Genomic DNA, 105,662 nt, shown 5'->3' with positions numbered 1-105,662 from the left:
TATGGAAAAATGGGATGGAAATCCAGAAAAAGGAATAGCCATCCGACTTGGCGGATTTTTAAAATAATATCGGTACAAGTTTATCAACCATCCTTATCAAATCTGTTTTTCTGAGCCAAAACCTATAGAAAACAATTATAGAGCCTCAGTTTGACAATTTACCTTTTTTCTATTTTAAACCACATCAGACAGCTATTTTTATTTATCACTCATCATGTTGAATCGTCTCCTTCTGCTGGCATTTTTTCCAGAAACGCTTTCCACACTACAGTCTTCCGTCCCATTTTTCCATTTTTGGACCCTCTGATCCTTCCTGCCCAGAAAACGGAAAAATGGGATGGAAGACCTGTCTGCATTTCCGGATTTCCATCCCATTTTTCCAGAAAGTGGATAGTCTGGATGTGCTATTAGGTGGCACAACAAAATTTTAGGCTAGGTGGAAGAAGGTTTGGTGGTACCTTCTTTTTGGCCAACACGATGCCGCAATGCCCAATACCATGCCACAAAGTTGTAAAATTGTTCAATGGAGCATTATTATTATTATTTAGGGCGGACTAAAATGGGTTGAGACTCAGGCCTCCAAGGCCCATTGCCTCTACAATGGAGCATTAAGAATTGTCATTTTCCATCTTTTGAGGGACCAAGACTGAATATGAGTATGCTTTACAGAGGCGAAAAAATTGAAATTTAGCACTAAGACGTGTCTTTTTTCTACCATGTGGGACTTCGAATCACTGCTGGAGGGGGGGGCTCGAACGACGGGCGGGTTTGAAGATTTTTTTTTCACCTGGTCTGTCCACTGCGTATAGGATCAGCGTATATACTATCATTGTCTGTAGATAATGGGAAATGGACCGGTTATATATCATGAAGAAATTATTGAATTTTTTTTCTAATGTTACCATTAGTACCATACTAAATTTCTTCTCTATTTTGCAGACTAGCACGGAATCATTTGCCATAAAAAAATTAGAGGCTCTATATAGCCCCCCCAAAAAAAAAAAATTACTATGCAAAGTGTTTAATCTGCCAAACCGATGGAAAAGGACAGCTTCACACTGTTAGTGATATAAAACGTGTCCGAGAACTTCTATTGACCAGATGCAAGTGCAATGCTAAGTACCATGCTCTAAGAAAGGACTGTCAGCAACCAAACTTCTAACAAAAAAGGCTTGTTTGGCATAGAACTTGTAGACAGAAATTTTTGTCTTGTGATCTCCATGGAGGTCTTCAGGAAGCAAATATGCCAGCTACATCTGCAAGACTCACTAGAACATTGGCAACAGAAGTGAGTTTCTCATATGCTGACTGTTGCATCATTTGTGGCAAAAAGGGAAGTACCAAGCGTAAAAGTGAGAATCTTCTTGGAATTAAAACGATAGAAAGGCAACAGAAGTTATCACAGCATGCTGAAAGACTTTTACGAGAAATGCCTGCTGTGTTTGCAAGGTCCAAAGACAAAAATTTGATTCAGTTGAGTGCAAAATACCACCAAAAATGCATGCTTAGCTTCTTTAAAAAGAAGACTGAGGAAGAGACTAACTTTTCTGCCAGAGAGGCTGTTGCAAAAAGTGTGGTGGATGAAATTGAAACTCGTCTTAAGGAAGGAAGAATATACTCGCTTAGTGAGCTAAGGCAGAAATTAAGCAGTGGACTAGCTAGTTCAGGTCTGTAAATAAAGGCCCATGATGTTAGGATACTGAAAAAGCAATTGAGTGTGAAGTATGGCAAAGCACTAGAAGTGAGCTCTAGTAAAAAGGCAGACCAGTGCTTTTACTATTTGAAGCATAAAGTATCTGTTGGAGCCCTGAGCCGTCAGGTTTCAAAGTTTGTCAAAGAAGCAGATGATTCAGTTGTGCTCGTAGAGAGTCCTACCTTAGATACAGACTGTGAAACAAACGAGGCTGGCAGAGAGAGTGACAGTGAATCATTTGACTGTGAAGTAGTGTGGGACAGTGAAGATGACATGCAAAATAGTGGCCCTGAATCAGTTGAAAACGGAACACAAAGTCCTACAGGGAGCCAACCATTTGTCAATGTTCCTGACTGGGAAACTCCGCATTGTTCAAACTCAATGAACGATATGTTTGAACAAAAAGCTAAAAGTGAGTTTTTTTACACAGTGAAAAGGTTAAAGGCTGATTTAATTGATACAGTGAAAAAGTACAAACGTAGTGACAAATATATTGATATTACTACAGAGTATGCAGATTCTATGATCCCTCCAATGTTGTTCAACATGCTTGCATTCCTTTTTGCCGATTTTTAGGACCCACCAGATAATGCTAGCGAAAGATACAGTGTCACAGATGCTGTGAAAGAAGATATTATCAGTTTGGCTCAGGACATTCTATTTCAAGTGGGAGAATTAGAGACCCCAAAACATACTGGCCTAGGTGTTTATGTGTACCACAAAACTCGCAACAAAAATCTTATAGCTCTACTGAATAGACTGAAAATGACAGTTAGCTACAGCACAGTTCAACGCATTGTCACCAATGAAGCTATGAAAGCAAAGGAACAACAAGAAAGAACTGACAACGTCCACATACCAGAAGGAATTGGCCCAGGAGACTTTATTCACTTTTCACTGGACAACCTTGATTTTAAGGTAAGCATCAAAATATGAGGTAGAAGAGTCTAAATCTTAGTTCTAAATTCAAAAATTTTTGCCGCTTTGCGGCATAATATTGCCTTTCAAGATAATTTGCTTCCTTGCAAAGATGTTGCAGGGGCTAATTTAAAGGAAACATGAAAACCACATTATTACTATATTGCAGTGGTAGGTCCCGGAATTTTAGAAAATACTGTCTCAGACATTCACTTAGTTCTTGTGTCTGCAAATGAACAAAAATAAAACAGCATTTCCTTAATCTCAATTTTTAAATAACTTAGACCCTTTGCAGCACAATATTAATTTTTAAGGGTGTTTACTTCTCTAAAATCAGTATTAAGAGGCAAATATAAGGAATGATACACTGTTTAGTGATAAATTTCTAAAATTTTCGGGGCTTTGCGGCAGAAAATACTTTCTCTGCCTGAAGATCCTAAGTTTAGAGAATCTTAAGTTTAGATCCAGCAGGTTAAGGTGCTAGTTGCCTTTGTAGCACCCTAAAAAGCTCCTTAAAATGTTACATTGGCCAAGTTACAGTAATAACATTGAGTCAAACAAATGAAAATATTTGATCACGGGCTCCACGGTTTAATCCCAAAATTCCCGTTAGTGTATTCCCTTATTCAGAATACGACACCGGTGGGTGTCTGAATGGCAGATCCAGGAGGAGACCCCCCCCCCTGCGAAAGTAAACAGTCCAAAATGCCTGGAATTTCTCGGTCCCATTCGGCCTTAGTTACTTTAAAAACGGCTAGTCACAATTCTGACCAAAGACACTGATTCTTAGTGCTAAGTTGATTTTTTTTTTCCGCTTTTTCTAGAAAACATTTTTCTATGCCAGCTATTTCGCGGAAGCTGTTTTTATACCATACACTTGTCCAAAAGATTTTTTCAAAAGGGGTATTGACAACCTGCCGAGAGCTAGAAATACTCGAGACAAGAGTGTAATTTTTTTTTGTGACCAAGCCCCTGCCCCCCATTCCCCAAATCCTGGATTCGCCACAAATAACTGATCTATCCTTATTAATTATTTGAACTTCCTTGCAAACAAATTAATTGATTTTCTTCTACTTTAGGAGCAAACTGTAGATGGCACGTCATCCCACGTAACTACCATGATTGCCATCCAACCCTCGAAGGACCTGATTGATGTTGGTACGTCGTCTGCTTCAGTCGTTCCATTGCGCGCCCGGTGCAGAAGCCGTGCATTGTCAAAATCAGATTTCGGAAGTGAATCCTTTGAAAAAGTGACTTTGAAAAGAAAACGCTGCTTATAACCTTCGTCTTTTAAGCTCGAAATAACTCGACGGGATGGCAGAGTTTCCATCGCTCCCATTTTCCTATCTTGGGCAGTCTGTCGTGACTTGCCAACAAAATTTCTGGCAGTGCAATTACCAGACAAGTTGACACTTCCAGACTTCAAATATTTTGCAGATGATGGAAGAAGCTCCATGATGCCTGTTTCTCGCATTGGATATTTGCCAATAATCCCTAGCTCTCCTTCAAACCCTGAAGTTGTTGCAAAAGCAGTTGCGGTATTACAGCAGACAGCTGATTCTCTTCATCAAGAATACACAGTGATCACATGTGACTTAGCAATTTATGAGATTATACTTGCTTTGAGATCGAAAGATCCAAAAAGCTACGAAAAAGTTGTTCCTAGGCTCGGGGGCCTACACATCGCTATGAACTTTTTAGGTGCCCTAGGGTATCTCATGAAAGGTTCTGGCTTGGAGGAGCTTTTTTCAAAAGCAAATATTTTATTGCCTGGGTCTGCCAAAAAAGCTAGGACAGGTAAACCCTTTTACCGCTGTGTGAGAGCCCACCAAATTGTTGCGGAAGCTTTGTGCAGGATGTATTTTGAAGCTTTCGAAGATCATTGTTTAGCGTTTGGTAAGGATACAGCAGTGATGGATCACATAGAGAAGGTGCTCTCAGAGATCGATGTGAATAGCAGTTGGGGTACTGTAACAGATGCGATAAGTGATCTGCAATCAACTTTAGAGGACTTTGACAGCTTCCTCGAGACATCGTTTACTTCAAAACTATGGTTACAGTATATGAGAATTTGCTTCATCCTGATGCACTTTTTAATTGCAGAAAGGTCAGGAGATTGGTGGCGACATCTCAAAGCAGCAAGTTTAATGATCCCATATATGGCTGCATCTGGACATTATAAATATGCAGAATGTTTGACACTATATTTGAGAGAAATGGCCTGTGCTCCTCAGAAACTGATTGAAATATTTAAGGAAGGTTTGTTCAATGTAAAAAGGACTCCAGGCTCAATGAATTGTGTCACACCGGACCATGCGCTAGAATCCTCACTAAATCTAGAAGCAAAGCAAAAAAGTGGATTAAGAGGTGTTACTCTGAACAAAGCAGCAGTTGCCAAGTGGACACTGACATTGCCATTTTGCTCGAGAGTATCCTCTTCCCTTTAGTCGATGGCAGGACTGGATGGGGCGACTGAGTTTGACAACAATATTTTGCAAAGCCATGACAAGACAAGTAGCCTCGTAGACAAGTCAGTTAGTATTCTTGAAGAGCATATACATCCTTTTAAATATGATGAAGTGCCGTTGGTGAATGTGATCACTTTTGAAACTGTTGATACAGCAATAGCGGAACGGATTGTCTCAGCAGAGAAGATAGGATTGGATGCTGTAGAGGATTATTTAAAAGGCAATTCTAGTGCTTTTTAAAAGATCAAGGTTCAAACCATGGAAAGCTGCTTGAAACCTACCCAAAAGACGAAACGTACTTTTGCTAACCCTGTGGAAGAACTAGAAGCAGTTAAAAAAGTTCTGCTGAATGTTGGTAAAAATCCAGGATCACCAACCGACATGATAAAAAAAAAATACTTCAGCATGAACTCCTCCAGTATTCCCCGGCATTGTTCGAAGCGCAATCCGAAGGATTCCGATTAAGAACAGGAAAGAAATCTGATCTGATAAACTTTATAGAAGGGTTGTCTTGCCTAGATTCTAAGGCCTACTCTTTGCTAGTGTTTGATGTCAATTCGAGGCTATCTCTCATTCTGGACTTTATGCCGCTCTTAAGGACTATGACTCCGTCAAGGGATGAGACATTGTCTGATTTTTCAAGAAGGTTGACGTGCAAGGTTTTTAGTCAGCTCCCGGAAAATCTATGCCAACTGCATTTAGTTTCTGACCGGTATGATGGAATTTATGGAATCAAGGACCCAACTGGCTCACCAGTATGCTTAAAAGACAGTAGTGGCTGCCATAGACGAAGGGGTGAGCAGAGTTTGAAGGTCAGTACCACATATAGTGACAGCATCAAACTCGGTGATTCCTGGCAATCAATTCTTAGAAGTTCTTCCTGGAAAGCTAACTTGGTGGCTTTTATTTATGAGTTTTGGAGCAATGTTGGAAGTAAAAGTAAGAACTTTGATATTATACTTGCTGGATGTTTCCCTGATCGTCGACATGTTGGGATATTGCCTAGAAAAGGATCCCTGGAACCTTTGCCTCCTCTTAGTCTTGAGCTTGCAAGTACACATGAAGAAGCAGACATGCGTGTAGCAGTCCATGTTGCTTCCAGCTTTAGGAATGGAAGTTCTTCTGTCATTGTTCGGGCCAATGACACAGATATTCTGGTGATACTTTTGCAACACTCCTCTACGCTGTTAGCTACGAAAGAGAACAAAAAGAAGGAGCTATTCCTCCAATTCCCTGACAGAGTTTTCCCTGTGCACGAGCTAGCTATTTCTCTTCCACGGGACTTTATTGACAGCATTGGACTTCTACACTGCCTTAGTGGCACTGACACGACGAGCTTTGCTTATTCTGTGGGGAAGAAGACATTTGTGAAAGCAGCTTTGAAATTTGATCTTGTTAGTGACATGGCGAAACTGACGAGAAAAGTCAAGATTGACCTTGTCAACATATCAAATTATATTGAGGAAGTGACGGAGGTGGCAAGAAAAGTAACAATCGCAGCCTATGGAAAGAATCCTACTGACTTTAACTCCTTGAATGACTTGCAAGTGCACTTATTCCATAGGAAAAAATCATTAAAAAATCTTCCGCCCACTGAAAACAGCTTTAAATATCACATCCTTAGAGTTGTATATCAGTGGGGAATCGTTTTACAGGCTATGGAGTCTGAACCAATAGTTTTAGACCCCCTAAATTTCGGATGGGTATACAGTGACGCTTTCGGGGTTATTCTTCTGACAAATTCATTGTCGTAGTGGCCGATTTCTATAAACCGTATTGCAGTTCATTGCAAGTGTAGAAATATGTGTATTGGAAAGTGCTCCTGTGCTGGAATCCGCAAGTGCGACTTGCTTTGTGCTTGTGCTGGGTCATGCGATCTTTCTGAAAGTGACGACGAGTTTGACTAAATAATAACTTAAAAAACATTGCTAAACATATTTAAATTATGTATATTCGACCAATCGTATGTTAATAAAATTGTAAAAAGCAAAATTTGTAAAAGCAGTTTGAAGCATATTGAAGCTGTTGTGCTTGAAGCAGGATTTTTTTTTTTTTTTTTTTTACTGTTGTGGTAAATTAACGATCGCCAAATTTTTTGGATAGGTATAAAAAAGACAACTACAATATTCTAGTAGAAAGCTGGACTTATTCTGAGTGAAATAGAAAAATCAACGAACTTAGTTGCAAAAAACCACCAAGCGCACCTTTGGCGCTTATATTCGTGAGATATTCGTAATCAGCATGGTCGATTTAGTCTAAAACCTCTCTCAAATCACTTGTCCCCCTCAGATTGCTATTTTGTCAGATTTTCAACTTTGGCTCCCCGACTATTAAGAAATTTGGATTTGATTAGTGGTAAAACAGATTTGGAAGTTTCTGTAATTATGTATTTAGTAAGATTGTGCAATAAGTTTTTTTTTTCAATTCTTAAAGGAATTTTTCAAACAAGTGGTTTACCGAACAATGCGGTTTACCGATGGTGGCCCCTTTATCTCCATTATTAGCTAATATTTTTTTGGAAAATATTGAAACAATTGCGTTAGATTCCTATATTTTAAAACATATTTTTTGGGGCCAATATATGGATGACACAATTTCAGTATGGGATTATGGGGAGAAGGAATTAAAAGGATTTTTGGAACATCTTAATTGTTTGGGGGGAAATTTAAAGTTTAATGTTGAATTAGAAGAGAATGGGAAACTTCCTTTTCTTGATGCTCTTCTTTTAAAAAATGAAAGTAGTCTGGATTTTAAAATTTACAGAAAACCGACTAATAACGATAGATTTTTGTCATTTAGCTCCGGTCACGCTCGCCAAGTAAAAATTGGTTTGATCATTTCTTTAACTCACCGGATCTTTAGTATTTGCTCTCCGAAATTTTTTTGAGGAGTTGTCTTTTCTAAGAAAAATTCTAATAATTTACATGGATCCAAAGTGGTTAATTAATCAGACTTTTTCAAAAAGAAGAAAAAAGTTTCTAGAGGTTTCTAAGTAAGTCTTGGAGACAACTCGGGAGAAGGATGTTTTTGTTCCTTACCATATGTACCCGAGCTAAGTGAAAAACTTAAAAAGAATTTTACAGAGTAATGGTCAAAAGGTAGCTTTAAAGAGTAATAATGCTATGGGTAGTTTTTTAAATTCTGGGAAGGATCTAACTTCATTGGGCAACAAAGTGGGGTCTATCAGATCCCATTTACTTGCGGAAGCTCAAATATGGGACGTACTAATCAGAATTTGGAAATAAGATTATTACAACATAAAGACTCTATTTCATCGGCTTTAAACCAAAATTCTAAATCTAAAGATCTCTCTTCAGCCCTTTCGGATCATATTTTTAACTTTCTAGACCATTTTATTTTGTTCGATAATGTCCCTTTAATTTCTAGGGACCGGGGTTTAAAGCAAAATTTTCCTGAAACTCTTGAAATTAAGAAAATTTTATTCAGGAATATAGCTTTAAATCGTGACACGGGCGAATTTGGTTTGAACTCTACGATAATTTATTGAAATCTGATTGTTCGTAGTGCTAGCTACCGCTGGCACCACTTATTGGGGTGTATGTGCGGGGTCACCACTTATTAAAGGCAAAAATGGCGCAAAAGGTTGCTATGCCACTTACTCGAAGGGGAGAACTCCTTGTCGGCCCAAATATTAGTGAGATTCCCGCTCTTACCCCAACGGTCCCTTTATACTAAGGTGATCGGGTGGTCCATGGCCACATTTAAAGCCAAAGTTTACTGATAAAATTTTCTAATTAACCCTTTAGTCTCGGCCTAAGCTGAAAAGTAAAATAGGTACATAGAAAAATTCTTACTGTATTAACACTCACGCTGTATAAAAATGAACTAACTCAAAAAGGACAAATTCTCCCAGCCCGCTAACCGCAGCACGCGGTGGGGGTTACTAGGGGTGGTAAATGAATCTTTCCAGCCAATCCCAGGACTCCTAATATACTGGCCAATCTCCCTAACTGCGTACTTTTTCCTTCGTGGTCAATTAAACACGTACTCAGTTAAGAGGACCCAGAATGGCGTAGAAAAATGATAATAAAATTAACATTTATTGCTTAAAAAAGGGAAATAATTAAGGGGCCCAAAGGAATGAATCTGGGAGGGACATTTATCTGACAAAACTGGAACCAAGGGTTCCAACACCTCCCCCCTAAGATAAATGGCCCACATCCCCATTGGATTGGCTTGAAATTCAAACACAATATCATAACACTAAACTCAAAATCATTAGACTTGTATCTTCTCTTCTACCAATGCCTGTGCTTCCTCTGCTTGGCTCTGGATCCGGCGTCTTCGACACGTCTCCATTGTAGGACCACCATGGTCTAGATCGTCTAACATGCGCATTCGGTTTTGAAAATACAAATCCCCAAGATTCGTTTGAGTTCCTTTTGCACAGTACAAATAAAAACGAACAAATTTTTTCGCTCTCACGATTTTACATTTGTTAGAACCAGAGAATCAGTTTCTGGCACTTTCGATGATGCCAGCCATCGTGAAAAATTGGCTGCACTAGCCTCTGAATTTCCATCTGTGGAAACAACCCCACATCTCAATCAAAAAGTGAATTGCCCCTTGGCATAATTTCAAATAGTCTAAGGCCGAAAATACACAGGCCTGTGAAAACGATAAGGGTTTAGGAAAATGAAGTAAAAATCTGAGCGAACCATGAATCGCTTTTTTCTGGTTTCCCTAACCTGGGATAATTAACTGAAGAATATACGTTGATGCTAATTGAAAATGAAATTTGGATACATCTCCCACTGAATACAATTTGCCGGAAATACTTGTCGACTCCCATGAAGAATAACAGCTATGAATAGGGTTACTGGACAACGGTTTGGGTGAAGTTTGAAGTGACTGGAAAAGAGTATCTCCCAAGGACTTTAGATCAAAAAGGCAAAATCTTGGTAAAGGGATAACAACTTGTCCGCCAGTTGCGCATTGAGGAAAATGGCTATCTTTTGCGTCTTCCCGCAGGGGATCTTTCCCAAGGGATTCCTCCCCCTCATAAAGGATCGACATATCTTTGGAATTGATAATACTAATTTTAGATTCATTTTCCAGTCCGACTCGACATTCAATATCTCCCAACTTTCCCCCAACCCGTTGTAGTTCATTCATCTCTCTTTTGTAATTATCTTCTTTTATTCTCCATGGGTCTTTGACCTCTTTTTCCCCCTTATTGTCTATGTTTTCAAGGCAAAGCCCATCCAACATTTTTTTATTTTTCTCCCTATTATTTATGTTTTCAAGGCCAAGCCCACCTAATATTTTTTTATTTTTCGCCACTGCAGGCTGAATCTCCAAATTTTGTCTCTTCTTTACATTCCTCTTTTCGTCTCTACTTTTCTCAATTCTGTCGTTCGTGCAAAATAATAAATCATCGTTATATCTGATTTGGGCTCCGGTGTCCACTATCTTTGACTGCATTGTTTCATTGTAGCTCCGTTTAATATCTCTTTTCTCTCTTATAGTCTTCTTTATTTTTACCGCAGAAAAAAATAGTTCGTTATCAAATGGGAATTGAACTCCGACATTTGGTTTTTCATATTCTACTAAAATTTCTCGAACTTTCCGAGGAAAAGCGCGTACAATAAATTTCGTCTCCTTATTCTCTGGTACAATCAGCGTTTCATTTTGGCCTGTACTTGTTATCGTCTCGTATTCATTAAAAGTGACTCCAATGAACTGATAAAGTTCAGTTCACGTAATTTAGTTAACCTCTGTCCAATTGTCAGTTCATTCAACGCTAATGAACCGAATCCAAGAAGGTCAAAGAGACAAGCTTCCGTTTTTGATTTGGAAAGAATTAGATTATAAAACAATATGTAGTTTTTTTTTTTAATTCGTATACAAATTATTGTTTTTAATTGTTTTAGTTTTACTACTGATGACGGTCATTGCATATGTGACCGAAATATCTAGTATTTTTTTTAAATTTATCACAGTTTCTGAAATTTATCACTGTCTAGGAAAGGATTTTATCCCCATTTGAACTTTTATTTATCGTGAAATGAACTAAAGGCCCACCAGCCTCCCTCTCTTGATATTTTTCTTCCAAAGACAATCAAAAATTAGAGCTATCCATTTAAGATTTACTCAATTATCCTAACAGGCACTAGTACATATTGTCCTTAAGTTTGATACAATCATTTATTTTAATACTTTGTTTTGGACGGGGTCAGCGCTGTCACTCCACAAGCTCTATCAGAGTAGACCCAGCTCCAAATGGGTACCTGGAAAAATCTAGGAGAAAAACACGGGAAGTGTCGTAATAATAAGGAGACATTATTTTTAGGCATACCTCAAATAAGACAAGCAGTATTAGTAAGACTGATTACCTCTTTGCTATATTTTTCTGAGTTATCTTAGTGATGAAGAAACTACAAGGTTTAGGCTCAGAATGGTTATTGGTTCGGCATGAGGACCTCAAATAAGACAAGCAGTATTAGTAAGACTGATTACCTCTGTGTTATATTTTTCTTACTTATCTTAGTGATGAAGAAACTACAAGGTTTAGGCTCAGAATGGTTATTGGTTCGGCATGAGGAGAAACTATGCTCTCTTCTTGTCTTATGACGTCTGGAATAAGACACCTCAGGAAGGGGTTTTATACGTGATTGAGTAACAGCAGTATTCTCTATAAGAACCAAGTTTTTGGCTAACTAGTCGAAATTTTACAATTATATTAATGAACGAACTATAGCCCATAGTAACTGAAGTATTAAAATAAATCATTATATACATGATAATGTAAAAGTGCCAACTTCATTTTTCAACGCAGAAAAGTGCCCAGAACTTGTTGGTAAGTCTAAGATTTTCTTTTCGGACGGTATGACAGACGGGCAAAATGATCAATCAATCAAAGATAGTTTTTCCTGGTCTTCCAATTCCTCGTCGGAAGAGTCTTTGTACAATGTGTCCCATTAGTACAAAGTAGAAACGTTTTCTTCCAGTTTACTCAGGCGTTCTTAAAAAGGTACACCCCTCCCGTAAAGGAAGATCTCCAAGAATTTTGCGGATCTCTTGGTTTTTTCCAGATCTGGCAAAGGTTTTCACTCATATAATATGATTTTTCCAAGTGATGAAAAAATCAAATTTAAAAATTAGCCTGTGATGACCCTGGTTATCCAAGATGTCATACAAAGCAGGCGCATGCGCAAGTACATAGAGATTCTTGTGTTTTGCTCTACTTTTACAGGGCACACTAATGGTGGATAGGAGGGCCTTGGACATGAACCTTCACAATTTTGTAGATTTTTCCATAATTAGATATTTATAAGTTTTCTTTTTGATTATAACCCCCTTCTCCTCCATAAAACAAAAGTATGCCTGTTTATTCTACATTGACATTTCTTTTCTCTACAAATTCCACCTTTAGAAAAAATTCTACTTTCTAACTATTAAAGTTCCCTTTCGAAATTTCAAACAAACTCGAGTGTACATATATATTTCCGTCAAACGCTCTAACTATAAAAATTCAAACAAAGAGACTAGTGGAAACGAATCTAACTATAAACTAACATAATTAAACAAAACCCAAATTATACTACTATCAACGTCAAAAAACAAAACCAAAAAAGGCTTTAATTCAAGATTTCTAAAAGATACAGGAAGAATTTTACTTCCATTTAAACTTGGAGACTTAAACTTTCAGACTAGATCCCCAGTCAACGTTTTTCTGCGGATGTGTCCCGACTTAACATATTGAAGTGGATTTGGATGGTACCATTGTTCAACCGGCAAATTTTGAAATAAAGATGGCTGTTATTACTAGAGCACATTGAGCATAAAATACGCCGAGCTTCTGGTTCAGTTAAAAGTTCGCATTTTCATTTAAATAGAGCTCTCATTGTAATAATTTATAGAAATTTGGCACTGCCCAAAATTTTGTGTTTAGCACCTGTTTGCGATTCATTAACTAATTTCAATTTGTCCAATTACATTATAAATTTGGCAAATATCTTTTGCATTTCGCCCGTGGACCGTACTGTTTATTTAATTGAAAAACACGGGCTACATAACACATCAGAGAAGCAGGGAAACTGGCCATCTATGGCAACGTTTAATTTTTTGGGTTGTTGTTTTAGTTAGGCTCTATTTTTCTTCATTTTCTTTTCGGTATAAGCCTAGAGAACTAACTGGAGAGAAGGAGACATTTTAAGAAAACGATTCTTATAGTGCATTTATACACTGCAGAAATCCGTCCGGATTTAGCAATCCGTGCGGAGATTCCGTCCGTGTTTGAAAAGCTCTCTAACTATCCGCAACGATTTGGTCAAATCAGGACGGATTCTTGGCAAGGTTTTTAAATGAATAAAACCCCGAGTATGGATCATTAAAACTTCATGATTTACATTGGTCCAAGGCTACCCCAGTATTGGGGTAACCAATTGATAACATTGGCCCAAGGCTACCCCAGCTTGTATCATACTACTCACCCAGGCTAAAAGAAAACCAAGAAAATGGGGTCATTTGCTCTCTATTGCTTATACATTTATTTGAAATCTTTGCCTCAACACGTAGCGTTTCCTGGGCCATCTTTCGAAAAAGATCGCTGATACTTTTATTTGAAATATTTGCCTTAACACGTATCATTTCCTGGACCATCGTTCGAAAAAGATCACTGATACATTTATTTGAAATCTTTGCCTTAACACGTAGCGTTTCCTGGGCCGTCGTTCGAAAAAGATCGCTGATACATTTATTTGAAATCTTTGCCTTAACACATAGCGTTTTCTGGGCCATCATTGGAAAAAGATACGACCGGATTTCCGCAATGTGTAAATGAACCATTACTTGATAATATGCAGAATAATCATAGTTAATACATTTTGCATGTAGTTAGCCTTTATTTTCACTTATTTCAGTGTTTTTCCAATTTTTATACTATATTTATCGTTTTTTTATAGCTTTTCTTCAGAGCAGCCTATACAAAATTTGTTTGCAGAGGACGCTAAAGTAAATGCAGTGTCGTTAACACAGAATTCATGAAAAAAGTTTACTGACTAAAGATAACTCTATGAAAGAGAAAGGTATAGGTAGCGCTTTGTAACAGAAAAACGGTCAGAATATTAGGTTGACAGTGCTGCATTTAGCAGATTTTCAAAATTTAACAAACATTATTTGCAGAAAACCATAAATTTCTTAGAAAACTGAAAAAAAACCACTGAGATAAGTGAAGATAAAGGTTTGCTGCATGCTAAATTTGTTAACTATGATTATTCTGCATATGATGAAGTAAAAATTGTTTTATTAGCATGTTTCCTTCTCTGCAGTTAGTTCTCAAGGCTTATACCTTCCTTGGAAAATACCCCCCCCCTTCCGGTGGAAAATAAGGTTTCTAAATTTGAAAATTTTATGTGAGTTTTTTCTATAGCTTTGTTGAAAAGTGCTAAGAAACGGGAAAAAGAGGAATTTACACACCAGAAGTGTCTTAAAAACGTAGAAAAAAAACAAACAAATCCATTTGTGTTGAAAAGACTTCCATATGATTTTCTATAATTTTTGGCAGTAGCGGGTGGGAGTAGCGGGGAATTATAATATAACATTAGAACCGCTACTGCAATTTTTTGCAGTAGCGGGGGGAGGATCTGTCCCCCAAGGAAAGATCCTCCCACGTAACCTCCTCCGAATCCCCCCCCCGGGTAAAGTAGTGTCCAACTACTTTACCCCCTCCCCCGTTTATATGCAAATATATAGCCCAAATTATATATTTCCCATATATTCTGTCACTCTATTGGCAGGTAGCCAACAATGGGGCAACAAACATTTTTTCCATGGTTTTTCCCTATTCTGCTTTTTTTCCTTTGGTTTCCTTATAACTACTATATAGTCCCAAATTTCCAGGTGGGGGTCATGACCCCCCCCCCCCCCTGCCGGTGCCCATGGGCTCGTTAAGCCAAAAATGAGTAGAAATAAATTCAAATAATTTTCCAAGCGTAAAACTATCACAAATCACCATAAATATATGAATTGAACCCAAAACGAACAGAAATTACAATAAATAGCCTATTCAAACTCAAAATTGCAACAATTAGCATGAGTAGGGCTGACAACCCCCACACCTCCTCAAGACCAGGAAGTAATTTGCACTCTACTGAAAAAAATAAATTTTAAATGTTTTCACTTTTTTTACTTCAACAAATAAAGAAGTATTAAGACTATAAGGAATAGATATCAAAATATGTATATCAAACTGACAATACACGTTTTTTTTTTGTTTTTTTTTCAGTAAAGTGCAATATATTTTCTGGTCTGAAGAAGACATGGGTGTTGTGAGCCATACTCCTTTTATTTTTTGTTCGTTTTGAGTTTGACTAGGCTATCTATTGTAATTTCTGTTAGTTTTGGGTTTCATTTATTTGTTAATGGTGATTTGTGGTAGTTTTACACTTGGAATTTAAGAAAAACAAACTCGTAGAATTTGACAACGCTTTTGTCCGTAAAAACTTCAACAATTTAGAATGTGTTGGTTCCCAAAGCCAACTATCCTTTCAAAGGATAACCAAACCTTCTTAAACTTTTTGGTGTAATATGTTTTAGCTTAATTTTGATGATTGTTTGCTTAAAAAGTTTTTTTTCTTCAATTTTTTTTTTTAATTTGACACCCGCTACTGCCAAAAACTGCAGAAGTTCACATGGAAGTCTTTTCAACACAAATGGATTTGTGTTTTTTTTTTAAGCTTTTAGACACTTCTGGTGTGTATATTCCTCTTTTTCCCGCTCCTTAGCACCTCTCAACAAAACTATAAAAAAAACTGAAATAAAAGTTTCAAATTTAGAAATCTTATTTTCCACGAGGGTATTTTCCGTCGGGGTTACTTTCCGAAGGAGGGGAGGGGGTATTTTTCGTGGGGGAGGTCATTTTTGGGGGGTTAAACACACATACCACACCCCCCCCCCCCATTCACTATATTCATTTATGTTATTTTACTGTGTTCATGGCCGTATATTTGGCTTTAAAATACACTTGTTTGTCTATATTTCTAATATGCAGAATAATTATACCAAACACCTTTTGCATGCTTAACCGCTATGCTTACCCCCCCCCCCTAATGTGCAAATCTATAGCGCAAATTTATTTCGAAAGTAACCAAGAAAATAACAAAAAAAACGGTGTGTTCCAAAAGTACCAAAATTCCATCCCCCCTACGGAAATTAAAAAAATAAAACTCAAATAAAATTCTCAAACTTGAAGTCTTATTTTCCACGGGGGTTATTTTTTTTTTTGGGGGGGGGGGGGTATTTTCCGAGGGGGTATTTTCCACGGGGGGTATTTTAGGCGGGGGGGGGGTGTTTTCCGGGGGTATTCACCGGGGGGGTAAACGCCGGCCACCATTCCAGAGGGTTTACCTGGGTATCAAGTATTCTTTGGCATGATAGTGTGTTTAGATCTACCATTTTTAGCGTGTAATTGTAGCTCAGTAGAGTAGATTTAAGTCGGTACCAGGTTAATGTCATCAATTTAGAAATAAATCACCATTGGTTACTTACTTTTGTGATTTTCGTTGGTAATTTTTTTTTCTTCAAAGTTGCCAACGGTAACAATATTTTTCTCACGGAGTCAGCTAAAATTAGCATAAAAAAATTCAGGCAACCAGGCTTGTCCCCAGGATTATGATTCTTGGGGGAGAAATGGATGGGGCATTTAAGAAGGAAGAGATGTAGAGGCTTATTAATTGTTTTTATAGCAACTAAATAGTCCGAAAATTTGTATTTTGATGCATTTTTTTTTTTTTTAGTTTAAGTCGGTACAACGGGTGAAATGGTTTGAGGATTTTTTTACGTTTTTTTTTTCATGGTAAGATAAACAGTGCAAGAGAAAGAAAGAAATAGAGAGAGAAAGAGAGAGAGAGAGAGACAGAGAGAGAGAGAGAGAGAGAGAGAGAGAGAGAGAGAGAGAGAGAGAGAGAGAGAGAGAGAGAGAGAGAGAGAGAGAGAGAGAGAGAGAGATAGAGAGAGAGAGAGAGAGAGAGAGAGAGAGAGACATAAAGAGAGAGAGGAAGAGAGAGAGAGGAAGAGAGACAAAGGAAGAGGAGAAGAAGAAACGTTAAATTTGGCCCACAATAAAATTAAAGCAGTCTTTACACAATGAAAACAAAATACAATAAAACAAAACACTTTGAGTCACTTACATATGTAAATACAATTTATGGAGAAATAAACTTTAAACAAAACATAGAAAAGTACAAATTTAATTTTACTTTTCCATTCCACAAATATTCATTGAGTAAAAAACAACACTTTACCAGAAAGAAAGGGGAGGAAGCAGGTAGAAACAGGGAGAGAGGAAAAAACAGATAACTTTGTTGTGCAAACACTAATATGATTCAAATACATATAAAAGAGAGTAATTAGCAGCCTAAAAACATAAAATTTTACAGTTTCAGTGCTAATGACTTTAGGTTCATTTGACTGATAAATCATTAAGAGATAAAATTATACCTGGGCAAAATAACGCAAGTCCTAAAGGAAAAAAAAATTACGAACAAATTGACCGAATTAAAAAGAAAAAAATATACAAGAAAGATTTTAATGTGTTTACATAAAAAAAGAAAAAAAACATAAAAATCTGAAGTTTTGTGGCATGAACTAGCTCAAGATTTTACCAATTTAATTTGTTTAAATACAGTAATTTGTCGAATGAGGTCACAATAGTTCATTGTATTCATGACAATAAAGTTTCCTTGTACTTCAAATTCTGCAGTGTTGAGGAAAAGCGTCTTAATCACATCACTTAATCAAATTAAAAAAAGGCTCAAAATACGGATTTTAAATTTTAAGATATAATCACATTTGAAAAAAAAGCCCACAAAAGTAGATACCGTCAATCCAATTACAATGCGTCAGGTTCTTTTGGCACCTTTCCAAGACCTTTCTGAGTCATTAAACCCGTACCTGACCCATATATTAATTAACATTAAATTTCAAAATAGTAATTAAGGCTTTTTGATCATAGTACTAGTTGTTTGACCTTGATTTATTCGGGAAAACCGTCCGAATCACATTAAAGTAAACTAAAAAAGGCCAAAAAAATGGAAAAAACGGATATGAAATTTTTCAGACGTAATTAAAATTGAAAAAATGCCAAAAAGCAAAGCCGTAGCAGGTATAAAAACAAAGAACTAATCATTATGGCAGCGTTGTAAAATCATGGTGGCGTAATTACTTTATCAAACCTTTTTGTTATTTTAGATTTAGCTGCTTTATCTTTTAGTTGCTTAGTCTCGTTTTTTTTTTAGCTTCCAGGAGAGAAGTCAAAATATTTGAACATTTTAAAGTTTATTTTCACTTTCTTCATTTAAAGCTTTACCCGTTATTCAAACATCCCTTTACAGTATTTTCTTTTTATTTCTGCTGAAAATCAACCCTTAAAAAAAAATTATTAGAACAATTGACTGATTTGAGTTTTGTTAAGGCTAACCAATCGGAATATTCTTCAAAAAAATTCTGATTTGGCCAGCATCTTTAAAGTCATAATAAAATTACAATACTGGCCAATTAAACACAAAAGGGTGGTCACAGTCATCAGATAATATCAGATTTCGAAGCAAGCTCAATCTGAGATATTAGTAAAGTTTCAAAGTGAATGGACCTTAGACATTTACGTCTCAATAAAATTAAGACGTTTTGTGTACATAATGTTATCTAGACAAAAAATCAAAACAAAGTATTAGAAAAAGCTATTTATAACGTTCACTTAGCAGATCCCTTGCGTCATAATAAAATCAACATCTTTTGATCTCAGCTTGAGCAGTATTTCCTCATCCTTATTGGGGGGGGGGGGGGTTAATGACCCGCAAAGTGTCATTAATACACTGATGTATGTCTTCATTCATAATATGCCATCAATATATTTAATGTACCTATAACCTATGTATTAAATAATTAAAACACTAGCTTCAAAATAAACTGCAGATCCTTGACATCATCCAAAAAGAAAAAAATATCATATTCTAAAGTTTTTGGATCTCAACTTAAGCATTTTCTTCTCAGTCTTTTTGGGGCTTAAAAATACAGCATCTTCACCGTTCGGAAAATGTTCAGAATAGATGGCAGGATGAGCTTCACGAAACTGAAAAAAAAGAAATAATTGAAACGTAGCTATAATAAATTTGGCCATGGAAATTTACAGCTCTAATTTGACATTTTTTATAACTGGTTAAAAGGCACCAACTTAAAACAAGCAAAGTTTTGTCGACTAGTTCAATACCTTTGCTCTTTAGTTGTCAAGTTCTTAGTTCTCATCTTACATAGGTCTCAAGATGTTTATAATAAATACGATACAAAAAAAATAAAATAAATGGGATATTTACGAAGTCTCTGTTTACTTCAAATGCACTTTATCCTCTTTTAGCACTGAAAGATGCATCCAAGTTCTCAAAAGGGCGCATGTACAACATCTGAGGAACGGATAAGGGTATTCAGTTGAAACAGTTTCAAGGCATACTGACGGGGTGTTGAGCTAAATCCCAAAGACACTATGTACATCCAGGATGTCAAAAAAGCTTGTCTGCGATATCTCACGAATCGCTAAGAGTATCAAGTTGAAACTTTCAGGAAATACTGAGGGGCATGTCGAACTAAATAAAAAGACACTGTGTTTATCCACGATGTCAAAAACCGTATCTGCAATATCACAGGAACGACTTAGGATATGTAGCTGAAATTTTCAGGGAATGCTGAGGGGAATGTTAAGCTAAACTAAAAGACACTATGTGTATCCAGGCTTTCGAAAGGGCGTATCTGCAAAATCTCAGGAACACCTAAGAGTATAAGGGAATGTTAAGCTAAGCCCAAAGACACTATTAGCATTCAGATTGCCAAAAGGCGTATCTGCATCATCTCAAGAACGGCTAAGGATATCAAGTTGAAACTTTCAGAAAATACTGAGGGGCATATCAAACTAAATAGAAAGACACTGTGTTTATCCACGATGTCAAAAAAGCGTATATGTAATATCGCAGGAATGGCTTAGGGTATGTAGTTGAAACCTTCAGTAAATGCTGAGGGGATTCTTAAGCTAAACTAAAAGACACTATTCGCATAAAGGCTGTCAAAATGGCGTATCTGCAATATCCCAGGGATACCCAAGAGTATTAAGTTGAAACTTTCAGGGAATGTTGAGGGTGATGTTAAACTAAATCCAAAGAGGCTATGTGGATCCAGGCTGTCAAAATTGCGTATCTGTGAAATCTCAGGAACGCCTAAAGGTACTAAGTTAAAACTTTTAGGGAATAATGAAGGTGATATTAAACTAGGTCAAAAGACAATATTTGCATCTAGGTTATCAAAAAGGCATGTTTACAGTATCTCAGATATGGTTAGGGGTATAAATTAACAGCTTAAGTGACCCAGCTGAAACACTGAGGGAATATTGGCGGGAGACAAATTAGATTTAAACCTTTACTTGGAGGGACCAAGGGAACCTTAGCAAGAAAAATAAATGTTTGAAGAAAAATGTGGCCGTATTGATTCTTGTTTTTTTTCTATTTTGATTTGCTAAAAATTAACCAAACATATTAACGACACATTAATTAAAGTTTTGAACGAAGGGAATTTCATAATGAAAATTAAGTCAAGCTAAAAAAAAGAAGTTACTACAAGCAGGAGTAGGGCGGACACCCCCTAAGCTTTTTTAAGGCCAGATCGTCCTTTGATCTCTGCCGAGAACAAAATATATTTTAGAAGTATTCCCCTTTCATAACATTAATAAATCCAAAATTATCGAGACATTAATGAATATTATTATACATTAAACATTTAATAAACATTCATTGATCTTTCGATTAATCTTAGTTATTGTGATAATTTTCTTTTTGATGTTACGACAAATAGAAATATGCTAATGTTTTCAGGAAAAGTCAAATGACGCTCTAGTCTTTAGAGGGCTTAGGGAGTGTCAGCCCTACTCCTCTTTGTAGTAATTTCGCTTCGTTTTAAGTTTACTCGGTTACCCATTGTAATTTGTGTTTGTTTTGGGTCTCATTTGTTCATTAATAGTGATTTCGGTTCGTTTTAAGTTTGAATTATTATCTTACTTTATTTCTGTTTGTCCTTGCTTTCATGCAGCTCTCTACTTTTCTTTGAAAAACGTCTCTTTTGGAAAAAGTTTTTAAAATTAATTCAGGCAAGAACGGTGAAGTATTTACAAAGTGAGCAGAGACCATGGTGAGTATAGAAGCTACTGAGATATGTTTAGGCTGGGTGGCAGTTAATAATGAAATTCTGGTTGACAATTGTAGGATTGAAAAGTGCAATGGTTCAATAGTAGTGGTATATCAGAGGCAGCAATCCAGCACTGTTTAAGTTAAGAGCCCTATACTTCAATGTATTACTCGCCCCCCCCCCCCAATCGCTTCGTTTGGAAGAGGTGCGAGGAGAAATTTCCGAAAGGGCCGGAGGGAGTGGAGTAGAAATCTCCGAGGGGGTTCATTAGATCAACAACTCAAATTTCTAGAGCTCCTTTTAGGAATCGAAAATGTTTGGAATGTAAACAGCTCCCCTATCGGCCTCTTTTTCTAAAAACAAAATGTTTGCACTATAAGCTCCTAAAAAAATTTGTAATCTACGCCCGTTTAAAGCGAGCTAAATCGAAAGACATTGCAAGTTGCTACGTTGTACAATAACGTTTCTGCAATATCTCCTGAACAGCTTTGGGTATCAAATTAAAACTTTCAGGGAGTGTTGAGGGGGGAGTGAACCTTAGATTTGGATTTGGTGGAGGGGGAAGAGTTAAATCAGAAGATATACTGTCGACAGTATCAACGCAAAAGTTGTCAAGGTGTTTAGAAAAAGGGCCAGTGAACGTTGATTTAAGACTTACAGGAGAGGGTAGAAACAAATTAAAAAGCAGAGTGTGCATCCAGGTTATCAAAATGTCATATCTTCAATATCTCGAAAACGGTTCGAGGGGTGGATTGAAACTATCAAGTAGTGAAGAAAAAGGAAAAGGAGAGATATGTTTCATGTATGTTTCCTAGTAGATGGAAAATTGCCCGGGTAATTCCGTTACATAAAAAAGGTGATAAATCACCTTTTTTTCTCGTCCCATTATGATTTTATCGCCTTTATCTAAAGTCTTTGAGAAAATTTAAAAAGAAAGGATTTCTGATTATTTGGATAAGATATTTTTTTTTACCAAATACCAGTTTCGACACAACATGCAGTTGCAGCTCTTTTATTAGAACTAAATGATTGTTTAGATAATGGTTTCCATGTGGCTACTGTTTTCTATGATGTTAAGAAAGCATTTGAAACATTAAACCATGAAATTCTTTTTAACGAAACTGAAAATGCAGGCATGAGAAGGATTGTACTAGACTTAGTAAAATCATACCTGTGTGAACGTAGAATTGCGGTAGATGTCGTTGGAAAACTCTAATTTAAAAAACCTTAACGATATTTGTGTCCCTCAAGATTCAGTCTTAGGTCCGCTCTTATTTTTTATTTATATTAACGATCTTCTGCAAAGTTTGCAGGGGAACATTAGTCTTGCTATTCTATTTGCAGATGACACAGCTATATCTGTTAAAGCGAGCGATTCAACTACATTAATTGAAAATTTGATTGCAACTGTTACTTCAGTTGATCGATGGTTTGCTTCTAATAATCTAGTACCAAATTTTATTAAGACTGAATTTATGGTTTTTGGTAGTTCAAAACGCACCACCCGATTTCTTGTCTTGATTTGGGAGGAAAGGGCAGAGGAGAAGGGTTTTAAGATATGGTATCTAACTCTTTGAATACATTTTAGCCTATGATCACCTGTTGGACTAGAATCTATTCCCGGGTAAATAGCGATCTATAATAAAAAAAAAAAAAAAAAAAAAAAAAAAAAAAAAAAAAGAAGCACCCAGGCAATTAAGGTAATCCAATACCTTAAAGGATTAACTTATCTCGTCGATTATAAACTTTCTTAGATTGTCCGGCCAAACTAATTAGATTTGTCCGGCCAAACTAATTAGATTTGTCCGGCCAAACTAAAATTTATTGGGTCTGCGTAGACGCAGACCCAATAAATTTTCGGAGTCGTATCGGCCACATAAACAAGATCTAAGAAACAAAACAACATTATCAAAACAATAAAATTGGTTAAAACCGAATTTCACTAAATACGAGCTTCTGGTCTATGCCTAATCTATTCCATATGACGGTAGAGAGTAACAAACCTGTTTTAATTTCTTTTTCTTGTCTTTGGGATTCAGTTTCTGGTCATTCACAATTTGATCCAAAAGTTGAGATAGAGCAGCATTCAGTTTTTGCTCTCTCTGAGATTCATAAGTGCTTGGAGACACCTGGAGGCAGTAGGATATGGGTAGCATCAAATCATCAATGGTCTGAAGAATTGTTTCAAAGCAGAAAAAAAGAGAAAAAAAATGCGATCAAACTACTTATAAAGCCAAGGAATTTACCGAACTAAATATATTACCAATAAGCTTAAAAAATGGAAAGTACTAGAAGTTATGTTAGCAAGAACTTTCAGAACTTTCTAGATATGCAAAAAAAAGAAAAAAAAGAAAAAAGAATAAAAGACCTTAGCGTAAGCCACTAGTTACGAAGCTGTGAGGGACAAAATAAGCAAGTGCCTGAAAAAAAAATGCAAGATGTCAATGAAATAAAAAGGTGGAACTAAAACCAAAATCGAAAATATTAAAGAGTTGACAAAACATTTAGAAAAAAAGCAAATGCATGCAGAATTTATTACTAATGCTCAACCATACTTGATACTAAGAAAGAAATACAGGGTACATGAATAAAAAGGAAGGTATCAGCAATCCATAAGGAAGCAGTGTGGTCCCTGCAGCAGTGGTAATATCCTAAAGTATTTTAAGCATAAATCTCAACGAAACTTCCGTAATGGCTCAACTTTTTTATATTATGTGGGTCTAATCAAATACTGACGAGATGGTGTTTACATCTTGCGTTTATCAATTCTAAGATATACTAAGAAAGAAATACAGGGTACATGAATAGAAAGGAAGGTATCAGCAATCCATAAGGAAGCAGTGTGGTCCCTTCAACAGCGGTGGTATTCTAAAGTGTTTTAAGCATAAATCTCAATAAAATTGGCTGAAACTTCTGTAATCCCTCAACTTTTTTATGTTCTGAGGGTTTAGTCAGATGTTGACGAGATGGTGTTTACTTCATATGTTCATTCAATCCCACAATAAAATTTCATAATAACAAATTTTCAGACATTCTATGTGTTAGGAACTCTTCTCAATCATACTCGATACTGAGAAAAAAAAACCCACATAGACAGATGATCATGAAGAATGTATTACGGTACACACATGGAAGGAAGGCATCGATAATCAATAAAGAAGCATTGCAGTCCCCATAAAAATGGTTGCACACGTCTCAATAGAATGGACATGAACTTCAGAAATTGCACAAATTATTTATATTATGGTAAAATTAAGGGTTTAGTCAGAGAGTAGGAGGGCACTTACTTCTTGAATTCATTTTTTTTTTATCACAAAGAGTATTCTTTTTTGTAACTTTAAAAATTGTGAACAGCCGTGTTTAATATTGTGATCTAAGCAAGCAGACAGAAAGTACATATTAAAATTTGGCAGCACATAAAATAGAAAAGAAAAGCACAAAGATATAAGATAAATTTCTCCAATGCATCTCATTGATCCGAAAGATGGCAGGATTGATACGGGACAACAAGGTATATCGTGGGTATACAGGGTGTGTATGTTTTCACTAATATTAAAAGTAACGATCATCACTTACTAGCTCCTTGGACCATTATGCTGCATCAGAAAAGACCTTACCCCCTTGTTTAGTTTCTTTAACAACTTATAAGTCTACTTATTTTTTTTTGTTCCAGTTTGTAGGATTAAAAGTTCCAGTTTGTAGGATTTCATTAGGATTAAAAAACAGCCTGAATTTTATTTGCGAGTGGAGTCACATTACAAAAATAGAACTGGAATTTCCATCCCTGCTGAGACTTTTCCATGAAATGACGGTCCTACGGGTAAAAATATTGACACCTCTTCCCTTACTTTTGGTAACATGACGGGCCTCTATAAAGCTAATATCTAGGAAGGGTTGCTGCTTGCCCCAGTGGTTCTTGTTTGTACAATTTTTGTTTCCTTTTTTTTATTGCGGAACCCTATTCAGGTACATCAATTTTCTCGGCAAACGCTTCGTAGAAATGATCAATTACGTGCCCTGATCAATTTTTTTTATAGCAATTAGAATCTTATAGGGATGTAACTATGATAGAAAAGTCCACGAAATAGTTCTATAAAAATCGTTTATTGAACACAAAACATGAATGTTCTTGGAGATTTTCTAGTCAGCTCTGTCCACCTTGAGAGAGTCTCTTGCGATTTTTTATTATTATTGTCTCTTGATGCTTTTTTGCAGCGCACCCAATTGCATCGCACTTGATGGACGCTGTACCTGCGGCCCACCGCACTTTGTATATCGCTCTCGAAGTTCATGCATGATGCTGATAAATTAAGTTATATTATTGGTTGAAGAATGATGGGTAAGTCAGTAGGATACGTGTGAACCATTGATGATTATTTCTTATTTTTTGTTTGAATTAGTTGATTATGAATGATTCAAATAAAAATAGCTTTCCTAATTTTGACTTAAGCCGCAATTAAATTATGTTATTCTTTACAAATATTAATAAATTACAAGGTCAACGAATTACGAACCATTAAATGCACTGACAGAAAAAAGAACAAAAGAGTTCATAAAACTATTGGTACTGCATCTCAACCTTTCAATTTTATTCCTGCTTCGGATAGGCAGACGATTTGTAAAAAAGGTGGCAGCAGCGACCAGTACTTCTGACTCGCGAGAAGTGGGTGTACAAACTTAAGGATAAGTTCATATCTGCGCTCCTTGAGAGGGAGCATTTGTAGCGGCTCGAGAGCGGATTAATAAGACACCTAATTTGTACTGGGTATGATTTTTACAGCACGTTTCTGCACGGTTTCAATGTCACAACTGAGATATTCTGTATTGTGCATTGGAGGGCCCCAGAACGGACATGCGTGCTCAAGTAATGGTCACACATAATACAAATATGCCAATTCGAGTTGCATTGTAGAAAAACCCAGGCACCCCAAAGTAGCCAACGCGCTCAAGGCATAATTTTCTATCTTTACTGAGCTAGCAACATGTGGGCTAAAGGAGCAGTCTGAGCTAAAAATGACACCGAGTATAACTGCGGTTGAGATAACTGAATACCATGGTTCAAGGCAGAAGAGATCATGTTTCAGAGCATTGAACACCATCATTTGTGTTTATTCTCGTTGATTTGCAGCCCATATTTGTCAGACTGAACAACAAAAGGATTTGAAGTCATTAATGAGCTATGGAACAGCTTGGTGCTTATCCACTAGGTATTGTAGCTGCATGGACAAGTTATCAACGCATTGAAAACGACCCTCAATCCCTGAAAGCACGTAACCACTAAAAACGGCAGGGCTGCAGGTTGTGGTTGCCTTGAGGTGCACCGCGTGTTTTTTTTTTCCATTCCGAGTTGAGATCCCTTGGGAAAAGTGCATAAAGACGCAGATAGCAGCAGCGAAGAAAATTTATAAAAAGCAGCAGAATATTCTGTTTTGCACCCATTACCTTTAAGTTTTTCGGCATCAGTAATATGGCGGATTAGGTCAAACACTTTTGATAATAAGCTAAAAACAAGTTCACAATGGTATTTCTTTGATCTATCCATTCGGTTATTAGGTGGAATAGTCTTAACAAATTGTGAGTAGAGCTACTTCCTTTCAGATAACCGTTCTGAAATGGGTCAAGGGAAGGGGCAATTTGAGAAAGAAGTTCGCAGTAATTCAGTCACATTAGCTAAGTTAATAAATTATTTTGGGCTAGTTTGGTTATTTTTTGTTAGTTTTTTTTACACAATATAAGAAAAATACTGAAATAATGTATAATATAATAACATAGTAAATGTTTAATATAATAATAACATAATATATACGAATATTCCTCATGGTAGATATAATTTTCTTATGCAAATTCAAATTTGACAAGAAACTGAAAGGTTTTTCTGGCTTAGTTTTAAGTTTTTAATTTAATTAATTTTGATTGATTGTTTCTGGAACCCCAACAATCGGGGAGGCAGTCTCGGCTACTTTAGTCTCGAAATTTAATGAACTTTCTCGAAAAAAGTATGGCTTTTTAGAGAATGTGACGCATTCAGGCCCTGTTTGGCCAGCTAGAATTGATACAAACGTAACAATTAACCCTACCCCAGCTCCTACGTTTGTCATTGTACTAAAGATCTGTCCTAAAAACCTGGCCTCACCTAGTGCTCGTAAGGACTTTGTCAATAAACTTTGCCACGAGGCCTCAGGTGAAATAGCTGAACTTAAAAAAATCGGCTTCGGAATGGAAACTCGTTAAGTCAAAGCGTGCAGCAAACAAAATTGTCGAGAATGCTAAGAACAGTACCTCAGGTATCTCGGTGAGTGTAAAATCCGAACTGTTTATAGGGGTTCTGAAAGGCATACCGACCGAATACGATAAGAATCAAGTCAAATCTCTTGTACCAAACTGCTTGATAGTTTCACAGTGTGGAAAGTCCCGAGTACTCAAGACCTACTTTGAGTCGAAGCAAAACCTGGATCTGTTCTTGAAAGTGTCTGTGAAAGTTGGCTACGAAAAGCTTTCTGCAAAAGCATTTGTATATCTCCCAAAGAGTTACTTCTCGTGTCATAAAACTGGGCATCTGGCCTCGCAGTGCTCCAGTCGGGCCCTCTGCTATTGCTGTGAATCATGCGGTCACACCTCTAACAGTGCCTCTCCGTGTTCAGAAAAAAGGTTCTGTCTAGAATGTAAAGTTGCCGGCGATACTTGCTACAGTGTAAAGTGTCCTAATAACAACAGTCAACTAGCAAAGCCCACGGTATGGTATGGATCTGTCTACTACTGCGCAAGCTGTACTTTCATGGAATATTAATGGTGGACTTTTAGTCAAACTTTCTGTGATAAAAGGTTTGCTTTCGAATTGTGACGTATTGTGCTTGCAAGAGCATTTTTTGACGAGTCATAGTTTAGGCCTTCTGAAAATTGGCAATAATTTTGCTAGCTACTCGGTGCCTGCTAAACAATCCACTTCCAGTGGCCACCCCTCGGGTGGTATTGCGATGCTTGTTAGGACCTCGTGCCGGTCGAGTATTTTTGATTCATGTGATTTTTTTCTTGCTCTCCGCGTAGAAGAGAATGTTATTGTAAACGTCTATCTCTCGACAGATTACCGCATTGACCGATCGGAATTTTTATTTACTTCTGCGTTTACTTCTGCCAGTTAGACAAATGTTGTATTATTAAAGATTTTAACTGTAATTTAACTGACGCCTCTTTATTGCGTACATCTATTTTATCTGGTATTTTTTACTATTGGCTTAGGATCTTGCCGAAAGACCTCAATTACACTTACACATAACATTAAAGTCACGTGTCGAACCTTGACCATGCAGTTTCTTCTGCAAATCTCCAAATGTGACCTCTTCACGTCATTACTGACTTCCAACTATCAAACCACCTTCCAATATCTGCATCTATTTCTTGTCCTTCTGCTCAGTCTACTCCCACCCCACTGCCAACCACATCAGCCTCATGCCCAATTTTACAGGGATAGGAAAAACATCCAAGGTAATCTTTTCGCAACAGTTACTGATTCTGTCCTACACAAAATTCATGTTTCGTTCCAGCCGCTCATGAGAAATCTGCTAGCTGACGCAATGGAAATAAGGGTGTTGCTAGATATCTTTCTTGCACAAATTTACCATGCCCTGCGATGCGCAGAAAAAAACACTATTCCTCTTAAACGTGTACGTCGGGGTGTCACAAAGCATTGGTCCAGTAATCCGAGCCTAGTGAAGCTTGGAGATATCTAAATGTTGGTACCATTTGTGGCTCCAGTGTCACCATCCTCGCTCTGGCTGGGTTTATGACATTTTTCTTTCTACCAAAAGAAAGTTTGCAAGAGAACTATCTATCCATATGAACCAGATAGTTGAAGACATCCCAGCAAGCTTCTCTGTCTCAACCTTTCTTCTGGAGAAATGCATCAAGAGATCCTCCAAGCGCCCGCCTGTCTGCTCAAGATATTCTTGATTCCGAGCAAAATTCGTACTTCCCTGCTGAATTCTCTCCGCCATATGCCGCCCTACAGTCCATATATGAAGACAAGCTTGATAAATTTCTGTCTAGTTTTCTTACTGACAATTTTGTTGTTTCGGTCGATTCTGTACTGCGAGCAATTCAACGCCTTAAACACGAGAAATCTTCTGGCATCGATAAAGTGAGCGCTCTTCACATTCTGCATGGAAGCGAACTGCTGGTAAATCATATTACTCTTTTGATGCACATGATTGTTAACAAAAGAGTTGTACCTTCTTTTTTCTGGACTGGAGATCGCACTCTAGTTCCTAATAAACGCAAACTTGCTACCCAGTGCTGATCTTTCTGCCATGAAACAGAGGCTACTATCTTCTGTAAGCCTCTTGAACCTCCGTTCATTGACCATTTGGACGTAAAATTTTATGTTCCACCTTACCAATTTGGATTCCAGCCACGTCTCGGCTGTGCCCACGCTTTGTCGGTTGTCACGACCTCATTGATCGATGCTGATGCATCAGGTGAAACTCTCGTGTTGGCCGGGCGTGATGTTCGTAAAGCGTTCAAGTCCCTCATTCATGCCGCTATGTTTCTCCATGCAGCAAAACGTGGAGTGAGTCCTTCATATATCAGAACCATTCGAGACATGTATTCTCGTCTTAAAGTTCGCCTAATACTTCAACCATGAGCTAAAGTTGACGGCTCTCAAGTCTACGCACCAACCCCTGATATTTTTGTCAACGTCGAAAAAGGTACCCGTCAAGGTGATATTTCTTCCCTTCACTCTTCAATAATGAAGTTCTTGATGCACAGTCAGCTGTTCCCACATCTTTCATCTTTGCCGGTCTTGATTTATCTCTCATATGTTATGCAGACGACATTCTGAATTTGAGCCACACTATCCAGCGCATTAGCGAGAAGCCAGTAGATCATTTCACCTATCTCGGTCTTCCCATTGGTTCGTCAATAATGCACATGGGACAGTTATTAATTGCTCATAGTGAAAGCAAAGCTGAGTTATCAGACGCTTCCTATGTAACGGATAAGTTAATCTTCAACTGCCGTCTTCTTTTGAAACTTTTCAACTCTGACACTCTACCACTTTATCTGTACATATTACCGTTTTGGAAAATGCTCACAAAACCTGACAAGTCAAAAATTCGTTCAGTTTTCTTCTGGTTTGCAAAATATCTTTTACGTTTTCCCCCTTGGACCCGCAACTCTTATCTAATTAGAAAATTTAGCATTACTGACCCAGTTATAGCTATGGAAAAGCAAATTCGTACTTATTATCCCCGTTTAACGAAGTTGAACCATCCTTGGTCGTCGGTACTGGCCCAGTAGTTAAGATGTAGTATTTGTTGGTGTTCTTTTTAAATGTTTGTTTTCGCACTTAGTGTGTATTTCTTCTTCTTTTTTTCGTTTATTGCCCCATCTTTTCCTTTCTTTGTATGACGGGTTTTCCAATAAATAATAATAATAATAATTCTTATATAGGAGCCCCATTAATATATTGTAGTGTACCTTTAATTACCCCTGAAGTGCCCGTTTAATATATTGTACTTTAATATAACTGTACAAAACAATATATTTTAATAGTTTTTGTAAAGCCGTTTTCTAACCTGTTAAAAAAGAAAAGATAAAAGCTTTGCAATTACGTTAACATCAATAAGTACAGATCACTGCCATTTTCTCATTTAATCTGAAGTTTTGAATCCCCCCCCCCCAGCACAAAAAAACAACTAGGATACATTACTTTTATCTTTTTTTTATTTCTCCATAACGAAAAAATTTCATCAAGTCACTTGTTTTCACAACAATTTATAAAGCAAAATTTAAAACAAGCAACAGAGAAAAATAAAACATTAGAAAAGTTTATGTGTCTTTTTGTTCAGCAGCGAAGAAAAATATTTTGGGTGCCATGATTAGAAATCGAACCACTTTTTTGGAGGGGGGCTCTTATTAAACCATTCAGCTTTCAAGATAATGGTTCTTTAAAACTCACATCTATAACTGAGCAAGGCGAAATAGAAAGACTTACTTGTTGAGACTTTTGATAGTCTAATATTTTTTGTTGAACAGTTGCACAGATCTCTGGAGGTACTGTCATAACAGCTTCTACATGTTCCATCAGAAATGCTACTATTCGTTGTGCATTCAGCTCGTCATAGTCTGGTTCAGAAGCGGTGCAGAGGATGCACCGATAAAAAGTCTCCACCATCTGAAACATATAACATTGAAAGTATTTCCACAAAAAGAACCATCAGAAGAGAAGACAAACAAAAATGAAATCAAAAAGAGAGAAAAAAAAATCAAAAGAGTAACATAATAAGAAAGGTGGTGTAATACAGGTGCAATATAATCTTAAATTAAGATCATCTGCACCGCAACTGCTTCAGATGCGATGCAGCTAAGTGGCTAACCGGAAGTGCGCTGGCTTGAGAATGTCTTTGTCCAAGGGGCATGGGTTCGATCCCTGGCGTGGCCAGTTATTTGGGTTTGGGACGCGGATCAGTGGTGTGACTCTGTAAGCTTAGCCAGAGTCGACCCAGCTCTAAATGGGTACCTGGAGAAATCTGGGGAAGGTAAGTAGGAAGGGCATGCGAAAGCGCAGGATGGCTGGCCCCCATCCCCCCATTGCACTTCCTGGCTGAAGGGCCACGAAACGGAGATCGACACCGGCGGTTTGGACCTTAAGCGTCTAGTGCTGTCATACTTAATTTTTTTTACTTTTTTTTTCAGGGGATGCGCGATGCACCGATAACTGGTCTCCCCCATATGAAAAATAATCACATTGAACATATTTTCAAAAAGAAACATCAAAAGAGAAGAGAAACAAAGGAGAATCACAAAGAAAAACACGTATTGGACTATTGATAATTAGAATGAAGAGAAGAATCTGAAATTAAGATAAGCCAAAAGATTTACCAGCCAGACCAACCCTGACAAAATCACAAAATAAAATAATAAATATTAAATAACAGATAATACTAAAACATAAAAATAATCAAAAAACTAAAAACTAGAACACTACGTTTGCACTTACCAGTCATGAAAAAATTTGCAAAAATAAGAAACAACAGTAAACATAAATAAACAATACTGATGTAAAATAAAAACAACAATGAAATAAAACAAAAAAAACTAAAAAGCGAGAGTATAGGCCAGAGAGGAAATATATATCCCAAACATTTCACCTGTATAAAGAACAAGAAAATCCTCAGCAGAGGCAAAATGGAACACAAAACATGGGAGAAATATTAAAAGAATACAGATTTAGACAAAAAAAGAGAAAATATGGGACTTAAAAGCTTAAAAGAGTTCAAAACAGTTTAAAGACGTTATAGAATAAAAGCAGAGTGTATAAAAAAATCTAAAAATATAAACTAAACACGCAACCTATTTATAGCCAATTGTGGAGTCAATTCAGTTGCATCTTTTTTGTGATAGAAGTGGCTCATTGATTATGTATTCTACTTCTTTGGGGTAGTTATTGTAGATATTAGTTTCTTTTTTTATTCTCTTTTGATTTTTCTCCTTTTCTTAATGGTCCTGGTCTCAAATCTTTCCCTTTTTCAACACTTAGGACGCCTTGTTGTAATAGAGGAGGAATATTCATTTGATTTTTCTTTTTCTTTGGCCATAGACCCGTTGTTCTCAAGATTTTTTTCAAGACCCGTTGTTCAAGTCAACAAGATGACTGTCTCAAAATTTCCGTCGGAGGATTTTGGAGAAAAGGTGCGTGAAAGAGGGGCTAGTTGCCCTTCAATCACTTTTGACTCTTGAAAGGGCAATAGGACTTTCAATTGCCAATCGAATAAGTCTCATCCAAAGTTTCTACGACAGGTCCTTCCATACGAAATGCCCAAGTGAAAAAAAAACACTTTTTGCTCACTTTGCTCTTTACTTAAGCAGCGCTATTGCACTGAATGTGATCATTCAGTCCATTGGGGTGTCAATTCGCAGAAATACTGCCCAATAGAAGCAGGATACAAAAAACACACTTCTTATTGTATATCCTCGTTCCAATGGCAGGGTCTCTGCACCCTACACTCAGGGAATGTTATATCTTTTTTTCTGTCTTGGTTACATTAACTAAGACCTTTTCTAGGCATTTACAATTTAGCCTATAATTGATGAAACAAAATTACAGATTTAATGAAAAGCCTCTGGAATTTGCCATTCAGTAATTTTCAGCAACATATATAATTTTCAGCAAAATTGTTCGTGCTGTGACAACTTGCATGCCTGAACTTTTTTACATTTTTGTAAAATATAATGGATTGATAAATGTTATTTGTGATGGATGTGCCACCAAATTGATTAAGTGGTAAATGCCAAACTAAACTACTGCAAAACTAAAAATATTGCGACTATTGAAGGTTCGTTCATCGCTGACGTTGAATAATCCTAAGCCGAAACATGGGTTCAAGCTTCGGATTCGTTTGTGGAACTCTTTAGAGAGCAAGTGACGTCCTAAAAGAGCAAACCAATTCATATGGAAATGATGGAGGAGGCAATGCAATTCGACCAAACAAGCAGTAACCTCCAAATGAATCGCCTTCGTTTGCTACTCTTTTCTCGATTTCGCTTGTCTTCTAACCGAATATTTTTTTATTTCTCAATTTTGGTTTTTATTCATTGTGATTGTCGCTGTCGCAAGGTGTCTAACCGCATATTTCTTTGTTCTTCACTTTCGTTTTTGACTCTTTGTGATTTTCACTATTCCTCAACCGTGCATTTCTCTGTTCCTCATTTTCGTTACTGATCTGCTTTAGTCCTCGTTGTCACATGTCTTCTAACCGCATATGTCTTTGTTCTTCACTTTCGCTTTTGATTCGTTGTGATCTTCGCTGTCCAAATTATTCTAACCGCCTATGTCTTTGTTTTACATTTTGGATTTTCAGTACTTCAGACATTTTCAATACTGTTTGCTTTAACTCTTCGAATGTGAATAAAATAGTTTTCCCATATTTTTTCGAAAACTAATTATGAAGTACATAGTCGCTTTTCAATACTAGTTGCTAAAATTTTGCCGTTTGGAATAAGTCAGAAACATATTATACCGGTTGAAAGATATAGTATTATAAATTATATTCGTCGTTTTAAATTTAAATCTGTTTACCTAGATGATATTAGAGTTAATCAATCAATATAAGTTCTCCTGAACTGATTTCGCACCTGAAGTTATTGTTTCAAATGTGTATTGCTAAGTCTATCGTAGTTCAAGTCAAGTAAGTGTAGTAAGATATCAGATATGTACAGATATGTCGTAACATATCAGAACCTTCTTGCTTGCATTGTAAATGATACTTGTACTTTAAACGCAAGTGCTTATCATCAGAGCTACATAATTTCAGTATTCTTTCTAGAGTGTGAACAGCCTGTCTTTTGTTGTTCATTCTTCCACTTGCAAGCTATCCAGATAGAAGAAATGCGAGGTTTCAAAATCAATAATAGCCAATACAAAATGATTTTTCACTATGTACAGAGGTAGAAACATTACTAAGCAATCTTGTGGTAGAAGGGATCAATATCATAAGCCTTCTGTCTTCTGGTTTTGCATAATGAATGTCAAGATTCAAACTATTTTCACAAGGATTGACCGGCTGCAGAAGATTGTCATTGAAAGGATTAGCCTCTGGGCATACTCTGTGGCGAAGAGAATCTGTTCTGTACAATGCTCCAGAATTTCTAAATCTGTTTTTTCTAGTATTTTACATTCTTTTGAACCATCTTCCTCAAAAATTGATACTTCAATGTGGTCATCACTTATCTTTGAAATGCCTAGTTTGTTTGTACGTTTTGGAGGGAATCCTTCAGCAAAGATGGTTTTCCTTTTATGTATGTATACTGTAGACTTTTATACTCTAAACTTGTTTTACCTTGTGTCTGTGATCCTTGAGATTTTGCTTAATTTTTAATAAACGTTGTTATTTGGCAGTTTTTTCTTATTTCGAAATTTTGTCTCAGTATGCTTTTTGAATCTTCTATTGCTGCCTTTCTTTTTTTCCGTTTTCCTATGATTTCATGTTTAACAAATTGTGGCTAAAACACTATCAACATTTTTGCATTCTATATAATAATTTGAACTGAGGTTATTTTTGTACAGCATTATTTTAGTTGAATCATTCTATAACAAAGTAACTAATACGTTATATTAACAGTTACATACATCTGACATATAGACTAAGCATGAACACTCTTCTGCTTTTCTGAAGAAACAGAAAAAAAATAAACAGGGCTTGAATAAAACAGAACAGAAACAGAACAGGTCAACAAAAAACAGAATACCTGTTCTTGTTTCCGATCTGTTTTTTGGTAAAAACAGAAAACAGCTGTTTTTGATCAAAAACTACACTTGCCATGGGTAGTGCTTTTGTGTGGCGGTAACACTTTTGAGAAACCCTAGTACTCTTGGAACATTTTTTCCACAAAAAAGAGCAGTTTTTCTAATATAGGGACGAAAAATTGTCTGCACACATAAATATCGCTATCATTTTTTCTTTATGGCTATTTTTCTTCCATTTCCCCATTCCAAAAATAGACTTTTATGTTTATAATACACATTAGTTATTCGAGACATTTGGAAAAAAAAATTCAGCATGAAATTACGCAGTCAGCTCAAAGTCATTAGTATTTAAGCAGAGAATATAGTTGATTTGGGAGGGGAAAATTTTCCCCTCTAGACAATCCTTCCCCCCTCCACTCTATCCTAATGTGTGGAAGTCATCTTAAACAAAAGTAAGAAAGAAGAAAAATGCACGGGAAAATGACACTTCTTACTGCAAATTAAAAAATTGTTTGTTACCTTACAGCTTAAGGCAGCCTTTTAAGATTAATTATTTCCAAGCCAATTTTTGTGAAAATTTTTCAAATAAAACCCCCCAAATAGACCCCTATGCCTTCCCAAGACCAGAACAAAATTTGCACTTTACAGAAAAAATATAAATGTTTTTACTTTTATAACTTTAATAAATCAAATAATATTAACATTTTGATTACTAAATATCAGTATATGTATATTAAACTGACAATGCACTGCTCGTTTTGAGTTTGACTCGGTTATTTATTGTAATTTCTGTTCGTTTTGGGCTTCATTTATTTATCGATGCTGATTTGTGATATTTTCACGCTTGGTAGATTATTTGATTTTATTTTTGCTCTTTTTTTGTTTAATGGAGTTCTTTACTTTTCTTTGAAAAACTTATTTTGTGGATTAAGTTTTTTAATTAATTTCTGTTCGTTTTATATTGACATAGTCTTTTCAGGGAAAAAGAAAATAATACTTTAAATCTTTTCGTTTTTTAAGACTTTATAGTTGGCCTGCTATTTGTATGCTGGAGAAAAATTTTCAGCAATTTTTAACAACCTAAACCTTTTTTAAAATCTGGACACAAATAGTACTGTTTGCTTTAGTTTCAAATCTTCACTAATTGACCTGAAATGGAAAACTTGATACCATTCGCAAAAAAATCTGTTTACTTTCTTTGATAGCTTGGATATACTTACACTATTTTGATTTGGTTACATTTTAAGAGCAGAAGTAGCCCCGAAAGTTTGAACATAATACCCTCAGTCGTTCTTGGGATACTGCTGAGATGCCTAATTGGGAATTGGCATTATCAAAGTGCATTTTTATTTTATCTTAAGGCAACATTTAGTTTTTAAACATAATGGGCAAATGGGAGAGTGGGCGTGGGAGGGGGGGAGTGGAAGAGGGATTAGTTGCCCTCCAATCCCTTTCGACTATTAAAGAGGGCATCAGCCCTTTCTATTTTCAATCGAATGAGCCTTTTCGAAATTCCCGAGAGTGGGCGCGGGAGGGGGGGCGTGGATGGGGTGTTAGTTGCCTTCCAATCACTTTCTACTATTAAAAAGGACAAGAGCCACTCCAATTTCTTATCGAATGAGCCCTTTTCGAAGTTTCTACGACAACTCCTTCAATACGAAGTGCCCTGGTCTAAACAACAACAAGAACAAGAAATAATACATAATACCCACATCGATCTTTACTATAAAAATGTCAAGCCTTCCAATAACTTCCGACTATTAAAAAGAGCACTAGGCCTTTCGATTTCCAATCGAATGAGCCCTTTTGGAAATGACAACGCTTTCTATAAACACCTTATATGCCAACAGGGCATAAATTACAACCCTTACCCTAAGGTCTGTTAGGGTGGTTGTCATCTCCTAAGACCGAATTTCCAGAACTTTGAACTACGTTATACAAAATAGCCATCAAAAATTTTTGATTTGATGTGTTTGGGGAAATGTTGGGCGTGAGAGAGGTGGTAGTCGCTCTGCAATCACTTTCAACAATTAAAAATGACACTAGCCCTTTCAATTTCTATTCAAATGAGCCTTTTTGAAGTTTCTACGACAACACTTTCAATAAAAACCTTATATGCCCCCAGGGGATAACTTACAACCCTTGCCCGGCGGTCTGGGGGGGGGGGGGTGTCAGTCTCGACTGACTAAGTCCCAGAAATTTCAACTACATTGATCAGAATGGCTATCTGAAAATTTTGATTGAATGTTTTTGGTGGAATGGCGGGCGTGAGAGGGGGGGGGGGGGGTTAGTTACCCACCAAAGACTTTCGACAATTACCAAGGGCACTAGCCCTCACAAATTCCAATTTAATGAGCCCCATTTGAAGTTTTACGACAACTCTATCTATAAAAACCTCATATGTCCTCAGGGCAGAACTTACAACCTTTGCCCTTGGGGCTCATCCTTAAATACATAATTTCCAGAGCTTTCAACTATGTTGAACAAAATGGCTATCTCTAAACTTTGATTGAATATTTTTGGGAAAATGGTGGGCGTAAGAGGGGGGTTAATTACTCTCCACTCACTTTCGACAATTAAAAAGGGCACTAGAACTCTTGATTTCCAATCAAATGAGACCTTTTTGAAGTTTCTACGACGACCCTTTCCATATGAAGTGCCCTGCTCTAAAGGAAACAAAATAATAAATGATACATTGTGCCAACATCGTTCTTATATGCCCTCAGGGCATAACTTAAAACCCCCGCCCCGAGGGTTGTGATACGAAGTGCCCGGGTATGGAGGAAAAAAAACAAAAAAAAACATTGTGCCCACATCGTTCTTTACTTAGGCAGCACTATCGCGCTGCCTATGATTAGAAATAAGGAATGGTCGTATGTCATCTCTTCTTATTCTATATTTCACTAATTCATTATCCTCTGTGTCACTTGCTTTGCTATTGGGAGCTTTCTTTAGGGCAGCAGCTTGACTTGATATATATTTTTTTTGAGTTGGTTTGGGTTTGTTATTTACTGCACTATCAGTATATACTTTATTTTTGTGCATATCAGTTATATCCTTCCTTTTAAGATGGTATATAAATCTCGTGGTGGAGGCTCCCTTAGCCTTTAGAGACACTTTGCAGAAATTGCACCTGATACTTTCTGTGATTCCTTTTCAAATGGGATACCCAGAGAGATAGCTTAGAAGTTTTATTTGGAACATCCAAGTCGTCATCAGAAGATGACATCATGCTTTTCTTAGCACAAAGGTTGATTTTAGGATTTTTTTTTACAAAATTAGAAGCACCTTCCAGTAGCATACTATTTTAAAAATTGCACCTCCACCCGAATATCTGACCTCTTTCACCTCACTGGTACAACTAGGGGGAAAGCGACCAATTGCCTCCTGAGCTGTTTTGTTGGCACAATTTAATTTTTTGAATTTATTTTGCTGTATGGTAAAAAACACTGTGTTCACCGGAAGATTGGTATCCTATTGAATGAGAAAAGTGTATCAGCATTTTAAAAGAATGTGTCTCTTCCAGAAAATCAGCTAGTTTCAACTCTAGACTTTTCCTTGAAAGGATTTCTAAGGATTGTAGAGATGAATTTAGTAACATGAGAAAAAGTATATTTGGCTATCTTGTTATGTTGATGCAATAAAGATTTGCTAGCAAAAACTTATATTTCTGCTGGACAAGACTTCAATACATTTACATTCCTCTCTGGCTAAGCATTAAAGAAAATTTGCAATTAATAATCAGTATTTATCATGTATAGGTCAGCACGGTAATCGTAGCAAGTCAATGTTATTTAGCAGCATAAATTCCATAAAAACAGTTAGATTAAAGTTCTTGCGGCTAAAGGTGCAAATTATTTCCCATGTAATGTAGGAGACAGAGGCCCTACCCCTACCACTAGAACCAGGATAGACAGTAATAAGTGATTTGTTTGTATTCTGCTTCTCCTGGACAGTAACTGTGCAACTTTCCTGCTTAATTGATGGAATAATAGCCTATACTGTAAGCAATACGTCGTTTTAGTGGAATTAAACTGCACCTTTACCGTCTTAACATTCAGGGGCGCATCTAAAGTAAAATCTCTGGCGAGGCCTAATGTGACAAAGTCACCAATGAGCAAAATCTTGGGGGGACCCAATGTGACAAAGGTACCAATAATTGACGAAAATGCCAAAGTTATTCTAAACAAAGGAGTGAAAAAAAAGAAAAAAAAGTAAGGAATGAGGGTGCAGGAAAAAATCTTGGAGGGGGGAGCCGGGTCCTCCATGTATTCACCACTGCTAACACTTACGCAAATACCTACTATTATCTGACTCCAAGTCCATAATTCTGCCTAGCTGAAACAATCAAGCAGCACTATTTGATACGCTTGACAGACCTAGTTCCATCATTTTACTTACGTTCCAATTCTAGAAATCATATGAGGCGTAACCACGCTTCTACACAATTTCAAATTATGGTTTGAAAACCATTTTTTAAGTTAAAAATTATCAAATATCTCATTCTCGTATCACTTAAATAAAATCAGAAACAGAAGAAAAACAGGTAGGAAAAAAACAGATACAGGACGAAATACCTATTATAAAAACAGAAACAGAACAGGCAAATAAAAAACAGGTCATCTGTTTCTGTTCTGTTTCTGTTTTTCTGCATGAACAGAACAGAAACAGTGCCCATGCTTAATATAGACTGGATTTTTCCTAACTTTTATTCAATTTATTTTTCATTTTTCTATTTTTTCCTATTTAACACCTATGGCATAACGTGATTATATACTGATGGCGGTGACGTCATTATAATCATAACATAGTTCATACTTTTTAGGTCATTTGCGGTTATAACCTACGGTTATGACGTCATTCATCATCTTGTACACGAAAATGCAGTTTTACGTAGAAAACTAATTTTAATTTAAATATTGTTTTTAGCTAATTACAAAGAGCCCTAGATGTAGCACTTCCCTTTAAAATGAACCCTTAAACAACTCTCTATGATGCTCCAGTGCCCTGCTAGCTACGTAGCATTCCATAGAATGGAATGAAACAAAAGGACCAACTTGAGTCCAGGTTATAATAGACAATCCGTAAATAACGAAAACACAGCACCTGTCCCAAAAACTAACGAAAAATAAAATAAAAGAGTGATGTCCATAGATACACAGAGGTTCAGCAATAAGTGTATCTTACGATAATCTAAGCAGTTGGCAACACTGACTTTTTTTTTATTAAAGATATTGGTAACATTAGACCATTGTAGTAAATTGTTCAATTCCGTGCAACAGTGGTTATAGGTGCTGCGTTTTCCCAGTGCTCACGTAGTTTACCGTTCGTGACTCCAAGGCTAGAGTAACTACTTTCGAAATAATCAAAAAGAGAAAATTCTTGACAACTCTCTATGATGCTCCAGTGCCCTACTAGCTACGGAGATGGAAAAAACGGAAGAAAAAAAAAATATATTTCCAATGCAGAATTTTGTGGTTACAGCCACTTTCTTTGTTTTTCAAGCCAATAGATTTTTCTTGTTGTTCCAACCAAGGGACTGTAAGTTTCCTTTAAAGGGTTTTCCAACCAAGGTGGTTCTAATGATACACTTTGTGTCTCGATCTGACAACATTTTTAAGGGGTTTTGGGCTATTTTTTGTTACTAAGGGTTGTGTTCGGCTTTTACTAGGTTGCGGCTACCGCTGCAACCACGATTTCTTAAATGTTCAGTAAATTCAAAATGAAGCTATTAAGTTTTTTAGCAACAATTTTCCCTTCAGGGTCAGAGCCATTTTCCGAGTGATCACGTTCATCAATATTATATAATAATACCAAGAGGCAAAAATACACATGATTTCAAACTATAAATAGTTTTAGGTTGTAAAATGTAATTTTAAAAACTTGATTCTTCAAAATGATCTTATTCTTAAAAAACTCCACTACGCACGAGTAAATACATATAGTACATAGTACAAAAATCACAATAAACATCAAAGAGCCGCTAGCGATCCCGCAAAAAAAATGTTCTTCTGGAAACTTCTATGGATTCATTTAGAAAAAGTGCAATTATCTGTTAGAAAACCACTTGCACTGCTAATGACTTATCACTATATATAGATTGAAAATGCCTTTGATGAGCAGACGCGTCAATTTTGGGGGAGGGATTTTTGTTAATTGGTGACCCTAATGGTCAGCCGTGAAGAGAGGGTTGCTCCAATGAGAACATATTTAAAATTATTAATGAAGCATATTCTACTTTATCACTACCTGTCTTAAACATTCCTGTTTTAATAAAACATATCCTACTAAAAAAACAAAAGCCTAAAACGTATTAAAATTAAAAGTTGCTTTAGTGCAATAAAATTCGATTACAGCTGAATAGGAAGACAGCTTTGTCGGCATAAATGTTTTTAGGAATCTCATTACTAATATAGAGGAAGAACAAGACTAGGTCATCTGATGAAGAAGGAAAATGACAATTTCCCAATTTGTTTTCTGAGGCCAGTGGCAACACTAAGCACAACAATATAGGTCAAAAGTAGCAAACAAGAAAATAATAGAGGCCCTTCCAATACTTACAAAATCCTTATTTTGCTTCTCCCCAACTAAGACTAGATTGCGATTCGTCGCTACTTTGCTCATAAAACGCAGCAAAAGGTGCAATTTCCGCCGGTCACTAGGAGGCAGTAATAGAGTTAGAAGTCGAAAAAAGTCGATTCGCATCACAACCGGGTCTGATGAAGCACCTATAAAGTTGAAATGCCGAATTCAATTAAAAGTAAAAAACAAAAAAAAACCTGAAATTTACAGCAAAAATTCAACGCCAATTTAAACAAAAAATGAGATATAAAATTGAAGTGTTTGGCTACAGTCTAAAATCGTTAGGTACTTGTTCAAAATCAGCGATAATGCGTTAACAATGTTACCTTAATTCGCACATCGGAGCAAATTAAGTTTCATGCTGGATCTGTTCTGCTCCGCGTTGATGGTGGTCAGTATTGAACAGTCACTGCCCTAATGCCCTACTGGCCAGTCTGACTGTCCCACTCATATTTCCATGGCTTGTTGTTCCACTCTTTGTCAAATCTTGACTTAAGGATACATTTGTGGGTGCGGTCACCGTTTTGTCTTGCAGGCTTTTCCAATTATTGAGCATGCTCTCTGTGGAAAAATTTGGCGTATCTTAATCCTCATTGTCTGCTTTGCCAGCATCTGCGAAAGTTTTCTGGTATGATGTTGACCTGTATGATTAGTGAGTAGGGTATTCACTGGTTGGCTATTATAGCTGCAGGTCAGCATGATGCAACTGCGGCGACGTCTGAAGACTAGTGTTCAGAGTCTTAGGTGTTTCAATCTCCTGTTATATGGCATATGCTGCAAACCTGTAATGTATTTGGTAGCACATCTTTGAACTTCTTCAATTAGTTTGCTGTAAGAGGGCAAGAGTAGGATATATGGATAAGATTCTCTAGTATACTTATCTACATTTGAAAGCCACATTAAACCAGTTCAGATTTTACAAAATAAAGCCCTAAGAATCCTAAAACTGTTTTATTCCAAAGCCTATTGCACTTCCATATAAGGCGTTCTACAGTATTTTTATATATTTATCTAAATATACTTTCAGTTTCTCAACAATTTACTTTTGGAGCAATTCTTTTCAAATTTAATTATGCCACTAAGAAATTACCACCATATTAACTTATTCAAGTTTACGTTCTCCCACTCACAAGATTTATATACTTATAACACTCGGCAAAAAAAAAAGAGTATCTACATTGACAAATAGAGTAATGAAAGATTTAAATTCGCCCCGTTTTGGTCGATAGCCCGGTGCTGGGATGCTCACAGGGATTTTATTGATAAATTTACTTCTATTCTATTAATAAATAGGAATCTTAAGTTTTATTTAATTCAAAACTTATCTTTAATTTAGCGACTATTAAATAAGATGAGGTTATCTGTCTGGTTTGTTGCTCTGGTTGAAAAAGGGCCTCTCGGGTATCTTCTATTATTAATTTGTATTTCATAAAATTGAAATTTTCGATTTCTATTTATGAATACTGGGCTAGCTCCTACTTTCACGTTACTGTTGTGTTATTGTATCTTGTCGTGTTCTGTCGTGTCTTTCTTTGTACTGTGGTGTTACATTGTCTTCGTCTAGGCCTAGTTTTTCAATCTCGTCTTCCCATGGGCCTAGTCAAATATAAACATGTATAAGTAAAAAATGAATGATTGATTGATTGAATACTTAAGTAGATTTACAGCTATTACTGTTTCCGCCAAGTCAGTTCATAAGACTGTAGAACCAGCAAATTGTGTAATCTCGAGCGTCTCCGCGTCCTCGTAGGTGTGAGTTGGCTTTCGGTCAATACAAAGAAGACCAGCTGTGTGATTTTTAGCAAAGCTTAGTCCCTATCCCTACTGGATTCTGTAGTTGTGTATGGATCTGAAGCTATTAAACAAGTTTACGACCTCTGTTAGCTAGGTTTCCATATCAACTGCAATCTTAGCTGGAAGAAACAGCGAAACAATATCAGCCAAAGTTTCTTGAGATCAGGGGGTAATCCGAAAATTGATAAATTTTCAGTCTCAACCCTCAAACTTGTATATGGCTCCATTCTTGAAGCCTATATGAGCACGGGTGCCCAGCAGTTTTGACAACGCGGTACAATTGTACCGTTTTTGTTACAACTTGGAGGTCCTGATGCAATACGGTATATTTGGAAAATTTTGGTACAATCACATTTTCCATTACATGTTGGATTCACTTGATCCTTTCTAACTCGGATATCTGTTCAAGTTTTAGTCTATCGATAATTTTCTTCTTGTTGCGGCAAAAGTCTAACAACCTACTCTACAGATGGTACAATTTAATCTCTTGCGGTACAAATTTATTTGAAAAACCGGTACAGTTTATTTCAAACCGTTGGCAAAACTGGTGCCCAGTAGCATCATAAGTAGCTAAATAAGAACTCAAACATGGCAAAACAAAGCAATAAGAGCACTAAGCGAATTGTACCGGTGTTAGACACTCAATGAGATCGGATTTGGCTATTAGAAACAACGCTGTTTCAGTGTGAGAAGGTCCCCCGGATAATATTAGAGCAGCTGATAACTTAATGGAAGACTCCCTACAATAATTTGCCCCATTTGCATCCAAAAATTAAGTGCCACCACCTAGTGACGTGGAGCTAAAGAAGATGTTCAGATACTAAAATTTCCTTTTCTAGTCCGTCCTTGTCGAGTAGAATAAAGTATTAAAAAACAAGTATTACCGCATTTAAATTTTTATTACTTTTTATTCATTTAAATATTCAATTTATATTTATTTTACCTCATAGTAAAAGTAGTAACTATAGTGGTGGATGTTATAAGGCAACGCAATTCTTTTTCATTTGAACAATACTATCAGAGCCGGTAGTCTTGTTGGATTGAATAACCCGGACAGAAATATATACAAGAGAGGTCAGATAAAGGCAAATAAAGTTAGGCAGCGAAAGATAATTACGAGCATGGGGGAAAAGAAACGATTTCTAGGCATACCTATATTTCAAAAGCAATACACTTCAAAACTACGAATAAAATAATGATTCTCAGAGTAACTTTCGCCTTAGACATTGACCTTCCGTCGCCACAAAAATAAACTCATTGTTTTTATGTTGTCATTGTTTTTATCCCTTAGTTCTATGACTATCTACCTTAGTTCTGCCCTAGGAATGATGTATGGACGGATGGATGATAGACCTGTCTATCAATAAATGAAATGACATCATTTTTACACAATCCCAGAAAGGGCTGATGCCAGATTTGCCCCTCACCCGGACTATCTGTCTTGTTATTTTTTTACAATTAGACATGGCTTGATGCCTGCAACTACTTGATTTTAATTAAAATCAACGGACTCGGTGAACCCCACCGTTTCAATGTTTGATACAGAAAATGCCTGCGTTCTCCCCGACGCAGCAAGGCTGGGTGATAAGCTTGCTAATTGTCCCTAGGCCCTATAAAAAAAAAAAAAAAAAAACAGCAACTGAAAGGTCGATTATACGTTAGGATATTCTGCCCTAGGATGGTTGGAAGATAGACTTATCTATCAACAAGTGAAACAATATCATTTTTATACAATCCTAAAAAGAGTTTGTCAGATTTGCCTCTCACCTGGACTATCTGTCCTGGCTTTTTTTTACAATTAGACGTGGTTAGATGCCCACAACTACTTGATTTTAATTAAAAATCAAAGAACTCGGTAAACCTCACCATTTTGATGTTGGATACAGAAAATGCGAGTGTTCTCTTCATAACCGATATGATTAATGAAGGGACCCACCCGCTCTATATGCTATTATCCTTCCATTCTCTCTTCTTTTTTGCTTAACAACTACTTCTTGTTTGTACTTATATATTGTTCATATGGCAAATTCTAAACTAAATTCTATAACTAAAAAAACACAAATTCCACATCTTTAAGCTAAATTCTGACATAAAACTGTAGAAGTTGCCAAGCAACAATGAGCAAGCGACGTCATTGTGTGAATTCCGGTTGGTATTTCTGATTGAAAGAAATGCACTCTTAAGTTTTTCTAGAAAATTTATCAATTTAAACAAAAATTATTGACAGTAATCTATTTTTAGAAAGGTAACTTAAATACCCATCTCAAATAGAATATGAATAGAGTATTTGTACAAAAGCAAAAACAGAAAGATTTGATTTGTTCTAGATGCGGGTTTTCTGACCAGAAAAATGAGTTTAACGGCTATTATTCGAAATAAAAGAGAACCAAAAATTCACTTAGAACCAGAATCAAAAGCATTTATTCTTTCTGTAGTGAGAAGCTAAATCCGAACATCAAAGCGAATATCAACTCCTGTCAGAAGATAGAGTCTGTGGTAGCGTCTTAAACTAATTTCGTCCTATCTTATATATTGGTTTTCTATATTGGTTAAACTAAATTATTAAGATAAACTATCTTATAACCTATCTATATCAGTTCAGCTATATATAATTATAGACAAGTATCAACAGATAACTTATCTAAACTAATATAATCTAGTCGTTAACTTACTTATTGGTTTTCTACTACCAATAGTCCGATGAATCAACAGCAGCTCGTGAACTGCGTTTTGAAGACGACGGTACACTACTACAATTTCGTCACGTAATTTTTCTGGTTGGAAAAAACGAATTTTTCGGCTATTATTCAAAACAAAAAGAACCGCGTATTCATCACCGACAATGTTAAGATGTTTTTCTTCGTCGGACAATGCGGAAGGTAGACGCCAAAGCAAAATTCTACTCCTGTCAGAAAGTAGACCTTTGGGGTTTGTTATGACAAAATTTTCAATCAATCTTACTTACTGGCTTTCGGCTGTAAAAAAGAGTCAGTTGACACAATAGTAGCTCTCGAACTGTGTCCTAAAGAGGATGGTACTACACTACAGTTTGACAAGCTTGAACCTTCATTATGTCGGTCGTTTGATAGGTTGAGAGAAAATGTGGATGCGAAAAGATGACGCAATTGATCACTTAATGCCTCGTACGGTGCATGTGTCTTCCAACCTAAAGTGTAGAAAAATTTCAAAGCATTCAGTAGAAACGTTTCAAATTTGAGAAGGGTATTTTCATTGACAAAGCACTGGAAATGTTATTATTTTTTTTTTAAGCTTTAATTTTGTGTCCTCTAGTTAATGGATGTCATTACTTGAAGTTTGTTTGCGAATGCCCTTTAGCCTTTTCGCTCAAGGAAGGGGGGCAGAGGGGGCAGCTACCCCCCCCCCCCCTAGAACTTCAAATTTACGCTAGATATGGCTGAAAAAGCAGAAAGTTGAAAAAGCAGTTGAAAAAAGGTAAATGGCTAAAAAAACGGGTGATAAAAGGTAGATGGTTGGAAATAAACAGCTGAAATGACGGAATAAAAGTCAAACAAGAAACAATTATCCATGATGTCTTGGAAAGATTTAGCTCTAATCCAAGAAGATTGATTAATGCTGAAGCTTATTGATGATTTATGATTTTTGGTGATTACTTATTAATAACGATTTCTTAGGCATTATAGAACTTGCTGGCAATACGAGGTTTTGTGAACTGCCAATATAACTTCAGCCCCCCTCTCTTCATCACAGAATCGGCTACCCCCTCCCCCTAGAAAAAAAGCTACGTACGCCCATGCCAGTTTTATGTCAGTTGCTAAATGCCAAACCTTAACTCATATTGGTTTGATCATTTTCGATTTTGCACATTACTTCGGTGAGCAAACATTATTGAATATTGGTTAGTAGCTACAATAGCAGTTTACACTACAGTAGACTGAGTAGCATCATTGTACTAGCATAAGAGCCTATATTACATATATATTGCACTAGTAAAAGAACCAGGCGTCAACGCCTCTTTATCAAAAATGCTGGATTGGCTGGCTTGTTGCCGCATCTCGCCGCTCGTTCGGGCCTTCAGCCCCAACACACTTAATGCCACGAAGTTACGCTTCTCCCTTTTTTCACATTTTTGAAGCTCATATATATAATATATATATATATATATATATATATATATATATATATATATATATATATATATATATATATATATATATATATATATATATATATATATATATATATATATATATATATATATATATATATATATATATATATATATATATATATATATATATATATATATATATATATATATATACATATAAAATTTTCAAACTAGAAATATGAAAATCTATGCAAGCTAATTTTGGCACCATGAGGATAGACATGAGCTTCAAAAATGTGAAAAAAGGGAGAAGCGTAACTTCGTGGCATTAAGTGAATTTTCACTACTCTGTGGTAGCGATACCCGGTGATACCTTCCAAATATCCTCCCACTGGGGTAGCCTCCCCAGTGAGGGGAGGCTAGGCAAACAAACCGGCTCTTTTGCTAGTATATATATATATATATATATATATATATATATATATATATATATATATATATATATATATATATATATATATATATATATATATATATATATATATATGGGTACCGCTACCACAGAGTAGTGAAAATTCAGGTCCTTATTTCTAATAGATCGTCTCATTCTCAGTGTGCTTTAAGAGCACTGGAAGAACGGAATTATTTTCATATGTGCGCTAACCAGAAAAACACTAAATTTAGCGGAATTAAATTTTAGTAGAATTGATTGAAATTTTAGAAGAATTAAAAACAAGATCACGTCTTAGAGGGAGGGGGGAGTATAAATCAACGAATTACCTATAGCACTTCACTTAATTAACTCGACAGTGAGAAGAAAAAACGAACAAATATAATCTAAATATTCAAGTTCCCGCATTCAACGTTTCAGCTCCTTGCCCTTACTTTTATAGTTACTTTAGGAATGATTACCCTTCTACGGTGTTAATAGTTCTTTTGAATAAATACAATTCTACATTATCAGCTGCAATTAAATTAAATTTAAAAAAAACTTTAAGCATCAAGGGCATCAGAATAATCATCTAAAAATAATTTTTTTAATTTTCTTTTGGTTGTTTAAGATTCATGAAGTTTTTAGAAAAGCTACACCTTCTTAAAGTGTTTGGTGTCGTATGTTTTTAGCTTATTCTTTGCTTATTTTCTACCCAAATTTCTTTTTTTTGGCAGGGAGTGGAGTGCATCAATATTTGTCCGATGATACACCCCCCCCCCCCTCTCTCTTAAAAAATTTAGAAATTGTTAACTGCAGGTTGTTCACGAAAAACCATTGTATATTTTTGGATATGTTAAATTTCTTGGAGTAACTTTTGTGAAGATAACAACCCTATTGGGGGTTTCCCATTTTCTAGTCTTTTCAAACATTCCCATCCGAATACTTTTCGATGTGCAAATTAAAAATTACCGCATTATGCATATTTAGAATCAGCATAACAAGAAGATTCGTTTGATGTATTTTTAGAATTTTGGTTTCTATTTAAAAGATTAAAAGGTTCGTTTTTTTCCTACAGTTAATTACCATGACATTTTGATTTGGAAATTTTATTCTTCTGTATTCAATTTATCTTCCTTCTAAATATCAAATCCAGAACTCCCTTAAATGTCAAAGGGCTAATACTTATTAATGTTAATCTTTAAATTTTATTTATTCACTCAGTGATTTTAGCACGTTCCTTCTCTTTTTAATTTGAAATATTATAAGACTATTTCTACTCAGTTAAAATTTTGATATCATTCTTTTTTTATATGTTTGTTATTAATTAATAATAATATATAATTCCTGGGAGGATATACTTTCTGGGGGGGGGGGGGGGGTAAAGAGGGACATTTTGAGTAGATTGTGATGGAGAAGAAGCGTGCGTAGCTGTGTTGGCCTCAGGCGGCTTGGTACTACGGTGAATTGTTAGTAGTAGTATTGTTATTAATTTGTTATTGTAATAGCATTATTCTTGTTAATGTTATTAATTCAGTTTCTATTTAAAAGTTTAAAAGACTTGCTTTTTACCTGCAGTTAATTACCATGGCATTTTGACTGGGAAATACTATTTTATTTTGTATTCGATTTATCTTCATTTTAAATATAAATACAGATTATTATTATTATTATTCTCTTAAATATCAAAGGACTGAATACTTATTAATGTTAATATTCGTTTGTTAAGAATTGTCTTTATTCATTCAGTGTTTGCAGCGCGTAGGTGCGGATCTAGAGCAATTTTTTTTTTGGGAGGGGGGGGGGAGGCCCAATGTGACAAGGGCACCAACGAGCAAAATCTTGGAGAGCGGGGGGGGGCAATGTGACAAGGGCGTCAATAATTGACCAAATTGGCAAATTTATTCTAAAAAAGAGTGATGAAAGAAAACAAAAAACAAGTAAATGAGGGCGCCAGAAAAAAATCTGGGGGGGCCTCCCCCCGGCCCCCTTGGATCTGCCACTGTCAGCACCTTTTTTTAAAGCCTCGGTATCGCTATTTCTTTTTACATTTTTATTAATTAATAATACATGAAAAAATATTCATACAATAGGCATGACAGGAGGGGCATTTGGAGCTAGTAGTTATCAAACCATAACTTTAAATATTGCGGGACGGGAGGCAGGCACATGAGAGGGATTTCCAATTGCTCCCTCTCCCCGTGTACGGGTAAATATGGTAAATAAATCATCAAGACCAGGCATGTGCGTATACTTTTTTTTTGGGGGGGGGAATAATAAAAAAAATGATTACTTTCATTTGACAATATGAATCTGAAGTGCCCTCAAGAAAATTTAGGATTTTTGGAGAGGGGCGTAGCTCATAGCCTCCTTCCCCGACGTATGTACCTGATTAGTTTAACTCTACAGTGCGTAGCAACAATATTAAAAAAAAATCTCCAAAGATTACACCTCAGTGCAACTTCTGCGTCTAACATATTGATACCGGAAACATAAGGCAGGAATTAAGTTCAGGGTGGGGGAACTGCTCAAAAGATATAAATAAAAGAAGACCTAGTTCCTCATCTACTCCTGCGTACGATCGGACCGAACACAAGTATTTTGTTATATTTAATGTATTTACGCCCGAAGAAATTTTACAGCCAGAACATATGCATCTGCAAAAACTATTGTGATCATAAAATGACAAAAACTATACACGATAGTGTTTTAATGGGCAAAATTAAAAGGGATATATATATATATATATATATATATATATATATATATATATATATATATATATATATATATATATATATATATTTATATATATATATATATATATATATATATATATATATATATATATATATATATTTATATATATATATATATATATATATATATATATATATATATATATATATATGTATATATATATATATGTATATTATATATATATATATATATATATATATATATATATATATATATATATATATATATATATATATATATATATATAAATGGTGAATAAATAATGCGAGCTCTTTCCCGTCAAAAATAATACTGGTTGAAGTATGCATAGTCAAGCACATACACAAAACGAGAGGGCTTCAGACATCCCCCTCTTACAGGATTCTGAACCATTTCCTAATCCTTTCAATCATTTTTTAAACATTGTGTTTATTTTTATTTAAACTGATCCACCCTTATATAACCAAAACTGCACATGGGGAATGGGGCGTATTTATTTTTTTAGGATACGCCTGGTTGGGTACGATTCCACTTAACCAGTTAAAATAATCTGATTTTATTTTCACTGACATTGGTACTTAGATAAGATAAAACAGTATTTATTTTCCAAAGGCTATCACAATCTCTAAGAGCAGAATTTTCTTCAAATGTCAAAAAGATATAGACAAAGCAAAACATAAAAAAAAACAACAAAGCAAGAAAAGGCATGTCAATGAAGCATAAACATAGTCTATAATAATTTAAAGAATGGCTAGAATAGAAACAGCAAAATAGAAGAAGAGGTGGTGGATAAAAGAAAATAACAGTCAAGAAGAAAAACATTGGCGAAATCGTGTTCAAGGTCAAATACATAAAATTAAAAAAAAAATAACACTTAAAATCAAGCCAAATTAGTTGTCAAAAGAAATATTTACAATTAAAGAAAGGAATACAATTAAAGGAAAAAAAAATTTTAAAATTAAAGGTCAGTAAATAAATTTAACATAAATAAGTATCAACAAAAGAGAAAATAAAAATAACAAAGAAAAAGAGAAAAAAAATGAGTCATGATTATTGTCAACATACGGAACAACTAAAATACGGGATGAATGATTCAATTTTGGTACAGAGCATTGTTCAGGGATTATTTAGGTGTGTTAATATAAAAGGGATAAAACTTCCGGCACCTCTCAGTAACGGTATGGATAGGCGAATATGTTGGAATTGCCAAGGAAGCTAAACGAGGGAGACGGGGTCTAATGGGGTCATGTAAATCAGGAAAGATGTCCTCAGTGCGAGGATTTGATATTGCGGATTTAGCAAAGCACAAACAAATTTTTACTCTCCTTTCTTTTAACGTGGTAATACCCGCAGATTTAAGGAGGAAGGAGTATGGAATTTTGCTGTCTTTATAGATGATCCTGAGCGAACGCTTTTGGACCGACTCAATTTTGTCACTAAGCTCGCTTGAAAGATGTGAATGCCAGACCAGACATGAATATTCTAATAGCGGCCTGATAAATGATAAATAAACAGGGAGGGATTGCATCTTAGGGCAATTAAATTTGTTTAAAATTTTTATCATAGATAATGAAACGTTTGCTTGTTTAACAATATTAGAAACATGCATGTCCCATTTAAGATTATTTGAAATTGTGACACCAAGGAGTTTAACATGTTTCACAAGCATTTCGGGTGGGATAGTCAAGGAAAGTGGGAGTGGATTTAAAAAAAATTATCGTCATTATATTTGATTAGGTGGAATGTACTTTCATATTTAGGTTCTTAGCTTCATCTCAAATGTGGGTGAGGATTTCGAGGGGGTCACTTTTAGTATTCCTGTGACATACTTCAAGGATCGACAAGGCATCCATGTATTTCCACCTTTGGGGAAAATCCCTACCAATATCGTTAATCATGACTAGAAATAAAAGTGGTCCCAATAAGGTTCCTTGAGGAATTCCACAATATATAGGGAGGGGGTTAGAGAAAATATTTTTGTATTTAACAACTTGAGATCTTCGAAAGAAACGATGTAACAATATTTACTAACAGAGGATAAAGTTCAAAGTTAACCAGTAGTGAACGAATTAGGATAGTGTGGACAACCAGGTCAAAAGCTTTTTTGAAATCAACTAAGACAAGGTTCAGCCAAACACTTGGTTTATCAAGATCACCTACTATGGGATGCACTAAGTGCATAAGGTAAAGGCTAGTGGAAGTTTTCCTTAAGTTACCAAACTGTTGGGTGTCAATACTTGGATAAACAATACTCCCAAGCCAATCAGAGAGAAAACTTTTATAAATTTTGGAAAAACTGAAGTGAAAGTAATGGGGCGAATGTTGGCGAAAGTCAGACTTGTGCATTTTTTGGGACAGGTGTTATAAAACCTTGCTTCCAGCAACATGGGAATTTACCAAATTTTGTGATGTGGTTGAAAATATTTGATAAAGGGTCAGCAATTTTGTCTGAAAAGGCCTTAATTAAGTCAACTGGGATGTCCAGGGGATAAATACCTGATTTTCTAAGCTTTAGAATTTTATTTATAACATCAGAGGGAGAAATAAAGGGGAAGGAAGTATCGGGAGGAATAGTTTGACTTAGAGTCAGTGAAAGGGGGGAGACTTTGCACGATGGAAGCAAGGTACAAGTTCAGATCGTTGGCAGTCTTATTAGGGGGTTCAGGGAGATGAAAATCAATTTCGGAAGAACTTTTTTCGTATATTTCTTTAATTTTTATGTACGATTGCTTAGGCTTGTTAGAATTTAGATCTTTGACTTTATTATTATAATAATTAGAAGCTGCTTTTCTTAATTTTTTCTTTAGGAACTTCCTTAGACTATTAGCCTCAGTAATGCGACCTGCTTTGAAAAAATTGTTTTATTTTCTTATAAGTTTTTTAAAAGACTCAGTACCATGAGGCTTAACATAAGGCTTATCGTACTTCAAAAATCATCTATCTCAAAACGACTATGGTTCATGGAATGCCATAGAATGAATTGAAATGACATGCATATATGAAACAGAACAATATGAACAATGCCATAGAATGGAATGAAACAGAACAACCAACTTGAGTCCAGGTTGTAATAGACAATCCGTAATAACGAAGACACAGCACCTGTCCCAAAAACTAACTAAAAAAAATACAAGAGTGATGTCCATAGATATACAGAGATTCAGCAATAAGTGTATCTATGATAATCTAAGCAGTTGGCAACACTGACTTTTTTTTATTAAAGATCTAGGTAACATTAGACCATTGTAGTAAATTGTTCAATTCCGTGCAGCTGTGGTTATAGGTGCTGCGTTTTCCCAGTGCTCACGTAATTTGCCCTTGATGACTCCAAGGCTAGAGGAACTATTTTCGAAATAATCAAAAAGAGAAAATTCTTGACAAGTCACCACATTTACAAAATTGCTCAAGGATGCAAAAGCACAGAGTATACTTTTTGATCAGTCTTACCATTTCCTGCATATGTATTTATGGGTACTGAGTTTTCCCGGTGCGGGGAGTTTTCCCGGGGTCTGTCGCTGGTGATTCCAGTACTTGTACAAGGTCGAGGCTGCATTTCAGACATATTTTCCACACTATATAGACTCTGACTACTAGTGCCTCTGCAGCCTGAAAACAACAAAAAAGGACAAATTTAAAACGAGACAGTGACTTTATGCCTCGACTGACATCCTAAGCCTAAGAAGCACTAACTTAACCTAAAGAACCTAATTAAACCGAAGCTAATATCCTTAGGTTATTTTAACCTAACCTAAATCAAGATTTCAGGAAACAGATAAGAAAGGAAACACAAATTCCCCAAGTTGGGAGTATTTAGTAGAGCGACGTGGTTCACCGACTACTTCACAAAGAATCGGTGGTTGTAGAAACAACCAAGTTAGCTCATAGATAAAATGAATTAAAAACATAATAACGGGCACAACTCTTACAAAAGGGGAAAACTGAAAAAAATATGATTTTTTCACGTGATTGTATTTAATGGCACTAGAAAGTTGGTGGTTGTCGTTGGTTTTTTGTTCTTGATACCTAAGAAAATTGTTAATTTTTAAGACTAATAGTGATAGCCTGCAGCAGTCATGACATATTTCATACCGACATAAGAAAAAATTTCCAAGTTAAGAACGCCTTATGTTTTTTTTTTTTATTTCGAATTTTTCTAGTAGTAAAAATCTAGAAGCAAGAATATTTTTTGTTTTTATACTTTTAAGAGTATTTGGAAAAACTACATTTTTTAAAGATTTTAATACTTATTTCCTAAGACTATTCTCATTTTCTAAGACAAGAAATGTAAGTCTGGAGCAATCATAGTATATTGCATAACTATTTAACAAAATTTTCCGTGTTATAACTATCACTTTTTCTATAATTGTTTCAAGTTTCAATTGTTATAACTATCACTGTTATAACTATCACGTGCTATCACTTTTTTCTAAGAAAAAATAATTTTTGTGCCACGGTTGGTGTGCCACGGTTGGTGGCACTATTCACTTCAAATTTCTACTACACTCACGCTAAAGCGAAGAAACCATCAAAATCATCAGAGGTCAGAAACCTCTCTTATAGATTTCCAATTCTCATCGGTTCAAACCAGGGCCATTCAAAGGGGAGGACGGGGGGGGGGCGACCAGGTGAAACTGCCCCAGGCACCGTGGCTGAGGGACGTCACGGCTGGGGCTTCTTTATTTATGTTTGAGTCGGGAAGTGGGGCGCCGTAATTAGTTTTACCACGGACACAACCAAACCTAGGAACACCCCTGGTTCAAACACTGTAACAATTCAAAACTCAAATCATACTCCGAGTCAAAACCAAATTGCATTCAAACTTAAAACCAAGCGGAAACATCTTAGAGACGGAATGCAATTTTCTTTTTCGTTTATTTATTATGTATAATAAATTTCTATTTATTTATTATATACTACCGTTTAAAAAGAAACAAACAAAAGGTTTAACCATATTCAAGTTACTTTGAATGCAGATTGAATGACTAGAAAGTCACAAACAGAGCGAATCACTGCTTCTAAATATGTTTCGTTTGATTTGAATTTGAAAGTTCTTTTTATTTTTTCTTTTAGAGTTGAAGGTGATCAGAGGGCAACCAGACCCCCTCCCGCACCTTTTTACTAAAATAAGAGCTGGTGAAGGGAAGGAGGGAGAGAGAAATAAAGAGAGAAAGAGAGAGAGAGGGAGACCTTGCAAACCTTTTCTTTTTATGCTTTTGTATTTGATTTGCTATGATTTCCTTTTATTTGATATTACTATGAGTTCCTATTTGCTAGAATATTTTATTGAAGCTGGTTATTTCAGTAAAATATTTAAATCAAGTGCCTATGCGAGAGATGAGAGAGAGGGAGGCAGGAATAGAGGTAGGGAGAGGTAGGGGAAGGGAGGGAGGGAAAGAGAGACCTTGCAAAACTTCCCTTTTATGCTTTTGTATTTTATTTGCTTGAATTTCTGATTTACTTAAAATCTTCAAACTGTGTATGTGTAATGTACATTTGAGGAAAGGGTGCAGTTGCAGCATGATTCCAAAAGTATACTGTTAATTAAACTGTTAGTGTCATTTTAGTGGAAAAAAACTATGCACATTTTTTTTTTTTTTTTTAGCCCGGACCCATGGGTAGTGAAAATGTTAGTGCTATGATCAAATTCTTATCCAATAAACTTGGACTCACACACTCAAATGAGAAGAGTAAAATTGATTACAATTTTTTTAGCGATTTTTTGGCTAAAAAAGTTTAAAAATTACTTTGTATAGTACCCCCCCCCCCCTCATTAGAATAGCTGTATACCATGAAACGGTTGGCACGGCCCCCACAAAGTTTAAAAGAAAGAAGTTTCTTTTAAACCACATTTGGTAGCTTATGGAAGCCCGACCATATCGGTAGCCGGGTCCTAGCCATGATTAAACTCATGATTTGAGTTTGAACATGTCTCACATTAAATATCTATAGATTTAAAGGAACAACTTCAAGGTTGACATTTTACTATGATTATTCATTGTTTTTTCATGTAAACAAAAGAACTGCTCTATTACCAAACTTGTCTCACAGAATCTATTGTGGATACTTTCTATAATAATTTCAAAGAAGCAAGCTAAGAACTTTCCCGATAGTCCACAAACACAGCTCATCGTTCAAATTTTATCTTCTGATATGTCTTTTGGCAGCAAGATTTTAGTTGCATTTTTTTGCTATTTAGTCTAGCATGTTGTCTTAATACCTTCTTTGAAACTGATATAGAATAGGATTTTTAGATTGTATTTGAACATATTCTAGATTGTATTAACATTGCAGCATTAATATGAGTTTGGTCAATCAAATTTACATTCGCGCATTGAAATGTTAAATATTTACTTTTTGGTAATTTACTGGCTCAAAAGTTCTAAAAATGATGTTATTTAGTGGATTGCCCCCCCCCTCCCCCCTAAAAAGAAATAAATCGATATTTCCCCAGAAAAATACTGAGAACGGACCTGACAAGAATTAAAAGAACTAAGCACCTTGTACAGCCCAATTGGTAGCTTGTTGAATATTGACATAATCTCTTGTCGATGATTCTCCCGGGCTATCATAAGCCCCTAAATTTACATATCCTCCAGAAGTATTTTGACACGCTGCATTCATAGCATTAGCTTTATCACGATCAGATTTTCTTCTTCCACTTCTTCTAAAAAAGTTTTTAGATTTTTCACGCTTAAAACCTTCGGAGGAAACACGATTCGGATCTAAAGGAACAAAATTCTCTTCCGCCATAGGGGACCGAACGCTGGAAAACATTCTAGTTCCGTATTCATTTGAAAATACATTGGATTGAGAATCCCCTCTCCATGTGTTCAGCATTGACTTGGGTACAATTCTTGTTTGCGGTACTTCACTTGCAAACACCGTTTCAAAACATATACTTGACAAATCACTTTTACCAATTTCAGAGGAAGAAAATGATTTTCGGCAATTACGTGGCAACGTCACATAATTAGGTAGATTTTCATAATCGACAGGTGTACTATGCAGCCCAAAAGAGCTAGAAGACGACATTTTTGCCAAAAGATCTTCAACAGATTGGTACAACGGTCTACTATGTTTCATAGAACGTTCTACTACCTCAACATAATTAAAAGATGCGACAAAAGCTTTGTAAAGTTGTGGAAGAATCAATGGTTCATCACAGGTACAGAAGTAGTCAGTTATGACCTTGAAAACGTCTATTTCACTCCCTTCATAATTTGGCATCAATGGAATCTCGTAATTAGGCCCTAAAACAAGAAAAGTGTTAGAGCTTGACAATGGAAATCGTAAATTCGGTAATTTGACCCCACTCGGTAAATATATCACAAAACAGCTTAGATGGCGTGATTATGTTCTTTGACTAGAGAAACACAGTAGGCCTATACCTAGATAACATCCACTAATAGGCTTTAAGTGAAGGTAAAGGGTGGCAAGGGAAAAACTGAATCGATGGTATGAGCTGTTATGATGAAATATGAGGACATTTATTTTTCTGTCCAAACAGAATTAAGAAAGACTAAAAAGAGTGAAATTATTATATTAAAAAAACTTAAAAAAAAGTTTTTATTTCCAAATTCACAAAAAACTTACAAGAAAAAAATACCCTGATTACACAGGTCTGCGATTTAAAACTGCATGGGATATTTATACATTTTCTGATAGATTTTAACTTGATAAAAATGAAAAAAAAACCTCACACCAATTTCTTGTTTTCCGGGAAAAATTCAGAATTTTGTTTTCCTTTTTTATTAATGAAAAAACGAAATATGAATATGAAAATGAAATAAATACTTCACGAAGGCTTTTCATACGTTATTAACCCAATACTTTCACTTCTGAGAAAATTTCAATTTTTTCCGAATACAGAAAAAAAAAATTATTTGTAGCGCGTTTATCAACAGAAAAAAAAATAGTTCAATTGCTTTGTCATCTAGGATTTAGATCAAGCATTGGATTATAAAAGCGACTAAAAATGTTGGAAAAATCAGTATTTAACTGAATAACGAGACCTCAATTTGGTTTTATATTCATTTTAGTAGACACAATTATTTTTGTAGTCTTTGAGGAAGAGGTATTTAAGCAATTGGTGGCCCAGAAAGATCTTCTCTACCTCATATAAAGCAAATACGAAGCTACAACTGTGACAAAAGAAAGTATAGTTGATATTACGCCCAAAGGTTGTATCCGCCATTTTAGCTTCTAAAGTAATTGCCAAATACCACTTGCTGTGTCGCATTCTCAGGGAGAATTAGGAGGGCATTGTATATTAAATCATACTTTGATCCTCCTGATTTACGTTATACTGCTGATTCTCCTTTTGAGAACAGCTTAGCAAACATTTTTGGCAGCGATTTTATACGAGTGAAAATGTCAAACATGACGTTCAGGCGTAATAACGGCCAGGGCTGTGTAGTTGGAGTAGTGGAGTCGGAGTTTTGGTAAATTTTTGCTGAATGGAGTCGGAGTTGGAGTCAGTACATTGAAAATGTCTAGAGCCGGAATTGGACATGGAATCTGTTATAACTTGTAAAATCTAGCTAAATGAAGCTTTAAAACAGAACTATGGAGTCGGTATATTGAAAATGTCTGGATTCGGAGTCGATAACCGATTCCACAACCCTGATAGCAGCAACGACATACTAGAGCATCTTTTCTCAACTTGGGGATCCTAAGGGGTTGTAATCCCAAAGAAAAGGATAAAGAAAAAGGATGTGGTACACATGTACATAATCAAATATACATACACATGTACATTGTATAAATAAATATAAAAAGCAATGGAGCAATCAATGGATAATGATATAACTTAAAAACACTGAAAAAAGATAGCTAGGCTTACATTTTGTTTATTATAAGGATGTGACTGATTTTATTTTTTCATCCATTTTGGAGGGAGTAAAATTATAAAAAGTTTGAGAAATGATAGCAAAGTCAAGGCGCTAGTGTTGCATTACCAAAGAGCCATGTGTCATCCACGAATTATGTTGTTTGTCACCACGACTCCCCATGGAAATCGTGATCACAGAAACTTGAAAGGGAGCTCATTTAATCGGGAATTGAAAGTTTTAGTACATTTTTAAAAGCCTAAAAATGACTGGAGGGGAACCAGCTCTTCCCCCTCCCCCATATCCTTCTCGCCTTCGAGAACGCCCGTGAACACCGTGAAATTTGACCAAATTGTTGAGATACTCATTTTGTTCAGAATAGTTAAAAGATATAATAAGTATGACCCTGGAGCCATCATCACCCCAATCAGTCAAGGGGCAATGACCCTAAATTAGACAAATTACAATTCATCTGCGAAAAAATTTCGTTCTTGAGTCTCCTAGGGACTTTTTTTTCAGTGAGGTAGCAAGGTGAACTAAAAAACATTATATGTACCCAGGCTATAAAAATAGCGTATCTGTAATGTCAGAGACACTTTGAGGGATCAATTTGAAAATTTTAGAGTGTTAAAAAAAGAGGACCCCAAATTTTATGTTTGTGGGAAGGGATGAAAGGGCCAAAACGCTTCGTCTACAAAACACTGGTTTGCACAAAAATAGGTCGAACTTTTTTTTCTAAAAAGCTTGAGACTTATATCCAAAAGACTCTGGTCAAAGTAAAATAAGCTGAAGACAAGATTAGTTTTTTTTTCCGGAAAATGGCTATCAAAAGTCCAGATCGGCAAAATTCACACTCACAGTCAAAACTTTAAAAAAAAACATGCAAAATCAACAAATACAACAAGACTGGCTAGAAAAAAAGATAGTAAGTAAAATATAATAATAATAAAACTAGCTGAATTATAAAGGAATTAAACCATTCCAAATCAATTAATATTCAAAATTCGTAAGAAAACATTGCACGATGAGTGGTACAGGATGGAGGGGAGAAAAGGGAGGATTCACCAATTTAACATATTAATTGCATAAGGGGAAAATTATTTTACTTATTCAAGTGGAAAATTTTATTGGGGTGAAAATAGAAAGTTATTTGGGCAGAAGAGAAAATAGGGAGTTTTCCGAGTTTAAAGGGGAAGGGACCATTTTTCCTAGGAAAGAGTAAATTTATCCGGGGGTTGTGTTGGCAAAGTTACTTGACCTGGAATGTTTCTAATCATCCCACATCAAATGACTAAAGAATTCACAACGCCCCAAAATGGCACCATAAATTTTGTGCTTCCGCTCGACTTGAAAATTAGTTACATAAGTTATTAGGCTAAGTGAACCCCAATGCAACAATAAATAAATTAAAATAAATAAAATAAAAACTAAAATTGGTTGTACCGATTCGTGATGCCCAAAAATGGGCCGAAAATTTGTTCATATCTGTTAGGCTTGAAACTTACTGAGCTTGTATACAAGACCACAACAAAGATAAAATATTTTGAAGTTTGGTTGTACCGCTATGCGACATCTAAACTGAACCAAAACTTCGGGTTTATCAAATTGTCTCAAACGTACAAGAAATATAGACTGGACCAAGAGAGGCCCCCAGGTTCAATCGAATAAAGACAAAAAAGCTGATAGAAAATTGGTTGCATTACTCATAACACAAAAATCCACAAAATATCTGGCTTGAAACTTACAGGACGTATAGACAGAGACAAAAGAGCCTCAATACCGACTAAAAATATTAAAAATAATTTGTCCGCATTGATTACTGATGCCCAAAACAGGCCCAAGCTTTTCTTGTCTCCGATCACCTGTCAACCTAACTGTCAATCACCTGTCATCTACGTAAGACGAGATTAAGAGGAACAAATATTTTCAAAAACAGTTGGAATGTGACGATTCGCGAAACACCAAAATGAATAAAACATTACGTTTCTCCGGTTGACTTGAAATTTTCAGATTAAGTTTACTGAACCAATAGGACCTTTACAATCAGGTCCTATTATATAAGAGGTTTATATATATAAGGGGTTTCAAATATTGTTTCCGTTTCAATTTACTTCCGAATAAATAGAAACAAATCTCCACCTTTGTGCATTTGTGGTCTTCCGAAGGGGGCAATTAACCGCTTGGATCTTACCGTCTCGGCACGTTTCGTCAGCTCTGATCCCCTGTTCCTGTCTGTTGTTTTTGTGCATCGATACAAAACTTTTTCTTTTTTGCAAATAAAATTTTTCATTTTAATTAGTCTTTTATTTCCTAATGCACACAGAATCTTATTAAACATGTTTAGATAGTTTATAATTATTTCTAAATAAATCTATGATACATGGGGAAAAGGTGTTTACAAACAGTGTCCATTTTAAATGTGCAGCCCAGGACGTATGTGCAGCCTCTTATATCGACTCGTAGAGCTAAAACTCATTTATTCACTGACCCGCTTGAAAAGTATACGGCATATAGGACAAGGGGATTTCGAGGAAGATAAAAATTTAACAAACAGATATAATTGTACTGATTCATAAAGTCTAAATGTCAAAACGTTCGGAAGCTTCTGCCAAAATTATATGACTGCTGAATTGATACGGTCATCCCTGGAAAAAAGGAATAAAAAACAAGCCAAGTACTTGAATAGCAAAAAAAATGTCAAGTAATTTTGAAAATAAAAACAAAAAACAAGCTTGACTCAACTTTGTTAAGACACTAGCACATAAAAAAAGAAGCTCTGAATATTCTTATTGTCCTCTCAACAACTACCTTTTGCTACTGAAAAAAACGCTTTAAGTATTAAAGCTTTAAGTATAAATATAATTTAACAATAAGTATTAAACGCTTTAAGTATAAATAATGAAGAAGATAATAATGATAAGTTTCTGGGTGAATGACTTTTTTTGTCAACAAATTTTTGAAGAAAATGTTAGTTGTATCGACTCGTATAGCAAAAAAAACTATTTTATTCACTGACCCGCTTGAAAATTATACGGCATATAGACAGCGCCAAGGCGATTTGACAAAAATTTAGGAAATAAATATAATGGTTCTGATTCATGAAATCCAACCTTTTCATAAGACAACAAAACAGAGCTCTTTTTTATAAATAACCTTTATATGTACTTATTTAAGCAAAACCAACAGTTACAACATAATATAGCATAAAAACGATTCTTTAAATGAAATTGATTTAAAAAACTTTTTCCACAAAATAAGTTTTTCAAAAAAAAAGTAAAGTACTCCATTAAACCAAAAATGAACAAAAATATAATCAAACAATCTACCAAGCATACAAGTACCACAAATCAGTATCAATAAATAAATAAAACCCAAAACAAACAGAAATTAAAATAAACAGAGTCAAACTCAAAAAGAGCAGAAATTAATATGAGTAGGGTTCTAAACACGATGCTTTCTAAAAGGTAGAATATAATTTGTACTTTACTGAAAAAAAAATAAAATGAATTTACTGAAAAAAAATTTGCATTGTCAGCTTAATATACATATGCTGATATTTATTCCTTAAAATCTTAATTAATTTTTGATTTCTTAAAGTAAAAAAGTGAAAACATTTTAAAAAAATTTTTCAGTTAAGTACAAATTATATTCTGTTTTTTAGAAAGCATAGGACTTAGGACCCTACTCAGATTAATTCCTGCTCGTTTTGAGTTTGCCTTATTTTAAATTCTGTTTGTTTTGGGTTTATTCCAAGGGCATAACTTACAACCCTCACCCTGAGGACTCTATGGGGTTTGTCATCCTCAATGACCTAATTTTCAGAACTTTCAACGACGTTGAACAATCAAAATCACTTTCGACTATTAAAAAGGGCACTATCCCTTTGAATTTCCAATTGAATGAGCCCTTTTTGAAGTTTCTACGACAACGCTTTCAATAAAAACCTCATAGATCCCCAGAGCATAAATTACAACCCTTGCCCCAAGGACTGTCGGGGGAGTGTACTCCTCAAAGACATAATTTTTGGATCTTTCAACTGCGTTGAACAAAATGACTATCTCAAAATTTTGATTGGATGTATTTGGGGAAATGGTGGGCGTGGATGGGGTGTTAGTTGCGTTCCAGTCCCTTTCTACTATTAAAAAGGGCACAAGCCATTCCATTTTGCAATCGAATGAGCCCTTTTAATGAGCCACTCCTTCGATACGAAGTGCCCTGGTCTAAACCAAAAAATAAATAATACATTGTGCCAACATCGTTCTTTACTTAGGCAGCGCTACTGCGCTGCCTATGATAGTGGATTTAAGATACATGTGCATTCACGGGTGTATATACGATGAAGGAGGGGGGAGGGGAGGGTTGACAGGCTTCAGCCCAAATGAAGATAAAAAAAATTATGCAGATTTTCAATCTATATTATTATAACAAAACATATCTCCCTGTTCACCCAAAATCTTATGATATGACCTTCAAAAGACCAGAGCGACCATTTTTGAACAGATTTTCTTTTATCATTATATCACTGAAAAATCAAGAATTACTAAAACTTCCAGGAACAGTACCATTATATTTTAAACAATGAAAACAGTTTCATTAATCTGACATGCAGTAAGTTTTTATCCATACTTTTTTTCTTCTAAATACCTCCCTTTAAAATATACAGATAATCAATTTGTAAATCATTTTTTGATATGTCGATTCAAAATATTCCTTCAACGAGCTAAACGGGATGCTTAACAGATTACCCATGTTTGTTTTAAAAGTTTTATTTCCGCATAAATATTCTATCTACATCAATGAAATAGGATTAAAAGAAACAGTTTTCACAAACAAAGTTACGCTTTTAGAAATGTTAAATTAAAGTGAAAGTCAGAAGTATAACAATTGTATTGTTATACAATTGTTATACAACTCTAAAGAAATTGTATTGTTTACTGTGATATGGAATCCTTCTTTGGATTGTTGATGTTTTGACAAATAAAAACCAAACTGCTTGAAATACATATCGTTTTCAGTAATGCATCAATGATGCTCAAACGCTTTAGAGGGCATGAGAGGGAGATGGGCGTGTAGCCTATCTCTGATTTGTGGTAGCTATTATATGTAACCCTAAACCGTCATTTTATTTTGTTTTATGAATTTTGTTGACGTTTTCAATAATAAAAAAAAAAACAATCGAAGCAGAAATTATTTTTCAGCGTAACGCAAAAGACGCTCTGGTCATTAGAAGGTATAGGGGGGAGAGTTACTTCCACTTATATTGGTGGTAATTTTTGTTCGTTTTAAGTTTGACTTGGCCGCCAAATAAAAAAGACATAGGAGCCACATTTAAGATCCTCCGTGAGCTCTCAGGTCAATACACTCAGACTACAACGTATCTCCAAAACGCCAGTGGCGAGAATATTTATGACCAATCACAGTGCCTCCTCCAGTAGGAGCAACAGTTCGAGAAGCTACTTAAACTCAGAGCCACCCGACCACGAATTGACGACCACATTGCTGCTGCCGCTGCGAATGCTACACCTGCCCGAGATGGCACTGAATTTACAGGAGAAGAATTGAAGCAGCAATCCGAAAGCTGAAGAACAACAAAGTGCCGGCAGTATGTGGTTTGACATCGGAACTCCTGAAAAGTGGTGATCCATCCATGACCCTCTGGCTGCAAGTCGCTCTGTGTGTCGCTCTGAAATGATCCCATCGGATTGGAAGAAAGGCTTACATGCGCCAGTCTACAAGAGAAAAGGAAGCAAAGCAGAATGTAACAGCTACCGTGGCATAAACTCTGTTCCCGGTACCCGGCAAACTCTTCGCCGTGCTGCTCATCAAGTGGGCAACAAAGTACTTCCATCCCCTTAGTCACCACAAACAAGCTGGGTCCATACGGTGTCGGTATACTACTGAGAAAATCCATACAATTAGACAGCTGATAGAGACACCCCTAAAATATAAAAGAAAGGCATACATTGCCTTCGTCGATTTTCGATCTACTTTCGACATTATCGACAGACAGTCAGTGTGGCTGATCCTTCAATCTGCTGGTGTGCCTGAGAAAATTGTCAATCTGTTCAAAGAGCTATACAGTAAGACCAAAAGCGCTGTCATTGTAAATGGCCAGCTCTCATCACGTTTTAAAATTAGAAACGGTGTTTGGCAAGGCTGCGCTGCTGCTCCCGAACTCTTCAACTGTGTCATGGACTATGTTCTCAACAAAACAATGCTGGCGTATCCGCTTGGCATCGACTTTTCTGGAAGAGTTCTGTCAAATGTTGACTTCACTGACGACGTTGCATTAATATGCGAAAATCTCGGTCACATCAAAACTGCCTTGGAGACACTAGCATCTGCTGCAGAAAAACTAGGTTTAAATTTAAACTGAACTAAGTTCAAAATAATTCCTGTAGACGAGACACCATGCAGCCGCCTGACATCAATAGAAGCATGTGGCCAAAATTTTGAGATAGTCAAGCAGTTCACATGCCTGGGTGCAATTGTCTGTTCAAATGGAAATCTAGATGCAGAGATATCAGCAACGATGGCAAAGGCGACTGCTATTTTCGGCCGTCTTCCGAGAACAATATCCCACAAACCCCAGATCACCCGTCCCACTAAAGCTCGTATCTACTCTGCCTCGGTAGTAAGTATTGTGTTGTACTCTTCAGAGAAACATTGTGTTGTACGCTGTCCAGTAGAAACACCTTCGCAAAATCGAGCGCGTTAGATGGCTTGACAGGGTACAGAATATGAAGATCCTCAGGTCCTTTAAGTTGCCACCCTGTCCAAACAGCTCGAGTCCTGCTCACTGCGTTGGCATGGTCATTTGCTTCGACTGCCCACTCAAACACCTGCCGACTTATCTTCAACTTTGATCCAACTGCAAACAGCTGGAAACGCCCCAGAGGTAGACCACGCACGAGATGGGCAGATATCATCCGCAGTCGACTCACTACGCGGTGCATCGACCTGAACGAAGATCCCACCCGCGCCCAAAACAGGCCACTCTGGAGATGACTAACGACGCTTACGTCTGGTTCCCTCTACGCTGTCGACACTGTCGAGCAAAAGCTTTAAGTCAAAGTAAGTCAAGTCAAAGTTAAGTTTCACTTGAACATTCATTTTAGTTTCTGGTCGTTTTAGGTTTCACTTAACTATTTTTAATTTCTTTTTATGTTTCACTTATTTCCCTTTTTTTTAGGTATCACTTATTTCACTTATTTGTTTTTCATTTGTTTTTTATTTGTTATTAGGTTTCACTTGTTTTTTTTTTCATTTTTTTTTAGGTTTATCTCATTTCACTTATTTGTTTTTCATTTGTTTTTTATTTGTTTTTAAGTTTAACTCATTTCACGTATGTTTTTTATAGTAATTTCATTTCAATTTGATTTCAAATTATTATGTGATTTTACTTCAGCTGTTTTTTTGTTTTAATGACACTTTACTTTTCTTTGAAAAACAGTTTTTTTTTAACATTTTATTATATTAACAGTTGAAGGATCTTTCTCGCTTTTTAATTGATTATTGACGCAAAGTGAGATATAGCTTTTAGTCGTGCACGACGAGATAAAGATCCATATACATTTAATAGAGGTACATTCCAATGAAAATCTAATGAAATAAATCATTACAAATGAATCAAATATACAATTAATAAAGATGTATTTCAATAAGGGTACATTCCATAGAGGTACATTTCAATGATTTTTCTATGAACCTTAATAAACAGGATTGCTTCAGCATCATAAATTTATCATTATGTTTTAACTACAATACAACATATTTTTCAGACATGATTTGTATTCAGAGCAAATAGACATTAATGTAGTACAGGTTTCACCCGAAAAATTATAGCCCGCATATGGGAGTCAGTTACAACAATTCTCAATAGAACAACTCAGTTTCTAGTTAGAAAACAGCTGTGACCAAAAAACGCGAAGAGAAGCAAATAATGAGAGAGAGGGGAGAGAGAGAGAAAGAAAGGGGAAAAAAGAAAGGACACAAAATCGGAACTAAAGTCAAATGCATATTAAATGACAGTAGCATTAAAGATTCACTTACAATTCGTAAGGGCTTTCATTCCATATAAAACCCATTTTGGAGGTGATTCGTCACAATCAGGGGGTCTTACAACCCCACGTGGTCCAATACAAGTGACATTATAAAGAACCCACAAAGGGGATATATCTTCGTGTTTCAACCAGGGAATACCGTATGTGGATGAATTTGTAAGTTCTTCTAACCTAAAGAAAGAATCATTATCTTTAATGTTACTCATAGGGAAGGCTTAAGTACTATTTACTCTTTATTGAAAACTAAATAAGTTGCTCAAAATCGAGAGTTTAATTTAGTCAATTGATTTTCTACATATAATTACATCATTATTTTACACAATTGTAACTGTTTCTTTAGAACTAAGATTAACTCATAAACATATTTCGTAACTATAGCAATATGTCAATACCCAAAAGGACTTTAAAATCTGCTCTTTAATATACGAGCCTTTAATAGTGTTATCATGTGATAATGCCACTTAAAATAATAATGATAACAATTTATTTTCTCCCCACTATACCAAATTCCTAAAAAAAGATAGTGGATAACAACAACAGAAAAATAAGTTAGAGGAACAAAGAAAACATTGAAAATCGCAAAAATGGCACCAAAAAGAAAGACTAGCGAGACAGGGAAATCCCAAAAACAAAGATCAAGCCTATGCGATGAGCCAAATAAGTCTGTGATACGGGCTTAGAGTGATAAAATCTTCAACGTAAAAAAAAGAAAATATTTAGGCACCTTATTCGATAGCTTCTCAAGCATCATTGGTTCAACATTTGGCGACAATTTTCTTGTTACGATGATGTCGGAGCAGATAAAGCAAAACAAAAATGATTTAATTTTTAATTGAAATTAAGTAGTTGCGGGTATTGAGCCATGGTTAAATTGGTAGAAAAAGCCAAGACAGATAGTCCAAGTGAGTGAGAGGCAAATCTGGCATAAGCCCTTTTTAGGATTGTATAAAAATGATGTCATTTCACTTGTTTATAGATAAGTCTATCTATCATCCATCCGTCCACACATCATTCCTAGGCCAGAACTAAGGTAGATAGTCATAGAAGTAAGGTGAAAGATCGGATTGATTGTGGGTTGACGCGTGACGGACAAAGAAAATTAGCTACTAGTTGATGTCGGACTCTCCAACTAAACAGAACAGCGTTGTCACAAAAAGACGAGCTTGAACGGTCATTTTTAACTTGAAAAACACTATTAAAGAATTAAGTGGACAACCCAATGGCTTTCATTTGCAAAGCAGCTAGCACTACATGGTCCAAACAGGTTTCGAAGATCCTTGATGCCGGGCGAGGTGGAAACGCCTGATTCCCACCACAAGAACAACTACAGAGTCAAGTGCCAGCGAGTGTGATTAAAAAACAGCAGATAATTAAGTTGACGTCATTTAGACGATTATTCTCGACTTAAACACTATTACAGAATTAAGTGGAAAACCCAATGGCTTCCATTTACAAAGCAGCTAACACCACAAGGTCCAAACAGGTCTCGAAGATCCTTGATGCCGGGCAAGGTGGAAATGCCTGATTCCCCCAAAAAGAGCATCTACAGAATCAAGTGCCAGCGAGGGTGCTAAAAAACAGCGGATAATTATGTTGACGTCATTTAGACGTTTATTATCGTCTTTTTTTTATGTGGCACTAAATTATTGTCAACTTTTTAAAATCTTTCCTTTAATTACACATTTTTATTTTAAAAATGAAAGGCCACTTTCAGCCATTATTTTTTTAACCTGTTTTATATTACCTGAAATGTAGCGAACATTTCATGACGCGTTAAGGAGCAGTTCAGGCGTGAAGCAAACTTAAATAAAGAGAAACAACTTCTGGAGGGAATTATAAGAAAATTCCTGAGGGTAGATTTGATGCTTATAAACGCAACTGAAATACCAACTTGTTTTTATTTTTTAGATAAACCCATTAGGGTATCAACCAGAAAAGCGTAAAAAAGTCATATAAGTGAACTTGTATTAAGCAACTTTTTTTGGGGAGGGGGACACTGGGTGGTGAAGGAGGGTTTATTTAAACAAATTTAAGACGAAGATTCCCAATTTTCAACCTGAATAAAAAAAAGAGCACAAACAAAAGAAAAGACCTTTCAATAATAGTCAAAACTGGCAAAGTGTCAAAAAAAAAGTTCACAAAAGAAGATGTTTCGTTCCAGCCCTTTAGAAAATTCATAAGACCGCAAATATTGCAAGCTGATTTTCTCGAAACTATTTTTTGCAGGTGAGAAAATTTTGCTCACAGGTGATAAAGGGCGTTTCAAAATCAGAGGACTGATCATCTGATAAGGTGGATCATCAATTCCCTCTCCCCTGTCTTTTCAAAGAGAAAGTTGACTTAGATTTTTATTTTATTCCTTGCTATTTTCACTGAATCTAATTAGATTTTACTAATATTAATTTAATTAATCTTTATTTGTTTAATTTTTCAAATTAAATAGTTTATACCAATGACCCCTTCTGAGGATGTCACGGCTATTCTTCTAGACACAAGAATATTTTCCAAGCAAATCACAAAGCGTGTATAGGTTAAATCTTGTTAATTTCAACGTATTTTTTCTCTAATTTTCCCCTGATTCACTTCCTGTGTGCAAATATGGTACAAGAAAATCGTATTTAAAAAAAACGAAAAAAGACCTACCTTTCAACAATAGATTTCTTCCACAGTTCAGCTAATTGTGATGCTTCTAAAACAGTTTTATGCTTTACTCGCAAATTTTGGGGCTCAACAAGTCTATCTTTCAGATTCAGAGGGCGCACATTTTTGGGAGGACGAAACTGGGGACTTGCCTGAATCTGATTGTTCAATGGGGCCAATGGGACTCGTCCAGGAGTTCGCAGGTTCTTGAAAGGTGACTTATTTGAAAACCTAAAATAAGCACATTAAAGACAAAACAAAAAAATTCAAATTATTAAGCACCAATGAAGAGAAACATATGCTTCTCTATATTCTAGTTGGCCAAACAGTGCTCTAAGGTGGAATGGATCAGCCTACTGAAATACCTCTTTCGCCAATACCCAATCATATAAATAACTAACATTGAAAAATAATAAGATCTAGAAGTGCCTAAGTCCTTATGCTATTTAAAAACATACGCAATCTAGAATTAATTTTCAGAATTATTTTGCTAGTGTTGTTACATACATTCCATATTTCACTAATACAAATAACTTTTAGAAGAGAAATACGTAAATGCAAAAATTTCAGAATTGACATTGATATTAAGCGTTGTTTCCTGTGAAATTTTGCGGTAAGTCTTCAACATCAGTCCATTCACCAATCCCGTTGATATTACTTAAGAGCCATTTTCTTTGAGAATGATCGAAACTGGCTTGAAAAATAGTAAAATTCACCTATATTAGCATGTTTTCAACGTATTTGTCAATCTAAAAAGAAACTCAAAGCGAATTTCTAAAATATAATTCGGCCGATGAATAAGGCTAAGTCTCAGCTACCAAATGGTATACAAATTGCATATTACTATTAATGTTGCTGGGCTACAGAAAAATAAGACACAAAACTTGCAGAGGGAATATAAGCACCAAAAATTCAAAGGTATGCTATGGTTGCAAATACACTGGTTCTCATGAAGGCCGGGTAGAGGTGGGGATTTCGGTGTTTGGTTCTGATGGAAGATAGTAAATTTAACAAGTGAAAGGAATTGAACAACGTCGGTACATGAATGTTGTTTGGTGTATCTGATTGAAAGCAAATACTTTAATCATTCTAAAAACAAAGAAGCTCATCTGAATGGCCATCTGAAAGTAAAGTCAGTTTTGCAGTTTGAAAAAGAACTTTTCAGCTCTGATCCGAAACAGAAGCAAACCTAATATTTACGGTTTGGACAGATCTTTTGCCGTCAACAGACATGAAATCGGGCTGCCGAAGCAAGTTTCGACTCTTTTCACTTTTATTCTGCAGTAGGCCTACTAATTTTACTTCTAATCGACACGTGATCCTAAGTTTGTCGAGAAAAAACGACCAAACAACGTCGTTATTTGAGATCCAGCTTATATTTCTAATTGACAGGGAAGGTTTTTTTAGAAAATGCTGAAGAACATACCGGAGCTCAAGAACCTCTCCAAGGTGGGTAGGGGCGTCTAGAAACTTTCAGTGAGTGTTGGAATGAGATAAAGTGACTTTAAACTTTTGTGCCTGTGGAAGAAGTGAGGAGGACCTAAGAAAAAATTCTTCTTTGATCTGTCTGTTTTGTACCATGAGCCGTTCTGGGGCTTCTTTTTCACACTGAAAAAGCACACTAAGTCAGAAGACATTGTGTACCCAGGGAATCAAAATAGCGCATCTGTAATAACCAGGAATGGCTTGGGGAATAGAATCGAAACTACCATTGAGTTTCGGGGGGAGGAGAGAAATAAAGGAACTTGAAATTTTATGTTTCCGTGAGAAAATGAGAGAGCAAAATCCTTTTTATTACTAAAATATTGGTTTATCTGAAAACGGGGTCCGAAAAAGCACCAAATTTTTCTTTTCTTTTAAAAAAAAAGCTTAAAACTTTTATTCACCGATCCGTCAAGACTCGTAATATTTTTTCTTCAGCCCAGACCAGAAGGAGTTAATGGGCTGTGAATTTCTTTTTATCAGTCCAGACCAAATGACTTAAAACATTTGAGGTGTCAAAAATGCGACCAAATCAGAATCAGAATCATTTATTAACATAAAAAGCTTTCGTAGTCAGGGTTTAAATCCCGACTAAATCGCGCTATTATTTACAGAGTAAACAAAGACACAAAAAAAATTAATACACATGTCACTTATTGTAGACAGAAACATAAAAAGGCACAAACGAATTGCTGAAGCAATTAGTGCGACACTTGGGCTGGGCTAGCTTTGTTGCTTTTGATCTTATAGTTAGTTTTTTTGTCAGCATTGGGGGTAATATATTTCTATGTTTATCACTTGTCAGAAGAAAGTGGCCAAATTTACAGATAAGTTGAAAACGGCGATCGTGGAATGACGGCAAATTTAGTTGAGACAGTGCTGATTCGTAATCGGTGTACTGATCAGACAGTATGGCCTTCACCGCTCTTTTCTGGACTGATTCGAGTACTTCGCTCATATAGGCAGTGTTCTGAACCTGTGGACCCCATACAGGACACGCATACTCTAATATCGGGCGAATATATGGTAGGCTGTTTTCAATTGCGGCACTGAAAAACCAAATCTTCGCATCAGTAAAAGGGTACGCATGGCACAGTTCGCCTTTTTCACTACCTCTTGGACGTGGAGGCTAAACGAACAGTCAACGCTGAACGTAACACCGAGAATAACTGCCGACGATACGCTTTGGTATGGTAGAGGGGGCACTAAAAATCCCTTTTGAGAGGGTTAAATCGAAGAATTTTGGTTTTCGTTTCCTTGATTTGGAGGCTGTTTTCAGAACACTGGTCTCTAAAGTTGTCGATAAATGATTCACTGAACAGGGAAACGGTTTGAGACTTCTCAATGAGGTATTTTAAGAAGGTGGAGAGGTCATCTACGAATTTGAACCGTTCGTCAAAATCTGCAAGGACGAAGTTGATCACTGCCAAGAACAACAAGGCAGCGAGTTTAGTGCCTTGTGGGGCACCACACGTAAGCTCAGACCAATCCGAATCAGAATCACCCGGGTAGAGACCATATACACTCTGTAGTCGGTCGCGTAAGAAATCTATTATTAATAAGAGAATATGTCTGCAAGCTCCCATAACCTTCAGATTGTTCACTGCAGTATAATGGCGTATCAAGTCGAAGGCTTTTCTATAGTCGGCTAGGAGGAGATCTACAATTGTGCCTCCTTGGTCAAGCCATTCAACAATAAGGTGATACAGACGCACAAGATAAACAGTTGTACTACTACCTTTCAAGCACCCGTATTGGTATGGATCAAGAGAGCCCTGGACTTGTGACATAAGCTCACGATATATAAATGATTCCGCTACCTTAGAGAGGTTCGGAATTATCGAAATTGGGCGGAGTTGGTCGCAAGATTTCGGGTTTTTCACTTTTGGAATGACGCTTACATAAGCTCTCTTCCAAACACTGGGGAAGACTTCTTCGCGAAAACACTGGTTGATAATAGAGCTGAGTGGTTTTGCGAGAAAGATGGAGAACTCGCGTAACAACTTGACAGGGAGTTCACCAGGGTAAGACGCACAGTTTACTTTCAGTTTCTGAAGTTCCTTAAAGACAGCATATTCAGATACTTCACATATCTCATCAGTCCCGGTGTCAGCAATGATACTCTCAATTTCTGAGTTTGTGATTGATGGGTATGTGGTGCATATGCCGGAGAAAAAATTGTTCACTTCAGTAGTTGATGTCAGTGTGCTGTCTACTTTGAGCAGTCTCAGGTCCTTTGGCGTTGATTTCACTGCAAGGGTTTTGACCGAGAAGTGCCATTTGTGAGGGTCAGTGTGCAGTAATGGCGTTATTTTCTCTTTTACATACTGTCTTTGGGCTAGTCTATTTAACTTCACAATTCTGTTACGCAAACTTGCTGCAGCCGCTTGATCTCCAGCTTTGTAGAGACTACAGCGAGTTTTTATCATCTGCTTGAGTTCGCGGATGATCCATGGTTTGTCAGTGTCACAAACTGTAATAACTTTTATTGGAAAAAAATCGTGGAACTTTTCCAACAGAAGGCTGTTCAGCTTGCTGACTTTGACATAATGGCGGCCTCTGCACAAATGTCCTCAAAATCGTAAGTACCAATCCAGCGACCGAATTGAGCTATTGAAGACATTGTGATGGGCCGAATTGTGGTTTTTGCTCGTTTCGGTCGTGGGATACTTGCTTGTGCTTCCCAGAAAATTATAAAATGGTCAGAATTCTGAAGGGGACCTAGAAATCGGGGAGCGTTATAAAGATCTGCCAAGTTCGTAAAAATCATGTCAAGAGTACTCCCACTTTGGTGAGTCGGAATGTTCACTACTTGTTTCATATCCAAAACGTTTGAGACCCACTGACGATTGGTCTGATTGAAATCGCCAGCAATCACAAACGCAGGGGAAGTGTACTTGTGGCGCATTCTGTCGACGAACACTTGTATGTGCTCAATAAGTTCTTTTCTGTTCCCAGCGCTTTCTGGATAGTACACTGACGCAACTATTAAGCAGGAGAATCTTCGTGACAGATGCGCCGGTCTGCACTCCACCCACACAATCTCATGGCTCGAATCATTGGGGCTACTTAACAGTTTTGATGGTAGGTCGTCACGTATATAAAGTCCTACGCCACCTCTGCGACGGACAATGCCTCGGTCACGTCGAGTGTTGAGGTAGTCTCTGTAACCTCTAATCCGTGCATTCTCCTCAGTTATGCCCCAACACTCGCTGATAATTGCAATAGGCACGTTATTCTGCTTAATTAACACTTCCAGCTCGTCCATTTTATTGGTCAAAGATCGAGCGTTACACATTAGCATATTCGGAAGTTTGTATTTTGCTGAGAATCACTCCGGACGCAAATTTGAAGGATTAGGTTCCGAAGTACTGCAGTTAACATTCTCTATAAACCAGGGACCAAGTAGGGGTGGAGTATAGTGAGGAGGAGCGCTACGGATTACGACTAGGTTACTCGTCCTCGTCAGCCGGTCCTTTGTCTTTCTCCTGCAGGAGATATGCACCGGGATTCTCATTTGGCGTTTCCTTTTTCCTCCTCATTTCCCACGGTGGGTTCGCTTATACAAGCAGTCCGATAAGCGAGAGCACTCTGGTGGCTCTAAGTAGCCAGCTATCTCAGTGCGCACTGGTGGTTTTTTTAAGAGTCCAAATAGCCACAAGTTACAAAAGGTAGATGGTGCCACTGATAAATTCGGTGATTGAATCTTCATTAGGGCCGGTTTTTCGTATTTAATTTGCATGATGATTGCACTAAGCAAAGTCAGGAACAGCAAGTCTTTGGTTACTTTCACTATCACAGCAGGAATCCGGATAAAAATAGCACTGGACTAGCTAAACTAAGAAGTCGGAGGCAGCTTTTTCAAAGCGCTCTCACCGCCATCTACATCAAGCTGTTGATACAAATGTTGTATCTTCAATCGGCTTGAAAATTACATTAGTAAATTCTTGGGCCAAAAAACAAAACTGAAAATAATTTAGGCAGTATTGATCCGTGACACCCAAAGCGGGACCAAATTTTGTTTTGTTTTGTTTCTGAGAAGCTTGAATCTTACAGGGCATGCAGGGTCAGGTCAATTTCAATGAAGATGAAACGTTTTGAAGCTTGGTTCTATTGATACGCGACACGTGAAGCTGCGCACAAAAATTTCGTTTTCTCCGATTGTCTTCAAAGTACAAGGAAGGCCCGAACCTAGAGATAGATAAAAAAAACGTTTTCTTTCTCCGAATGGTCTAAAACTTACAAGAATGTAGAACAGGGACAAGGGGGCCTAAAAAAGAAGAAAAAAACATGGTGATGAATCGGCATAAGAAAAATGGGTAAAAATTTGTTTGTCTCCAATCGCCTTGTAAGGGGGGTTACTCATCCTCATCATCTCGCTCTTCACGCTAAAGTTTTTTAGTACTTAAAAAACAAATCTTATTGTTCTAATTAAACGAACTTATTGTTTCAGGAGCTGTTCTTAAAGAATTGGGACAAAATTCTAACTTTAGCGTAAAGAGCGAGGTTTTGTGGAGGAGTAACCCCTCTCAACGTAATAATTTCTATTCGTTTTAAATTTTAATGTTGCTCCTTACTTTCAGTTGAAAAATCTTGTTTTTTTAAATTTAATTTCTGATCATTTTTTAAATAAGGCCACGAAATCTGGCAACTCCTTCACGGAAAAATCCCTCCTCCCCAGGGATTTATTCTCTAGACAATTCATCCTTGGTAAAATTTCTCGCGGACAATAACCCTTAGTTTCTCCACGCGTAAAATTGAGTAGGCAATGAGAAAGCAAGACATAAGAAGAATTTTGTATAGGAATTCTGGAAAATTCCCCCCGTGTAAAATTTCCCCTGAAAAATTTACCCACTGGAGACTTCCCTCCCCATGGAAAATTATGCCCGTGGAAAATACCCCCTGGCCCCCCCCCAAAAAAATTATGTATAGTTTCCAATAACAAATACTATACGTAAACAATTGGCATATTTTTTGTAACTTAAAGACCTTTTCCCAGGGGGTGTGGAAGGTTCATGATATCTCCAAAGTTATTCGGTCTTTCAACTACGCTGAACACAATGACTAGTCCAAAATTTTGAGAAAAAAGAGGCGTGGGACGGGCCCTAGTAGCCCTCCAATTTTGTGGGTCCTCAATCACCCGTAGGAAAAAAATTAAATAAACACGCATCCGTGATGTTTCTTCTGGCAAAAAATACAAAATTCCACATTTTTTCAGATAGGCACTTGAAACCTCTACAATAGGGTTCTCTGATACGCTGATTCTGACGGGGTGATTTTCAATAAGATTCTATGACTTTTAAGAGGGTGCAAACCCTGCACAAATCCATATAAACGTCTTTTCATTAAAAATTGAATCCTTGATTTGTCTTAATTTTTGAAGATATACACGGTTCTGTAACTTTACACTTAACCAAGCTAAACAATCAGATTTTATTTTCACTTTCCTTGGTATTAAGCTAAGAATGGGAAATGTAGATAATTTTTCTGTACTTCAGAAGTAACATTAATTGGGATATATTCTGTTGATGTTTTAGAACACAGTATCACTGAAGATGAGTGGAGAATTTTTAAATAGCCTTCCAGTGGATAGGAATATTCAGCAAATGTGTGTTTTATCCCAATTTATTTTGTTGCTTCGTCATATAGTAATAAAGCATTGAAGAATTGTGTGTGTAGAGGGGGGGGGGAGAAGACACCCGTTTATTATACCAGCTTGGGTTCACGATACCCCAATCCCAGAGGAAAACTGAAATGGGTATTTTCATATTATTAATCTACACACAAAAAAAGAATAAAAGAGGAAAAAAATGAACAAAGAGCTTCCGAGTTCCTTCTAGAAGAACCAAGAACGTGTTCTAGCCCCTTCTCCCTTTTTGGGATATGTTATCCCTTCGATCACACCCCATCACCTTAGTAAAATAATATCGACTTCTCCTAGTGTCCCATTCACTAAGAGATTATTCTATAACTGAGATTTAGCTAGTGTTAATTTAAGCCAATTAGAATTTCTCATAGAATTTTTCAACCTGTCAAAGTTCTTGTGAAAAATCTGATTGGCTAGTATTAGCTATAGATAAATCGCGGTATCAAACAGTTCGCGGTAACGAACTGTAAGTAAGGAGCGACCCGGCTCAATAATAACCGAAACTCTAAAATTTGGATACCAATAGATACATCAAAAGTATTGGATTTTTATGCTGAGTTTAAATATCTAAGTTTCATTAAGTTTAATTTTACCCATCAAAAGTTCCGAACCTCAGAAAAATTTGCCTTATTTTTGAAAAAAGGGAGAAACACCCCCTAAAAGTCACAGAATCTCAATGAAAATCATACAATCAAATTCAGCGTATCAGAAAACTCTACTGTAGAGGTTTCAAGCTCCTATCTAAAAATTTGGAATTTTGTATTTTTTTATTTTTTTTACCAGAAGAAAGTTAACAGAATTGTTTATTTTGCAAACACGCATCAATAACCTAGGGGTGATTGTATGGAAAAATAGTTTTAGAGTATCAGAACAGGACTCTTTTTAAGAGTCTTGTCCTGATATTCTTGGGAAATAAGAAGATATAGGGCCCTTTTGAAGTGACCAAATGAAAAAATAAAAGATTTAGGGCCCTTTTTAAGTGATCAAAAAATTGGAGGGGAAATATCCACCTAATACAGGGGAACAGCACAGGACAAATACTTAAAGAAAATACATCGACACTACTACTGCAGGAGGGACACCACCAGTGCAACAGCCTTGAGTTAAAATTGTCGATCTGTTTTTGAACAGCCTGACATGGTTCTGTAACTTTATAACAGAGGCTAATATATGAATTACACGTCCACAAAGGTAGTCAACAGATACTTCACATAAAGAAAGTATTTGAGCTTCGCATAAGAATGTATATAAACTTCACATAAGAGAAAATATAAAGGGCCGAATTTGCTTAGTATCAAATTTCTGAAGCATTCTTCAGAAAGGTGCAACATCCAGAATATGCAGCAGCACAGTTGCATTATTTAATCTAGCTAAGATCATGCGATTAAAATGAAGTTTATTTGCCACATTGAATAGCTCCGTGTATTTACCATATGAAGTGGAAGAATTTACCATATGAAGAGTTTATTTACCATATGAAGCAGAGATTCACTTTTGCAGGTGACTTAACGTTTCAATTTTGCATGAGTTTTCATAACCCTTCTCTGGCTATAAAAACAAAAAAAAATCTTGTTTTGGGTTTACTTAAGTTCTGCACAAACTTCATTTTGCTTTGAAAATCAAATTACCAAAAATTTGAAAATTGAAGCCAGTATGTTAAATTAGATATTTATTCTATTTAATACAAAATATATTTGAAAAAATACTTATAAATACCTATATAAACTCATCCCTTCTTTGAATTCCTCTTTTTCACTGACTTTCACATTTTCGAATACCCCAGCTTTGTAAAATTTTTGCAGCAGCTGGATAGTCTGTTGCTTGGTAACACTTGGCCCAAAATGTGGATTTTCACGAAGTTGTGTATGCAGCCAATCCACAGCCTCTGATGCACCAAAACAAGCATCATAAGATCGAAACTGTCTCCAATGACGACTAACAGGCATTCCATTTCGAAATGTTCGTATTGCTTCATTCCACTAAAAAAAGACAAAATTAAGGGAAAGTAATCAAATTTCGAATTCTATACTCTTGAAAGATAAGTTTTGCTATTTTTGGAATGACTTTCCTGTATCTACTATAAATTACCAAAAATAAGCAGGACAAGTTTAGTCACCTCAAGACTTTAAGAGCAGAATTAAATATTCAGTTTTTTTTTATCTGTTTAAGTATTACCTGTTTAAATATTTTTTTTTATTGTATTTAATCAACTGTTTTTGTAACAAGCATTTTCACTTACTTTACATGTTGGGAATAATAATAATCATAGAATGGGATAAATTTGTTCAAAATTCCTGAAAAGACTTCTTCAAACAAAAGAAATTACTCCTAAAATTAATTATTGACTTTCTAAAATTTTTAGGCTATTTAGAAATCAACTTTTTCATGAATTAATATCAAAGAGAAATGCATTAACGAAAAGTGTCCTTTGGAAAGAAACTTGCAATCTGTAATGATTTATCAAGTGGATAGCTTCACTTTTCTGGGTAGTGTTATTAGTAAATATGGTGAATGTAGAGAAGATGTAAACATTAGAATAGTCCAGGGTGTTTTTTTCACAGTTGGAAAAAAGTTTGGAAGAATAGTAGGAAAAGTCTGCAAGCCAAGACTAGAATATTTGAAGCCACAGTGATGACAGGGGTCAAGTATGGTTCTGAAACGTAGGCTCCTTAGAAGATGGAGGAGCACTTCTTAGAATATTTTCCAGAGGAAATGTCTACAGATAGTTTTGGGTACCCATTTGACTGACCAAATATCAAACAACAAGCTGTATGAAAAATGTAGTTCTATCCGACTTTCTAGGGCTATAATGAGAAAAAAGCTGAGATGGCTAGGACAAGTTTTGCAGGTGAATAATGACAGATTGCTGAAGATCATTCTTTTCGGCCATCCAGCTAGGGCCCAACAAAAAGCAGATTGTTCCCAAATTGGGCGGGAAGAGGTCATAAGGAAAGAATTCAAGGAAATCGGAACTTCTTGGGAGGGGGTAAATATGAAGCTTAATAGATTTGGGTGGTGGAGTGTGTACAGCTGTGTTGGTCTCAGACGGCTTAGTGTTGCAATGAGTAGGTAGTAGTACTAATGTTTTAATATTTTCCGTTTTTAGTTTCTGTATGTTTAAAGTTTAAATCTCACTATTCACATTAGTCAGAAAAAATTGTTTATTTAATTCTTCTTTTTGCACAAGTTCTACTTCTTTCTTTTCTTTGTTTTGCTATAAAAAAATAAGTTCTGGAACCTGTAAACAAAAAAAAAAAAAAGAAAACATGTTTTATATAGTATCTCAGCAAGTCTCTTGTCAAATAAGGAATTCTCATACGAAAGTAGAGAAGCTAGTAAAATATGTAAAATATAAGAGAGAGAGAGAGAGAGGGGGAGAGAGAGAGAGAGGAGAGGGAGAAACAGAGCAGCATTCAGCTTATTGTAGGGCTGCCACATCTTCAGCACTCTGACCATCATTTCAATAGTAGATTTTACATGTCAAAACGAAATTATAGGGATACGAGAGGAAAAATCGGGCCCTGACCCTGTGATAACCTCTCTAATCAATTAAGGATGCACATGAAATAGCTAAATATCTTCTTTTCAATTATATTTAGTTTTCAGCAAAGCAAAACACACTCTTTTATTTGTGTTATTTTGGTTGACAAATACACACAACTAGGAGACTTTCACCAAGAAACTTCGGACAGCTGACCCTAATGGTCCAGGCAGTTTTCAAAGATTTTTAGTTTTAAGGGTTCCCAGCTTCAGAAACCTAGAAGCCTGATAGTATCTGAAACATAAAAGCCACCAGTCTAAAATTGCTAAACTGACTAGCCTATAGTTTCATTCTAAATCTGCTGTCAGCATTATTTTTTTTAGGTAGGCCTACTTTTTCAAAGGTTCTTTATTTTATTAGCGATCTCCCTTGATCAAGGTGTAATAAGTCTTTTATGCCACTTGATTGTTATATGTTACTTTTTTTGTTTTTAACTTTCTTTAGATCTTTTCAAGTCATTTCAACATCCTAACACAAGCAGGAGGCAGCAGCTCCATGCAGATGACGTTTTCTAGGATCAAAATTTCAAGGATTGATGGAGTCTGGCATTCTATAACTCATGCAGGAAGACAAACAACTGGTATAACAAATGCTTTAGTCAAACGCTTACTGAAGTCTCTAGCCAGAAAGAGTGTAGTCTTCAGGTTGAATTACATAAAAATAAATTCACCACCTAAGAAGCATATACAGACTTTTTACAGTTTTTTTCTGCAGTCTATAGAGTGTATTAGTAGCTAAATTATTTTTCAGATGCTGAAAATAACTGTTCGTTTGACAACATTTTCTTTAGGAATGAATCAGAGTCAAATAGTAAGCCAGACAGAAGCAACTGGGGAAAAAATTATTCTAGCCTTTACAGCCTCTAATATAGCCTACTTTAAATTTGAATAATTTTTACCTTTGACATTTTTTAAGGAAATTTAACAATATTTGGCAAATAACTCAGTGCCAACTTTGTGATCATTTTGTGGTAAATTTAAAAACTGCGTCAAATATGATTGTGTCATTTTTACCAATGTTACTCTAAAATCAACTTTGGCAGCTGTCTAGAGTGGTTGCACTTCTACCCAGAATGCAGTTGGATCCAGGATGCAATTCTTACTTTACTGTTAAAAGTTTTATTATTTATCTTTAAAACATGTTTTAATTTCTTAAGTGTTAGAGGTGAAAAGTGTATGATTATCAGTGGCTAGAGGATATCAACAAAAGATTGCAGAAGTGTCTGAAATTCGTAAGTAAAATTTCATATGATAGGCTTTTGGCTATCTTGGAAATTTATTGGGTTAGAATGTAGCAAGAAAATGAGATTTTCATGATTTAATTCAGAGCCTAAATTATGCTTAGGAAGGTTTTTCAAGTTCCTATCTCTAATCTTAATCTGTTTCTGAGGCTGAGAAACTTGCCTAGAAGACAGGCATCATGGCCTTAACTTCTTTATGATTAATTTAAGTAACTCAACAACTTTTCAAAATAGCCAAAAACTCATCATCTAGAATTTTACCAAATCATTCCCTTTTTTCTTTTTTTGGCTTGCTATATGAGCCTTGTTTAGTGCTGAAGAAAAAAAATGTAAGTAATTAACTAATTAGAGAATAAGATGGTATATTTAATCTATCATATCTGATTTTGCCTTATTTATATCTGATCCTATGAGGGGGAGAGGGCTGGGGTGCAATTGTGATAGCAGCAATTATCATACTTGGAAAGAGCACTGAATGGAAAATCCTATGGTATATTTCTATCCTTCCTGTCTGATTTCTATCCTATACAACATCTTTACTGCATTGATGTCATCAGTGAGTCACTTATCAGCACCCACACAAACTGAAGGAAGCTAAGCACTTTACTAGGAAACAAAAAAGAGAATAAATGGTTCTGAAGGATGGTGGCATGCTCATGAGATGAGATAATAATACAGTCTGTTGCAGAGGTTCTCAGTCTTTTTTTGGTTATGATTCCCTAGAAACACCACATTTTTCACAGCTCTGTTAATCCATCATATTTCAGAAGGAAAATGATAAACAAATAAAAGTAGTACAATTAGGTTCCTTATGTTATGCTATTTCCAAACATCATGGATACTCTTCTGACAATGCACCCCAACACCTTATGGCCCCAGGTATAGCCCTAATAACAAGATTGTACTCCAGCATTTTTATGGGGGGGGGAGAGGGGGTCCACATCCGTGGAGTCAAGGGGCATGGGACACTCTCCAGAGTAAAGGGGTGTTGGATCATTTGTAAAAAACACAAGCATAAATGTGCTTTCAAGATGTCTGAAAACTTGTTTTGGGAAAATAGTATATATTGGATACTGAACACCCAATGAAAAAAAAAAAATAAGGTGGCATGTGCCTGCCCTAAGTCTTCAATAGCATATTTTTCTTCAAGCAGTAGAGAAGAAAAGTTAGTATTTTGCAAAGATGCTACTTGGTTAAATTCCAAACGTTAAACAATAGCCTACATAATAAAAAATAAATGCACATTAAACAAGTGTAAAACTAAGTACTAGTGCTTGGCTTTTACTAAAATTAATCAAAAAAACTTTTTCCACAAAACAAGTTTTCAAAGAAAAGTAAAGAACTCCATTAAACAGAAAATGAGCAAAAATAAAATCAAATAATCTACCAAGCATGAAACTACCGCAAATCAGCATCAATAAATAAATGCAACCCAAAACAAACAGAAATTGCAATAAATAACCGATTCAAACTCAAAACGAGCAGAAATTAACATAAGTTGGGCTTAAAACCCCTATGCCTTCCCAAGGCCAGAACATAATTTGCACTTTACTGAAAAAAAATATAAATGTTTTTACTTTTATAACTTTAATAAATCAAATAATATTAACATTTTGATTACTAAATACCAGTATATGTATATTAAACTGACAATGCACATTCATTTGTATTTTTTTTAGTAAAGTGCAAATTATATTTTGTACTTATACCAATTATTGCACATACCATTTGCAAAAAAAAAAAATGTTTACTTTCTTTGATAGCTTGGATAAACTTATGCTATTTTGACTTGGTTCAATTTTAAGAGCAGAAGTAGCCCCGAAAGTTTGAACATAATACCCTCAGTTGTTCTTGGAATACTGCTGAGATGCTTTATTGGGAATTAGCATTAACGCAATGCATTTTGATTTAAAATTAAGGCAACATTTAGTTTTTAAACATAAAGGCAAATGGGAAGGTGGGCGTAGGAGGGAGATTAGTTTCCCTCAATCACTTTGGAATATTAAAAACGGCATCAGCCCTTTCTATTTTCAATGGAATGAGCCCTTTTCGAAGTTCCTACGAAAACTCCTTTGATACAAAGTGCCCTGGTCTAAACAACAATAACAACAAAAAAATCATACATTATACCCACATCAATCTTTACTATAAAAAGTGTCAAGTCTTCCAATCACTTTAGACTATTAAACAGAGCACAAGGCCTTTCGATTTCGAATCAAATGAGCCCTTTTTGAGTTTCTACGACAACACTTTCTATAAACACCTTATATAGGCTACCCCCAAGGCATAAATTCCAACCCTTACCCTAAGGGATGTGAGGGTGGTTGTTATCATCTAAGACCCAATTTCCAGAACTTTCAACTACGTTAAATAAAATGGCTATCTCAAAACTTTGATTGGATGTGTTTGGGAAAATGGTGGGCATGAGAGGGGTGTTAGTCGCTCTCCCATCACTTTCAACAATTAAAAGGCAATAGCCCTTTCAGTTTCGAATTAAATGAGTCTTTCTGAAGTTTCTACCACAACGCTTTCAATAAAAACCTTACATGCCCCATAACTTACAACCCTTGCCCTGAGGGCGGGGGTTGTCATCCTCAAAGACCTAATTTCCAGAACTTTCTACTACAATGAACAAAAGGGCTATCTGAAAATTTTGATTGGATGTGTTTGGGGGAATGGTTGGCGTGGGAGGGGAATTAGTTGCTCTCCATTCACTTTTGACTATTAAAAAGGGCACTAGCCCTCTGAATTTCCAATTGAATATGCCCCTTTTGAAGTTTTTACAACAACACTATCTATAAAAACCTTATATGCACCCAGGGAAAAAGTTACAACCTTTGCCCTGGGGGCTCTGGGGACTGTCATCCTTAAATACATTATTTCCAGAACTTTCAACTAGGTTGAAAAAATGGCTATCTCTAAACTTTGATTTAATGTGTTTGGGGAAATGGTGGGCGTGAGAGGGGGTTTAATTACTCTCCACTCACTTTTGACTATTAAAAAGGGCAATTTGCCCTTTTTGAAATTTCTACAACACCTTTCCATATAAACCTTATATGCCCCCAGGGCATAACTTACAGTCTTGCACTGAGGGCTCTGAGGGGGTTATCATCCTAAAAGGCCTAATTTCCAGAACTTTCGACTATGTTGAACAAAACTGATATCTCATAATTTTGATTGGATGTCTTTGGGGAAATAGTGGGCGTGAGAGGGGGTTAGTTGCCCTTCAATCACTTTCGACTATAAAAAGGGCACTAGCCCTTTCACTTCCCAATTGAATGAGCCTTTTTTATTTTTTTACAACATTACTTTCTATAAAAAAAACCTTACATGCTCCTATGGCATAACTTACAACCCTTGCCCTGAGGGTTTTGGGGGGGGGGGTTGTCATCCTTGAAGACCTAATTTCCAAAACTTTCAACTACGTTGAATAAAATGGTTATCTAAAAATTTTGATTGGATTTGTTTGGGGAAAGGTGGGCGTGAGAGGGGGGTTAGTTGCCCTCAAATCACTTTCAACTATTAAAAAGGGCACTAGCCCTTTGAATTTCCAATTGAAAGAGCTCTTTTTCAAGTTTCTACAACAAATATTTCAATAAAAACTTATCTGCCCCCAGGGAATAACTTACAACCCTTGCCCTCAAGATTGTGGGGGGAGTGTCCTGATCAAAGGTATAATTTTTTGAATTTTAAACTGCATGAAACAAAATGGCTATCTCAAAATTTTGATTGGATATGTCGGGGGAAATGGTGGGTGTGAGAGGGGGGTTAGTTGCCCTCAAATCACTTTCGACTATTCAAAAAGGCACTAGATTTTTGGATTTTCAATCAAATGAGCCCTTTTTCAAGTTTTTAATACAAAGATTTCAATAAAAACTTATATGCTCCCAGGGCATAACTTATGACCCTTGCCCTGAAGACTGTGGGGGGAGTGTCCTGCTCAAAGGTATAATTTCTTGAACTTTACTCTGAGTGGCACAAAATGACTATCTCAGAATTTTGATTGGATGTGTTTGGGGAAATGGTGGGTGTGGAAGGAATGTTAGTTGCCTTCCAATCACTTTCGACTATTAAAAAGGGAACTAGCCATTTCAATTTCCAATCGAATGAGCCCTTTCTGAAGTTTCTACGACGACGCTTTCTATAAAAACCTTATATGCCCCCAGGGCATAACTTACAAGCCTTGCCCTGAGGGCTGTGGGGGAGTGTCCTCCTCAAAGACCTAATTTCCAGAACTTAAAACTACATTGAACAAAATGGCTATCTAAAAATTTTGATTGGATGTGTTTGGGGAAAAGGTGGGCGTGAGAGGGGGGGTTAGTTGCCCTCAAATCACTTTCGACTATTTAAAAGGACACTAGACTTTTTAATTTCCAATTTAATGAGCCCTTTTGCAAGTTTCTACAACAAAAACTTCAATAAAAATTGATATGCCCCTACGGCATAGCTTATAACCCTTGCCCTGAAGACAGGGGGGGGGGGAGTGTCCTGCTCAAAGGTATAATTTTTTGAATTTTAAACTGCATGAAACAAAATGGCTATCTCAAAATTTAGATTGGATATGTCTGGGGAAAAGGTGGGTGTGAGAGGGGGGTTAGTTGCCCTCAAATCACTTTCGACTATTCAAAAAGGCACTAGATTTTTGGATTTTCAATCAAATGAGCCCTTTTTCAAGTTTTTAATACAAAGATTTCAATAAAAACTTATATGCTCCCAGGGCATAACTTATGACCCTTGCCCTGAAGACTGTGGGGGAGTGTCCTGCTCAAAGGTATAATTTCTTGAACTTTACTCTGAGTGGCACAAAATGACTATCTCAGAATTTTGATTGGATGTGTTTGGGGAAATGGTGGGTGTGGAAGGAATGTTAGTTGCCTTCCAATCACTTTCGACTATTAAAAAGGGCACTAGCCATTTCAATTTCCAATTGAATGAGCCGTTTCTGAAGTTTCTATGACAACGCGTTCTATAAAAACCTTACATACCCCCAGGGCATAACTCAAAACCCTTTCCCTGAGGGCTGTGGGGGGTTTGTCATACTCAAAGACATAATTTCCAGAACTTAAAACTACGCTGAACAAAATGGCTATCTCCACTAGCCCTTTGAATTTACAATCAAATGAGCCTTTTTTGAAGTTTCTATGACAACGCCTTCTATAAAAAACCTTATATGCCCCCAGGACATAACTTACAACACTTGCCCTGAGGGTTCTGGGGGAGTGTCCTTGTCAAAAACATAATTTTTATCTGGAAATCAACTACGCTGAACAAAATGGCTATCTCAAAATTTTGGGAAATGGTGGGCGTGAAAGGGGTGTTAGTCTCCTTGCAATCACTTTCGACTATTAAAAAGGGCACAAGCCACTCCAACTTCCAATTGAATGAGCCTTTTTTTAAGTTTCTATTACAATTTCTTTGATACAAAGTGCCCTGCTCTAAAGGAAAAAAAAATAATACATTGTGCCAACATCATTCTTATATGCCCCCAGGGAATAACTTAAAACCTTTGCACTGAGGGTTGTGGGGGAGTGTCCTCCTCAAAAATATATTTTCTACCTGGAAATCAACTATGCTGAATATAATGACTATCTCACAATTTTGATTGGAAGACATTGTTCTTTACTTAGGCACCAAGATTGCACTGCCTATGATTATTGGCAAAGAGTTGCAGCAGATGACACTAATATAGTGTAAGTAGCAGTAGGCCTATAGTGTAAAAAAGATTTTGGGTAGGCAAAGAGGAATATCTCATACAATTGGCTTTTTTCAGCCAGCTTCACTGTTAATGTTGCAGTACCTATCCCCTCTCCACTTCTCCCAATCCCAGCACAGAATGCTCAATCACATAGTTGAACCAAGTGCTATTCTTTGACTTACTAAGGCAATCACAAAGTGCCATATGGTACCCAAAAAGTACACTTTAGGTTGTTTTTCCATTTTTTTTTAACTTAAAATACAAAAAGGGGTCTTGTCCAACAAAAAAAAACTCCAAGGCCAAATTTCTGCCACCCCTACAGAAATTCTCCTTCATAGAAAATCCCCCCTGGAATGTGTTTCCAAATTAAAAATATATCCCATGTTTTTAATTTTATAGTATTTTAATTTAAAATAGTATTGTATTTTTAATGTAATAGTATTCGAAAAATAAAGTTAGAATTATTAACTTACCCATTGTACATTGTTTGATAAAGAATATCCAGAAAATCTGAACAATTCTTGGCAGCATTGCAACAGAAATCTTACATTTCTTAAAACTTGCTACAAGTTTTAACCATACAAAACCCCTTTACAGATTTGTTTTGAAAAATAAAATCAAGAAAAATTACACAAAAGTGTTTTCTTGAGTAAATCAAGTTATGGGGGGGGGGGGTATACATAGAGGAGAGGGGGAGGAAAGTTACATTGAATATTGTTTTTATGTCTAAAATTCCATTCCCCAAGCAAAGCTCAGTCTCCTAGGGTTGTGTGTTAAAACTGATAACAATAGAAAAAGAGTATGGATTTGGTTGGTACTGCTTATATCTGCACACACAATTTCCAAATTGTGAGAAAAATATACAGATATTGTTTGAATTCACATTATCCTACTTACAGTAGACATTTTGTGCAGCATACCAATGCAGATATTGATGTTCCATAAATAGCACTGGCATTGAACAGCATGAAAAGTATAAAAAACAACAAATTTCAGTAATATTTCTTAGTACATTTATGTCAATTCTTTTTTTGGAGCTGGTTAAAAGAAATATTTAAAAAAGCAGAATAAGCAACAAGTCAGCATGGCATTATACATAGAGAAAGTTCTACATTTATGGGTTAGTATGAGAGCCTAAAACGTAAGGAATAGTACATTATCAGCACTTTTGATCAAATATTGGATGGAAAAATTAAAACCAATCCTAGAGAGGATCCCCTCCCTGCCAACTTTCATGGCCAAACTTTAACCAATTTGACCTATATAGCTATAGTAAAAATATTCTTACAAAAAGCACTAAGTCTTATTTTCTTTTTTGATGATTTCTTTTTCATTCAGGAAATTATAATCACTGTCTATCTACCTTCTTATTCTCCCATGATTCTATCTCTGTCCTATTTGCAGACATAGGGGGTTTATTCATATCCACTTTTGAAATTTTTTAAAACAATAAAAAATTAATCTTGACCCAAAAGATTTTAGGATGTAAAAGAACCTTACATATCTGGAAAACAAATTTGACCTGGGCAAACATGGCAAAACAGGAAGTATAGTACCATTTTTGCACTTTTTTTCAATAACCTGGCTCACTGATGTACTCAATCAGAAGGTTGCAAAGTTGGTATATTTGCATTAATATTAAGACGTGCAATAGACCCCCAGTTATTTGTGTTTTTTATTTAAAACAAGCATGGATTAATTTAAAAAATTATCTGCTTGAAGTTACTTAATAAATTATATATTTGAAATTAATCTGAAAAAATATTTTTTACAAAAGAAGTTTTACAAAGAAAAGTAAAGAGGTACATTAAACCTAAGGCAAGGAGAAAAAACTGAAATGACTGATAAAAGTGGATAACAATGGAAGAAAATATGATATTCTCCTTAATGAAAACATTATGCATGTTATAAAGTAAAAATTTCAATGTTTTAGTGCTTTTTCTTCCTTTTTAATATAATTTCTAAAGACTATATCTGGAAGCATCAGAGAAGGGAGGGGGTCATTGTCAAAAAAGCAACCATGACATTTGGAAATAGTCTGACATAAAGTAAGGAATTAACCACAAGTGCAAGAGGCCCAGTGGTTTGACAGCTTATTACCACTTCAATAGGCTAGTTAAATCCTTGTAAAATCTCTATTACACCACCAAAAAATTGGATTGTTTCACCATTGAATTTGTCTTAATTTTCTTAATAAATATGCAATTAGCTTGAATCTTTAAGCCATAAAGAATGCACACATTTAAAGCTTGAGCCTAATTTTGGGAAATGCTCTCAATCTTGGATACAGGATCTTGAAGTATGAATAATATATCTAAATCATAGACAGATTTAATCTAAGACAAGTGTTGTGAAGCAGAATAATTGTATTTGAATAGGTTAGCCTGTAGGGGTAATTTTTGTCTAAGTGAAAATGTTGAAAAAACAAAGTTTTTGAAGATTATCAACAGCCAATCCCAAATAGGCTACCCTAGTCCAAAAACATGCAGGAATTTTAAAAAGAGCCTGTCAGAATCACCACTGTTGAGAATGCTAAATAGGCAGCTTAGAGCCTCACCTTGAAAAAAAAGGTAAATCACATTTTTGCATGGGTGGTTTATTTTTGCATCTATATATACATATTTTTACACTGATGCACAACTTTTTATTTTTGTTCTGTTTTTTTTCTTTGTGTCTAATAGATAACTGAAATATCACAGAAAGCTGTTTAAGGCCTTGTTCAAAAAGCTTATTTTTATATCTATCCTAGTTTTTAGGCCTAAATAGTTTTTCAACTTTACATTGTAGTCTAATCTAAAACTATAGGCTAAGCAAGGTAATAAGTAACCTTTAAGGGCTCTAGTCAGGGCTCAAAATGGAATTTGCCCTAGAAACAAAAATTAAATTTCAAAAGAGCATAAAAAAGGCATCAAATAATGTGTTCAATTTCTTCCTAGATAAACTAAGCAAATATTTATAAATTTATTGATTGTTATAGATTGGTAAAAGTCAGTGCCTTCTGGAGTAAGAAGTACTTTTAAAAGGAGTTAGGTTAGGAAAATGAAACTTTTAGAAATGAATTCAGTGCCAAAAACATACCCTGGCAAGGTATGACTAAGCTACTAGCCTATCTTCACCCTCTTCTGATTTTATTGTCTTAGAAATTTGCCTAGCCTACTTGACAGGTTATAGGCTACCTAGCCTAGCCTATTGGAATTTTGACAAAACAGCATAGGCTAATAGGCTACCTTAACTTTCAGTTTTCACTGTTTTTTCTCTGATTTTAGTTTTGAAAATACAATATCTGTTATTTGAGTAGAATATTATGCCATATCAATGTTTTTTTTCTAAATTTAGGAAATGTATGCCTATTTGTGGATCTTTGAAACCTCATAATTTGAGACTGAGCAAAGTTGTGAAGCTGAACACTTTTCTTGCAATTCCCTTAGCTCAATTTCTTTCCAAGATAGCAAGTAACCTCAAACTAGAATTTGAATGTGTTTAATCATTGTTACTAACGTTAGCACACCAGTAATAGGCTATCCTATGTACCTTAAACTAACCTTGTTGTCCAAGAGACAATTGACCTAGGCCTATTTAACCAGCCTATTTAGAATGCAAAATTAAACAAATTTATCTTACTAGTCTTGTAGCTCTGTAAGGTCCATTGAATCCAGGCTGCTCATCCATATTAAATTTTTAAGAATTCATTTGAAATTATTTTAAATTGAATATTTTGCATTGCTAGAAGCGGTCGGTAGCGCCATGAAAAATGATTTATACTAGATATAAAAACAAACTATAGAATATAGATAGATATAAAAACAAACTGAAGCATAATTAAAAAAACGATCATGCACCTCAAAGCCACGCAACTTTATCGAAGGTGCGCCGCCGATAAAAACTTTAGTGGCAGGCTATATTTAACCTTGTATTAACGCAGTGATTTTTTGATTTAGGTGTGCTAAGTGACTTTGTAAAAGTCTATCAATATTGGTTTCTAACCAGAGAATGGGAATAAGAGCTTAAAAACAGAGTAGGGACTGGCGTATTTAACACTTTTCCTGCTCCGAACGTATATATTCGCAAAAAAAAATTGATGCCGTATACGTTCCAAGCAATTATTTTCGTGGCTTTTTCTTATATAGTTTACTGCTCAACACGACTAGCGTCTTGTATTTTTTACGTTTCAACATTTGTGAACGTGTTCCAACCTACAAAGTTAACATTGTGCAATAAAATCAGTATTTACATATTTCCACACTTAACTGCTCCATAGAACAAATTTCATTTAGTATTACTTACGCCTGTAAAGTTAACATTGTGCAATAAAATTCTTATATAAAAATTCTTATATAAAATCCTTATTTAAAAAAAAATAAAAATGTGGTTTTTAACTGATAAACACGAGCAAACTCGCCTCATATAAATTCGTCAAACTGCTCTATACGAATAAATATGCAACATTGAAACTATGGCACACAGCCGATACGAAATCTAAAAAAGTGTGGCGCAGGCAGAGGGTTAAGGGTGGAGGCCTAAGGCCTAGGTTCCTATAAATTTAACAAGGGTTCCTTAAAGAACTTATTCTCTCACTTGCAGCAGTCCTTTTAATTTTTTTAAGCAAAGTTTGATAAGTTATTTGAAATGGCTCACAACAATAAAACATTTTCCGCTCTTATTTTAAACAGTTCTTATTTGATTTTATACATCTATGAACATTGTTCACTTTTAAGATCTATCTAACGTCATACTGTAATTTGTCAATCGCTTGGTCATTCCATTCCTGTGCTCTAGTTTCCAGCTTATTTCTTTACAAAATGTTCATTTTTTCACATTGTAATCTTACGATTAAGGATTATTAGATTTCATCTTTCAAGTGACTAAGTATGCCAAGAAGCAGCAAAATATTTTAAATTTTGAGGATTACGAAGTGTCCTTTTCTGTAATAAATTTTTTTCCTTCACAAAACGACCTCAAAATTTTATGTTTTAACAAAAGATTTGAACTTTTCGGATCTATGATAGCATTGAAAAAGCAAAACAATTTTGAATTGTTTTGAATATTTAATGCTAAAAACTGGGGGGGGGGGGAATAATACTTTCGATCACTATTTTTGTTCTAAAACGCAGATAAGAACTTTAGCTCAGATAATTATTTTTAAGTTAAAAATATTTCTAAGAAGCTGTAGTTGAAAGTATATTCTTGAACTCTTGCAACTATGGTCATATTGTATATATTTTATTGAATTGCTCACTATTCGAAAAAAGATGAAAAATAAAAATAAGTCAAACCAATGCAAGAATATTAAATTCAGTAAACGAATAACCTTTTAGAGATTAGAAACAGTTTCTACCTTCTTAGTTTAAATTGAGCCGATTTGGCAAAACAACAAAATGCCAAGCTAACGAATTTCACATTTTCCCGTATCTGTTTCAGAAAATTCATTTGAATTTCGAAAAGAAGAGAGAAATAAAATTAAGATCTTGTACAAAATACCACCAAATCATCAACTTTTTTCAAATTTAAGGAACGATTTTAGAGTTCGGCCTTAATTATGTTTAATCGCTAAACATATTACTACGAGACTTCCTTTGCAAAATCTATAAATTGTATTACTAAATTTTGGACCTTCTCTATCAGATCTTGGAATTAATAACGAAATCGGATGGGAATTTTGAACCCTCTGACATTCCTTTGTAACTACCCCGTGTTTTTCTTTGATTCAATGTTACTTTGGACTCGTGGTCCAAGCTTTGCAAAATCTCAAAATTTTCTGGGTTCTGTCCCATCCCCTTCTGTTGCAACGCCCCTACACGCTATAATAGAGATTGGCCTCCATTGTTCTAATTTTTTCTAGCTAAGGCCTCCAAACTGGGTCTAATTTAAATGCTATAATTTATTTGCAAGAGCTGTTGTTTTCATTATTGTGATAAAAGCTACTTCACTATTGTAGCACACACTGGACTGAAAAGCATGAAACTGTGATTACTAGGTTTCATTGAGTACAACGTTAGGTATCATGAAAATACGACACGGAGAGTAGTGAACAGTACCGTTTTTTAATAGCAAGAGATTAAAAAGTCTCAAAAAGACTCTTGATCCTACAGATTTTTAGTGTTATTGCTTGTGTCGTGTTTTCCTCGGATTTACATGTGTCATTATGTGTTACATGCCCTCGAGTTCTAAAAGGATTTTACAGACTCTTCTGTTTATTCAAATTTAAATAATACGTCACTCGAAATGATTAAAACGGTTTTGAAACCTCTTCCTAAAATGTAAAATTGGTGTCAGCCAGCGGCACGGAAGAAGATTATCAAAATTCTCCCTACTAAATTATTTTTGTTGGGCTAAATTATTGTGACTTAATAGTCCGTAGCCTTGAAAATAAGGACAGTTCCATTCCGCAGCCTATAGCAGAGATATTACCTTTAGATTAATTTTGTCACACAAAACAAATGCTAATGTGACATTTTACGTCAACTTACAAAGCATTCGCATGAAAATAAGCTTTCCCTGATAGACCTTGCTGCATATTCTAGAAACATGCCCTGTGTGCCTTCTGTGTGAATAATAAATTTCAGACCTCTCTGAAATTTATTAACCAATCAGACGAATCATAATTTTTTGTACTACCGAATTTGAAAATAATATTAGCCTATCCTACCACCTTGCATTACAGAATATGCAGCAAAGTAAAATATGTTCATCTATGTTTCTATGCCTGAATATTCTAATTTTTATTCTAAACACTTCTAGAGTTTTAATACTGATAAATGTATGAAAATCCAAAAGAAAACGAAAAAAATTGTATTTATATTAGTTAATCTATTTCTTCATATATTTCTAGTTTACATATTATTTCATTAGTTCACATACATTTATATTAGTACCTGTTGTATGTTTGCTTGCTATGACCGTTTATTTAATTTCTGTTCCTTTGCTTTTTTATATATTCTTTAATAGTACAGTAATTTCTTGTCGGTTTGAGTTTTAATTATTATAGGTTTAGATTTCTGCTGCTCTCAAGTTTAACATGGTCTTCACTTTTCGTTGAAAAACTTCTTTTTTCGGAATTTTTTTTAAAATTAATTTATTAAAGAAAACACATATGATAAATTTGGTTTTTGCAATTTCAATGTCGGAGTTAAATACAAAAAAAACAGTGGAAAGATAAATACAAAAAGAAATTAAAATAGAATCTTAAAAAAACATGATCTAAATTTAAAAAAAAAATATTCGACACTACCGCAGAAAAAAAACGCTTTGATAGACTTAAAAATAAACCGTGCAATATCAAAGGACAATGGGACCAAACTCAAACAATGGTCTGCATTGTTTTACTACAAGCTTTAAGACTTGCAAGCTTGCCGTTTGCAAGTTGCTTTATTTTTTTTTCTAAATTCATCAGTGATCAGGTCTTAAAGCAAAAACAAAGTGGACGACCATTTAAAGCTCCTAGTGGTACTATAAATATTTAAGAGTATATTAACTTTTAAACTTTAATTCACTGTAATTAATTCGTTAATAATAGCCTATTCCGAAATTTTTATTATTATTTTGCATTTTGAGAAGCATATACCTTCATATTGCTATATAAATATTTTTTCACAGTGTTTATGCATGTGCAAAGACTAGATCATGCTGCTGAAAATAACCCACCAATCAGAAAAAACGCGTGAAATCGTATGGACTTAAAGTAAACCTGTTACATACACTTACTTAGCCAATTTGGAGTCTATAAAAGGTGATGGTTGTAGCTTTAAATAAAGTATTCCTCTGGAAATTATAGAAAACAAAGAGGACTGCTCCGTTTTGCATGGGATTACTATCTCTGTAAGAGTCTTTTACAATTTAGCTTTTAGCATAATTTGCATTTTAGAAATCTATTATCATTTTCCCTTTTTTATTAAGCTCACCACCCGATAAACGGAAAATTTGAAGTTATGATGGTTATATTTCATCAAGTAGACAGTTTTACTCACCTTGATAGTTATTAGTAAGGACGCTGAGAGAAGTGAAGATGTTGAAAGTGGAATAACCAAGACATAGGGTGTATTTTTACAGATAAAAAAGCTTGGAAGAATAGGAAGGTAAGTTTAAACACCAAAATTACAATATTGGAAGCTACAATTATGACAGTGGTCAAATATGGCTCTGTAGCATGGTGCTTTAAATGAAGGAGGAGGACTTGCTATATGTTTTCTAGAGAAACTTGCCAACGGAATGTTTTAGGTATCTTACTCACTAGCCGTATCTCAAACAGTAAGCTGTGCGAAAAAATTCCCACCTTTCTAGGTCTATAATGAGAGACAGGTTGAGATGGCTAGGACACATTCTGCAGATGAAGGATAATATATTACCAAAGATTATCTATGTCCACTAACTATCTATTGCCAAACGAAAAGTAGATTGTCCTCAAATGGGTGGGAAGATGTCTTAAGGAAGGATTTAAGGGAAACCGGAATTTCTTAAGATGGTGTAAAGGGGGAGGCTTTGAATAGATTGGGATGGGGAGGAGTTTGCGTAGCTCTTTTGGACTCAGGAAGCTTGATGCTGCAGTGGGTTATTAGTTGTAATAGCGTTAGCCGTTCCCTTTGCTCTTTAATTTTAAGTGATCCCAGGTAAAAACTTTTCCAATACCAAGCTGCCCTAGATTAGCGCAACTCTTCTATGAAGTTTTCACTTCTTTTTAATCTTTCCTTTTTATCTGTCATCAAATACGCCAAAGACACCTAGCCTTTACTTGGTCCCAGCGGGACGACTGAAGCTGAAAATTTTGCTAACCTAACGTTGTTCATCCATAAAACACAAAGTGGTCATCCATGCAAAGTGGTATAGATACCAATTTCTGTTTAGCCTTCTTATTGATAAATGTAGGCTCACACAAGTATTTTTGGATTTTATATCTAAAGTGGTTTAGTATTCTCAATTTTGAATTCAAACATACCCTTGAACTTTAATTCCAAAACCTCCGAAAACTTTGTTTAGGTTGCTAACACTTTTACCTGTGTCATTTAAATCATCTCCATAACCAAAGCCTTGGAATATGTTTCCTTTTCATTTTTTATTCATCTTTCCCACCATCTCTGGTGTACTCTCAAGGAAAAAAAAGTTAATCAAATAACCTTTATGAAGGAGAAAAGACCACAAACTATAAGCCCTGCTTAGCTCGCAAGCGGGTAACAAACCTGAGAAAAATTTAACACTCAAATACAGAGGCAAGTCCAGTGCAACATATCTTTAAAATGAAAATTGCAAGAACTATACTTTTGCTCTTAATTTTTGTTTTACCGTCAAAGATTTTTTCTGATTTTGGAATTGTTTCTAACACCCTTCTTTCTGCTAAACAAAATTAAAAATCTGCTGTTAATACGTTTAAACAAATCTATAAACGAAAAAAATTTTGCTAATGAATATATCTCAATTTAATAAAAATTATATAAGGAGATCAGTCTTAAAAGTTGGCATAATTTACATAATTCAAGTCTAGCTATAATACATATTTTATTCTCTCTCTAATACTGTTATTTTCTCCTGAAATACAAACTAAATTAAATGTCTGTTGGTTAATCTTTTGAAGCAAACCTAAAACACAGCACCCAGTACTTGATGCCAAAACAGCTCTTGCTGTTTTACACCCTCTTGCTGCAAATCAAAGTATAATCACCTACGGAACAAGTACTGACAAAACTCTCCAAAAGTGACCCCGCGTACCTCAGTGCCTCTAGACGCAAAATGCTGTACTACTTAATCGCTCCGAGCCAAAGTACTTTGCTCCGGCCAATAATTATGCTAGAGTGTGATTCAGGCGACGAGTAACGTACTTGTTCCGTAGGTGATTATACTTTGGTTGCCAGGTTCGCATAGGTATACAAAGGGTCACTTTTTTTGTGTGGAGAGGATAGATTTTGTCAGTACTTGTTCCGTAGGTGATTATACTTTGCTGCAAATCGATAGTCAACTGTTTGCCCTACAGCTTGCAATGGATTTGTGGGCATAATCCAGACAATTTTAAGGTATTCAGAATATGCAGAGGCGGACTGGGCCGGGGGGCAAGGGGGCAATTGCCTCCTGGGCTGGCCGGTTTTTAGCCGCTTCGGGCCAGTGGTTTTTTTTTCTACGCACAAAAGTGCAGTCGACATAATGTTCAACAAAAAATTCAGCTTGACAATTTTTTGGCTCTGTTATTATAGGCCTACTTACAGATTTAGCGTAGATACCAGCATCGTGCCCTAGGAAGGGACGGATGCTGCTGTCAAACAGGTTCGTTCATGGGCTGAATTGTGATAAATATAACCCGGTGGTTGTCACTTGACCCTAGGTTCACACAGATGCGATTTCACGCAAAAATACGCATTTTTGCTCGACCTAGCAAGTTCCATGCGTTGTCCGGTGCCCATTTCTGCGTTGTGGCGGCTCGACGCATGCATTGAAACATTTCAACTCATCCGGCAAAACGCATGCGTCATAGTATTTAGAGTTGGTGGTTAGCGCTTTGACGGATGTACTGGATTGGTATGAACAATTTTGCATTTTAGCTGCATCCGTTATGATTTTTGTTGGATTTTTGTGAGTCATTATGTCTGTGCCCGATTCCGTTAAAAGCTAGTAGAAGAGTCAGTACATACTGGAGCGTCAAGGTGTTCTGTTGGGAAGTGTTAAATGATAAATTTGTCTCGTTTTCCTAAGTAAAAGGATTTTCGCTTAGAACAAGTGTAGCATTTTGGCTATAACGCTCATCAGTTTTAAACTTGTGACAAGATGGACGAGATGACTGATGGAAAAGTTAAGGGAGGCACGGAAAAACTGAGACTGAAGCGAAGAAAAGAACTTTCTGAGGCTGGAAAAGACCCAAAACAGAGAAAGTTATCATTTATACGGAGAACTAAGGTCAGTAAAACTTTTTGCCGCTTTTTTTCAACTTATGGGCTAGGATTCGAAGTTTTTTCTAAGTTGGTCTTCGATTCTAAGTATTTTTTTGCATGACTGTCACTTTTGATTACTTAAAGGCAGATTTTGATATAAAAAAGACTGTCAGTCTATTGAGGCTGCGTCCGTTATACCATTTCTATTGGCACGATTATTGATCAAATTAGGTACTTAGGCGACCACAGCTCGGACAGAGCCCCACCCATTCGAGGTCCGTTGAGTCGACCCTATGAGTTATTGTTGCCTCGGTTTAACTTTTGTGTTTCTATGGCTTTTTCTTCCAGTCTTGGGAGATTAGGTCTGGCCACACGTCGCCTAAAAAGGCAGCTTTTTTTCAGACATTTTTTCAGGTTTTGCTTTCATAAAATCAAAGGTCAATGATCGGATCGGATTTTTTCACAGTCTTTGGACTGTGGAAAAATCGTATCCGATCATTGGATCTTGATAAAACCTGGTTTGTGTTGGTGGATGGTCGAAAAGTGAATTTGAACCAAGATTCAGTGTCCTGGCTTCAGTGCCTGCGACATTTTACAGAAGTCTTGAGAACTTCACCCTACCTTGACTGCTTGTGTGCCTGGGTGTTCTTATGCTTATATTCTATTTTTAGAAGCACATCGATGAAGCACGCGACATCGACCCAGTTTCAACGGAGGGTGATCCAACATCGTCAAATACTGTGACGTCTTCCAGACCAGTGGAGCCAGTAGCCGAGGAATCTACACCGTATCCAAACCAAACTGGAAGTGGTGACTCGGACGCGAAGCTAGCTGATGGGGAACCACCTGTGCCAATAAGCGTGTCTAATTCCTACTCTTTACCGCCAAATTCGACACTAGCTCAGATATTAAATTTCATGAGCTCACATCCGTTCCAGCCAACACCACCTCAAATAGAAAAGCCTAGCTTTGACTTGGCTTCAATTTGCTACCGGAAACTTACCACTGGTTCCGTCTCACAATCCTGGGTTACTCTTGAAACTAGAGAGATGACAGTAAAATCAATCCTTTGCAGCATATGCATCACGTTTTCCGACGGAAAATCGCAGTTTGTTTCTGGTTTCACCAATTTTAGGCATGCCCATGAGAAAATCCAGGCACATGAAAAGTCGAAAGGTCATATCGCTGCGGCTCAAGCATACGCTCAAGCTGAAAACTGCCGAGACATTGGATGGTACATAAACAGCGCTTTGGCCAGTAAACGGAAAGAACAGATCTTGCAAAACATTCAAGTACTGAATCGCATTTTCGAGGTCGTGAAGCTTTTGGGGAAACAAGGATTACCTTTTAGAGCACATGGTGACCATGAGAGGCTTGAGCTTCTAACAAAGCCAGGAATAAACCACGGAAACTTCCTTGAGGTCATACAATTGCTTTTGAAATATGACGTCACTCTTAAGGAACATCTCGAAAAAGCAACAGAGGATAGCAGAAAAAGGAAATCGAACATGGATGCGAGCGGAAAATCCGGAGACGCAGCTCAGGGGCGTGGCTCACTGGTCATTTTTCTTTCCAAGACGACGGTCCAGAAAGTGATAAGGAGCATTTGGAAACACATGCGGACAGCTATAGTGAACGAAATCGGTGAAAAAAGGTACAGCATCCAAATGGACACAACTCAAGACGCTGGTGTTGTGGACCAGGCTTCTATCGTGTTAAGATATGTGAAAGACGATGAAATTCACGAACGGCTCTTTGCTGTCGTACCTGTCCAAGATTCCAGCGGCAAGAGTATGAACGAACTTCTATAAGCCAAGATCGAAGAGCATGGACTTAAGTACGAAAAGATAGCTGGGGAATCGTTCGACGGTGCTTCTAACATGAGGGGCGAATATAACGGACTTCGTTCTCACATTAAAAACCGCGTTCCAGATTCGGTTTATATCTGGTGCTACAGTCACGTTCTAAACCTTTGCGTCGTTGATTGTTGCACTGCAACAGAGGCGAGGAATCTCTTCGGCACCATGAACAGAATTTCATGTTTCTTTGCTGAGTCTCACAAACGAATGGGTTCGAACTTGTTCTCTACAACAAGTAGAGAACACAAAAGAAGGACAGTCGAAGTTGAAAAGGTTACAGAAAATCGACGAAACTCGTTGGTGGGCAAAAGAGAAGTCACTTGTTTGGATGTTTTCCGGTGACGATTGCCTGTACTTAGATGCAGTGCACGTTTTGTCTTCAGTGGAAAACAGCAGTTCTTTCGACTCAAAAACTTCATCTGAAGCCGACTCACTGCTGAGTAAGCTTGCGGGGGACAAAACAATCTTAACCGCTCACTTTTTTCTTGCTGTATTTGAAGTCATTGGCCCTTTTTCAAAGTATCTCCAGACAAAAGGATTGGACTTTTTGACGGCCTGGAACATGGTTGATAAAGCAAGAAAGGATATAGAGAGCATTTCCTTCGAAAGCGTCAAAGAAAACGCCTCCAAGTTCGTGTCAAAGATCCAAGGCCTTCTAGTGGCCACTTCATTGGACCTTGAAATTAGCTCAGAGCTAGCAGCTTGTCGCGTTTCCAAGAAAAAGTGCGTGCCGGGAGAAATGGCAAAAGATTCTTAACCTGAAGATCCAGAGCAGCGATTTCGAGTCGAAGTCTTCAGGATTGTAATTGACCAAATAAAAACCAGCCTGAAAGAAAGATTTTCTGACAACAAACAGCTTATTTCCGACGTATATTTCTTGCAGCCTACTACGTTCAGCCTTGTCTGTCGAGGTGAAATGCCAGAGTCGGCCCTTCAAAACGTTGCAGCGATGGTGAAGGTTTCTCATAACGAGCTGAGGTCAGAGGTGAAAAGCTTTGCCTCGGTTTACGACGAAATTACCAGCACGGGTCGTAAAAATAGCCGGGATAGGCCTGGTGCAGAATATGAGGATGGACTTGAACTTGGAGCTGAATGTGGAGGGGCTGGTGTGCGAGATTCAAGTTCCTGCAGTTCGTGCAACAACTACATAATTTGCGTATATTGACTGCTATTAATGCTCAATATGTGCTCATCACCTTACGCATCAGTTTTTATGGCCTACGAATATCTTCTGACGCTTTCGTTTTCGCAAGTCAGCTGTGAAAGATCCATCAGCAAACTGAAGCTCATTAAGACAAGATTAAGAACTACAATATCAGATGATCTCTTGGAAGCATTCATGTTGATGTCATGTGAGCGTTAGCTGCTTGATTCAGTGCAGTTTGAAGATGTTTTAGAAGACGTGAAAAGAGATTCGAAGACTTTAACATCTCTTTTGTCAGTGCAGTAGTTTTTTCCCCTTTTAGTCCAGTTAATTTGTTCTGTATATGATCAAAATATATATTTGTTTTCTGATGGAAAGTCGAAAAACTCTCAGTGGTGTTAAAAATCCTTCTGAAGAGGACAAATACCGTGAATGTTCTTTGGCCCATATTTCCATGATGCAGGACGAAAGCTGAAAATTTTATACAGCTGAAAATACGATGCCGCTCTCCCTTTGTGTGGAAACCTGAGCAACACCGAGTCCAACCGAGCATCAGGGAAATCTGGCACAAAAAATAATTGGCGATATCTGTCCTCTTCCTACTGTAAGCCTACTTCTTACTTAGCGGGTAGTAGCCTACTAATTTGCCTGGTGGCACAAATTTCGGCGGGAATGACGCGGAGCGCAATTTACACTCATTGTTCAAGGCCCTTTCTGATTAAACACGAACAAATTCCTTGTCTAAGGAGGGCCATAGGTAGGGCGACTTAACCCAAATGCCCCCTTAGCTTTTCGCTCCCAGTCCGCCTCTGGGAATATGAATAGATCCAAAGAATGATTTTTTGCCTTAGGAGTCTGAATTACGGTATTGCCATTCCCATTGAGTACTGTAAAAGGTTACAATAGAAAAACAGATGAAACTTAATGCGCCATTGCAATGCAGTCTTAAAATTCCTGCAGGACAATTATTCAGGAAAAAACTGAAGTGGGTTAGTTTTCATGGACATAACTTTTTAAGATTTAGTAAGCATTAAATTTAGTAACCAGGTTCTGGCATTAGAAGAGATCCGACCCAGTAAACGTTTGAAGGAGAAATCGTAGAAATTACACCTTCCTGAAAAATCTTGTATTTTAGTATTTCTCATAGAACCTAAACCTCTGGTAAATTTTTATGGTATTATTCAAACAAAAAGTCCCTGATGTCAGTTTAAATGGCCTAAACTAAACAAGACTGTAATCAACCTATAAAACAATGGCCTTGAATGACTTGGGGCATTAGGCTAGCCAAGACTAGTCTATTGTATTTTGGTAGGCTAGAGTGCTTAATAATAAGCAGCCCACCGCTGTATATATAGTCATCATTTCACATGTAACTTTCTCTGTAGGCCTAATTGCTCTTCAGCATGGGAAAGATAGGACATCTTCCATAGGCTATGGATAATATGGGGGTAGAGTTTATTTGTGATGCAAATGAATATTATATTTAGATTCAGGATGCAATTCTTAGTATATATTTGCACAATAAGGGGATAGGAGTATATACTCTGAAAATAGGCTATAGGCTAGGCCTAGTGCTGAATTTTGTAATTTGAAACTTTGCTGTCGACAATTCAGGATATATTCCAATTCAGGGTATATATCTTTACATTAGAAGCAGGGTTAAAGTTCATGGTAAATTTGCAGTGCCATATAATTTATCTAGGATGAAAGTGTGAAAACATCATTTGATGCTTTTTTATGCTCTTTCATAATTTATATAAAATACCTTTGGGACCCCTTCAAAAGCTCAAGATGCAATTTGCACTAGAAGCAGTTATTGAATTATGAAAGAGTATAAAAAAGGCATCAAATGATGTTTTCACTTTTATCCTTACTAAATTATAGGACCACCTAGAAATTTATCAAAAGAAGTGAAGATAAAGGTTCTCCCCTTGCAAAATGTGTTAACTATGATTATTCTGCATATTATAGATTAATAATAGTTTTCTTAACATGTTTCCTTATGTCCAGCTGGGCTTCTAGGCTTATAATACTGGTTGGCTGGTTTGCCAATTTAAAGATTTGTAGCTTGTATATGTATATAGCCTATATACACTGTCAAATTGGCCATCTGGTGGTATCCCAGAAAGATCTAAGTGTCCTTGGCTAGCCTTGACCAAGGTTACCACCAGCCCAAGAAAAAAAAATCCATGGCAAGGGAAAGAAAAAAATCCATGTTTGTCACTGTTGCCAAAGATACAAAAAAAATTTGCCACTTGTGATGCTTTGCATTGCTCACAGGTACAGCTTTTTGATGACATAGATCTTCATTCATATAGATGCAATGCAGAAATGCATATATATATATATATATATATATATATATATATATATATATATATATATATATATATATATATATATATATATTTGTATTTACCAAATGTTGTGAATCAGTTAATGCAAAAACTGTGAGTTAATGCAAAAACCATTGCATCTGTATGAACCAAGAGTACAGCTAGGGTTTGACCAGAAGTACATAACAATAAAAGAAGTAAGAAACTGCCATAAGCACAATGCTAGTCTCAAATCAGGCTAGACCCTTGTGTCTGTTTTCTTCCGGCTGATTTCTTTGTACTAAAAGATAGGCAATTTGGCCAGAAGAAAACTTTTTCATGAAAAAACATGGGGGGTCTAGGCAATTAAATGCTCTCAACTTTCCTACTTCTGTTGTGGTTATTTACTTTTGGTTCTGATGGAGCGGGATTCTGATTTGCACCCTGACTTGACTGTTTTGCAACATAGAGATAAATATCATTCTGTTGCTAGCTGACAGGAATTGAAAACTGTTGTGATTTCCCTCTCTGCTGATAAAAATACTGTGGTGTGCAAGAATGAAGTTGACTGACCTTGTGCCTTGAACATAACTTAACTGATTCACAACATTTGGTAAATACAAATATATATATATATATATATATATATATATATATATATATATATATATATATATATATATATATATATATATATATATATTCCAATCAGGTATGGTTTATTTGTGAACTTCAAATAATATTTTCAAATAACAATAACAAACTTCAAATAATGACAAAAACATTTAAGGTTCACCAGGAATACATAAGGAAGGATTGTTTCTGTTCATAATGGTACTTCCCTTCTCTCCTTTTTCACTTCAAGTGTTGAGCTTACCTAATGAGTGAATCCAGGATATCCCACTTGTGTAGAACTGGGACATACTGATTCACTCTCAAGTGCCAACACTGTTTCGAGATCCAGCTTGTTTCTTAGAGGTTTTTTATTCAAATTAAGTAGTAAAAATTGTCTTTCTGCTGCTGCTGATGAATATGGCAGAGACATAAGTATCTGCATGAATGCTGGCAGCACACTGAACATGGGGTTGTCACCAGTGTCAGTGAGCTTGCCAAGCTCACACCAAAATGCCCCTGGTTCTTTTTTGACCAAATGCCTAGAGAATTGCAGATAATTGATATGGTCACTTACCACTACCCTTGGGTCAATGCACTCCAGCTGA

At 36.0% G+C, this 105,662-nt stretch overlaps 1 protein-coding gene across 1 annotated transcript; it reads right to left on the bottom strand.

Moving 5' to 3' along the window:
- Positions 1-17,657: 17,657 nt before the first annotated feature.
- LOC148944744 (DEP domain-containing protein 1A-like) lies at positions 17,658-91,946 on the bottom strand. Its single transcript, XM_089100017.1, has 11 exons — positions 91,899-91,946; positions 79,518-79,780; positions 70,676-70,903; positions 68,022-68,203; positions 57,639-58,391; positions 54,589-54,747; positions 46,848-47,048; positions 42,068-42,234; positions 31,256-31,435; positions 23,268-23,435; positions 17,658-19,171 (listed from the first exon to the last, which is right to left on the bottom strand). Exons 1-11 carry the CDS (start codon positions 91,944-91,946, stop codon positions 19,046-19,048), a joined length of 2,475 nt encoding a protein of 824 aa, XP_088956143.1. The 3' UTR covers positions 17,658-19,045.
- Positions 91,947-105,662: the final 13,716 nt, after the last annotated feature.

The sequence above is a fragment of the Artemia sp. Qi Xiang Cuo genome, chromosome 14, assembly GCF_049724085.1.
Source record: "Artemia sp. Qi Xiang Cuo chromosome 14, ASM4972408v1, whole genome shotgun sequence".
NCBI lineage: Eukaryota > Metazoa > Arthropoda > Branchiopoda > Anostraca > Artemiidae > Artemia > Artemia sp. Qi Xiang Cuo.
The sequence above is the reverse complement of the archived record's forward strand: the minus strand, read 5'-3'. Positions and strand labels throughout refer to the sequence as shown.

What these genes read in the sequence shown, in the direction of transcription:
- LOC148944744 (XM_089100017.1), bottom strand. Translation starts at nt 91,946, where the DNA reads ATGGATGAGCAGCCTGGATTCAATGGACCTTACAGAGCTACAAGACTA. An exon ending in TTTTTTACAGCCGAAAGCCA is followed by an intron (nt 42,235 to 46,847) that starts GTAAGTAAGATT and finishes TCAACTTTATAG; the next exon opens with GTGCTTCATCAGACCCGGTT. An exon ending in ACTATCAAAAGTCTCAACAA is followed by an intron (nt 23,436 to 31,255) that starts GTAAGTCTTTCT and finishes ACAATTCTTCAG; the next exon opens with ACCATTGATGATTTGATGCT.